Below are 101,503 nucleotides of genomic sequence, written 5' to 3'. Positions count from 1 at the left end.
CAGCATTAGTCCCTGCCAAGAAAGAATTTCCCATCTGTGTCCCATGCAGGAAGTATATTCTTGTTCTTATTATTTTAAGACGTACATTTTTGTTAATTGTTCCCAACGATTAGCATTTACAAAATATGCTAGGCTGCAATGAGAGTTCAGGAGAGTCCATCTCAAGTTCAGCACATGTATGTTGTTAGACCAAATGTTAACCATTCCAGCATTGTGTCGCTAATAGATTTAACAAGTAAAACAAGCCTCAGAAAGTGAGAATTGTCTTGAATGGTCAATTGTCTAGACGTCTTGAATGGTTTTCCTGTTTTGGATGGGTTTATTAATTCTTATCTCACTGGAAAAGGTTCACTTGAACCCGGTCGACTGTCTCACCTTTTCAGTGATTTCTGATCACTGGTTGTAACACGACTGGATAAAATTTTCCACACTTCAACTTCTACCTCCGACAAAGTTCTGCAGCTTGAGGCATGTGGGCTTCCTGTCAGAACATCACTGCCTTTGGCATAGGTTCTCATGATGAGAAAATCCAGCGACAATTATGTACACAACCGCATGTACCCAGTTGGCCATGATCGCTGGTTGGCTCTTTTTCTCGGATTAAGATGAATCACGGTTTGATTGATTGGGTGTCTTTTTGGGCCATTTTTTTCATGGCTAACTAACAACAACATCACATGAAACTTTCTCATAGCCATCTGACAAGGAAGTAGCATCCAGTGATGGGTCTCGGAAGGATTCCAGCAGAGTGAGTCAAGGTTGGAGGACCCGCCGTGGAGCGAGCCAGTGTTTGTGCTCGGAGCGTGAGGCGACATGTTGAGAAGCTGGCGCGGGAGAAGGGAGTTGGGCTATAATTAGTGGTGTGAGGAATAATTGCAAGCGCAGGTACACCTACTGCTAAGGGCCCTCCCCCATGCTGGAAAGAAGGAGAGGGAAAGTGAGAGTTATGGAGGGCACTGTTCTTGAACTGGTGCTACGCGTGGGGCTTTGTTGCTATCATGAGGTCAGCTGCTTCCTCAGGATTTACCAAAATAGACAGAAAAAAAGACACGGTCTTTAATGATATTTGCATATTAATGGAACCGTGTTTAAATCATCCAGAATGAGCAAGTAGTCTAGCCGACAGAAATAATTGCACATCAAAAAGTATTTCTTTCTTAATTTATGTATTTGTTTAAGTCCTGAATACACCTTTACACCAGTGAAGGAGCCCCATGCTTAGTGTCTAGCATTGCACTTAGCCCCAGAGAGAGTGAAGTTGTACCAGCGGGAACCTACCTTTTTGCCCGTGAATGCCTCATGTAGGCTTATCCTGCCAAAAAAAAAAAAAAAAAAAGGCTGCAAACACACACTCGCGTGTCATTCCGTAAAAGCACACACACACAGACATGCATAGTCAGGCCCTGCCATAAAACACACATCCTCTAACACAGACGTACACAGAAACGGCCCGACTGGGCTGTGTGGGGCTGCTTGTGTCGCGGGCCTGCCCTCGGCTGTGTGGTCCGCGCCGGGCTCCTGGCTCGCTCTGAGCTGCCACTGTGCGCCGCCGCTGTAAGTGAAGTGTGCAGGCCACGAGTGAGGTCCAGCACATCCACTCAGTCCGGCACCACAGAGTTTATTTTTCTTTTTTTTTTACCCCGCAGCCGGGAGAGGAGCGGCGGCGAGGCCGATGACATTGCTCCTGACGGGACGTGGCCGTGGCGGCATGGGGGGGGCGAGCGGGAGCGAGGGCTTCGGTTGCAGTCACGGCTGTTGGCCGGGGCTCCAGTGGTGTGCTCGAATACCACGTCTTTATTTCCAGGGGCCAAGCTGCTTGGCTGGACGTGGACCTTTCTCTTTTTCTCTCGTGATGAATGGACCTTTGTCAAAAATTTCCAACTCCTGTGGTAGCTGTCCTTTCAGAGCTCTGATCCGTAATGAATTATAAAAGCCAGATCCATAAACTACACTTCCCTGGAATATGAACGTACCTTCGTAAATCTTCACTCGAAGTATATTAGTTACATGATCAGAGTCTTCTTTAGCAACGTGGTGTGTGTGTTACTCACTGTAATAAAGCAAGTAGTATTATTAAGACTAATTCTATTTGGATAATGAGGAAAGTGGATTCCGTGGTAAGAGGCACTGCAGAGATTAGAAAGTGAAGGGTTGTACTGGTACTGTGTACGTTGATTAATTTTTTTCCATTAAATCCTTTATCGGAAAGAAATGCTGCATGGATCAAATGGTTTTTGCAGGACACAGAGCATCAACAGTCTGAAAGAAGGAGAGGAAAAACGAGAGATATGTTCTGGTTCGATTTTGAGTTTCACCTGTGCTGACAGGAGAGGGAGGCGAAAGAACGAGAATGAAGGAGTTTGAGTAGAGAAAAAAGGGGGCTGATCCATTCTGCTCAGCCAGGCAGAAGGATCCCTAACACTCGAGGCCAGCACAGGTCAAGTGATTTGGCGCCTCGGGTGCATTAAAGCTATTTACCAGAGGGATTTATGGGCTTTGGCATGGCCTGCTCTTTTATATGCATTGGAACTAGGTGGCCATGTTTTCTGACCCTCTCATTAAGTATTTACAGAGTAAAACAGTATTTTCTTGGGCATTAATGTTTTGGCTGTGTGTGCATATGTGTACCAGTCCTGTGAGAAATTTGTCACAATGTTGAAAAAGAAAAAAATACATACTGGGTACATTTCTGAAATCATTGCGCCAGTACATATTTATGTTTTTGAAATATCGCACCAGTGAGCAGTGACACCATGTGAGAAAGCGTGAGCTCAGGATTTTATATGAGGCTGAGGTATTTTACAGCACGTCTTCATGAACAGAGAGCCCTTATTGATGCATGAGTGGTCGGACCATGGCCACTCTTATTGGGGTGTGCTGCCATCTTGTGTATGGGTGTAGAATTGCAGCTAAATTAAAGGCACCCACAGTTAAACGTCATTGGTGAGACGCTGGTGAATCCGCGGTAGCCATTAGATTATCTTAATATTTGATGAATTTGCGTTTGTCCATTTCTGTCAACCAGTGTCATGACATTAGTCAAAATTACTATTGTTTTGCCAGTGAATGAGGAGGGGCTGAAGCTCAGACCCTCGACACAACATGAAGGGTTAGCCACAGAAAGCAGCCAGTGTTGCCATGACTACAGTCACTGCGCTACTTGGGGATAAAGATAGAAGGGTTGGGTTCAAATGAGTTTAGGCATATCGGTGAAATACAGGCAACCTTTAATAATCCTTTTTTTTTTTTTTTTACTTTTAAATGCAAGACATATATTCTAATATCCTAATCTTATCAACCTATGGCATTTATTTATCTCGTAGACCACAGTGACCTTCTCTTTGCACAACAGACATTTAGTCACAAAACCAGAGATACTGTTTGCATCTTTCGTTTCTGTTTCACAGTTTGCTGTTTTACTTGTTGTGAGACCGCTGCTATATTTATAAGCCTGTCCAAAGGCCTCTGTGGACACTTCATTGTCTCTTTTTCTCATTCACTCCATTATGGAAGTCTATGTTTGTCCCTCAGGCTTTGGGCTGCCAAGACAGGACATTTGCCTCAGTAAGAATGCCGTGTGATCATTACAAAGCACTCAGAAAACTTTTGCTAGTCTCCTCTGGCCATTTTTTGGTCTTTGGAAGCAGGACTGCACACTGAGTTTTCAGCGGCTTCTTTTGCTCTATTTTGAGCCTCAACTATAAAAAGACGCTACCAACGAGTGACTGGGCCCAGATAATCAGATCAATCGAACTCCCTCTCGTACCCTGGACACCCACGCTCCCCCCACCCGTCTTAGGAATTCGCAGATTACTGAATGAGAGTTGGGATGGTGTGAGGCAGATCTATTTTTTTTTTAAGTGTGTGGGAGGGAGCCATATGTCTCATGAACCAGGCAGCATGTGTGGGTTGCTGAGGTCTGCCGAGGTCCCCGCTTCTGTCTGATCATTAACAGAAAAAGATTTATTAATCAGCTGGAGTGTTTCTTCGTCGTAGAATCAGATTCCTTGAGCTGAATAAGTAGGATTGTGAAACCATCTATTATACACCTTTATATTTTGAAAGCAATCAAAGTATATTATTTGCACATGAATCTCAATAAAAATATATTAAACAATATAATAAACCAGAGAAATGCAAACGACGTCAGATGCCAGGTGACCAGCAAAACCAGCTGAATCATCTCTTCAGAAACACAGCATAAGTCTTTGTATATAAATCAAATGAAGGCTCATCTATGAAATGGGGAGATAATGAACAAAATAATAACAAGAAGTTCTGCAGATATTTACTGGTTGGTGTTTTAGGGAAGAACATTCTGCACAGGATGAAGGACTCCGCCTTCTCCGTTTGTAAAAACATTCCAGCCAAGTGAGAGAGCCAACAAGCCTGAAACTCCAGAAGCAGCCCCTCTCCTTAGTCCCTTTCCACATTCGCACACACACACACACACACACACACACACACACACACAGTCAGAGGTTCCGAATCCAGCAGGAAGCACCAGCTGCAAGTTTGAGCTGGAGTACGAGGATCCTGTAGGAGCGACTCTCTCCAGCTACGGAGGCCCAAAAGCACAGCGCCATGCGAGTCTTCATCTCACTCTTCCTCCTCATCAGTTCCACCAGGCTTCATCCCTCCTGGGCCCAGTACCACTACCAGGGCCTCATGAACTACCTGGAGAACAGGATGCAAGCCATGGAGGTAAGATGAAGCGACTCAGACGTCTACTGAATCCTTTCCTTCCAGGCAGATTACACTGAGCGAGCCGTAAGATCTGAACAATCGACTTTTGAAGTTAGTACTTACTTGGGAAATGGCCGTAGAGTCAGTCTGAATAGAAGGAGGGTGGACGTTTGAGGAATGGCAGGGAGGGCGGGTGGCACGGAGCAAGGGGTGGGGGGGTACAATGGCTTGCAGGCCTTCCGTGAATCTGTGACGAGTGCCAAGCCAAGAGTTAGTTCCAGCCGCGGACGTCCAATTAGTGCAATCTCTGGCCTGCTAATCAAAGTGTCTGAAGCCCCAGAACAGAACACGCCACCGCGTGCTGCCTGCCACTTCTCGGCAGCCTCCACTCCCACACCCTTTCCACGCTGGTCTCCACTGCGCCTCCTCAGACACTCATTTGGACCACTGATCAGCGTAAAAGAAAGCAATCGGGGGTGATGAGGAGGTTGGATTCTGTTTCCCTGGACGATTTTCCTCATTGTCCCTGGCATTGAGTCAGTGTGGCAGCAGACAGGGTCCCCCAGGGCGGGCTGCTTCCGCGAGCTCAGCTGTTTTCTTGACGCTGAATTGAAACCACTCGAGGTGCTTCTTGTTCTGTGGGGTTCAGCAGCTGAGGTGAGGGAGCGGGGCTTTGAAAATGTGTTTTCGGTTACGAAGAGATTGCACAGCGTAATCGACTTTGAAGAAACTGCAAGGTTCACGATTGCTTCATTGCTGCAAACAGAAGTTGATTTTCATGGAGACTGTTAAACACAATTATCGGCGGAACTCATAACCTTTTATTGCAGGCTAATCATATGAAATGAAATCACATATCTCAGAAAAGCACATTTAAATGATATATTGTTGTAAAATACTAGCATACGAATTATATTTATATCCTTTTTATATTTATATTTTTAGATTTATATGTTTTACCTTTCAATTTATATCTATTAGATCCATTATGATTTTATTTTCTTCCAGTCAGTGTAGAGTTCTTGCCAGATTGCAGGAATGGTTTGTGCTGCTAAGTCATGTGGATAGTAGCAATTGGGCTTTTAAACGTTTTTTTTAAAATATCTGAATATCTATTCTAGCTATTCAGCCAGCCATGTAATCAGTTGAATATAAATAGCAAGTAAATGCCAGAAAAAGATTTAAAAACCAGGGCCATATTTTGGCATAGCAAATGACTAGATGAACTAGTCACATATATTTTAACTGTCTAGGACAAATGGATAAAGCTGATCAAATGTATAAAAGAAATAAAAGGAGGCTGGAGGATCCTTCCAGTGCTGAATGAGACTGCAAGGTGCTTATGTCCAACAAGAGAGTTGTGCAGGTAAATGCGCAGTGTCATTTTGCAGCAATTCATTATTATTTTAAGGAATTGGTACAAGGCATGCAACAAGTCTCCAGATATTTTATGGACAGTGTACAATGATGGGGAAAAAGCATTGAAATATGGCCCTTAGTCGGCTGGTTTGAAATGTTTCGAAAGAGGCTGCTCCTCATTCTACTGACCGAAGCTGTTGTAAGGAGCATCTAAGATCTGTGAAGTGCAATCTGTTCTGTTGAGACTTACTCAAGTCATCATCTTTGTAGATTGCCTGTGTGCTAGCATCAATTTCATGTGTAGTCCCCTTCCTCAGAGACCATCTGTCTCTCCCTGGCCACTATCGCGTGAAACCTCGTGAAATTGCAGTCTTTGCCTCTGGCTTCCTGGTTGCTTCAACATACAGGTTCTTTAAAAGCGCACAGTCGATTCCCAGCACACAAGATTGAGTCGTGCTATAGAGCACTGGGCAAATTGAGAATCTGGCCAGTTTAAGATTGGGAAAAGGGATATATGTTACATCTGTACGGCTGGTTTGGCACAATTATTATTATTCTTTAGTAATTTATTTTCAGCGAATTGCACATTCAGAAGTCATGTTCCTTTTTTTGTGTGAGGTAGATTATATAAAAATAAATATAATATACACAAGGTATAATTTTTTTTGTGAAATACTCCCTTCATTATTATTCCTCTCAGGGACAGATCAATTTTAATTAAATTTAAAGTGAAGTGATTGTCACATGTGATACACAGCAGCACAGCACACGATGCACACAGTGAAATTTGTCCTCTGCATTTAACCCATCACCCTGAGTGAGCAGTGGGCAGCCATGACAAGCGCCCGGGGAGCAGTGTGTGGGGACGGTGCTTTGCTCAGTGGCACCTCAGTGGCACCTTGGCGGATCGGGAATCGAACCTGCAACCTTCTGATTACAGGGCCGCTTCCTTAACCGCTAGGCCACCACTGCCCCATCAGCTGCTTCACAGTGCTGTTGAAGCAAATGTCTTCAAGAATGGGCTTTTCATTCCTGTCCAATCTCTGAGTTACAGAGGGGAGAATCCCATTAATCCCATTTTCAGCCCCCCTCTCTATCGCATAGCCAATACTGTACTCCCAGTGACAACAGGCCTTCGGTGGCTGGGGCTTGTTACTTTTCCAACCTTGATGAACTGTGGCATGATTATGCTACACTTGCTAGGGAATGGAACACTTTCTCCCAGCATGCTGTGCCCGGTCTGGCACGTTTCTTGAGGTTGAGTCCACTGATTAGACACTTGATGCTCTCCAGCTGGATCAGGGGATCCACTCTGCAAAGTTTTTGACGTGGGCGGCCCTCTCCAGGTCCCGAGGGATAAACAGCTCCAGGTGTCTTAGCCTCTGATGTAACATGGTGCCGCGTCTCCCCTGATGACAGGAACGAATCTCAGTGTGGCAGGAGCAGGCGGTCCGTTACGGCGTCGACCTGAAGGAGTTCCGGCAGCAGGCGGCTGACGTGATGGAGCGGCTGGCCAGGGACCATGACAAGCTGCGCCAGGAGCTGGACAGCGCGGGGGGGAAGGTGGAGCGCATGGAGCGAGAGATGGACTACATTGAGACAAAGAACCCCCCGCCACCCTGCAGCAAGGCCGAGGACAAGATGGTGGAGCAGAAGCCCATGGGCAAGATGAAGAAAACTGGAGAGTTGAGAGGTGAGGAAACATCAATGTGGGACAGTAATCGATTAGGAGAGGAGACATTACAGACACATCACATTACAGGAACTCAGTAGGAACATGCTGCATGTTCCCTTTTGATCTTTTTATCCTTGACACAGGCTTGGCTGCCGAAGCCTGGTTATATTTAGCCCTCATTTATGCATCATACCAGGTTGCCAGTCATCCGTCTGGAAAACCACTTTACTGGAAAATAAGGTACAGACACGGAGTGCATTCATAACCAGATTTCATGGCTTCTGCGTGCACAGCAAGAAAAAATCTAATTTAACACTGCATTCCAAAACGAAATGTTGTTCTTGCATTTTCTTGCATTTCACACTAGTGCCGTCTTGTTGGAAGAAGATGTGCTCCTTTGAACCGTCTAGATTTGTGCACTTAGGATGTATGGAATTTTAGCCAGATAAAAAGGATGTTAAAGTTCCCACAAATCAGCATCATTGTTCCACAGTTGACTTGGAAGGATTGTAGATGACTTAACCAGATTGAAAAGCAAGATCAGGTGACTATAAACAGTCGGTTTGAATTTGACGTCGCTACCCACATATTCGCTCTCTTGCTTGTTTGCCTTTTCACCCCTTGATCCTTTTCTCCACTAATCCCTGCCAGATTTTTCCAGAGGAGGACAGGAGGAATAGCAAGAAGAGGGAAGAATGGTGCAGTTTAGAAATCGGATTAATGCCGGCTACTAGGCTTATCTGACAGAGGAGGGACCCCAGAATATATTTATTTGGCAGCTTTATCACGTATGCATGCCTTTTATTTTAAAACAAAGACCACAATTGCAAATAATTCTGCAATGTTTTATTTAAAAGTCTCATGGAAGTCCCCTGAAATGATGGGAATAGTTTTCCAATTATTGCCCAAGGGAAATAAAAAAAAGAGATACATTTGTGGATCGCCCCTTCATTTTCATTTTGATAGCAGGGATGCCACTGACCTTGTGCACTTCACTTCTGGGATTTTTTTTTAAACTTGTTGCTAGAAATCGTTCAAGAGAAAGGAAAGTAACTCTTAATTAAAACTTTGGATTCCTCAGAGGCGCGGAACAGAGGGGTCATGCGAATTCATTCCTTTTTCATCTCCACCTCAATTTTACCGGCTTCCAGCTTGCTTGCTCCTCTCCCCTTTGATTAGGCCACGCTGAATTCATGTAAGATATTCAGCCGAAGAACAGATAAATGTCTGCACACTCAAATACAACATCAAAGCTTGTTAGTGCAACAGCATTTTTTCCATCAAGGAAATGCCATCACGTAACACTTACCGCATCGCAGCGCTGAGTGCACAAGCAGGAAGGTGATGGATGAATTGTTGTCTGGTACCGCGGGCTGAATGAAAATTATTTCAAGATGGCTGCCTCCGTCTCGGTTCAGTATTAAACCCCGGAGGGCTACAGTCCTACATGGTTTTTAGCTGATCCCTGCTCGGTCATTCTTCGGAGGTTTCAAATAATTAGCATTTCAGTTGCATCAGGTCGGATGAGTTGCATCGATTGAGAACATCAGTTTCCTGTTTTCATGTTACACTGAAATAGATATGTCAGGTATAAACAGGTGAGAAAATCTCAGTTTCTCCAGTCTGTTCCACTGGAGGGATGGATGCCACTCTTCTGAACGATCTTCCCTCATTTGGTGACTTATTGATGACTTTCTCATACATTATCAATTTAGAAGAAATGTCCTAAAATCCTATCTAAATGATCCTAAATTGTCACATCTGAACAATTTTAATAAAATTTGCTTTAAATATATATATTTTATACATATATATTTCAACACTTAGTGTTAATTGATTACTAAATGATTTGAAGGCATGTGGCATTTTTTAATGGCATAATAAAATCAGCAAGATGTTTACAGCCTTCCCGGCATCCAGCGTGAGCTGGGCACGATTGCCGGTCCCGGGGAACTGAGTGCAGACCCCGGCCCTTCCCGATTCCTTACGTAAGGTTGAGCCACGAAAGGCCCCCAGGAAGCAGGGTCTGGTGCTTTGTTCAGTGGCACCTCAGTGGTACCTTGGTGGCTCGGGATTCGAACCTTCAACCGGCAACCTTCTGATCATGGGTCTGTTTCCTCACCTTCTAGGCCACCACTTCCCCTGTTTCCCATGATCTAGTTTATTGTATCTTGACAAAGAAAATCTAACATTAATGTACCTAATATAACAGTCACACATATCCTGAGATACTGTCCTCTCACTTAATAAGCTACATAATGTTATGAGCGAATAAGCAATGAAAGTCTGTTTTATGTGATGATCTATCAGTATGGCAGTATATATTTGTCCTCAGAATGGCGTCACTTCAAATTTACGATGTCAGCAAATCCATGCAAACAACTGAAAGAGGTTTAATTTTTTATTGAGATGTTTTTTTTGCTTAACTTTTCAGGTTGTATGGATCTTGTGTTCAGCATAAAAGCCATGAAGATCCTGAAACGCATGGGCAGCCCCAAAGGCACGTGGACCAGAGATTCGGTCACGGCAAAAGTCTATGCTTTCAATGGGACCGCGGATGACACTCTGTACGAGTTCAGCTCGGTGCGCGCTCTCTCCTCCTCCTCGGACCCGCGGGCCATTACTCTGCCAGTGTTCTGGAATGGTACAGGCCACACCGTGCACAACGGCCAAGTTTACTATGTGACTGAGGGATCCGAGCTGCGTGTGATGAAGTACGATCTGCAAAACGACTCGATGGCGGACAGCGCGGTTTTCCCAGTGGACGACCACAGCCCGGTCTTCTCCCTGAACCAAGAGACAATTGTAGACCTGGTCGCCGACGAGGAGGGACTGTGGGCCTTGTATGGCTCCAAAGACAAGGTCAGCCTCGCCCGCATGGATGCCAACACGCTGGACATCGAGCAGATGTGGGACACGAGCTGCCCTCGGGAAAACGCTGAGTCAGCTTTTATGGTCTGTGGCACTCTGTACGTGGTGTACAACAGTAAACCCCCCAGTCGTTCACGAATACAGTGTGTGTTTGATGTGAATGATATGGTAAATGCTGAAGAGGCTCCTTTGCTGTATTTCCCCCGACGATATGGGACACACTCTAGCATCAAGTACAACCCCCATGAAAAGCAGCTCTATGCCTGGGACGATGGATATCAAATCCTATATAAACTGTCCATGAAGAAAAAAGGTGTCTTTGTAAACTGACCAATCTATGACTGCTTGGCTTAGTAACGTTCAATTTGACATTGAAATCCAGACTATGCAATGTTATTAAAATTATAATTTGTGACAAATGTCACCATGCAACAAACATAGGTCAAAATGGTTAATGTAGCACATAATGTATTGCCACTAAAGTCAATTATCTTAAATTAACAGTACTACATTTTTATAACTACAGAATGTATACTTATTTGTGCAAATGAAGAGCACTAAAGGTCTCACAATAATCCAACAGTCTGTTCTATTTATAAAAACGACCACTTATTTTAGCACCAGTGAATATTATCAAATGTGATATTCTGGCTGCTTTCTGCTCTCATTTTACATTTATTTAGCAAGTAATTTAGAGATTGCGCCATAGGTTTCCATCAAAATTCTGCAGCAGAATAAAATGTCCTTGACATTACATGTGTTCTTCCTCCACAACTGTGGGTTTAACTGCGTTCAAGGTAGCACTCTGTCTATGAAAACAGATTCAGCACCTTTGCTAAAGCCATCCTGCGAGTGTGTAATTTAAAACCGATGACAGAAAATCACAGGTAGATGTCCTTATTTCAAAAGTCCTCTTTAAACGAATGATTTGCACTGAAACCCAAAATTGCCAACTCTTTAACTAATACACACATGATCACAAAGTCAATGGCATGTCGGCAAACTGTGACATGGCTTTTAAATGGCCTGATTGTCATTGACTGCTTAATTATGTGCTCGATTTAATTTCTGATGTCACCACACAGATTGCAAAAGGCCACAGCATATCTATCCCAACAGCAACAGATAATGAAAGAATAACTGTTTCATTTTTAATCCACAGGCAGCTAATATTAAAGCTTTTATTAAGGTCACCTTTCGTTCTGTATTGAATCACGCTAACCGCAATCATTTTTCAATTTTGATCCATTAGGGCTGATGCCTGCAGACACTCATAGAGAATACTGCTATATACGGACGTCAGTGACAATGGTAGCGGCATCCTGTCATTCAGACTCTATAGTATTGGTTTATGTTCTCAGAAAACACTAATAAAAAGCTTTTGATTTATTAAAGTTTATAAGTTTATTATATTTTAGACCACATAATTGGAGTCATACACATTTCAAGATTGAATCCAAAACAACCAACCAAACAGATTTATTTTGGTTTCTTAAATACAAGAAGTCAGTTCTGAAATTGTTTTATGTATATGTGTGTGTGTATATGCACGCACACACACACACACACACACACACACACACACACGCACACACAGAGTACAAATCTTCAATACAAAAATGTTATTTATTACAGTATATATAAAGGAGATAGGACAATAGTTTTAAATAACTGTAATAAAGCACACAGCACATATTTATTGAAGAAATGACATCAGTAATAACTTGTGAACAAGCTCAGTCAAGTTCCACCTACAACAGGGTCACAATGTACACTGAATCAACAACAGTCCTAATCAAAAGATCCCATTTAAAAATAGTCACCATATTTATTTTTTGATATTTACTCCGTCAATGTGCTAATTCACGAGCTGAAAGCCGAGACATAGAAATATGTAAACCTTAGCGCTATCTATCTGAAACAGACCAGGATGGGATGAATGCAAACAGATGTCATAAGTCATCGTTATTGTCCATTTAGTCAATTAGTCAAATGTCACAGCACACAGATTAATTGCATGGTCCAGCCCCTCATCTTCCCCGTTTCCCACCCCCTCGCAATGCACAGTGGCTTTTTGTCTTATGAGGCAGGATATTTCTTTTCAGGGTAATGCTCAGGTCTTTTGCTACTTGTCTGGGGTTTCGTGATTTAGGATTTTTTGGCAGGAGAAAAATGCATTTGGCTGAAAGGGGTCTGGTCAAGAGGGACATTTTCACAGACCTCTATCTCTACAGCCGTTAATGGTGCCATCACCATTCCACCCCTCAATTCCTGCCATGTCTTCAGGCTGAAGCTCAGACATGAAGAACGATGCAGAATCAGTGCTCATCACAAAACCTCTGTACATCAGCTCTCTCCAGCAGCCTAACATGGACTCTCAGTGGCCGCTCAGCACCTCTGTTGGAGTCTGATTCACAGTGGAGTCTTAAATCCAGTCTGACGGTATGGGCCGAATTAAAATACATAAAATATACATATGTAGTATATACATAAATATAAGTAAGATAAGTATACCACTACCAGCAATTTAAATAGGAAAAAATAAATAAAAATTATATACTCCATTTGGCAGCTGAAGGAATCATATTTCTTAATATTCTAATAGATATTTAAGATACACTAATCTACAAATATATTAATATATATCTAGATTTGGCAAATTATGACCTCCAGCAGCTATAATAAAAATATGTTGAAACTGAATTTTGATATTACAGGTTTATAATTTACAGACAACATGACATGGTTATTTTGTGCTCGGGATAAAAAGACATAAAAACATTTTTCATATAGGAACTACGTATATTTGTATTGTGCTTTCTTAACAAACCAAAAAAAAAAAAAAGGATTGAGCTAGAATAAGATGAAATAACAGGATCCGACATAAACACACAGGACACTCTACACCTTATAAAGGTTCAGATTTCAACTCAAATTTACTTATGAAAACAAGCAAATATAAAAGGCCTTGACCATTTTTACTTCATAACAACGAATGTGTCTCTGCCTCCCAGTCTTTTTACTTTTTTTCAAACTGAAAACAGGAAAAAGGCAAATGTTCCGTAATTTAGGTATCGCTTGGCAAACTACAGTATTTAAAAAGAGGAAGATTCGTTTCAGATTCAGTCTCTTGAGATGTGTTGATCTTCGGACGGAATATTAATGCTCCCTTATTGACACTCTTGGCTACACCTGAGCTGGATTGGAGATCTGTGCGTGCCGCCTCCTCAGACTGGCAGCCTCTGACAGCCATCGTTGCCTCCCTCATGTAGGAAAAGCCAGATAAACTCCGCAGCTTAGTTGAGCTCAGTCATAGTTTCTTATTCTTTTTGTTTGTTTAAATGACTCGTAACTTCTATCAGTTACTTTCAGGCTAAGCTCATCCAGACCCCTTTCTTCATTTACATTATGCCCTGTCCATTGATAAAATCTCTGGCTCGTTTTCAGCCCATTTATCCTTTTCTTTTTCTACACTTGCCATTAATCAGATAAGTCTCACAGAGAAGAAAATTCTAAGAGACACAATCATGAAGAGACATCCTTTAAGGCCTGATGGGAACTCACAGATGACCTCACAAGTCTCCCAGAGACAGAGAAGGGCAACACGGACGACACAGAAATGTATGTCTATCTATATATCTATATACCATATACAGTTTATAAATGCTATCCAAGAACACACGGGTGGCTGTTCAGTAGACAGTAGGTACACAGCACAGCACTGGCTAGACGAGGCTCCCAAGCTCTGATTCGGGATCAGAGGAACCACGGCTTCTCCTGACAAACGATGTAGTGTGGCCACAGTCGATAGCGATCGTAGGACAGGCCTTTGAAGCCGTTGGCTACACTTGAGGGTAGGGCTTTGCGTGTGTGTTTTCTCCTCATACAGATAAACAGACAGCTAGTCAGAGGGAGAGGAGGCTGTGGGCCCTTCAAGGTCACATGTGACTGTACTCATGGGCTGGAAGGAGGCATGGGGGAGGGGCAGGAACCTTGGCTGTCGAAGCTCGCCGTTCGGGCTTTCCACTGCGGGAGGACAGAGCACAAACACACACACTCGTGCGTGGACACACACATGCATAATCACACAGAGAATGTCAAGGACATCCAGGTCAGCCTATTATCATCTCCAATCTCCTCATTGCTTAGTAGAAATCTCACATTCCAGTAGTCAACCATGCTTAATGGTGAATCAGTGTTCGGCATTTGAGGGCACAATATGCATAAACGTGTAGGAAAGTCATTAAGAAAATGAAGAGCTTCTGTCAGAACTGTCATCTGGGTGGTAACCCTCAGATAATGAAGATTAGCATCCACACTCAGAGGCTGCAGCATCTAAATCAGCTCGTCTTCACAACATTCTGTCACAACATTTGTTTAGAGCCATGTCCACCTCTGCGCTGCAGCAGGGAGATCTGGATCTTACCTCTTTCTCAGACTTCTTGGGCTCCTGTAGAGGGTGCCAGTGAGCAATGGGCTTGCGGGGATATGCCAGCATCTCGTTCCAGTGGTCTCGGCCCAGTCCTTCTGCACTGCAGCCCACACGGTTCACCCCTATAATCTCGTTGTGACCCACTCTGTGAAAAGACAAAATGTCAGTGGTTGTGAAGAAGTATAACATAGAGGTATAACTGATCACAAGGTCCAATAATTGGAAAGCAGACATCCATAGCATTAGGTTCTTGGTCCAAGCCATAAACAATGTCCTCCCAGGTCCAGACAACCTCCATACCTGGGGCAAAACCAACACACCATCGTGTCCCTGATGTTCAGGACGGGGATCCCTGGAACACGTCTTGATTTGCTGCCCAAAAATGTTTGCAGATTGTTTGTGCCATGACCGGGTGCTAAGGGGAATTGCTGAAAACATCAACACCATCAAGGGCCACCACACACCAAAGGCCATCAGTTTCCACATAGCTGGAGAGAAGCCCAGCATGCAACCAAAGTCAGGCCTCCTCGCTTCCTCCACAGACTGGTGACTGGAAGTGGACCTTGGCAAACAGGGCTTTATCCCTGCCAGGATAAAGCCAAAAATGTACTTGCTGGGAGCTATCTATGCATATCCGTACAGTCGCCTTGTTAATGTTGTGCTGATATACTTGCGTCCATACTGTGCGGCGTAATCTGTAGTAATCTGCCGATCTCACAAACGGGCCTCTGTACATTTACGCAGGGACTGCATCTTCAAATACGTTCCATTCATTTTTGAGTATGTGCACAAAAACCGACACAAAGAACGCAGGATAATACACGTACATAGTTATCAGCAAGTTTATTTCTGCCTTAACAACAACACGGCTTTGATGAGATATGATCATCGTGTCCGATTCCTCCAAGCAGCTGATAATTCTGGAGCTTACAGTGAACCGCATGAATTAGGCTAATGAGAGGAAATGTGCCAAGTACCAGGAGTGTAAGAGGCAAGGCTGGAGGTGGGATGCTGAGGATCTGCTGGGCGGTCACTCTGCAAAGTGTATAGGCTGCTGGGCCTCACCGGAGAGGTTATCAAAGCTATCAGGTCCACAACTGAAGCTGCTGAAAAAGCCACAATGTGGCTATATATAAAGAGGGCTGATTTGTGGGAAAATGCTGCTGGGACACAGGCTGGGGTCTGATCAACCCCGTCGGGTCGCTTGGGTATGTATGACTGACGATGTGTCCCAGCACATGCACAAGATGTAGCTTTCAATTTTGATAACTATAGCAGTATTTCACAACATAATTACAAAAACTTTTGAAGAATCCGCCACAGGAGAGTTGCCTGTCTTTACCTGTTATGCACACTTTGCGCACTGTTGGGGAATCATGTTTAATAAATGTAGTTCACTACAAATTCACAAAAGGGTTTATTTGAGTTTTTGGTTTTGTTTTCACAGTGTAAAATTGGTCCGAAACAGAAAGATTTACCACCAATCATCAGAACTTCGATATTTAAAATTCTCCTTGACTTCCACAGTTTGTTTAAGCCACTTGTATGTTCCAAGTCAGTTCAATATTCCTCCTCTTCTCCTCCTCTTTGTTTCTCGAGTTGACCCTTTATGATTACTTTCAGCAGTTCTCCATCTCCCTTCTTCTTTTTTTATTGTTTCTGCCACTTTTCATTCATTTTAATATGTCAATCAGGGCAGCTCTTCATTTCTTATCCTGTCTCTCCAGTTTTCTGGGTTTGTCCCGAGGTCTGCATTGGTCCCATTTGAGCTTGAGGGCTTTGTTCTATAAGAACCTTGACTATGCCTTTGGTAGTGATTACATCCTTTCTTCTTGTTCTGCCAACTGCTCACTCTCTGAAGTGCTGTAGCTCTTCCAGTATTTTCTTCTCAAGCTGTGAAGGATGGGGCAATTAAGGTAAGCAAAAAAAAAAGGACAGATACAGTGTAATTTGTGATGGCTGTACAGGCCTCACTAAATGGAAGTGTAGAAATTAAGCTGTTTCATGCTCAGTAACTTGTCACCTGTTCATGGTCCCTTCATACTGCAGCGAGAGAGAAAGCTGTTGATCGTTGCCCTCGAACCTGCCTCTCCTCAACAAAGCCTCTCCCGGGAGACCCCTTACCACAAACCCCGGGATTACAAATTGGCAGGGTTTTATTTGCTTTGTCTCTGGTCCACAAATCTCCTCAACTACAAGCTTTAGTATTTGTCAGAGTGAAGAAGTGTTGCTTAGCCCCAACAGACCAATAAACGGCATTTATCAATGCAATGCGCAATTTTACAGTATTCATGCAGTCTTGATCGGCATCCCCGGCCTCTTTGTTTCCTTAAATTTGAAATTATTTGTGAAGAGAAAAGACAAGATTAATTTTGTCAGCTCTGCTATTTTGACTATATTAGCTATATAAAATGTTTTTTTTCCATTCTCAGATTTTTGGAAGTCTAAGTTAGCATTTGTTTATCTCCCATTATATGATACCTCTGATACCTATTTCCTTATATAAGCATGTGTGTTTTGTTTAGATAAAGTTCTGAGAACTCCTGACATGAGTCTTCTAACAGGAAAAGCTCATTTTCTTTCCAAAAGGACAAAACTTAAAGGTCATATTGAACACTGTCAATGGAGACATGCTGACTTGGAGAATGTTTGATCAGTTCCCTGCTGCTGTTCATTAATTATGAATACAAGTAATGTTAATGCATATTGGTTGCATCAATATTGCCATATGTTAAATGATTCTGGTGTGAATACATTCCCAGTGTATTGCCGGTTGTCATGCGAACTCTGTCAGTCCTGACCAAATAGCTTTTATTCATTTATTCGGCCATTTTATTAGGTGAACTTAAATAACATTGAAAAACTTTTTCTTTCAAATTTGCTTTTGTCCAGTAACCCTCCATTTGCAGCAATTGCAGCATTGCAGACCTTTGCAGGCCATTCAAAATGTCAATTTATTGAGGTAATTCTGATAATAAATTAATCACAGCATTCCATTGGACTAATCGTTGCTAATAAAGGGTCTCTCTTCATATATACAGATATTTCATTCATTAACTACCTGCTACCATAGTCGAGAAGAGTATGTGTTCCTAAATATGAATAACCATTACATAACTACTCACTAAAGCAGGATGAATAAACATATTTATGGCATAGTAAGAAGAGAAACATAAAAGTACAGGAAACTATAACTTACAAGTCATAATCCATAACTGAGATGATCAGGTTTACTTGGTCCATGTTTTCGGGCGGAATGTCAAAGATGATGGCCTCATTATAAGTAGGATTCAATGTGTTCTTCTTGATGGTTGTCTTCTTTTTCTTCAAGCGTCTCCCATCACAAATGAGAGATACTTTAACATAGGGATCTGCTCAGCAGAAAATAGACAAAATAATCACTTAACCATAGAATGCAGAATACAGATGCAGTTCATGGAGATGAGGGAAACTGGATGGTTGCAATTGTTTGTGTTTAAACATATTAACCAATGAATGACAACATAATGTTACATTTGTGGTGCAAATATTATATTTAAATGCAAAATTCATTAATTAATTATTTCATGATATTTTCTGTGTGCACAATTTTGCATTCATTACTCACAGCCCACTTGGAATGTCACTTTTAATTTGCATCTGAGATGCGCTTTTAATGACAAGAGAGGAGAGCAAAAAAGGGCAAATGGAAATAAAGGTCCTGGTGAAACATAACCGATGGTTTAAGTATGTAAGAGCGCTAATCGTCCATTTGTTATCTGCAGTTATGGGTCGAGTAGCTCATCCATTCTGCCAGCTATCATCAAGATCAGTGCTCCTCAACCCTGTCCCCGGAGGAGCCCCTGCCAGAGAGTGTTTGTTCCAATTCACTCTGATTACATTAGGAAACACCTAACCCTTATTAAGTTTTGGGTGAGTGGCAAAATATTGTGGCAGGTGGTCCGTTAGGAGATGGATTGAGAAACAATACGCAAAATCTGTAAAAGTGTGTGCATCTCATGTGTGTGCATTTTACATTTACATTAATATTTACAGCATTTGGCAGATGCTCTTACCCATAATAACCTACATAATTGCTCTAAGATGTGTATCAGTGAAATCCCTCATTTGATTCACCGGGCTTTTGGGCCAGTAAGCAGGGATTTGGGGTGTCCTCTGGGGTCAAACCTTCAAATACACCATCAGTTCTGATTCAGACAGAGAGTGACAGACAGCTAGACAGATAGACGTCGAAACCTGAGTATCCTGTGATGTCCATGGCTTTAAGGTTTCTGCATTTGATGACAGTGAGAGTGAGGCGACCAGCAGTAGGCAGGTAGCACATTGAAAACATGATCTCGCCAAGGTCCACACTTTCCTGTCAAACACACACACAAACATCAACCATGTTACATACGGGACCTCTCAGTGCATGCCAAGTGTAGACAAGTCACATCCAGGTGAAAAACTGTGGAAGAAAAGAGCCGATGCCAATGCTGATACTGTAGTGCCATGACCATTTATACTATACAGCTACCGCAAGTAAAATCTGACAAACTAACAATCCCTTTATTTCTTTATTCTTTATTTCTGTCACCCAGAACACCAGAACACAGTTTAAAATGGGAGGAGCCCAGTGATTGACAGCTGTCACACTTCCTTGTTCTCGGTTAATGAAAGACATGCCTATTAAAATGACACTTTTGCAAACATCATGCAAGATTGTATTTTATGTAAATCCTGAGGATAGCAAACAGGTCCCAGGCTTAACTGGACACTTAATATCCATTGAAGATGTTTCAGTCTACAAATGCCTGAGTGCTCACCTCAAAAGCACGCTGCACTGTTGTCTCCACCTACTGAGGACACTGAGGTCCTTTTATGTCCTCTGGACACCTTTCAGGCCTGTGGAATCTACGCAGTGGTCAGACAGACAGACAGGCAGGCAGGAAGAGACAAGCTCTCTATTGAACCTTCCTATTGATTAAGAACTCCCATGGCTCTTCTTTTTTAATCCTGAAGCCGAAAGACGTCCCGTTTCAACGTGCTTTTGTTGAAAACAGTTTGCAGATTAATGGGCTGAGACTGGATGCACACTGCAGTGACGCGGGGGCAGCTCACCCAATCGCAATCGTTTATTTGACATTTACATGCAGGCCAAAGTACAGGCAGCTTTCAAATGGTCTGCCTAATGAAAGCTGTGAAGTGGTCCAGTTCAGAATGTTACGCCCATCAGCCGGCATCTGCGGCTGAGAACCTGGAGGCGCAGGTGCAGGGATGTGGCCGCTGCTGCCAATTAGCTGTGACGGAATGTTGCTCCTGTTGCTAATTAGACAGTCACTCTGCTGCAGCAAACATCCCAAGTTGACCATAGGACATGTCATGTCACAGAGAAGTAACCCTTCATAGAGCCCTGGTCAGTTTTGATGGTGTCGTTTTTGTCAAAAACAGACCCCAGCACAGCAGTTAAAGGAGAAGTTTGAAGAAAGTGTCTGTGAAGTTCTGGACAAACACAGTGGAGTGGCAGTCGTGGTGCTTGGTGTCCTCCCATTGTGACAGTAAGTGAGGTGTGTGGGGAGGGAGGGAGGGGAAATGGTTGATCCCATGAAGCGCATTAAGGGCTGCTGGGAAGGGGGGTTTCATTGCGGCAAATGAAGCGGATGATCCGGGGTCTGATGGACACTTCCCTTGACTCTTCCACCGCGGTGGCTCAGTGTCTCTCACACTTTAACGTGATTAGACTCAAGCCGAAATGCTGTGTCTTTCTAAGACAGATATTGAAAAAAAAATCAAAAATCCCGTTGGTTTAAATAAAAATGCTTGGAAAAATTCAAAAAGAAAAAAGAATGCAAAAACCCCAAAAGTAATTTTTGAAAAGGCCTGTAAACATATCAGAAATGTTATGCAATAGTACAATTTATGACTCTGAATGATTTTGTTAATCACTTGAAGAAAAAAAAATCTTTTTTGTCCTGTGAATACTGAAGTCTTGTTTTCTTAAACCTGCCATAAGAATCAAGAATCACCCCCAATTTATCCACCATCATGAGCAAGACTTTTCAAAAAAAGTTTACCAGGAAAAAGCGAATCTGTTTTGAGGAACAAAAGATTAGGCCATTATTAATAAATGAAATGATCCACATAATAATCCAGCTCAAAGTCCAGTTCAAAGCACCGTCCCCAAGAGTCATGGTTAAATACAGAGGACACATTTTGTTGTGTGCTTTGAGCACACTAGGTGGACTGGTGACTTGATATTTGCCACAGGTATGAGTGTGCGAGTGAATGGTGGTTGTGTGTGTGTGTGTGTAAAAGGGTTTTCTAGTCGTTGATTTGCACCGGCGCCCTCTGCTGCTGGTTATTGATGTTTTTTAATCAGTGTGTTGGGTGTAAACAGTAAGTAAGCAGCCTCTATGGTTCCTTCCTCTTGTCCTTGTTCCATGCTCATTAAAGTGTTGATGAAGAGCAATAAACAGATCATCTTGTCTTCCCTTTTGTCTCTTATCTCATTCTAGTCCAGAATACACAGGGGCATCTGGCTTCAGATCAAGCGTCTTTGTTGAAAATGTGTGGCACTAAGCCTATAACCATGGTCCTGTATTAAGAGACTTGGTTCAATGAATGATGGACTGGAAGGAGGTGTTCTCAGCCATTTTCCACAAGTTCATCACTAGCCAATAACATAATTCATGTTTCGATAATCCTTATGGATATAAAGCATTGATACTGTAGGGTATGCTTTAATATATGGTCCAATACATTCCTCTCTGCGATCAAACTATGAAAATTGCATTGCATGTCCCGGGATCCAGGGAAATTAGATTTCAACACAGCCAGAAGTCAAAGTCAGCTGCGGAATTTATAGGGTAGTGTTTATAAAATTTTTATGAATCACTCGAGATTGCAGCCTCTGCTGCATTTTTTCAATCGATCTTTTCATGCACCCAGGCTTTAGAGATGCTGGCACCGAGAATTGAGTATGTTTTGAAAGCACCACTTTCACCAGTATGCCAATTTACCTGGATTTAAAATAGAAAAGTACAGAAATGTCTGCCACTTAATTCGGACGACCATTAGGATTTGATGTCTGTGAGTTGATTTGCAGCAAAACCCTTTGGGCCCTACTTTGTTCACTTTTCCAATTAGGCGGAACAGTTGTGCTCCCACGCATTTTCAAGCAGGTCTATTTCCTTGGGTAGAAAACCAATCTGTTTTCCCAGCTTAACAAGCAATCATAAGAGCAATACACCACAGAGCTTATAAACCCTTGTCTTTTAAGGTAGGGTGACGCACCATTCTGGTCAACTTATAACACCCAACACCCAAAACACACCACATCTGAATAATTAAGAGAGTTATGACAACCACCTTCTGTTTCACGATGGCGTTAAGAACAAAATAGACTTAGAGAGGCCCATAATTCTTTTGAGCTTCCTGCAATTACAGATTGTCAAAATAGTGCCCTAAGCATCTCTTCACTGAACAATACCAAGGCAATTAAACTAAAAAAGTAATCAGCAGAGACATGTCAGCCTGAGGAAAATGACAGAAAGTTATCCAGAACAACTTGTAAATAAATTAAATTCCTTCTTTTCTTAAATGTTTAGAAAAGAAGGAATTTAATCTGTTTCATTACACTTCCGCTATTACTTACCTTCAAAGAGTACAAAATGCTGCTGTCCGTCTTTTAAATGGGACACGGAAATATGAGCATATTTCACCTGTATTACCCATGCTCCTCTGGCTACCCATACATATTAGCTTTATATACCCTCACTCACCCTCCAAAATTATTTAAAAAATGAACTTAATTCAATTATGACTCCTATTTACTCACATTTGAATTATGCTATTTGAAACTATATAGGTGTCATAAAGCTAACTCATTTTTTGAGTGCCCTCAGGTCTTCCTCAGGTCAACTTGCCAGCTCCTCCTGAATGTGCGCCAACCCAAGCGTTTTCACTGTGGGGCAGTGGTTGCCTAGCATGTAAGGATCGTAATCAATGTGTTGCGGGTTAACATCCTGAACTGCAAAAGGTTCCACTGAGGTCCCCTTGACCAAGTCCCCTCACACTGCCCCCCCCCAGGCGCCTTTCTTGGCTGCCCAAGTCTCGCTGTCTTTTAAATGGGACATGGAAATATGAGCATATTTTACCCATGTTCAAAGTATATTTAGGTTAAATGCAGTGGACACAGTTCATTGTGTGCAACGTGTGCAGTGCTTGCCGTGCAGCACAGTGACAATCCCCTTACTTTCAGTTCAGTTAATTCAGTTAAAATGTGGATTGACATGCAATTCATTATACAAATCTATTAAAATGTGGAATGTGGCCTCTTCTCTGGCTGTTTTTAAATTTTCTTTTTTCAAAATTTCTTTGCCATTTTATTTTGAATGAAGTTGAGTTGAGTTCCCAGTGAATCCCATTCCCTTGGTGCTGTGTATTAAGCCCTCAACTCTCCCAACATTAATTTGCACAACATTTAATGCTTGCTAATGACGCTTGGCCAATGGGTAATCGTTCCAGAGCAAAACACACAAGCATGGTTCCTGCAGAACTCTGGGCATTAATCACCGCTCTTCCCCGCCTGTCACCCACGTTTAGACGTTGACTACACTCACGCCTGAGCACCTCTCCTACATGTGCATCATTATGTTGAAAGTGAGAGTTTTGGCACTTTATGTATCGCTTATACATACAGCTTATCGCCGCGCTCTTCACATGATTTATGAGGGCAGGAAATGCAGTTAAATCATTCTTAAGCCCTGAGCAAAAAAAACCTTTTCAATTAAGGCCCACGCTGCATCATTTATGAGATGCACGGCTGCACTGAAAGCAGCTTTACAGTCGTGATAAAGAGGAGCCGCTTTTACTGCGTAGCCGTGCCATGTGCCAAGGTACGGCACCCACAGCTCAGAGGAAATAATACAATAAGATTTTACGTTGCCACTGGCCTGCATGCTGTGAGTACAGAATTCAACATGGTACTGATTAATGCCGCTGAACTCCTCGAACTGTGTAAAATGCTTTGGAATGCAGTCCCATCATGGACTGCAGTGTTTGAAAATCAGTATGGAAGGGAGGAGCGTTCTCTTACGGTGGTGGCATACTGTATGTCCCTCCAGATGGACGTCTCTTGCGAAAGGTCCGACGACTCGAACAGGTTCTCCAGGATGACCTCCCCAATCATGTCGTGGCGAGAGAAGCGGTCAAAGTCAAAGACGGTGAGGTGCAGCTTCCTGAGGTGTAGGTCACTGTAGGCCACAGGGAACTGGAAGGACTCGTCGAACGTGGGATTGAGCGTCTTGCGATGGATCCGAGTCTGAAACTTCTGTTTGCGGTCGGGCAGAAGGTAGATCTTGACATACGGATCCGAGCTGCCGCATAAATCCTTGGCAGGCAGATCGTAGGCTTTGAGGATGTTGACCAGGAGCGCCTCAATCTCGTAATCGTAGCGGAGTGAGAAGTTGATCTTACCACAGTTCTTGCCATTGCTGTTTTTGCCTGACTCCTCCGTCTCCAAGGTGCTCTGCTTGTACAGTTCTGGTTTGATACGACCAATGCTGGTGGGCTGCTCGTCCTCGTCGACATAGTCATTCCCCAAGTCCAGGCTGGAAACCCTCATCTGGTGTGGCAGATGCCGTTTAAATGAGCTGTGTCTGGAACAGAACAGAAAAACAGAAGATAAGGTGTTCCCCCTGTTCCAGAATGAGCCGATGGAACACGTTTCCTGTTTGTTTAGCACTTGGAATTGGTGGATAAATGAGAAAGGCTTGGATATCTGCCTTAGATAAGGCCAGAACCTTTTAAAAATGTGTGAATAGAAAAGAAATAGTCTGTTGGGATTGTAGTTAATCATTTTCAACAGTTTCAGGGATGGCATTTAAACATTTTTATGAGGAGAATGAGTCTGGCCAAATAAAAAGGGTCAATTAATCATATTTAACAATAAACAATTGGCTAATTAGCTCTCAAATTGGAGCTACTTACATACGAGCATTAACATCTGTATTATTTAAATCCCTCATTTGGTTCACTATACTGAAAAAAGTGCACACCGGCTAAACTTTTAAACTGGCTAAAATGTAATCTGTCACACCTAATATTTTAGCATTGACGTAATTTTAATAAACCAATCAAACATGCTGTAACCTGTTTATTTACATTACGTCAATGCTAAAATATTAGGTGTGACAGATTAATTAAATTGTAGTTTAGTTTAATTGACCCAGTGTTCACATTTTCAGTGTAGGACTCAAACTGAGTGGTATGGAAAAAGGCTTTTAAATATATGCACTAATCTTTGCCCATATTTCTTTATAAAAAAAACAACAAGTATTTACACGTACATAGGTTTTTGCAAGGTGTGTCACTCATTTATGGCACTGGCATCAGCTTAATTAGTATGAAAAGGATATTAAATTAATGCACGCTCTCTCAGATCAGCAAATGAAATGAGACTGAAAATTCCTTCTTCACTGGGTCTCCGATTCCAATCAACTCTGTTCTCCGTTGTTGTCCCTGGCTGGTGGAACAACCTGCCCTCCTCCATACGACTAGCCGAGACTACCACCACTTTTAAGAAGCAGGTGAAACACACACGCACATGCGTACACATTGCACAAAACAATACAAAAATATATATATATACATTATAATTTTTTCTTCGTCTAGCACTTAACAATCTCCGAGCATGCTCTTTGCTGACAAGTTAGGCCTTATCAGGGCTCTTAGTTTTGTAAACTCAAAATTCTATAGAAATCGAACGAGAATTGCTGGTGTCTTCCTCTTGTAAGTCGCTTTGGATAAAAGCGTCTGCTAAATAAAGTAACGTAAAGTAAAGTAAATTAAACTCTGCTTAAATGCATTGCTAAATTATACAATGCCTGACAACACAAGTATAACTCATACAATTTGTTTCACAGCCAAACTAGAGGGGCAAAACCTTGTGTGTCCATTCACAGAGAGGCTTTGTTTAAGTTTATTTTGAGCTCTTATTCATTCACTCTCAGTAAACCGCTCAATACAGGCCACATCTGGGTTGCGGATGACGGAGCCTAGCTTGGGTCATTAGGTCCTTGACAAGGTGCCAGCCCACCTACACACATCCTTCAGTCACACATTCACACCTGCGGCCATGCTCACCCAGAGAGAGTGTGCAAGACTCAGCACACACACACAGCCAGGACTTGACTTCCAACTGCCGACCTTGGAGGTGATAGGACACATCCCTCCCCGCCACGCAACCGTATGTATTCCTGAGTTTAACGGAGGAGCAGTCTGTAGTGCTGATAGGTTTTGTGTGAAGGGTTAAGAGACTTGTTTTAAGGCAACTGGAACAGTAATACTGAATCATCTGAATTTGACATAGATCATATTTACCTGCAATTAGCACATAGCAAATTATCTCAATCTCACCCAAGGTTTGTCCACCACAGGGTACACACACTCCCACCATGATGTACACACACCCTGACAGGGTACACACACCCTGATGTACACACACACACACTTACGGTTAATTTAGAGTCGCCAATCCACTTAGTGTACATCATGGTGGGAGGAAACCGGAGAACTTGGAGTAAACCCACACCAACATGGGGAGAGCATGCAAAGTCCATGGTCTGAGTTGAGATTCCAACTCACACCCTTGCTCCATAATGTGGCCCCCATAGCAAATTCTATCACAATAGCAATTTGATACCTTGGGTATATTAACATTTCACAGATAGGGACACTGAGATAATGATTAGAGTATTAACAGCAATTTAGAGTCAGTGGATTGATTTTACTCTCACATTTTTTTTCACCTTTTCTCTGCGACACAGTAACATAATAAAAGGACTCTTGCCCCATTCCAAAACTGTAATAACATTCCAGATGTAAACAATGTTAGTTTGTGTAACCTACTACCCAGCTATTCATTTAAGGCTGAGGAAATTTGTTTTGTCTTTCGCATGCTTGTGACAATCGTAAGTCGTAATGTAAATGGGTTCTTGAGTTTCAAATAATGCTTCCATTAAATTGCTTGTTGTATTTTTGCAAAATTGATGCTCCAGTGAGGAAATCAAAAGCATTTAATTTCTGAAAATGGCCTTGCAGTTTTCATTATAATCATCTCTCTTTTCTCTGCTGTCATGGTTCAGCAGTTGGCAATTTCCTCCCTTTGACTCTCAGTCTTGATGTTAATACATTATCAGGTATTCAGAAACGGCAGGAGAGACACTGTGTGTCATTTCATTCTGGTGGATGTATTACTTAACAATTGACAACAAGCGTTTATTTCAATAGGTGCATATGAAGTATCAGTTTGTGAGATAACTAAATATATAACATTCCAAATAGAAGCCTGTGCAAAATCCTTTCAATAGTTTCAAAAGAGATCATTTCACATTTCAACAGCAGTCATTTTTGTGGTTTGCACATACTGCATTTAATTTCTATTATTTTGAATCTCTTTTTGACTTTTCAACATGGCAGTGGTGGCCTAGCATTTAAGGAAGTGGACTTGTGATCTCAAGGTCGCAGATTTAATTCCCCAAACTGTCAAGTTGGCTCTTGAGCAAGGTACCATCCCCATACACTGCTCCCTGGGTGCCTTTCATGGCTGCCCACTGCTCTCTAAGGGATATGGGTTAAATGCAGAGAACACATTCTGTTGAGTCACCGTGTGCTGTGCTGTTTAACAGTTACTTTCACTGGGGAGCAGTGTGTGGGGATGGTACCTTGCTCTATATTTGTGTGTGTGTAATTAAATGAAATGTCTTTAATTAAATACATACCTAATTAAAAATATACCTAAATGGCAGTACTTAATTTAAATGTAGCTTTTTAACTGACTTCCCATTTTTCCGGCAATGACATCTTTGCCAAGAACACCAGTGAGCCAAACAGATGGAGTCCGGCTCTGACTGCTGTACTGAATGTATTTGAATCAGCCCTCCCATACGTCCAGTATTAATTAAGTATTTGTACAATGTTTAATGTATTAATGAAGGGCTTTGGAGGCTCCCTAAAGTAATTATCCTTTAGCAGAGGGACCGACATGGGACCCAGGGAGCAGAAAGTCAGTTATTACACTAAAACAGAGCACTGTAGAATAGCCGACTTTGGAAAGAAAGTTCTTCTTAAAGGAAAAGAACTGATGCTTAATGATTGGCTGCTTATCTGCTGTCAGCTTCACCGGTCTACCTTATTCATTCTGCTTTATTTCATGCCACATATTTTACATTTGCACAGTACATGCCAGTGGATTTAAAACAAACAAACAAATAATCAACCTATTTTTTATATTATTGGGTGTTAAACAAGACATATCGGGGGGACGTTACTTAGATAGTACTCACGTATAAATGGCACTTACAGTTTTGTCACACTTCGCACCTAAAAATTGTTCAAATCACATTCTTTTTAAGGATTTTGAATGTAAAGGGGGCAAACGTCTGACTATTGTTACATGTAGTTGTGCAGAATGCTACCAAACGTGTGTCTTTCTTAGCTCATTCACACATCACCATAACACCAGACACCCATTCCACATTGCCTTTGAATGTAGTCACTGCATTAAAATTTACAATATACAGGGATCTATTTGAAAGTGAAGTAATTGTCATTGAGAAACATTGCAGCACTGCACATGGTGCACACAACGAAATGTGTCCTTTGCATTTAACCCATCATCCTTAGTGAGCAGTGGGCAGCCATGACAGTTGTAATGTTTCTTCCTTGATGTTTGGTCTTATGAATGCTGTTGTGTGATGTTGTGTGTAGTTATGTGATACAGGTGTGTGTTGTGGGGTTGTGTGTTACCTGGTTGAGGATGCCGGCTCTGTTGTCTGCCTTTGCAAGCGTTCCTTCCTGCGCAGGAACTGTTCTCTCATGGAAAGCTGTACCTCAGCAGGGATGTCCGGCGACGTGTGGCTAATTTTCACTGCTGCCTCCAAGAACCCCACTGACCCCAACGGGTCCTTAGTCTTCTCCGTTGCCATGGTGATTAGTGGCTGGGGACTGGGCGGATGCAGGCAAGGAGAGTGGAGTGGCTGAGGTGGGAATAGGTCCAGGGGGCCACAGGCACCCGGCGTCAGGGCAGCCGAACCGGAGGAGGGGGCCTTGTCGCACCACGGGACCCAGCAGAGCTTCCAAGAGGCGAAGGCAGCGAGCAGCAGCAGAACCAAACTGCACAGCACAATCACCCCCAGCAGCACCCCAAACGAATCTACCAGCCCCATGCCCGTTCAATATGGACAAGCAGATGGCACAGTGGTACAGGCAGAGAGAGAGAGAGAGAGAGAGAGAGAGAGAAAAGAACAGAGATGCATGGTCAGTGCTGATTAAATTATAATTAAAAAATTAGGTGCTACAGGGCCATTTAGTACATCTTTATTTAATTGCATTTGCCATTAAACATCATATCCAGTAATGTGATTGGAACAGGAATAAATTGCAATGTTTCCATGCATGCAAACTTGACATCCACACACACCCAAACACATACACACTCTGCAACTTCTTTAACACCTTAGCGCAATCTTATATTCACTACCAATGTAATCTATTCCCTATATATTCCCAATCAGGCCCTCTGTGGGCTCCAGATGCAGTGTCAAGAGCTCTCTGAGGAGATTTTTCCATCTGTGAATTGGGCTGCTGTGGGTGGCTTGGCGCTCGAGGCTCTGAAGTGTTCGACCACCGCACAGAGACACCGACAGGCACCAGGCAAGCATTAATTTCACCGGGGGGGCAATATCTGAGGAGCACTCGCAGATTTTCAGGAGGAACTCTTGTGCATTATGAGTATAATTTCAAGGTGGTGACATTAATATGATTATGATTATTGTAACAATAACCTGCAAGGATGCGGAATCATTTCCCCACCTGTGAAAAGAAAAGCAAAGAGTGTCCTACATTAAATTAGATTGGCAGTGAGTGAATCAAGAAACTTTAGTGAAACTGTCTTTTTTGTTTGTTTAAAATTCCTGTTATGCCATTCAAGACTTTCCATTTCTTTTTCTAAATGTTTTCTCAATGTTGTCTGAGAAGAAGCCAGGGTTTATCAGAGATGGAGGCGGGATTCATTGGACAGTTGCCCATCACCCTCATGTCCTCGGATTCTCCCTGTCATGTGACATTACTCACAGTTAAGAGCTCCACACACCATGCTGCACTATTGGCAGTCGTTCATTTATCTCGGCTCGAGGAGCTGCTGGGTGTGGCCGATTCTGTTTTTATGAACAGAAGGAGGCCATAAACTGGGACGTAAATGCAAGTTAGGAGTGAAGCATACTGTCTTAGATTTACTTCCTGTCTATATTATTCATTAATTACCCATAATTTAATTTTTTAAATCCACAAATCTAATCTACTAAGCAGCGCTGAATAGTTGTTAATTGGAAGGGAGTTTGATTGTGACTGCAGCCGACTAATGTTGTGGAGTGTGTCCGTGTTTGTGTGTGTGTCCCTCAGGGATGTAGCACATCAGGGGTGTGGAGTGGCTTTAGTGCTCAATTAATGAGTGCACCCCTGCACGAAGCGCAACGGCGATCAATCACCGGTCATTTTCTCAGGATTTTTCACGGTGGAAAAGCGCCCTGCCCATCGATCGGCAGCTCCCTGCACTGCTAAGTCCGGTGCACCGGAGCGCGGACAAGACAAGCAATCAGCAATGCGGACCTGTGTTTGTGTTTGTTTGTGGCTGATGAGCAAAAATTTATGACAAATTCCTCTTAGAATCATTTTTATTAAAAATTGAATCCCTGTTGGCCATGTTTAAAACAATTTGATGCTAATGAATGTAGATTGTCATAGTCAAGCTGCAGTGAAGGTTGCATTTTTGTGTGTTGTTCTTACTAATATTGGCGAAAATATAATCAGACTGAAATCAAGTTAATGAATTAAAATGGGATTTATGGAGTTGCATATATTCAGTCCAAATGAAACTTTTCATTTTCATGCTACATTACATATCCTATCATATTCATCTTTGCCTTATAAAGATCTGTTTTAATAAGTTTTATCATGAGAAAAATGTAAACTGTTTAATGTTTATTTTCTCATATCTTTACACAAACTTGCTGTGGTCTTCGCACCTTTTTCTTTATATCCCCTGGGTTGGATAAACTTTGTGAATGAAGTCTGACTGTTTTTGCTGTTTCTACAGGATCAAAGGAAAGTCCAAGGTTCAGAGGAGACCTTAAATAGCTCATCTGAGAAAATTATTAATGACAAGGAACATTTCCTTCCTGGTGATTACATCCTACAGGGTGAATGTGGGTTGTAATTCGTCCACAGACACTCTAACCAGATCAAGGGACATCAGTTCGTATGGCCTTGTACACATAAAAGCTGCAATACGTTTCCTGAATAAGTAGAGAATCAACAATTAAACCAGTAATCTGGACAAGTCTTGGAAGAGTGGTTTTCTTTCTGCAAAACAAATATGCGTTTGTGTTCATCAAATGGAAGGAGAAGGAGACAGAAAAAAATAAGATAAAAAGCAGGATGAGCAGGAAAAGCAGTCTGAACAGTGAACAGTGCCGGTGAGTCAGTCTACAATGAGGCATCAAAATTGAATTAATTGAATCCGCTTTTCAATCCCAGCTAAAGAGCAAACTCAAGCCCTGAAGCTGTTCTCTTCAAGCGTTATTTTGAAATGCAACCTGGTTTCTATAGAAACTTGCCAATTATTCCCAGGGTTGCATATCTGTCAGTTCGTTTTATCTGCATGAAAGTGCCAAAGCATTCATGACAGTTAATAGTGCACACATTATATCTATTTTGGAATAAAACAAATTAGAATCATGCATATCATTTTACACTCCACAAGTTCATTTTGTTATCTTGTAAATCACATAAAGTGGCTGAATAAGCTTTCATACAATTAGGAAAATACAGTTTAGAGAAACTAAAAGAATGCATGTTTCATAGTCTTAATGCTGCTTGCTGGTCTGAAATTTGCAATGTAATTCAAGCATTTACCTTGATTTGAATGCATGCACTACCAGTGAAAAATTCGGATGCACCTACTAATTTATGGGTCTTTTAGATTATAAGACAAGACCCAAGATTATGAAATAGCACATGAAATAATTATATATAATAAACAAACAAATAATTATATAATGAACAATAATAATTGTATATTAAAGAAACACAAAAGCAAACTAGGCAAAATATTGAACATTTGAGTCACTCCAAAGCTGGAAGTTTTTGCTGTGATGGCAGCATTTCACACTCTTGGCTTCTCTCCATCACCTTAAGTTAGACAACAAGGATGTTTTCCAACAGACCTGAAGGTTTATACTGAACACTTTCTTATCATTCACTCATGTTAATGAGCATCTCATGAAGTGGCTTTTAATGATGACAACAATTAACCCACTAGTAAACAAAACAGTCTGAAAAACATACGTGACTTTCCCCTGCCACAAAAAAACTAAATATGTTTCTTGCATTGGATTCTTTAAAATGGCTTTGTCATGGCCAACGCGCCTCCAGCCCGCTAGAGGGCACCTCACCAGCCTGGGAGATGGCAACCCGGAAGAGGAAATGGAAGCGGGCGGTGGCAAGTATAAAAGGGAGGTAACACCAAGGAGACACGCCCGCTCTTTGTATGAGTTGTATGAGTTAAATGAGTTGTATGAGTTTACTCGCCAGAGACGCTAGCTCTCTTACCCACGACCTACGATAATTGAGATTCCCGTAATACGACCTTCGCCTGCCCACGACTTCGAGAATTGCCTGATCCCCTGGAAACCACGAAAGGAACCCCGACCGGAACTTCCTGACTACAACCTCTTCCTGCCCCTGACCTTGAACCTACCTGACCCCTCGGCTAAGACGGGATTCCATGCTCCCCTACCTTTCTGCCGCCCAAGACCTACTCCCGTCCTCCCAAAGATACCGAACCATCCTGAAACCCGCCGTCTTCCGGTTCTCCTCTGCCCCGGTCCTTCCCAAAGATCCCGAACTGACTCCCCGCTGCGTTGCAGCGCGTCCATTACTTCCTCATTCCTCGCCGGCCAGGCGCCCCCGGTCCTCCTGCCCCGCTCGCCCAGTGTCCTCTACCGGTACGACGGCTCATCCCTACGCCGAAAGTATGTCTGCAACTACGTCATCGAATTCCCCCTGTGACAGGCTTCCATCTTAGTCTCCATAACTTTCTCACAGTAGGTGCATCCAAACTATTGACTGATAGTGTATATTATTTAAGTTTAAGTTAAACAGCAATGTGTAGAAAACCCCATTAACTACACATTTCTTCAGTTTAGACCGGACTGTTTCTGCAGCTTAATTGAAGTCCACTTTTGGAAAAATCTGTATTGGACATGCTTTGGAGAAGGCACACACCTGTCTATATAAGGTTCCACAGTTGACGGAACATGTCAGAGCACAAACCAACAAACATGAAGTCAAACGAATTGTCTCTAGACCTCCGAGACAGGAGGCCACCTAAACTGAGCAATTGGTGGAGAAGGGACTTAGTCAAAGAGGTGACCAAGAACCCGACCAAGAGCTCTGTCTGTGGAAAGAGAAGAACCTTCTAGAATAACAACCATCTCTGCAGCAATCCAATATTCAGGCATGTATGGCAGAGTGGTCAGAAAGAAGCCACTCCTTAGTAAAAGGCACACAGAGTTAGCCAAAAGGCACCTGAAGGGCTCTCAGACCATGAGAATCAAAATTCTGTGGTCATGCTGTGTGGATGTTTTTCAGCTACAGGTACTGGGAGACTAGTCAGAATAGAGGGAAAGATCTTAAAATGGCTGTGCACTGACACCTCCCATCCAACCTGATGGAGCTTGAGAGGCGCTGCAAAGAGGAATGGGACAAACTGCTTGTGGCATCATATTTAAAAAGACTTGACACCGTAATTGTGGCCAAAGGTGCATCAATAAAGTATTTAGCAAAGGCTGTAAATCCAGATGCCCTTTATCACGTTTTTTTTTTTTTATATAAAAACCTTTTTTTTTTAACTGTCATTATGGGGTGTTGTGTGTAGGGAATTCTGAGGGGAAAATGAATTGAATCAATTTTGGAATAAGAGAAAAATGTGCTTTTGAATACTTTTCTGGAGCATCTCCAGAAAAACAGACAGGTGGCAATTTCAGTCAGAAGACATTTCAGAAACATTAAAAAGATGAATTTTAGATTCCCCTTATTAGCCAGAGTATTACATTTCCAGGTGGACAACTCTGACACCTTTAAATAAACTGCGCACACAGCCATTCAGCACCCTACAGTGTTAGCAAAACATTTCACATTCGTTAACAATATACGCAATTACAAAATATATATGTTTTTTATAGTTGAGATAATCCCTTCTGACTGGTTTAATGTGCCCGACTCGCAGCGCCCTGGCACCCCTTGCTGGTCTTGTTACTTGCTGAACAGTCAGCTTCTTTAACTCTTTGCAGTTTTCTCATTACACCGTAGCTTTTCTCATCCTGTCTCTTGTCTTTGATTTCTGTGTAGGTTTCTTCACCTCACATATTTAAGCCCCTTTGACTTCATCACTTCTTTTGCTGTTTAAAACTCATTCTGTTCACTAGCTCTGCAATCTTTACATATAATTCTCTGTGGCTCTTGCTCAAAATTTGATGTTGTATCTTGGTTTTTCTGCCTGTATATCCTGTTGTTACACAACCTGGTTTGTATCTCAGGTTAAGCAATACAGCATTGAAAAGGTCAAAGCACCCTCAGTGTATTGTCATCTTTTTTTTTTTCTGAGCATGTTGCTGTCATATCAAAGACTGGGCTGTGTAGGAAGTACAAGTGCACTTCTAGCTGTAAAACGACACCCGCATTATCACCTTGTGCAGCAGAGGTGTGACATGAAAGAAGGAAAAGTCCGATGTGGCGATTAAGATGTGCTGCAGGGAGATGGGGCTAAGCTTTAATGATCCTGCATGATCCTGCAGCATTATGGTGATGGACATATTGAACGTCTCCTCATCTACTGCACACAGAGAACAATCTCGGTGCTTTGAGAGGATCCCTCTGTGGAACAGCTGTCAGAAGAACCAACTGAAGTGAGAACACTGATAAAAAATTTATAAAAAAGGGCAGAAAAGATTGATAGTTTTTCCTTCCAACTTCTAGACACCTACTATTACAGTAATATTGATCTGTATTAGCTTTATTTGGGGCATTAGTGATCCTTTAATACTGCTGTTGTATTAATGTATCTTTATCCAATGTATGAAAACTGAAATCCATTTCAAATTCATGGGCACAGAATGTTAGAGCCTGTACAAGTAATTAATGGGAGCAATAAAAAAAACAATCCCTGCTTAGGGCTTTGGAAAAAATGGATGTAGATAATTGGAACAAAGAACTGTAGTGCATATGTCTGTAGTATATGCACTGTGCATTTGCAATATTCACAATTATATTATAAATAAACCCATAAAGTGTTCTATTATTCTGGAACTTCATGTAAAGAAGGCCATCTGGGATAACCTTTATTACACCCCACCAGTCCACCTTTCAGTATTCAGTGTTCAGTAGGTGTACCTCACCTCCTCACTTGGATAGTCACTTGAAGAAGCTGCAATATTTATGAAACTGAAGAGAAAGTGAAGTGATTGTCATTGTGAAACACTGCAGTCCAGCACATGGTGACACTACGAAATGTGTCCTCTGCTTTTAACCATCACCCTTGGTGAGCAGTGGCCAGCCATGACAGGCACCCGGGGAGCAGTGTGTGGGGACAGTGCTTTGTTAAGTGGCACTTCATTGTCACCTTGGCGGTTCCAGATTGGAACCAGCAATCTTCTGATTAGGTGTATGTTTCCTTACCCGTTAGGCCACCAATGCCCCAAAAGCTTCAACCTAAGGTCCCCCATGTATCTATGGCCACAGCGTACTATACACTCGTACTGTGTACCTTCATTCCCTGTTAGTAGGGGGTCATTCCCTGTTATTTTTTAACAACAAATTAAACTTGGCAGCAACCATTGATTTAAAATATATATACATTTGTAATTGTGTGGAGATTTCACCTCTATATTACAATCCAGAATCCGGACTCTGTGGAATTAGCAATAATGCATAAAATTGTTACCCATGTAAATAAAGACTAGTTTACTGTATGCACAGCTTGATTGTATTACGGACCTAGCTGTCACTCTAAAGGAAAAGGTCAAGATTTATTCTCCCTCTTCTGCCACTGTGTAGGGGAATACCATATAGTTTATGGTTTTGTCTTTAGGAAGGGAGTGTTATAATTTATGGCAGCCCCTTCCTTCCTACCTTCCCATGACCCTCAGCCAGCCTTTGACCCCCAATGTTGGAATGTCTCATTAATTTATTGGTTCATTGTGTAGTGGTTAATGTTTCTGAATAATGGCTTTGTCCTTTTGACACCTGTTACAAACATGATAACTGTTTGTGAAATGCTGTTTGTTTGGAAAAGAAGAAGACCTCGGAGCTTGGGGAATTTTCTTCAACACCTTACAGACCGTGACGAATATGACTGGATATTATCATATTGTTTGTGGCTATGTTTTTGACAAGGAAGAATGTCAAGTAAAACTGTACACCATGGATAATACCAGGAGTATAGCAACTCACAAGGCCTGAGAGTGATGTACCTGTGAAAGGACATTCTTCACAACGTTTTCAAAAGATTGACCGGTTGGTAAAATGGAGTGAAATTTCCGGATACAGGGAGATCGGGGTCTGGCTTTTTCATTTGGATGAAGGGGTGGAGTCCTGAATCACCGCCCATCCCGGCAGGCCACTAAAAAGTAGAACCACCCAAGATCCGGACACAAGACATTGACTGGTCACAGATCCTGTTGGACTATGGTTGAAAAACGCTCTGGAGAACCATCCACTGCTGAAGGCTGTAGCTGGGGGATCAGAATTTAACATACACGCCTGGACGATCATCTGCAGACCAGCTAACACCGCAATCCCTGGATGAGGAGCCCCCTGAGGGGGTGACACAACCGTGTGAGGACATAAATCCATTGGGTGGTGACGAATTGGATTGCACAGCCAGGCAAGATATTGAACTCATGAAGACCTGTATGTGCAAAGTCCTTCAACGTATCATTGGTTGATTAGTATGGGAAAGTTGTTACGGATGCATGGTGGATCACCCAAGCCAGAGGCAGCAATGAACCAGAGGCATATTTTTACATTGCCAACTTTAACAAAATAAAACAGAAACTTTTACAGCCAGAGACATACCAATTTATCACCAACATTCTTGGGAGATATATACCAGCAATATCATTGCTGATGAGGTGCGGAATTTTAACACATTAACATTAACACATGTTGCGAACGTTTGCCCGATCTTAAAAACATATGGTTTTAGTCAGTAGAATTTCTGAGGTATAAATGTATAAATGTGTATAAACGCTGATGAAACTTGCCATGTTGTGTAATTGGAGTTTTAGAATAGCTCATATTATAACTCTGTTGTTACACAATGTTGTTACACAACATTAAGTGTGTTATTAAGCTGCATGAAAACGACTTATGAATGTTTATGCTGAATGTTTATGAACGTTTATATTTCTTTTCAGTTACAAAAACTTTTGACAATTAGACAATTTCAAAACAGGCAATTTCAAGCAGACCTTGTTGACATGTCTATGTATTCAGAGGAAATGGTTATTATGGTTATAAATACATGCTAACATGCATAGAAATATTTAGTAAATTTATGTGGGAACATATTTTAGAAAGCAAGACAAGAGCTGAGGAGACTAGAGCATTTGAAACCATTCTGAAATATGGCAGATTTCTCCAAAAACTGCAGGCTGACCGTGGTACAGAGTTTTTCAAAATGTAATTAGTAAATACGGTATCCACCATTTTGCCACAGGACGTGACCTAAAAGCTAGCATTGTTGAGCATTTCAATAGAACTGTTAATGGTATGATGTGACATTGGTCAATTCTGACATCTGTCAATTCCAATAGGTATGAAAGTCAAGTGATTGTCATTGTGAAACCCTGCAGCACAGCACACGGTGACACAACGAAATGTGTCATCTGCTTTTAACCATCACTCTTGGTAAGCAGTGGGCAGCCATGACAGGCGAAAAGGGAGCACCACTGCCTCAATAACAGTATATAGATGTACTCTCTGAAGAAAAAATCTTCAATGGTAGTTACCACCAAAGCTTTAGGATGATGTGTAGATGTGACCTGTGATAATGAAGAACACAATTTACCCATAAATTTGTGATACTCCATAGTCTGCCACATGTAAAGCCAACATTCCAACATTGGGGGCCTGTCAAAGGTGCGAACTGGGAAAGGGGCAGGTGGGGGTGGGCTGGCTAAGGGTCACAGGAAGGATGGGGCTGCCATAAATTATAACACTCATTTCCTACAGATAGGGCCATAAATCAATCAAACCTCTTCACATTGACAGGGAAGTCATAACTAAAAGAGCCTGATAACTACTACTGAGATTATTAATTGTTTTGCAGGGTAGACACCAACCCACAGTTCTTGTAGTAGATCTGTAGATATCAGTTTTTCTCAAATCAAATTTAATTATTGCCACTTTTACTTTTTAATAATTATTATTTGCGTGATTTACACTTTTAGATAGTCCTTTCCTGAACAATTTAATTGTTGGGAGCACCATTAATTATTTAATTTTACTATTGCCTAAAACTTTTGCAAAGTACTCTATGTACCTCTCCAATAATGTCAAAGCTAATATCACAGACCAGTCAATAATTGTTTTGTTCCAAAACAGAATAATATTCCATGAAGGTGAAAGCCTTCTCTGGCTGATATCATTAAGCAGTCCAGACCACATTCTTCCATTCTTCCATGGACCAGTTGTGTATAACATTGTAAGGGCAGTCATGCTGACTGGTGTGCAGTTACCGGCCCCATACACAATGAGCTATGATGCACTCTTCTTTGACCCCTTCTCAAAGTATTTCAGTTATTTGTGCTACAGCAATGAAATCATGAGCATCAACAAAACCTTGGGTACCCATGACCTTGATTTCTGCTTCCTCTGACCACTTTTCTCAGATACAAACTACATACTATGAAAATACTTTAAGACCTTCCACTTGGTTGTGTGCAAAACTGATCTTTGTACTTTCCACAAAGAAATGGCCGTAATGAGATTATAAATGTTATTCAGTTAGTATTTTATATACAGGCATGTGGTCTTCACTTGGAACTGTTGGGTTATTTTTGTTCATCTCTGCTCATCAGTAATGCAGAGCAGCAACCTTCCATTAGCATGCCTGGCTCCCTAACTACTGACTTATAATGACTTTTTCTACAGACAGTGGTGATTACTGGGTTTAATCAGACACCAAAGCACATCACTTAGATTCTCTGGCAATAAATAAATGCACTGTGTGTGTGTGTGTATAAAGGTTATATAAGTGCATTCATTTTGACTAAAATGTTATGTTTATTACTGACTGGCCACAGGTGGTCACCAGTCAATGACTTCACCTAACAATAGAGCTGCAATATGTTCCATTCAATAGTAATTAAATCAGGAAAGAACACTCTTATAAATGTAAATGGTGCAGCATCATGAAAGAATGAAAATGCATTACATTAGTTTATTCAGCAGGTCTGTTTTCCTTGTCTGTTCCTGTGATAGAACAACATTATTTTGCTGTTAGGGGTCAAAATAGCTTGTTGTATTGTGTTCAGAAAGGGCCACCCCCCCCTGTCACACTGCTATTTGGAGGATGGAGGATGCAGTTGCTATTTTTTTTTAACACAAATAGAAACCAAGAAGGGTCGAGGCTCCAAAACAATTGTCAGAGAGAAAAAAAAGTATTGTTATACCAGAAAAACAAGTGAAAAAACTGATCCTCTATGCAACAAACTACAAGGTGGTCAAAATGCATCCATGATAGAAGTTGAGGTGAGGAATTGAGGAAGAGCTGAGAAAAAGCAAGTGTATAAGTGGCGGGCACAAGCGGCAGGGAGCTGCTATATCATGAACGTGAAAACAAATCACTAGGATGGGTTCCTAAATCGATTCATGAAGGCATGTGACAGAAAGTTTGAATTCCATCCCTTGGTTTATTAATATCAGGTGACTTGTGAAGCTAATAATGTAAAAGTGAAAGTGAAGTGGTTGTCACATGTGATACACAGCAGCACAGCACACGGAGCACACAGTGAAATTTGTCCTCTGAATTTGACCCATCACCCTTGATGAGCAATGGGCAGCCATGACAGGTGCCCGGGGAGCAGTGTGTGGGGACGGTGCCTTGCTCAGTGGCACCTCAGTGGCACCTTGGCGGATCGGGATTCTGATTATGGGGCTGCTTACTTAACCGCTAGGAGTCGAACCTAGAATCTTCTGATCCGTAGTCAGACGCGTTATCCATTGCACCACTGGCCCTGCAATTGGAATGTAAGTGGGGTTTGAACCACACTCAGGTAGTAAGTGGGGTTTGAATCCCAGCAGGTTGAAAGCACAGAAGGTTGGAATGAAAACATTCTGGCAGGAACTGGAATGAGAACCACATTCTCCATCATTCCATTAAGCCAGAGCTTCTGGGTCATCTGAATGATTGCTGGCCAACGAGAAAGTGCTGCTGTAGTGGATAAACGTAATTGAATAGATTTCACACTTGAGTTTGTCTTTGTGTTGTGGCATGCTTAGTGTCTAATATTTTATTAGTGTACTCAGATTTACAATCACGGACTTTTAAAGGTCCCCTGTAATGAAAATGTACTGTACTGCATCTGAAGTTTCAACCTTGAAATTCAACCTAATTGCAGAATTGCAGCTACTTTTAGGAAGCCACACAATGAGATTTCCTCATGAGGTGCAGTTTCGATGTGTGGCACTTTAAATCATAATGAGAGAGGCGGGACATGGAGGAGAGTGGAGGGGGCATTTGCAGAAATTACATCAACACCATTCACCAACCACAATATCCCATGCTTGAGTTCCCCTGCTGGGGTTCAAACCCCACTTACTACCATTGTGTCCCTGAGCAAGACACTTAACCCTGAGTGTCTCCAGGGGGGGACTGTCCCTTTAACTACTGACAGTAAGTGGGTAACATACTTGCTTATGAAAGCCACAAAGTCACAGGTTCGAATCACACTTACTATATTTTTTATTGTAGTTGTTAAAATGACATTGTCATGCAGCTGATTATTTGACCACTGGACGGATGGGGTTGGGCAGGGTTATGGTTATTAGGGGTGACGCTTGCCAAGGGCAACAAATGTGCTAGGAACGGCAGTGCTTGTGCTAATCACTATTAGTTGAAATGACCTCAGAGAAAAGGCTATTCACTCGAGCAGATGAGCTGAGTGCACATCTTGGAACCCGAACAGACGATGCTCTGTTTCAGGGCTTTAAAGTTCAGAGTCTTTCCTACTTTTCTATGGTCAGCAAATTCATTATAGCGAAGCCCCTGACACTTTCTCACAGTCACTCATCTTTTCTCCGCTCACACCCCAACCTCCCCTCAGGCAATCACAGAATAAATACGCAGAACTGAGTGTTGCTTTCTAATGTGTGTGTGTGTGTGTGTGTGCAATATAGAGAGTGTTTAATCTAAAGAGTAGTCACTGACACCCATAAGCAGATTTTTCTTTTATAATAAAAGTCTTACTCAGCGGAAATTAGCTTAAATCCCATCCCCACTGTGTGCGCTTGACGTTACGTGCTACTAACTCATGTCAGTTTTTACCGAAGTCCTGCATTTAGCAGGAAATCATACAGGACATAGTAATTTCACTGCAAATTGATTTTGGGTGGCATGAGAATGTAAGGTGGGGGCAAAATTAGATCATTGATTTAAAAAAAAAAAAAAAACTGATTGCCACTGCACTAATGGCCAAAAAAAAAAAATAAAAAATACATGTGCACATGTCCAAAGAATTGATTTTAGAGGCACGAGCTGACTGGGAACATCTGATACAGTTGGTGTATTTGGCAAGGTGCTGAGTACGCAGAACAAGGTGAGTTTTTTTACAATCAATTTTCTCAAGTGTGAACAGATCCACACACGGACACAAACACCCTTCATAACAGCTATAGTACATAGTAAATATAAGAATCAAAACTTATAATGATGTGGAAGGTCAAATAATAATGGAAATACTGCATATTGTATAACAAAAATAATTTGCTTTATTATTTGCTTTTGCATTATTTGGTTGTATTACAATAGTTGCAGCATACAGATGTAAATTTATATAAAACCTTTTAGGTTGTGATTTTACACATTATGCTGACTTTTTGGTTTCTCCCAAATGGAACATGTGGCTTTCAGACTATATCAGACTCAATGAAACAATTACATAATGAATAATTTAGGTAGGAAACGTAGAAAGAAAGCATACCTAGGGCTATTTGCTCACTGATACAGGAACACTGAGTGACACAATAAAAATGATACAGCATCACACAATTATTTAAAACCTGTGTAATTAATGTACACACAAGGTAACTAAAACATCCTGGGTTTCTAAACTGTCACTGTTAACAGCTCTGCCCTAGTTAGATTGTTTTTCCTTAAGGCAATGAGTTGTCTGACAGATTTGTAATTCATTTTTGTATTCTTTATCCAACTAATCATTAAAAATTTGAAAATTAATTATGCTTTTTGGCAGCACAGAACTATGCCTGAAGATTTATTATTAAAACAGGGTTAATTAATTATTTAATTGTATGTGACAGCACTTGGTTAAAGTGTATAAAATGTGACTTTGTAAGCATTTTGTGTGTATGATTGTTATCGTATGAATGTTATTTTGGACCGTTGTTATGTAACAAATGTAAAGAGCACGGCATAATTAAACTAACTAGCCCATTTATAATGCTGTATTAATGTCATTAACTTGAGGATTCATGTCTGACTCTAACTATGCCTAGATTCATTTAGTATTAATTAGAACCTAGCAAACCTCTCCAAACTATCTTAACAGATATTAACATCTGCAAAACAATGTTACAGGTTGGTGTGATTTCCTACAACGTGGCTGTGCACTGAGAGTCACCGGCTAGAGACCACTTTTCATGCCGGTTACAGACTGCAAGGCTGCAGACTACAGGCTGCCCAAATATTCCAGACGATGCTCTTACATACTGAACAGTGCATATTCTTAATAAACACTGTATTTAAAACCATCTCAGTTATTTATTTTCACTATATCTTCACTTTGTAATTCCTGGACCTTATTGTATTGTATTTTTGTATATTTGTATTTTCTTGCTCTATTTACTACATTCATGTCTGCACTGAAGGAGCTACTTTTAATCTCATTGTACATTGTGTATAGTGACAATAAAAGGCATTCTATTCTATTCTATGTTGGCTATTTAGAGAAGCTTCTGGGTGATCCCAAAAGTCAGGGTATAAAGAAGCAGAAACACGCATGAATTTGTTGTTTCTTATACACAGATAAAAACACACCCTTCATTCAACAGTAGCGTAAATTGAGTGGGTGGAATTTTCCACAGAATCCCTCTGGCTAAGATGTAAAAATAATAGTAGGCAGACAAATGCCTGCAAATGTTATTAACACATAAGGCACTGGGTCAGACAACTCAAAACAGCATGGAGGATTCCACGCCTGCCTGTGGAACATTAAGACCTTTATTTAAAGTATTATATTATTTTTTTACTATTTTAACTGGTCTGTAATGATTTATGCAATGTTGATTTATCATTAATGAATCATAGCACACCAAACTGTTGCTCATATTTGCTCATGATTAAGTTTATTGGAATTAGGAAGTGTTATCATTTATCATTTTATTGTTAAATATCTAAAAGATGACCACCCTCTTTTTATTCTGAAAACCCCAAGTTTAATCGTGCATGGAAAACAGCAAGAGGTACAGAACAAAAAGTGGTTAAGCATTTGCCTAATAGCTGACAGAGCTGTTATTTACATTGTGTCCCTGAGACAAATAGCTTTCTGACATGTCAAGGAACTCATCTTAGAGACCATTAAATGGAACTATGGGTTCACTAGAAAAAAAAAAGCCCACACAGCTATAGAAGTATTATGTTCCATGTATAAGATGATGTACTGATCACAGTATGTTACATGGTAATGACCTTTAAATCCTTGGATATGTGATGGTTCCAATAAGAATCATTTTGAAATAATAAAGGCACTTCTTTGAAATTCTGAAAATTCTTAATGATGGTGCTATTTCAGGATGGCATTTCCAACAGGCTAATTGCTTTTTTGTTTTGCATCTTTGCCTTTGCTCCCCAATATTAATAAGCTAAATTAATAAGCTAAATATAAAGAAATACAAATCAAGAACTGTCAGCAAGTCAGTCAAAACAAAGTCAGCCTTTGAAAATCATCTAATAGACATTTGTCACCACTGATGACAATTGTCACAGTGGTCCCCTGTCTTCCAGGCTGTACCAGATTTACGTCACCATTCCTGTTGAGAATGTGTAGGCAGGGTTCCATTAAATTGCAACAGAAGTGAATTAAATTAATTACCGTTCCTATATGTGTCACAGGACTGGTGTGACTCAGTTGCTTTTATTGCTTTTTAAAAAAAGGAATGAAAACTTTGCAGGATTAGAAAAAGAACAGCATACAATAGCATTATGCTGTTGCATTATACTTAATTATTGTCAACTTTTCTAATGAATGAAATAGCAGATGACAGGAAAATGAAAAGAAGACAGTGACAGAAAGGAAAGAAGGGCTTAGGTTAGCGGGATGAGAAAAGTAATGGAACGAGTGTAATGAGATGTGATAGTTGTGTAGCACTGATTCATGGCACGCCTGTCTGTTTTAATTGCAGAATCGGCTGCTTTAAAGTCAGTCAGGTCTTATTCTTGCACAGTAAAACCTGGTGAAGCAACAATTTGTTTTTTAAGTATAGTCTTTATTGGTAAGCGGCTAAAACAGATATGTTCAGAGAATGAAAGTGAAATTTGAAAGTGATTGTTTTCGTCATTGTGGTACACTGCATGACACATGGTGACATGCATTTAACCAATCACCCTTAGTGAGCAGTATGCAACCATGAAAGGCGCCCGGGGAGCAGTGTGTGGGGACAGTACCTTGCTCAAGCACTGCTCCAAAGCCAAAGACAAGCAACATAACTTGACGGTGGAGGGTGGCATTGATTTCCTGAGGATGTGTTCAAATAAATAACTTCAAGATTCGACTGAAACAGTGCATATTTATTAATTTATACAATTTTCAAATAACATATTTTACTTTCCTTAGCTTTAGTGCACTGCTTCTCAATGATTTACACCCCCCATAGACAGAAGTAGATATTTTGCCCTCCGTGTACGTCAACTTACACAAATGGTGTTTCAACTGCTGCAGCCCACAAATTGTGAAGATGCTGAAGTCTTCTACTCGCTGCTTACTTTTGAAAGTATGCAACGTTTCAAATAAAACCCCCTTAAACCTATTATCTACAGCTTTCACAAGTGTGAATGGGCATGGAGGATTTACACATGTAGTTTGACCCCAAGCTGAAACGCACTATATTAATGTATATTAAACATTCTCTGTTTTTCCATTTGGAACATTTATTTTGAAACATCGCATAGTGTCAAAACCGCAGCAAGTGGAAGAGCGGCTGTATTATTTAGCATTTTCACATTTTATCGGCTGCAGCAATTGAAAAACCAACACGAGTGTGTAAGTTTGTGAAAGTGAAGATTTCTAGGTTTTTGTTTGATGAGTAAGAGAAAATCCAGCAAAGTTCTTTTAATGTCTGTCAAATCTAGGACTAAGGGCAAAAAAAGCATGTTCCCCCGAGTCACACGTCCCCCATTAGAAGCGCTGGCTTTAGAGGGAGTTGTGGAGGTTTTACCAAAAAACATGTTTTTTCTCCGTAGTAATAAACAGATCCTCCCCTTAGAAGTATCTAAGTTGAGTGATGTACAGCTGGGATGAAAAGTTCTAGCTACTTCTAGCAAATCTGTGCCAAAGTCAGCTGATTTAACCCCCTGTGTTACTGGACAGCCTGGAGGCCTGAATTATTAAAGCACTGCTGAAGAAATCAATCCTGCCTGAGAACATTCAGCTTTCGAAACGGCTTGCACGTTCTGTTTATTACACTCTCACTGAGGCTCTTGAAATTCTCTGTCTCTATCAATTCATATGCAGAACATAGTATCAATTATTTTATATTACTAGTTTGCATTTAAATATTTTCACTGGAGCTAAGAAAATGTTCCTTAGGTCAGTGAGCCTATTAGTGGCTTGTGGTTTTAAGTTGTTTTTTCACAGATATGTGTAATGTGTTTGTGTGAATTTATTTTTTGATCAAGCCCAAGGTCAAAACAGACTGTAAAATATTTGAATATTTGTTCTTTGTACAGTCTATCAGCTTATTGAATTACTGTATGTGATATTTACTGAATGTATTGATTGATGTTATGTTCTCTGAAGTCAAAGTAAAGTTAATTGAAATTAGTTCTATTCTTATTTCTGCCACAGTCCATTTAGAATGGATTGTGTTTCATATTTGAATTCCCCCCATCTTGTTTACATATGATAATGTGAGCGAGACAGATTAGATGCCACCTGTGGATTCACCTGAAGCTGGAATTGTCTTTGCTATTCCTTGCTGTCAATCCCACGAAGCCCCACAAGGCTTTGTCACATTGCTTCATTGAAACCAGTGATATTTTTTGTACTTTCTTTGCTCTGTTTTGTTAGAAATTACAGCAGCACATCATTCCTCTGGAACCTTTTACAGATCTTGGGTATATTTAGTTGTTATTTTTAGACCAGTCACTCATTTATTTATTTATTTTTTACAATTGACAGCAGCTAATGTTCAACACGCTCTGAGCAACTGCTGGGGTCACACATTCTGAACATTTCAGAAAATGTGTTACTGGGGTCACACCCGACAATGTACTCAAATAAATAAATGCCCACAGACTGAGTCAGTCTGGTCAGTCACTGTCTTTCTGGTTATTCATGTAGACCGACTCGACTACACAAACACACACAGCAGGTCATAATGTCCCCCTGAGCTACCATAGCTCTGATGGCTGGGCTGGTTGGACTGAAGGGCAGAACTCTGCGTGATTTGTGTCTCATGGGTGGGGGTGGTAGTGACCACCGTCTTCTCCTCACCCCCAATGACACGGAACAAGGGTGGCGCTGATCTTTCTCATAACCGCCCAGCTTAATCTGATGGAGCAAAAAGCCTCTACAGCCTCCTTCTGGCAAGTCAGCTCCTCCAGCTCATCCCTCCAAGACAGAATTAAATCCTCAATTTCCAAAAGGCATTTCTGGCATAGCTGCCAAGTAGCAGAAATAACTGTATTTTACATGGACAAATTACTCTGCCCTGTTTTATTAAAGAGTTAGTAATAGTGTCATCAGAAATGAAGGTCTCTGTTGAAGACACAGTCCAAGTAAAGCAACCTTTGTAATTAGCTGTGATGTCACCTAAGTACATGTGTATGCATAAATCATCCACCTGCCTGAACAAATGACTTCCTTATCATTATCTCTGTGGGATATTAAAGTAACCACAGTTACACTTAAGCAAACAAATGAAGTTAAAAGCACACAACAGCTCAAATTAGTAGGCTGGCAGCTACTGCAATAGGAGTTCAATCTGCCTAACTCATGCCTGGAGAAAAGTGAATCTTAAAATACGTTCACATTCTGGAGAACATAATTAATATTTTCCTGGTATATGATATATTATTTCACCCGCCCGCAACCTCATAGCTATTAATCAGAATGTTAATCTTCCTGACTCTGCCCACCCAATCTGCGGATTAACCCCGTCGCCTGTGGATATGACTACGATCTGAACTTGTTCCTATTTATTGCTTCTTGTGTAACACTAATTGTTTCTCCAAATCCATGTTCCGTCTTCCCGCCTTCTCTCCACCATGGAGGAATTCACATCAGCTGCATGCATCCAGCCTTCCTTTGTTACCACTGCTCCGATTCAGCTCCGATCCTTAAATATTGATGAGAGAGGACTGATCCATGAACTACTAAGCATAGAGAGCCTTCCGTTTTTTAGCAGGAACCCATCTTTTTTCATTTTATTGTTAGCATGGTGTGGCCCTTCAGGGACCCCAGCTCTAAATATTGATCAGAATTGACTCACAGGGTTGAAGCTGAATAACAGAGTTCCTATTGTATACTGTGATATTGTCTTTTTCAATCCATAAAGTTAAAGTGACATAATAACTATCCTCATATCTTATATTGATATATTAATTTTACTCACGGGATGACAGAATATTTGTTTAATTTACCAACAGAGCTTTGCTTATTCAGTACTGTTTACTGTTTTTTATATTCTGTACAACGAACTTTAACAATAACATGATAGTTTAGTATTAAATATTGATTGGTGTGTATTTATTCATTAAGTATTGATTAAGTCAGATCGATCAGAGTTGCAACTATAGATCAGATGGAACTATCCTTCACACACACACACACACACACACACACACACACACACACACACACACACACACACACACACACACAAACCTTCATACACTCTGCCTGCTCCACATCCATTCTCCTCTGTATGGTGCAATATGTTTTTTTTTATTTCATGGGGAGACTAGCTACCCAGCAGACTCTCTGGGAATGGATCTGGTGATGCACCTGTCGAAAGCCACTGCATGCTTTATTGTACTGGGAGAGACTGTTGCTATAACAGCACACTGGGGAGGTCCATACACATACAATTACATCACAATTGCACACACACGAGCACACAATCAACATGCACACACACACACACACACACCCACACACACTCTGTTATCAACATGCACACATGAATGCATGCACTGGGAATAAAAGTGCACACACATGCGTAAACATGCTCGCAGCCACATACTCAGAGACAGGCACACACACACAGACATGCATGCATGCATACAAAGCCATCTGTACCAGGGACAAGCCTGTGGAGTTTGACTGGCCCAGTATGACTGTTTCTGCACAATTCGCAGAGCAGCAACGGGAGCCTTTTGCATTCATCTTAACGTGCGTGACATATTAACAAAGAAGCCCCAAACCCTGCTGCAGGGGACAGCCCCTGGTATACCCAGAATAATCCTCATAACTCTGGCTCACTCAGCAGCTCTCCTCACACTGATCTTTCTGCAATAGAGTCGGGCGGGTGGGGGGTGGGTTGAGACCAAGTAGTCGACCATATCAGTGGTACTCATGTCACGAACATGAGAGAGATGGTGAGGAAGGATGAGACGGGGGGGATGGGAGAGGGAAATGAGAGAGAATATGCCAGAATGCTGACAATGCCTGACTGAATTTACCCTCATGCTGAAAGTTCAAGCCATCCACATTTCTGTTTCAAATCCTCAACCTCCCTCTACTCAGCTCTCTCCACTCCGGCTCTGGTTTTGTTCACGTATTGTTTCTGGACGCACTGTAATCACATTACTACCACATGTCATCATCAGATCTGGACAATAATTGGTATTCATAGATCGGGGAATTTGGTGAATTGAATAAAGGAACAGAGTGCTTCCCTTGGCAGGGTCCCTGGGGAGTTGGAGATGGCCTCTCCCTGCGCTGGTGTCTCTGTTGCAAAGTGGACACTGTGCAGTGCTTCACAGATGGAGGAGCATATTATCTAGATGCTTCCAGCAGCGCTAGAAATTCCGACTGTCCCCTCGTTTCTTCTGCTGCACTAAGCTTTATAAAAGCTGACACACAGCATGCCCACACACAACTAGACACACACTTGGCATGATCTGACGCAGGTCATGCTTATGTGGAGTGACACATACTCCCTGCATGACTAAATCAAAAGAAACGACTTATGCATTAGTGGAAACACACATTAATGCACATACACACACAGATACACATACACACATTTGCACAGTTTTTTGAGGACCAATGATGATACATTTTTACTATCGTTTCTAAATGTATAACAAACTTTCAATCAATTTTTATTAAAAGTGTCACGTAAAATTTTTAAAATGGAATTTCCTATATCTGCGAATATTCATTTTTGTTATTTATATAATTAAAAATATTTATTTATATATTTTATAAATATTTGTTTTCCTATCTTTTGTGATGAAATTTGTTCTTTGTTTAAACATAAACCAGACAAGTATTTCTTATTTTGGCATTTATATACAATAAACATTTTACATTAAACAGTTTACATTAAATGATCAATTTTAATGACCCTAACCAAAAGGTCCCAGTTAGACTAAAATATCACGTTTTTTGTTAGAGATGACGTTTGGTCTTCGTAAAGATATATAACATATGCAGCCACACACATACACAGTCTAATCAGAGAACACTGCAGCTACAGACACCTGTCGGCAGAGAACCCATAAAAACCTGTGAAGGACCTCAGGGCTCATAACACACAGCCACTTCTGTGGCTAATTACACGTTACATAATTCCAGTGCAATCCCAATCCCAATGTCAATGTTCCTTTCAGTCCACACAGACATGCACACAGAGTGAACACTGTAATAAACGAAACAAACAACAGGAAAAACTCACTTCACAGAATCTTATCAAATATTAATGCTGAACGACAGGGACCGGTGAAATACGAACAAACAAAGCCACACAGTAATCTCATTTCCGAGCAAATCCGAGCAATGAGACTATGCACGTGCACACACAATATATGCACACGTATACAATATTAACCAGCCGATAATAAAATAGACAAAAAAGACTGAGAGACACACAAAAAGTGCTCGAGAGCAAATCCACTTTGACTCTGAGCAACAATGAAGAGATTAATGAACTTCTTCCAGGCAAGAGAACCAGTGGGAACCAGTGGCTCAGTCTGTCAGATCCTAGTGCAACCTGGACACTCCACACCCACTTGTACCAGCAACATGTTTTACATCAGCCTGCAGAACTGCAACAACCCCACTGGCTATAAGAGCTTCACGCTCTTAAAAAAAAAAAAACGCTCTGATCTTACAAGGAGTGACAAGCTGTACTCACCGGTGGTTGTCTGTCCCCGTTTCTCCTTTCTTTTGTTCCCCTCTGACACTTTTCCCCCTTTTCTCTCTCTCTCTCTCTCTCTTTCTGTCCCTCCCTCTCTCTGCTGGTGATGCTCTCCCTCCCCTGCTCCTAGATAGAATGAGCGCTACTCTCAGACTCTCGGTTTCTATAGCACTGTGAACAGCAAGCCAGGCAGCAGGATCCAACACACACACACACACACCCTCACACACACCCAGCTTCCATGTGGGGGCTAATCATTCACCCTGCGCACAGAGCAATTACATGCACTCTGCAAACACACCGCCCTAATCTCTGTAGTAAAGATAACTCCCATTGTCCCAAAACTGCACTACCCGCATACGGCAGGACTGATAAATACACAGAGAAACAGCAATTTATGCGGGAGAAGAACAAGCGGGTGTTTTTTTTTTTTTTTTTTTTTTCAGCTCAGGACTCACCGAAGTTCAGTCGCATACATTTGAATAAGCAGCATCTTAATGAATATGAAAACGTGTATGTGAGCGGGGTGCCAAAGAGGACCGCCGCAAAAAAGCCTTTTTATTTTTAGGGCTGAATGCGATTAGACAGCAGTGATTGATGAAAGAGGGGACCGCCCTGTGAAAGGGGCACACGTACATGCCACCGCTTTGTTCTCGCAGGTCTGGATAAGGGACTAAATCATGCAGAACCAACACACACACACACACACACACACACGAGATTTGACTGGTCTGAGAATAATGTAACTCCTAAGAATCTCAGCAATCAGCACCACAGACAGCGCACTTACTACTTTTTATTCTTCCTGCAGCTACATGGCATCAGTGTGTAGACCACCGACGAGTGCTAGAGATGCTAATACACCAGTGATTATACATTCACTGTGTGTTTATGTGTGTGTGCTTCTAACCGAGTAGAGACTCCAACGCAGTACGGTGCTAGTGCACCGAGCTGCTCTCCTCCCTGATATCAGCACTCAGGGCAGTGTGTGAGGGAACCTGGTGCAGAAGATACCTCTTCTGAATGACACCTTAGACGCAGCACCAAGAATTTGCTGCCTAAATCCAGACAGAACACTGGCAGATAAAAAAAAAACTCTAGCTGTAGAATCCAGCTGTGCTTCTCTCAACAATCCCTGGCAGGGCACCAGTCTAAGCAAAGTCCTCAAAGTGCAGCTGAGATGATAATACTGCCCATTTAAAGGATTAATTCAACAGTATCGATAATTTTTTGGGGGGAATTGTGGCCATTTGTGAAAAAAAAAGAAAATCAGAGGTTTCAAATTGTTTGATGAAGTTTTAAGTAATGTCTTAATCTGGATTTATTATTTTACACAATGCATGTGTTCAAAAAGGTGCATACAGTAATTTAATGCACGTTGAATAAAGCCACACTTAGAAGGTGTAACCCTATTTCCAGAACAACAGATCAACCATCCAGCCACTTTCTAAAACCACCCATCCATTTAAGTACCGCTATTCATCAGAAGACATCATCTATAAAACAGATTGACCCCTGGATGGAACTATACAACCACAAACCACAAACCAGGGTCAATGGTACCAAAGCAAAAAAAAAAAAAAAAAGAAAAGAACAAAGGCTGGGGCATGAATCCAGGTATTCTCGTGGTGAGAAGAAGTTAACCAACTACTGACCTGGTTAACACTTCCTATAAAAAAATACTTTCATAATGCATTATACATATATTATGTGCTGTGGATAATGAATGACAATACATTTCATAATTTCTTACAATGGCATGAACAGTTGTAACTACTGCAATGTTGACCTATATAACGCCACATAAAGCAGCCTGCAAAACAGCACTTGGGGTATAATGAGATATTCCAGAGTCAGCGTTTTTATTTTATGGTCGATAAAGGAACTATTAACATTAAGAGGCCTAATGAAGTTGATTTACATTTGGTGACACATGGGACAAATACATTAGTAGATGCTGTTAAATGTACTATTGCAGAAAACACAGACTTCGGGAGACTTGGATGAGGTTAAGTTGAATGCCTTGCTGTTATGGTTAGATCAGGGTTTATTTGATAAATGTCACAGCAAGGAGTTGATGCTGTTCATTTGTTTTGATTGACCACTGCCAGTGGAAAAGGTTATTGAAAATCAATGGGAGACAATCAGAATTTCCCCTTATCGACCAACACAAAAGAGGCTGCAAGCAGGTGAGCTCCCTGCTGCTGCAAGCACAACGTGGTGCCAAATCATTACACACAATAGGATGTGACCTGAGAACACGTCATCAGAGAGAGCCTGTTCAATGAGGAAATAAGCCTGGCCTCTTTTTAGCCCTCTGCGGAACAATGATTTATCATTCAGTTGCCAAAACCACATGATTCCAAAATGAATATGAACCATATGTATAATACATTGATCAAGTTGTCCTCCATGACCTAAGGTATAGTGAAAAACACAAAAACACCCAAACCATAACCCAGCTATCAAGTTGGGGTACTTCTCTCAGCATGGGAGGTTAGAATTGTATCATAGTTGTACATTATGTTATTGTCATGGCCAACGCGCCTCCAGCCCGCTAGAGGGCGCCTCACCAGCCTGGGAGACGATGACCCGGAAGAGGAAATGGAAGCGGGCAGTGGCAAGTATAAAAGTGAGGTAACCCCAAGGAGACACGCCCGCTCTTTGTATGAGTTGTATGAGTTTTCTCGCCAGAGACGCTAGCTCTCTCACCCCCGACCTAAGATAATTGTACCTTCCTGAAATACGACCTTCGCCTGCCCACGACTTTGAGAATTGCCTGACCCCCTGGAAACCACGAAAGGAACCCCGACCGGAACTTCCTGGCTACAACCTCTACCTGCCCCTGACCTCGAACCTACCTGACCCATCGGTTAAGACGGGATTCCATGCTCCCCCACTGTCCTGCCGCTCCAGACCTACTCCCGTCCAGTCCAAGATCCCGGACCATCCTGAAACCCGCCGTCTTCCGGTTCTCCTCTGCCCCGGTCCTTCCCAAAGATCCCGAACTGACTCCCCGCTGCGTTGCAGCGCGTTCATTACTTCCTCATTCCTCGCCGGCCAGGCGCCCCCGGTCCTCCTGCCCCGCTCGCCCAGTGTCCTCTACCGGTACGACGACTTATCCCCACGCCCAAAGTATGTCTGCAAGTACGTCATCGAATTCCCCCTGTGACAGTTATGTATATTGTACATACAGTACAGGCCAAAGAGTTTGGGCACACCTTCTCATTCATTATGTTTTCTTTATTTTCATGACCATTTACCATGGTAGATTCTCACTGAAGACATCAAAACTATGAATGAACACATGTGGAGTTATGTACTTAACAAAAAGTGGAGACCTGACCTCCACAGTCACTGGACCTGAACCCAATCGAGATGGTTTGGGGTGAGCTGGACCGCAGAGTGAAGGCAAAGGGACCAACAAGTGCTAAACACCTCTGGGAACTCCTTCAAGACTGTTGGAAAACCATTTCAGGTGACGACCTCTTGAAGCTCATCGAGAGAATGGCAAGAGTGTGCAAAGCAGTAATCAGAGCAAAGGGCGGCTATTTTGAAGAAACTAGAATATAAAACATGTTTTCAGTTATTTCAAGTACATAACTCCTCATGTGTTCATTCATAGTTTTGATGCCTTCAGTGAGAATCTACCATGTAAATGGTCATGAAAATAAAGAAAACACATTGAATGAGAAGGTGTGTCCAAACTTTTGGCCTGTACTGTAGTTATGTACATTTTATTCAAAACATCAACAATAAAATCAACAATAAAAATATGACCACCTGCCAAATATTACGAAAAATTTTGTAGAAAGACCCAGTGTTGTTCTGCCCATTGTAGATGCTTTTCGAGAGATTAGCATGCACACCATGACTGGTTTGTAGTTTTGCAGCCCCCATTCACTGCAGTGTGACCTGCAGTAGATCTTCTGCTGGATTGACCTACACAGTCCACCCTGCATGTTCCCCACATGTAGCATGACCCTACTGCCATTTTTCTTCCTTGGACCACTTTACTATGTCCTGACCACTGCAGACATGGAAAACCCCTCAAGGAATGCTATTTTGGAGATCATCATTCGGCCCTTGTCAAAGTTGCTCACATCATTATGTTTGACAATATGTTCTGCTTCCTACACATTAGAAATAAAGGACAAAATGTATGCCATGCACTGCAAAAAGCAACAGTAACAGGTTATTCAAGATCAAGATGTGGCAAAGAGGTAAGGAACATGCAGTCATGCAAACATGCCCCTTGGGAAGATTTAGCACGTCCTTCTGAGCCATCAATCCCTTGAGAGGCCACACCAGACCAGTGTGCCAAAGCTCAAAGAATAAACAGAAATCTGACTGCAGTAATGTGCCGCAGAGGAAGTCTGAAGTCCTTTCACCTTTCTCCCACAGCAAATAAACAACCATACAAAGAGAGAAATACGTCGACACAAAAAAATGAAAAAAATCTGAGGTCCATTAGCAACATCGGCGAGAAAGGTTGATTTCAAACAATGAGAAAATGGGCTTGCACCGGATTCGTTTTTCAGCAGAGAATGGAAGTTGCTTGGAGACTGGTGCATGAAGCTCACCGAGGTGAATGTGCAGCATTTCTGTGAGATTCCATGTGACATGAGTGGGGTGTCTCCGCCTGACATCCTCTTACTCATCTTTTTACCACAGACCTATTTTTAGCAACTTAACATAATGCGGTGATGGTATGTGGGTCTTTTGTGTTGTGCTTACAACGCCTGTATTGTGTGACCCTTGTTCCTCCTTCTTTTTATTCCTATCTTGGCTGTGAAATACAGTTCATTGGTCATTAGACGGTCGTTCAAGCACATTAATTATCATGTCAGGTCCTGGGGCCTTTGACCCACCAGGTGGCGCCACATCTTATCTGAGCACTGATGACCCCCACATGTGTCTGATTACCCCCTTTAATAAAAAGCTCCTTATTGTGTCGAGGTTGTTCGCCTGTGAAGTGTTAGGTGTAATGTGTGTTGCCTGCATTGGGTTTTTGTGTGGAGAGCTATGCCTGAGAGGTTATGAGTAATATGGTCATGTTCAAGTCAATCATTTGTGCATTGTGCCCTCCTTCATGAGTCACATTTGCTTATACCTTAATGCTTGTATACTTCTTTCATATTTTTTGAAAGAATAACATGTATTATTACTAAATGTTCAAGAAACAACCACTATTCAGTGTAATGCATAATTAATGTCAGTGCAGTCCTTATGATTAACAATTCTAAACTGCAGTGTGTTCTAAGACATCTGGTTGGTAGTTATTATAGCTGCTCCACATCAACTATGAAAATCAGATCGTCACTGTCATCTGCTCCTTTATGACTTGTCTCATCTCACATGCTGGGCACACATCACCCTCTTGTACAACCCCTCCTCTCCAACCTGCTGCTCCCTGACCGCACCGTGATCATCACATCTTCTCTAATTACACCTGTTCTCTCAACCCCCTGCAATCCCCCTGTTCCGCCAGGTCTAGTGGAAATAATGTCGGCTTTTAACATCACTCCGAGACCATGACATCCTTTTCTTTTTGCCAGTGGAGGTGCTGTTGTACTGCTGTTTTAAGACATTGTTGGGTTTTTTTTTGCTCAGTTTCTGGCTAATTGGAATGTTTTCGAATAGGCCGAGTAAGTGAAATCGCATTATGATGTTAAGGTTCAATGGCTCCACTTTTTTTTTACACGGTCTTGTTACAGTGTGCCTGTACATGGCAATTAGGACATAGCAAATACTTGTACTACCCTGTAGGTTACAGTTGGGATTAAGCTGCATAATTTATCAGTTTTTTATACACAGTTATGCTTCAGGTATATGTGAAAATTTGCTCTCGTACTCACTTACTTTTCACAACTGCTTAGTCCTACTTGGGTTGCCGTATCGAATACCAGAACACACACATCATTCAATCACACACTCATACCTATGGGCAATTCATAATTGCAAGTTCACCCAGTTTATGGGCCTGATGGTGGGAGGAAGTGGGAGAGCTCAGATATGACATGTGGATTGAAGAATTTTGGGGTCCATCATCTGAATAAACCCTTGGGTGGAAATTTTAAATTGACTGGCAGAACTTTCGAGAAAACAAAGAAAGTTAACTACTCATCTGAACATCTTTCCCACATTTGTTTCTGTCATAGTTTTAACTATGCATTACGGAAACTTTAGTCTTAATAATTAGTCATTATTAATTAATCACACTTCATTTTTTTGATTGATAGCCCTAATACATACAGCAGGTGTACTGTAATATTATGTGGTACCCATTATACTGGCTGACAGTGAAAATGAACCCCGTCTGCTTTTTATTTTGTTAATAGGCTGAAGCCCATATGGATTTCCATTCCTGTGATGTTGGTATTTTCAGCTCATTTACTGGAACTGTACAATGGCACAATTGGAAGAGACAAGATGCGATGCACTAGCCAGAACCATGTCTATTCTAGAATATGTTTTGTTCGCCGGTCTACATGTACGGCTGCTTAAATAAATGATTTCACCATTCCCCTCATCTGCAACAACACAGTAGCAGAAAACATTTACTTTAGGAAATTAAAGTATCCAGCTAATGAAATCCCCCAAATATCAAGCTGATTTTTTATCTGGGTGTGTTATTAATTCCCCCATCCTGAATGGACGTCACTGTAATTATAGCTTTATGAATGTTGAGCCTTTTCCTCTCATTCTTCTCTTTATGTCTGTGCAAAGTGGTATCAGTAGTAATCACTGTCCACAAAAAGAAATGTCTGGAGCACAATCTGAGGACAACTGAAGGCTATGTGTAATGGGGGAGCGAAAGTTATTATGCAGTAAATGTTATAAAAGGAGACAAGAAGGCAGACTGTTCAGTGTCTGAGTTTGGGTGGACCTAATTCTGAGGTCTCCAATGATGGCACCAGCACTGTGTGCATGGGTGTTCATTGTTCACTTTAATTGAAAAACTACATTACATTGTGCACTGTTTATAATCAGGAATAAAAGGCAAATTTAATTTCTTCTGTAGGCATATACTCTCATAGTTCATTGAGGTCTGTTCCTTTTAGAAAGTGAAGTGATTGTCATTGTGAAACACGGTGCCCTCTGCTTTTAACCGTCACCCTTGGTGAGCAGTGGGCAGCCATGACAGGCGTATGGGGACGGTGCTGTGCTCAGTGGCACCTTGGCGGATCGGGATTCGAACCGGCAACCTTCTTATTACGGGGCCACTTCCTTAGCCACTAGGAAGGATGGTGCCACTTCTGTTAACATTGGGATAAAGTACGCCTTGTCTGTAACTATTGCCCAGCAGTGGAATGTCTCTGGGTAAAAAAAATCCATAGGAGAGGGTTCCATTGAGGAAAGAATAGAACATGTCAAGTCACCATTTCAATATGCTGTCTAAATCCCTTCACTTCAAAGTGGCACCACTTATTTAGAAATTAAAATTTTGCATCTTAAAGTTGCATCTTTATGTATTAACCAGGGGTAGTAAACAATACTGGAAAGGCAAGACATGGTCTTCAAAAAAAAACATCAAACATAAAAGAAAAAAAAACAAACATCTGCAATCTTAATTGCTTCCGAATTCTCTATTTGCTCATTAACATTAATATTTACTCCATAAAACTATTAAATTAAAAAAAGTGTTAAATGTTTACTTCATAAAACTGATAAAACTATTTTACCCCTACTTACATTTTTATGTTGAACATGCTTCCCAATCTATGCCCTATAATAAATGTGTGACATCGACAATAGGCTCAATTTTCAACGTAGAATTATCTAAAAAATATATACACTGCTCAAAAAAATAAAGGGAACATTTCAACAACACAATGTAACTCCAGGTCAATAACACTTATGTTAAATCAAATTGTCCACTTAGGAAGCAACATTGATTGACAATAAATTTCACTTGCTGTTGTGCAAATGGAATAGACGAAAGGTGAAAATTACAATCAATTAGCACGACGTCCCCAATAAAGGCGTGGTCCTGCAGGTGGTGACCACAGACCTCTTCTCAGTTTCTATGCTTTGTGGCTAATGTTTTCGTCACTTTTGAATGCTGGCAGTGCTTTCACACTAGTAGTAGCATGAGAAGGAATCTACAACCCACACTAGTGGCTCAGATAGTTCAGCTCTTCCAGCATGACACATCAATGCGAGCTGTGGCAAGAAGGTTAGCTGTGTCGGTCGGCGTAGTGTCCAGAGCATGGAGGCGCTACCAGGAGACAGGCCAGTACATCAGGAGACAAGCAGGATACTTATCCACCAACACCACGTTGTACCACAGACTGTACAGGAGTTGGCAGATGCTTTAGTCCAGGTCTGGGAGGAGATCTCTCAGGATACCATCCGCCACCTCATCAGAAGCATGCCCAGGCGTTGCAGGGAAGTCATACAGGCACATGGAGGCCACACACACTACTGAGCCTCTTTTTCACTTGTTTTAAAGAAATCACATCAAAGTTGGATCAGACTGTAGTCTGTTTTTCCACTTAAACTTGGAGTCTGACTCAAAATTGTGACCTCCGTGGGTTGATAAATTTGATTTCTATCAATAATTTTTCTGTGATTTTCTCTGCACATTCAACTATGTAAAGAACAAAGTATTTAATAAGAATACTTCATTCATTCAGATCTAGGATGTCTTATTTTTTGAGCAGTGAATATTTACGTCTCACTCTAAGTTAATTTTCCCATTTATTTGTCGTGTAGATTGTTCCAATGTTTTCTCCAAAAACACTAATGTATCCTCTAATTCACCATCATCAGTCAAGTGACAAAAATGATTACTTTCTAACAGATCCAGATTCTGTAACAACCTACAACTGCAACCTGTAAACAGTTTAACTGGTATCATTCCAAATGGTAATAACTACTGTAACTAGTAGATGTACTAAATGTAAATGTAAATGTACTAAATGTAAATGTAGTAGATGAAGTGAAATTGAAGTGACTGCCATTGTGAAACACTGCAGCACAGCACAAGGTGGCACAGTGAAATGTGTCCTCTGCTTTTAACCATCACCCTTGGTGAGCACCGACCAGCCATGACAGGAGCCCTGGGAGGGGTGTGCGGGGACAGTGCTTTGCTCAGTGGCACCTTTTTACCCCTGATTACACGGCCGCTTCGTTAACCGCTAGGCAACCTCTGCCCCGTATTGTGGTTGGTGCAAGATTTAGAACAAAACACATATAGATTTTTTGTCCAGTTGTTAATTAAATTCCTGTCTAAAAAGGACTTTGGTCTGGGTGGAAGTCATCTGTCAAGAATTGGGTTATTTCCCCTAGCCCTCATTTACACATGCCAGAGCCTTCAAATGGGTCCATGTCCAGCGTTCTCAACTGGTCTACTAGTTACTTTTTAATTAATCAGCATTATTCATGGTGACACAAATAAAGAAAATTCATGTTTTTTATAGAAGGAATGGCATTTTTACAATAAAATAAAGATAATAAAACACCATATGTACGTACTCATGTATAATCTGTCTGCAGGAGCCACTGAAAGGATAATTTATTGTCTTACACAACCAAGATGGTGCATTAAAGTTTTTTTCTCAAGCTGGCCTTGCGTGACTGGATTTGAAATGTTATCATCTTATTGACTAAGGATGAAGGAACGAAACAGCACCTTTGCTTTCTCTCCCTCAGCTGCTGTCGGTTAAGCATCGTCTATTCCTTTTGCTGAAGGGGTCTTACCCAAATCATTAATGACAAGATTTCTGAAATCAGCTTTGGAGAAACACGCATTTCAGAATAAATGACAAACATAAAAACAGACCCTGTCGTAAAAAACACAAACACACACAAGCAAGCAGTCGCTTTCCCTTTGCCCCTCGGTGTAACTCGTTATTTAACTTCACCTCGTTGTCAGCTCGCCCTGTGCTTGCACGCCTCTTTGTTCTCATTTTATGGGGGAAGTGTCCTCAGGGGACTGTTAATGTCTTAGTAAATGGAAACAAAGCTAATGCAAGACAATGGGTTCTTGGAAACTGCAATGGTGGTGCTTGTAGTGCGGCCTGTCTGAAGAGATGCACTCTTTGCCCTATGATTTTCACCGATTTGCAATATCCTTTGTGTGTGTGTGTGTATGAACTTGTACCACATTCTGAATGTATGCCAGTAATAACTGATTTCCCATCATACGTGCGCATTACAGTAATTGTGCCCATTAAGCCAAAATGAAGATGTATGAGCGTGTTTGTTCTGCTGCTAAATTTTGGGGACTCCACAGACTTGTTTTTCAGGTACATGAAAGTGAAAGTGAAGTGACTGTCAATGTGAAACACTGCAGCACAGCACACAGTGACAGAACAAAATGTGTCCTCTGCTTTTAACCACCCCCTTGGTGACGGGATAGAAGGAGAGCACTTTGGGTGAGATTGGGGAGTTACAGCACCACTTACCGGTGTGGAGGGGAAGTTAAAACAGCGTTTGGGCTGTTCTTGTTGACTCTGTGTGGATGACAACATTTCATTTCACTCCCATGTGGACGCAGGCTTTTTAGAAACCGAAAACCTGTTTTAGAGAAAAGCCTTCTTGTGTGGATCATGAGTCAGTTCACTGGTACAGTAATTTCCATACGTACAATTGTTGTTGCTAACACTTTGAAAGCACTATAACAAGTGTGATGAGCTGCAGATTACATCCAAATAATTATGAAAATCCTCAAATGGCAGTAAAAAGAAACAGTGTCCCTCAAACAGACATCTTCTTAGCATCATACTAAAACACCATAAATTAAGTCATGCAATCACCCGAGATCTGTTAAATGTTGCAATTACTACATTTAACAAATGCCATGCAGTGCAGTAGGAAGCATGGAAACCCTTTTGGTTACATTATCATGAGCAGTTATGCATAAACCAGGCCTTAAACCACTACCCCTTCTTTCTCCAAGAGCCCTGCAACCTCTTGCCAAGTCTCTGGAGAAGGCTGTTATTTGTTCCTAATTTGGTCTTTCATGTGAGGCCCAATTAGCGAGTGAGGTGTTAAAAATATTACCCTTTACCATCAATAGATTGTCAAGCAATTACCCTGAAGGCGCTTGCTTAGGTGTTTGTGCACACACAGTCACAGCTGTAAAGTATCATGTCATGTCAAGATGTTTTTCAGTCTTTAGTATCTTTGAAAAGAACCTGTAGCTTGCACAGATGATCAACTTTATTGTGCAACCTTTTAATATACGCTTGCATAACATTTAATAATACCAAAATAATATAAAAACAAAATGATAAGTATAATTTTTTTATGAACAAACAAGAGGAGTAACCTTTACTCTGTTCATATTTAATCCCTACAGAGAACACTGATACTGAATGCAAATAATAATCCTCCTCAGAGTTCGGTCACTGACGTTTGCTGGAGATATTATGAGCATATCACACTGAGTAAACATTATTATTAAGGATCGGAGAAGTGGGAATCACGATGTCCCAAAGGAACAATGGGACAGACAGTAAAGCTTTGCATTGTTGTGCATTTTATGTATTGTTATAAATAGCCACTGCCATAAAAGAATATTTTGCTTGACAACTGCTATGTCGTTTTGCCTGTATGATTGCAAATATATTTATCACTGATTGCTTTTCGGCCTGTCCATCCTGTGGGCATATTCAAATTCTATTACTCTATTACTGTATGTTGGCAAAACAAAACATGCATCAGTGAAACCAGTAAATTTTGTAAAATCTAAACTTGCTGTGGACATAACTCCACATGTGTTCATTCATAGTTTTGATGCCTTCAGTGAGAATCTACCAACGTAAATGGTCATGAAAATAAAGAAAACACATTGAATGAGAAGGTATGTCCAAACTTTTGACCTGTACTGTATGTATACTTTTTGTATAATCAAAGATATCTACTTTGGTTACATCTAACCATCTGGATGAAAGTTGAGGTAAGTATGAGGTGCTGCTGTCATTATTAAACTATCACACAATGATAGAATGTATTACAGTAATGGCTTTGTTGGTGTCATGATCCGGTCCGGAAGGGGTTGCTCCGGACCGGGATCTTTGTTATGTTACACGTTCACCTGTAACCAGATGTCTCCCCAGTCCTGTTCTTCGCTCATTAAACCCCGGTTTCATGACGTCATGCGAATGCGTCCTTCTTCATCGTCTAGTTTCGTAATCGTCTCCATTCACCTGCCTCGTCATGCCATGTGATAGTTGGATCTTATCTGACATTACTGCACACTCAGTATCCAACATTAGTGTTAGTGTTACTAGATAGTGTTAGTGTTACTAGTTACTCATGCTAATATTGTGTCCAACGTATAAACTGTCTTTTATGATGACAGTATGTGGCCATGATGCAACTGTTGAGATGTGTGCAAAAAATTTATGAAGATGCCCCAGAGAACAAGTGATCGAGAGAAAGAGAGAGAGAGAGAGAGAGAGAGAGAGAGAGAGAGAGATGGAGAGTTGGTGAATTAATAAGTCACTACCTGACTCACTCTTTTATAATGATCAGTGTCCACCAGGGGCTTTAGTTGCTATGAACACACCATGACTAATGGGAGAGTGGAGAGTTCAAGCTTTTATCTATGAAGATGAACTACTGCACAGGGGCTATGAGGTCATATCCCTGGTTCCTGGTGAGAAGGTTTCCCAAGCATTGCTGTATGAAGCAAAAATTCTTTTTGGGTGAGAGCATGCATGTGTGTGTGTGTGTGTGTGTCAGTTCTGCCGCATACTAGCAGATTTTTCTTTCCATTCACACTCATGCCAAGACTCTTATTTATTCATACGAGGGAATTTGTGCTGTTGTTTGTGCTTGGGATTGCCAACTGGCAGAGATGATAATGCCCCAGTGATTATGAACCTCGTAAACATCCAATCAAACCAATCAGCCAGATGAAATTATAAAAATAACTATCCAAAACACATGCGCTTGCATCATAATCTCATCTGAACAAGCCTCAGCCTCCATCTTTGCATTCCAGATGCCTAGATGCAAGTGTGACCTTTTGTCTTTTGCGAATTTAAAAATCTTTTCTATTTGCAAGCTCATTATTTTGTGGGATCTCTTGAGTGAAGACATTTTGAGTTGAACCCCCTGTTATCAGGCACTGCAGGGACTAATAAGTCTCTCTTTGCCACACGGCAGTCTGCTCACCTCAGGACTAATGAGGAAATGATAAAACAAATTTAAATACATGGCCACTCTAGGTGTCCCGTAAATCTCACATTGCTGACAGAACATGGACAGCAGCACTTTCACACCATCGTGCAAGTTGTCAGCAGCAACTCTGGCCTCCTGTCCCCACAGAGTCACGAAACCCCTGACATATCTGGCACACTTGCTCTGTTTCAGAGAGACGTGTGATGATCATATAAATTAGGCCCAGCTTCTTGACCTGTTTCAACTATACTCTTATTATAATGCTGCAGATACAGTTCTGTTATTTACTAGTTGCATTGTGTATTGTTGTAAATAATGAATTCATTATCCTGAGGCTGTTTAAAGGTTGAGCAGTACACACCACACAATTCAACAGAACAGCTGCAGCCTGCATAACCGAGGAAGAAAAAGATGATGGAATCAGCTGTAATGACTGCTGAAATCATAAAACTGCAGAATGCAGGTACACTGTACAAAAAAAAAGTTGGGAAAACTTAAAAATTTAAAACAACCAGCTGCAAAGCATTTTAAAGTTGTTTTTTTAAAGTCCTCTCAACTTCTCAACTTTTTGAGAGAACCTAAAATGCTTTGCAGCTGGTTGCCTTAATTTTTTAAGTTTTCTCAATATTTTATTTTTTACAGTGTAGTTGGTTTTGCCTGGTATGGTCAGATAAACTGGGTAAAAACCACAGTTCCCTGCTGCCCGCTCATTCAGAGATCTTTCCTTTTCTATTATTTCACTGTATAACGCAACTCAAGTGTCACCAAAATATGCAAATATACAACGTGATGTTATGCAGTAAACAAAACAATTGTAAACAAAGCAAAATGTTTCATTATTGAGTCTCATCAAAGTGACAGACTTTTGCTGTGATTATGGACCAACCAACCAACCATAATTGCGTGAATCCCTGTTTCTGCAGATTTTGGTTGTCATTTGCAGCAGATTACTTCTGCACTCTAGAGAATTTACTGCGCAGGTAAATAAATGCATTACAAGGCAGCATTGCACATTGAGTAGGTTTCAATTCATGGGTTTGGGTCCATGTTTTTTACATTTGATGGGTCACCAACATTGGTCCCACAGGTGAGCTGCACTTTTTTGGGTATACCCTCATTTAGCAATTCATCGCCATGTGCAGGTCAACCCTACATTTATTTAGCCTTCAGATAATTACAGTGTCTCAATCTGTAATGTACCACAAAGCGCTGTCCTAATCAGAATTCTAACAGCGCATGTTACAAACTCTTCCTATGAAACATGAAATAATATTGTTTAATCTGATAGATGGCCTAGTGGGTAAGGAAACAGATCCACAATCGTAAGGTTGCCGGTTTGAATCCTTAGCGCACAAGGTGCCACTAAGGTGCCACTGAGCAAAGCACCGTCCCCACACACTGCTCCCCAGGCGCCTGTCATGGCTGCCCACTGCTCACCCAAGGTGATGGTTAAAAGCAGAAGATTCATTTTGTTGTGTCACTGTGTGCTGTGCTTCACAATGACATTTCACTTTAACTGTCACTAATCGTATATTATTGAGGAACATGGTACTTATTTGTGTTAAAAGAAGGACATTTAGGGGCCACATTTGAAGGAATCTCTGATTTGGTACAGCCATGTCAGGCCGCTAATGGACACGTCTGAAGAATGCAGACCCTGAACTGAAGCACAATGCTTTGCTCTCTCCCATGAACAATCTGCACACGTATCTATATCTGCATAATCACGTACCGTCTGGTGTGCCTGCCTGCTTTTTGGCCCCCATCTGTTCACAAAGCATCATGTGACTGTACTGTTACAACATTGTTAGTATTATTATTTTTATTATTCTTGCTATGCGGTTGGCCTCAAGACCTTTTGCTTATTTGCTTGTTGCATTGTTTGCTTGCAACACTCAGTGGTACTTGAATATTACGTTCCCTGAGCTCCCAGTTAATGAAGGAGCCTGGGGAGCCGGTGTCCTCTGCCAGACAGTTGTCAAACTTAATCACACTGAACACAGCACAGATCCTCGGTACGATCTAATAAAGTTCATTGCTGCCATTTCAATCACTTGTGATGAGACCCTTTTAAAAACTGTCTGTGTAACAACGTGCGCAACTGTGTGTTGGCCCCAGAAGTGGCCGGTGACCTTGCCAGCGGGGCCAAAAGCCATCTGTTGCCAATCACTGTACAACAGTTTGCAATTGTCCTGTGGTTTTTTCCAGTGTTGCTGACAGCGTTGCAAGCATCTGTTCACTGCTTATGGGGTGGAGCTGAGCCCCAACTTCAGTCCGGTTTTCACAATTCACAACCATTAAACGGTCTCAGACATTGTGTGAGCCAGTCTGTGGGCCTGTGTCATTAAACCTGAATCCAAAGACATTGCCTGACTTCTCAAGGCTTGAATCCATGTGGGATTGGGTGAGACCTGTCCTGAACAGAAAGTCACAAAAATGAGCGCAGTGTCCAAGCAAGAAAGGAATCCATAATTGGCCCAGACTTCATCTCTAACCCAAGTGACTTTGCTGTTACGCTTAGAGATAATAATGAGCTGAGTTTGACTGAATTCTCTTTCCCTTCTTCTTTTCCAGACCCTGTGAGTCTGATGCCAATACCGGTGATACATGCCAGTTTTGCTGGGAAACCATGAAGAAAGCAGCTGACAGCTGAGGATAAGGGAACTTTTCAGACACAAGACTGCAGCTCTGTCGCTTGTGCCAAACTTCAGGTGATGCACATAAAGGAAGGGGCCAAACCAGGCGACACACATCTATGTTTTCTCCACTCAATCATGTGAAAAGTGCCGTTTATGTCATTTATGTAACCACAGAAACTCAATCAGGAATCAGCCAACCCCCATCTGCAGGAAAGATTACAGGTATTATGTTCGTCGCCCTATTTAATGTCAGCATTGGGGCGAGAAAATGTTTGACTTTCCAGTGCTTATTTTAAACTTCCTTTTTTGGTGCACAGAGAGCGAAGGATAAAGCAATTTGTGTTGACTGGGCCGGTGAATCCCAGCGTGGGCTTTTTCAGGGCTGTTTTGTGTTCCGAGTGCCACGCGAAACATAAAAGGCCCAGGGAAAGCGCCCCCCCGCGGTTCTCCACAGTGGAGGGCTTTGACATTTCCCTCTGTATCAGGTGCCCAATGATCTAAGAGGGCTCTGGATCTCTCCCCGTACATCAGAGAATCGCCCCGCTGCCTGGCCTTCACGTGGCAGAAGTGATTTGGCGCGTCGGTGCGGTAACGCGCCGTGACATCTAGTGCCCCCACAGCTTAGCCGCCAAACGCTGACGGCATGCTCCGCCCCCCTTTGGTCTTCTATAGAGTGAAGGTAACGCAGACTGACACAGGATTCGGTCCGCAGCCCCCATCCCGACTACCACTATGAAACGGCTCCACCCCCCCCCCCATTGTACACCCTCACCACAACGAAGCTCTTTCGCTACAGAAACGTCTCTGAGTGACAGGCGCACGGCCGGCCAAAAATACCACTACACCAGCACGTCCCCTCGAGTGAGCCTCAACGCACCAGTAGAAAGATGAAGGGCCAGGCAAATATCTGCGGGAGAGGTGCTGTCCTGCGGGCTGATATGCTGCTGAGGGGGGCACGTGCTGATGTTGCTGAGGAGCACGCTTCACACCACTACAACCACTGGCTTCAGGCACCAATTTCCCATCGAAATTTTACAGATTATTTATTACTATTAGTATTAACAGATTATTGATTGTGTTCTGTTGGCAAAACATTGGTTATGCAGAGGGAAGTCGGCACTGTTTCTATTGCACATGGAGTGGCTTGCTCGGTACAGAGCTGAATATGAATGCATGTAATTGCTTTTTAGTTATCATGTGACAGATATATTTACTCTGCAATTGATGTACAGTCATTGACTAATTATAACCACTGTAGCTTTGGCTGTAGATACTTTGCATAGTCCCATTGACATTTAAGGAAGTTCATTATTAAAAAAAAGTGGTGAAATAAGGATCCTATTATATCAAAGATTATTAATGTTGATTTGAAACAGCCTTCAAGTTCCACCAAGTTACATTTGTACTGATGAATGCAACTGGATTCTTATCAATTTATGTAGTAAATCTAAATATATCGTGAAGTAATTTGTTCAGATTTTGCATAAAAATAATACATTCCTTTGAAAGTTTAATGCATTGAAGGTATTATTTTAAGACACAAAGCAAAGCTGCAGACAAACAAGGAAATATGCAAATATGACTCAAAAGTGTAAAAAATATCTGTAAAAGCACATTTTCCTCAGGCAAAAGCCTAGTAACACCTCCTTAAATGCCTCAATTTACACTCTACAACCTGCAACCAGAGTTTAGGCTCTGAGGTTATTTGATCAATTAAGGACAGCATAAGACAGTTTCACTAAAAGCCCTTTTAAAAGCCCCACAGTTGCACTAAGCACAGGACCCCCTCCCAGGTGGAACTCTCCCCTCACATTCACCCTGGCTATTTTTACTCCGGTGGACTCGGTCCACTGGGGTCAAGTACTTATCCTACCCCGTGAGAAATTACTACTGTGCCAAATGAGCACTTGGTTCAACACCTGGCAACACAAAATAACCAACATGGGTACGCTGAGGTTGGTAGATGAAGCCCAGAGAGGCTGCAGCTCCACATGGTCAAACAGCAGATAACTTTCTCAGACCACAAGCTCACACTGACTGGGGTTAAGGAGAGTGCCTACCGCTCTGGCTCCGGGGTACCTGGTTGGACAGCAGGTACAGGAAGTCCTGGCACGTTTCGGGCTCCAGCAGAGGGCTCTCGTGCAGGCAGAGGTCAGCGATGAGGGTCACTGCCTGCTCACAGATCAGATCGGGCTGCTTCCCCTCTGTGCCCATGCTCTCAGCTGCATCGTGGCTGCCGCGCCGTTCCGCCGGGACTCGTGCGCCCACTCACTCACACACACACACACACACACACACGCGTGCGCATAAACACACATACAATAGTGCATGCACGCTCTCTCGCAAGAGTTGGTTCAGACACAAATGTGAGCTCCGCTGCATTCGGCCACCTTTTGTGTCTTTGTTGTGTCATGAACTGTGCAGTATTCAGTATTTGTGTGTCCACAATAAGCTGAAATGGAATTTTGTGGATATAAAACTGTGTGTGTGTGTGTGTGTCTGTGTACATTTGGGAGAGAGACAAAAGGAATAGAAAAGTGTGTGTGGAGGTTTAATGACTCAGTTGCCTCGAGGTATTTCGGAGACAGAATTATTTCATCACATTAAATCTGAGGCAAATCAAATGCAACAAATGAGTCCACCTCTGCTATAAAATAATACACACACACACACACACGCACACACACACACACAGACAGTCTCTCTCTCTCTCTCTCTCTCGTCCCTTAGCTCTTTAATGAAAAGCCACTCATTAACACCACTGGGTTTATTTTTCTCAGGTCAACTGATCCCAGTGTGACAAGCCTCCCTTTTGAACCCAAAGCCCCTCAGATGTGTATGTGTGTGTGTGTGTGTGTGTGTGTGTGTGTGTGTGTGTGAACAATGCACGTGCCTCTTCTCTCTAACTTCAATATGAATATCTGACTATTTTAACCGGATTGTAACCAAAGAGGACGGCTATAGCTTACCCTTGAGGGAAAAGAAGGAGAAGCTCAGGAGAAGACTTAACATACCCATTAAATTTCAGACCTTTCCAGCGCTGAGAAGCCACACTGACTGTTGTTCTGACATACAGCCTTAAGGCACAACTGGGAATAACAATTTCCCTCAGCTCACCTCTCCAGCCACTTGCACAGTGGACCTTCACTGAGGGCTACAGTCTCTACTGTGATCTGGTATGAGCAAAATGAAAAATGCACAAACTCATAATGCAAGTGTACTTAATTGTCCTTAGCTTAAATTTTAGCAATAATAAAATAAAAACACTGCTATATTGGTTTATTTCGACCTACTCACTCACTACGCAGAACAATTTAATCCTTATCAGGGCACCAATGTGCAGGGTTGAATGAGTCTCTCTCTCTTACACTAAACAAAAAATATTCCAGAATATTTTTTTCAAAGAAAATAAATAACCAGGGTACCAAATTTTGCACTAATTTGAATGAAAATGCTTTTTGAGTCTGAGTGCTGTGGCCTGTAGTGAAATAATTTTATCCAAGATATGTATGTTCTTTCATACTATGCAACAATCAAGAATGTCTGGAATGTTTCAGAAATGGTGTTCCTCCACAAAAAGGAGGTATTGAGAAGTATTTTGAACTTTCACTGTCCTGATGGGTCACACTGTTTTGGTGGCACTAGAAAAAGTGTTGAGCCTGACTCTTGAATGTAGAAACAAAATGACAAATGTAACTTTTTTTTTGTAATTATTGGTTGAAGTGTTTTTTTTCCCAATGTATTTTTTTTAAGTTTTAATCAATAATAGCAAACATTGAGCTGCCCATTGAGTTTGCTTGGGGCAATTTGCAGTTCTTGGAGGACCAGAAGAAGGATTTGGCATCTGTGGATCTGTAGCCACAATTTAAACAAGTTTTTGTTTAATTTTCTGCCAGACTCCAGCAGCATTTTGCCTAACTGGGTTAGACAACAGACCTTATCAAAAATATTTTTAAAGGCTCAACCTTTTCAAAAGTTGGTTGTGTGCAATAAAACAAATCTGCATTGTGTTTACATCTCTTGACATTCTAATATCACTTTCTGTAAGTCAACTAAAAAGTTACAATTAAATTTTTGTATAGTCAGGCTTTGTGTCAGGATTATGTTTAAATTGGCAGGGTACACATTGCACAATAATGTTGCTTCAGGAGGAGTAATCCCTCCAATCAATGCAACTTTAGATGATCAGGTTAAGATATTTATTACTCATAGTCTTGCACCAATATATTTTTAATAGAAATTAAACAATGTTTTGGGTGAGTCCAGGCCCTGCCCCAATGTGTGCAGACAAAACCCTGATTAGGAAATGGATTGCATGTGATTTTTCTGATCAAAGACGACAGCTTCAAAGACGAAAGCTTGAGTCTGGGGAATGGGAGAGAGTAATGATGTTTTTTTTTTTTGTCATGGTCACAATTGCAGTTTGGCGATGGATGAACCTTTAATTAGCCCCAGTGGTCACTCCTCATTCAGTGTGGACCAATTAGCTCCCATGTGACTGTCCAAGTATTTTTTAATTCCTCTACATAGTATATTCACTCCCAGGACTGTCGTTTTTTTCTGTCGCTTTATTGTGTTCCCTCTTCCCTGGGTGTGACATTTTCAAAATGTTTGAATCAAAAGTTAAAATGTAAATTCCATTCCATTTTAAGACTCTAAACTGTATAATACAAACTTCAGTGAATAATAGTGTTCAGTGCTATCAAAAGAAATGTTTCCGTATGATGAGAGATGTTATTTATTCCTCAGCATCAGATATACAAATTTACGGAAATGAGATGCTTGACATAGCAAAGATTCATGGTTAATAATTAAAATTTTGCCATGAGGCAAGATAGAGAATGTAGATGAATTCCTTTTTTCCATTTATATTTCCCATGTATATTCTGTTATGTGACTTGAAAGGAATGAGATTCTCCTTTAAATTCTCCTTTAAACCAGATACAGCACCAGTTAAAAAAAAATCAGGAATTTAAGCCGCCTCTGTGGTAACGTTCATATTGCTGGATACATCACATTAATAAAGAGATTTACCTTGGCTGTGGCAGTGGTCCAAGCGGTCCTGCTAATCTGGCTATTGATTTACTGCTTTAGGACTTTCAGGTTCGGCCGCTTTATCTGGAAGAAGCAGCGATTATGTTATTTATAGCACAAGACAAATATGCTGATCTTGTGAGTAGGGGCATCCATCTGCATAGATTACAGCTGTATCGGCTGATCCTAATTGTTCTGTGTTCCTGCTGAATTTAGAGGCTTGCTTATTCTCTCAGAACATAAACATGTTCAAGGCGTCATGCGTTGAAGCAAGTCGATCCCATCATGAGACTGTTGTGAAGACGAAGTATAACACTTTTTCTCGCTGTGCCTGTAGAGACTGACAGGCCTTGCAACCTTGACGGATAGAAGGATGGATGGATGAATTGAAGTTGTGTCACTGAGTAGCTGTATATGGTGAAAACTCAACTGAATGTCATTTTAAAAGCACTCTATAATAAAAAAAAAAAAGGTCAAAGTTCTTCAAATTGCAGCACTGATGCTAATCATTCTGTGTTCAGAACCTTGGTTATTTATTCATAATAAACACAGTTTACCTTTTTGAAGTGCAGCGCTTTTAATGTATTAAAGTAATTCATAACCATTGCAAAATAAAACTGCTGTTTTGAAATTCTCTTTACATAATTTCCTCCTGGCCTGAGGTCCTGTTTGAGTGATATTTTGTTAATTTGTTTCAGACCAGGGAAATATCACGGATATTATTTATTATGTCAAACATCCATGCATTGATAAGGATTAAGGTACATTTCTAAAGTATGACTTCATTTTTGTCCTTGGCATGATATATAAATGCTAACCGAAAGATGCACTGTTTGCATGTGCATGTGTGTTTGTTGAGTGTTGAAATCATCGTCATGTCAGATTGATCTGGCGACATGGCCAGGCCTGCAGGTGTTGAACTTGATTTCGACTGACAGGTCGTCAACCAACTCCGTCAAAGCCTTGCTAATCATCAGTGTACTTTCAAACACGACCCGCAGGAAAAGATGTGACGAGGTGTGTGCATGTGTGTGTGCAGATCCTTATTCAGTGTGTTTTCTTGCATGCAAGTACTTTAATTCTTAAATGTGTGTGTGTTTACCGCATTGTCTCTGTGCATTTGTCAATCAACATCACAATGATGTACCCCTAGGAACTCCAAACTATAATGTCACTTTCAAATGTGCCTATATTTATCAGCAGTCCTTCTTCTGACAGAGACTGGCTCAGTCCTTTAGACATCGGGAGCCGGTGGAGAATTCATCATCGGACACGTTAACCTTCTGGCTGGAGGATTTCACAGGTTCCATGGGCACTGTGAGAAGAATGATATCCATTCCACTCAAAGGCGTTAATGCAGAGCAGGTGAAGCCACAACCGCGGAGCAGCGTGACATTACTGCTAATTCCACAATGGAAGACTGGTGCTGGGTTCCCACCATTACACACCCCGATCACACTCAGCAGAGTGCTTCTCAAAGCAGGATTTCTCACCGGCATGAGCCCTCCAGAAGAACGGGTTGAAAATCTGGGCTCTTCTTCGAAGAGAAAAATGCCCACCGCTCCTGGCTGTGGAAGGGGGATTAATAACACGTTTTCAGTGTTTTTTGTCTCGTCAACCCAGCTTTTCAATTCAAGCTCGCACGTGTGCCATCATTGCGCAACTCAGTTGCGTAATTCAGACCAACAGATCATTGCAGCCTACTCACTGCGAAAACCTAAAATTAAGCCTGTGGAGGAGCGAGGACAGTAATTATGGGGGCAAGCATGAGCCCGTGTCACCGAAACCTCTGAGTCCCCTTAGCGGAGAATATCAATGAGCGCCCGCCGTCAGCCATACTCTCTGAAACAGGCTTGTGGGGTTGACAAAGAGTGCAGTTACGTCATTAGTCTCTCACGCTTTCTTTTAACGCGATTCTCGTTATAACGAGGCCACCGCCACATGGCCCTTTCCCCAAAGACTTGTTGAGTTGGTAAAGTGGAAGGCAATTATTCTGCCCACTTCATCTATTACTGTAATAAGAGGGGGCATAAAGATGTTTTTTTTTTGTTTTCATCCTCAATCGTGACTGAGAAAGGTAGGACAATGACAAGGGGAGGAAGGATAAATGTGAAGACATTTAAAGGGGTGTCAGATGACACATTTGTTGAAAAAAAAGCAGTGCTGCTAAACCTAAGGCAAACGTAAGATAGTTTGAAACTGCCTCTTCTATCTATGGAAACGTTTTGGTTTTATTAGAGACAAGAAATTCCAGTGGAATTCGAAATGGTCCTCAAGTGAAATCTATCAATCTGTTGCAGGGCTGTTCTGCCTCTGCTTCGAACTGGACGACTGCAGTAATTATCATTCCTTTGTGAAACAGGAATTATGAGGGCGCAGAAGATAAATCGTGGGAGGGCTTTGATTTAATCCGACATGAGATCAGATGCGGACTGAGAATACAAATGATGCTTGGCACAAAGAGAGCAAGCGGACACTGTGCCTTGACCTCGAACTCACCCAGAGGTACCGTCAAGAACAAACCTTGGATTTCCAGTCGGTTCCCTCACAGTGGTGTGCTTTTTAAATGCAGTAATCAATTGGTTTACAAGGAAAATGGCAAATGATTTTTCCTTTCTCCTCTGATTTAAACATAATCATGTGTAAATATAATTGATATTCATGATAATTTGCCAATGTGATACAGCACATGACAACACAACAAAATGTGTCCCCAGCCTTTAACCCATCACCCAACGTGAGCAGTAGCAGACATAGTAATGGCACCAAAGGGGTGGGGGACGATACGTTGCTCAAGGATGCCTCAGTAGGACCTTGACGGTTGGTGGATAAATTCACTAGGCTGCCACTACCACATGTAATCATACTTTCAAGATTTACTCATGTTCTGACCTATTTTAACTATTGTACTCATGCGATAAATATCCCATTGGTTTACTGAAGTGGAAATGGCACCTACAGAGCAGCATGAGCCCATAGGATATGACAATAGAATTTTATAGTGAAAGACATCTAAATGCAAATAACAAAATGCACAGTTAAAAATATGAAATATAAATGATGGATGCTTATACATATTGAGAGTTGTGCTATATAAAAATAATGGTCAAAAGATAGCGGTGACTAACAAAATGGCCGTGTTTACTTTTATGAGCTGTACAGCCCCAGGTTATTTAACAAAAGACATGAGCAATTTCAAATAGGCTTTTTAAAAATTCCCTTCTCTTACTCTAAAATGCAGTCTAATTAAAATGGAAATGTCTCCTTGCTGCATTATACATTTTGGTTTATGTCTGTAATGATCACACTGCCCTAAGGGGAAAGTAACCTAAAATCTGTAGTATAGTTATTTTGAAGCTCAATGTGAAGATGGACAGCATAAAGTTCAGAAGAGTGTTGCTAAGCAACTTCATACAGAAGTGTATATTGTACTGTCAGTTCACCGGAACCTGTGTTTGTATAGTTGCCTACCAGCTTTACAGAGACGTCAAAGGATAGACTGCATCAGACAAGAGAGGAATATGAAATATATTGGCAAAAAAAATTAAGAGCTGATGCCAAAAAGGTGCAAGTATCAAAAAGGTCAAACAGCAAGAGCATATAGCTACAATTCATACAGTGAAGTGAAAGTGATTGTGAAACACTGCAGCACAGCACACGGTGCACACAACGAAATGTGTCCTCTGCATTTAACCACCACACTTGGGAAGCAGTTGGTGGCCATGACAGGTGCCCAGGAAGCAGTGTGTGGGGACGGTGCTTTGCTCAGTGGCACCTTGGTGGCTCGGGATTCAAACCAGCAACCTTCTGATTCCGGGGGCCACTTCCTTAATTGCTAGGCCACCACTGCCCCAAAATGAATCGTGGAGAATGCCCCACTCAGTGAAATCTGTTATCATTGTGAAGCTTCTGAAACAACTTGTCTTCAGACCACACAACAAACATAACCATCCTACAAAATGATCTGTGGTGCAGACAGCAGTATTAACTTAGATAACAAGTAGTAATGTTTGTAATGGACAGTGCTTCTTTGCAAGCTCTTAGGGAGGAATAGCCACCAGGTATGTGGAAACGGACAGAAAGGAAGCTAAGCAATACAATTCTTCATTTACTTTATGAACCACAGAAAATGCAATAACTCTAGACAAACACTGCTGAAGACACTTCTACTAACTGCTCAACAATCTAATTTATGCATTCAATATGCATCTGCAGAGAGGGGACCATTTGACCACAGCATTAATCATGGCAAATCAGTGACCTCAGAGCCTTGCATTATTGAAATGTAGTCTACACCAAGAGTTGATTCATATGGTCACGCTATAAGAAGTCAATTTTACATTGTAAATTAGCAATAATTAATTCAATAAGTGTGTGAACCTGGTCAAAAATCCCTTTCTTCACAGAAAGCAACATATGACAACTGTATGCAGTAGAACAGGAATATTGGAGATTTTAATACTTTCATGAAAATTAAATTTTAAGAACAACAACTTAGTTATTTAAAGATGAAATGTTGTGATATACTAATATACAGTTTACCGACTGTAGAGTAGTAGCCTAGTGGGTAAGACACTCATCTATAAACCAGAAGACCACACAGTCTTCTGTTCAAACCCCACTTACTACCATTGTGTCACTGAGCAAGACACTTAACCCTGAGTTGTCATGAATACCATAAATGTAAATATACTGACATAAAATAAAGTCATAGGTGTTCTGTTGTCAATATAAATAGTTTGTTACAGCTTTCTGAAGAGTGCTAACAGAGCTAACAAAGTGTCAGAGGCCTATTGACCCAAGTGTTCAATACTGGGTTAGTTCTAAAGAGCTAAAGGGCCCAAATTGTTTAAGACCCCTTCACTAAGGAAAATAAATATGGGTCTGCAATATGACCAAGTGAGACACCCTTCTTAAACACAAATTAACAAGATCTTGTACAGGAGGAGTCTGAGAAGTAGGAGTGAGTTTCAACCTCAGGAGCAGCTTTGCATATTTAAGCAAGAGTGCAAAAAAGTTAGAGAAGAACAAATTGTTAGAATTATTATATTTATTGAAACATCCTGGGTGGTATCCAAAACTATGCTGTCAGACACCCAATACATGCAGAAAACATTGTGGAATTAAGCTTTCGCCATGTCACACACAGTGGGCAGCCACATAAGGAGAAGCAAATGGATGCTTTAGAAAATCTGCCAACAGCAACCAGAACAGCAGCTTTATCCCTGGGAATTAGGCAGGTCCATTATGACGTCAATGGCAGTAAAAATCCAGGGGCAGTTTGAAACTGGCAGGGGTCCTATTAGACCCAAAAGCAAAAACAGTTTTGCCTGCTGAAATGAAACAATGCTTAAAATAAGTTTTGTACACCTCCCCCCGGTTCACACTAATATTTGACCAATTTCTGGAACAATGACAGGCACACATTTCAGTGTGTTGAAACTGCTTTGATGTTGGATGGTCTCATATTGTGCATTTCATACATATCCACAAGAACCGAGGTAAAAACAAGTGTATAATGGTAAAAAAACAGTGAAAATTAATATTAATTACTTTTTAAGTCATTTGTGACATATCTAAAATCCCCACTCAGTCATGCATGCTCTACAGCGAACATACTGTAAATGCAAAATTCACCCCAGTCCATGTCCACTGAAGGATCATTTAAAATATTCCTGAACTGCTTAACAAAGTCTCAATATTGAAGGACATGATTCATTGTTTCTGTTTAAAGCAGCCTATCCTGGTGAGCAGTAAAATGATGTGAGTTAGTTGGTGGGAAGGACTTTAAGATGGTATGCAAATTACGTTTATATTTTGAAGCGTGGCTAATCTTATGGGAATTGCCTCTCAGATGGTACTTGCTTTTGCAGACACAGGCAATCCAGGTGCCTGTTGGGGAAGATTGGAGGCTGGCTATGACGTGCCATAAGGATTTTAAAAGTCCAATCTGTGGTCATGACAAAGGATCCATTAATATAACAAAAACACCAGCTCTAGACGCTGGACTCTCATAAATAATCATGCCACCATGCACCACTACTGCTGCCCTTGGGTAGATGCTTCAGATACATTGCATATAACGATATAAAACCTGCCTTTAGCAAAGAGCCAGATACTGTCACCAACTGTCCATGATACTATCAGTGCTATCAATGAATGTATTTAATGTACTAAATTTCTTTTTAGCATATCTGTACTTACAAAAGTTTAACTTTAGTAAAGTATGGAATTTTAACTTTACCTCCAGTATATTTGTAGTCAAATATCTTTCTACTTACTATGGAAAATCTGTTGTCCCCATTTAGTTATGAATTATTACATGGTGAAATAACTGCTTTACTTTTCTAAAATATTAACAGTTTCTGTTTTTGCACAGCTCCATTGCTTTTTAAACCAAATCCGTCCTTTATTGACTTGTTGCGTTATTTTCCAAAATTAAACATATATCACAACTTCATTTCTAATTTATTTTCCAGAGGATTCACATTAACATCTCTACTTTTAACATAAGCCATATTAACTGCTCATGAATAGTACTCTATTGTTTATAATGGAATCAGATGTTTTGCAGCTGGCTGAAAAATATTTTGGAATTTTGTGACATTACAGTCATAAGTTGCAGTATGTTATGTTTCATATTTAAATAGACTTGAAGGCAAATTCGTATTTATTTATATTTAACTCAAGTACATGGACTCTATACCTTGTCCACCACTAATATACCACATTTACTGAGCATAGCACTGATATTCACAACCTACTGAACCTTACTTGTGTGAATTCCCAAACTGACTACTATATGTTTATTTCTCATCTGAATCATTATATCAATTGTTGTTATGTGTATAGAGCTGCTAAGATTAATAACCAATTTTATTTCATCCTGTGCAGTGATTCCATATAAAATAAAGATTTGAAGAAGATATCACAGCGCACACAAACTCTGCACACACAAGGTCAAATCCAGGATTCGAACTTATAACTTTCTCGCTAATTTCCACACCACCGGGGTCGCAGCTGCTGGAGCCCATCCTGGGACACTCACCCAGAGCAAAGCACCAGCCCACCAGAGGGCGCAAACACACAAACACACATGTGCACAACTAGGGTCAGTTTAGAGTCGCCAATCTGCGAAACAAAATCTGTGATTTACTTTACTTTATTTTGCAGACGCTTTCTTCAAAACTAAGAGCCCTGATAAGGCCTAACTTGTCAGAAAAAGAACATGCTCGGAAATTGTTAAGCGCTAGATGAAAAAAAAAATTATTTTGTGCAGTGTGAGTGCATGTGCGTGTGTAAGTGTTAGATTTGTCTGAAATACTTTTTGAGTGGGTTTGAGTGGGTTTTCCAACTTTATTTATAAGGTCAGACCCAGGATTCAAACTCTTGGAGGTGTGAGGCCACATCACAAACAACCCTGCCAATGTTTAGCCCTAATATATTAAAAACATAAATCTGAAAAGTTTTCATTTTCAAAAATAGTGGACAAAGAATGATCGGTACAAGAAACAATAAAAAGAAAGCAATGTACAACCTCCAAACACCTAAAGTCAGTAAACTAGCATTAAGCTAAATATAGCCAACGAAACATCCCAGAGGGGATATAAACTCTGATGGTCATTAGCACTTACTGTGCTCTAATGAACCATTTAGGCATTGAAATGAGCTCCGGGAGATGATCTTTGGAACACGATTCAAATGGCGAGGGCTGTAATTGAACTATCAGGCAGTGGTGCTAGCTTTGACGCTAGCTCTGCAAGTGTTTGTAGCATGGACACCCTTTCAGTAGTTAGTCTTCAGAATAGCATGAATAGCATTGTTCTCTTATTCACCCATGGACTTTTTATTGCAAAAAAATACTGTGAAGTATATTAGATGGTTAGATGCACCTAAAAATAAATGATGTGGGATTTGTAGCAGGTATGCATTTAATCTGTTTGTTCTGTGATGCTCGGTTTATGGGGCTTAATGGTCACAAACAACGCATTCCCTACAACAATATCCCAAAATTACCCTTTCATACAAGCCAGTGCACCTATAGATTTATGCTCTAATTACCAAACTTCACATCAAATCCACGTCTGTTTTTTTTTCAAGCTTCAGTTCCCAGGTCCCAATTTAACCTCATATTGATGTTTATAGCTGAAATGAGTGGATCCTGACTGGCTAATCTCTTGGTATAGCCATTCTTTATGGTTTGACATGTGAGAGACCCTTCTGTGAACCTTTGATTGTTTTTCTGTGAAGCTGCCATCTTCCAAGATGTAGGGCTTAAAGGTCCCAGAAGGTTTATGCGTCACTGTTTTGACTGTAATATCCACATCTTTCCATTGTCATTTTTATTCCGTGCCTGGGGCTTACTTTTTCTTCAGAGCTACAGCCAGATGATTTGCAGTTAAGTGATTAGCATGCAGGAACATACCAGCTGCTCCTCTGTGTTCAACCCTGTTATAGGAAGATGACAGGGAATGCCACCAGAGACTGCCACTGGTGCAGATGTATAAGAAGGAAATGCAGAAATTTACATTTTGTTGATGGGATTGACTGTAGCAATAGCCTTGCCTGTCTCTGTGGACTTCTCGCCGTTGGCAATTGCTGTAATAAACTTTGGAAAATCTCATGGTCTCCTGGCTCTTGGTGCCTATGCATCCACTATCAGCCAAATACAACTCTGCAGGTTTAAAAAAATATGTACCTGTTCATATTCAGAGCTTTGATTGATGATGTCACTCCACGTAATTCCTTGGGTGCATACTTACCAATTCATATTCATTCTTTTCATTTTACCTAAATGCTTCATGCCTCAAAGGTGAAAAGCATTCCAAAAGGTTTTCTTGCTCTCCTTGATTACAAAATGCATTTTCCTTTTCTAGCTGAAGCAAATTACTTTTGAAATGGCATTAAAAATATTCTGACTTCTCAAAATGGTTTGAGATTTCTTAATCATCCTCGTTTTTAGCTGTCAAAGAACAAATTTAGACAACGCAGTATCAGCTTCAAGCTACTGTTTACAGTGTAATGTATTAATGGGTCTCAAATGTATGGCACCTATCAAGGTGGTTAACATTGATAGCCTTTTTTGTACTAGACTACTTTTGTACTATTTATTGGTTGAACGGAATCAAACCTTAATTGGTGTGAGCTGAATCAGCTGAAGCTCAATATCCAAAATGACAAAGAACGAGTGGTCGACTTGGTCACTCTCCTGTCCATTAGAAGGGTGGAAGTGGAGATTGATCAGGACTATGTACCTGGTTGTACATATTGACAATAATCTGGACTGGTCTGGCCACTTACAAGAAGTGTCAAATTATGCTGTACTTCCTACATAGACATAGATATTTTAGAGGCCAACACCATGTTGTAGATGTTCTGTTGTGTCATCTTTTATGCTGCGGTGTGCTGGGGTGGAAGCATGAAAAAGTCTTCTATGTGCCACTCTGTGTAGTGCCAGGTGCAATTCTACAGAATTTATGTAGACATATTTTATATTATTTTTTATAATGTTAATTATGTATAATGTTATATTTTTTACATTTTTTGTGTTGTGGCAGTCATTACATAAGCGATTTCCTCCAGTCTTTTATAGCCTTTTTTGTACTTTTGCATATGAATGACTTGGGAGTAGGGGGTAGGGAAAAATATAATCACAAACTTCAATAGATAACTTAATGAATAACAGAACATAACAAATCGAATTCTTAATTAGGATTCAGTAGAATGACCTATGTTAAATGTGTGAAAAGCTGTCAGAAAATCTGTAATTGAAACCTTTTGTGTTGGCACGGTTGAATGTAGCTATTTGAGGCAGTGGTGGCCTACCAGGTAAGGAAGTGGACCTGTAATTGGAAGGTTGCCGAACCGCCAAAGTGCCACTGAGCAGAGTACCGTCCCCAAACACTGCTCCCTGGTGCCTGTCATGGCTTCCCACTGCTTACTGGGTTAAATGCAGAGGACACATTTCGTTGTGAGCACTATGTAACACACTAATTTCACACACTAATATATTTATGGTGCCTAGTTTTTTAAATTATATTATTATTTATCAAACAAAAGCCTTTGGTGGCTTTCGTGAGGCCATGCAAAAACTGAAATTCCAGAATGCCAAGACCTTACAGATCAATCTGTGTATATTGTACTTGTACTTCCAGTGTTCCTAATTGTTGCTCTACCTTCTCGCCCAGATTGGTGCTGGTATGGGGGCACCAGCTGCCGTCATGCCAGCCTCCCTCAATGCCGCTGTGGGTGGAGGTCTGGGTGATCTCTTTGATCTAGGAGGTGGTGTTGGAATGCCAACCGGGGCCTTCATCCCCCCTAAAACTGTAAGGCTTTGTTTGTGTGTGTTCATTGTGTGTGTACATTTACAGCATTTACCCGGTGCCCTTATCCAGTTACAATCAGTAGTTACAGGGACTGTCCCCCCATGGAGACACTCGGGGTTAATTGTCTTGCTCAGGGACTCAATGGTGGTTCCCATCATGCCCCTTCACATCTTACTGATGGCTGTAGTTAGAACTGCAGCGTATGTGGGTTCAGCTGACGTTATCAGGCAGTAGTAGTCGGGTGGTAGTAGCCCAGTGGGTAACACACTCGCCTATGAACCAGAAGACCCGGGTTCGAATCCCACTTACTACCATTGTGTCCCTGAGCAAGACACTAAGTTGCTGATAAATGCTGTAAATGTATATTTGTGGATAAAAGTATTTAAGGATTAAAAAGAATTTCAGGATTTGTTGAATTTCATTTTTGTAGCAATCACAGTACCAGCAGTACAGTACTCAAATGCAGGCAGAGCTATTGCAGAAGCACCATCACTGACTTTTTCCTATCAAAAAAAACAAATAAATGTTTTTAAACCAAACCTGGTGCTAACCTGGACAATTATTCTGTCCCATATGAGTCACTGTGATTGGTCCAATATGCCAAAATGGAATGGAATGGAATTGCTGTTCTTTGCCATGTCTGGGACACAGGAGAATGCTACATGTGAGCCAATCTGATACTACAGGCGAAATCTGAGTCTCTCTTTCTGTTTTCTTTCGTTCTCTCCACCCACACTTCCAGGAACCGTGGGGCAAACTGATAGTTTACTGTTTACTCAGGTTGTATAAAGATGAGGGTGAGAGATAGTGTGTTCATGACCTCTAATGAATGATTCCGAACCCCATAGCAGGAAATTAGCTTTTTACCTTTCACAGATATCATTGAGATATGCATCCCAGTCCCCACAGCAACCCAACCCAAAACCAAACAGGAGAAATAAGCAGTCGACAGCACATTCATCGGGTTTTCATTAAAACTATAAATATAAATAAATAAATCATTGTAAAGCATACGTCAAAATATATATATATATATTTTAAACAATATGTATGCATATATAATTATACATGTAAAATATATCTATGTATTGATATATGTAAAACATCATATATATAAATGTAAATTATGTTAAATTATTATACTGATCACAGGAAGGCTGTATGAAGTTTGGACTCTTGGGTATTTTTTCTCTGGTCTTTGGGTGAATATGAATAATTTCACCACCCTGAAGCATGAAGCATCACTCTGGGCAACTCCTCAGACACGGTTTCTCTCTCCGAGAAACGGTGGTGGCTGGCAGGGTGGCGTTTGAACAAGCAGAAGGTGTGGTGGCCTGCGTGTGTTTGTTCTTGGCGTAGGGGTAGCGATTCCCCAGATGTGCAGTGTCTGCTGTCAGACGGCAACCATGTGAAATTGCTTGGGCAGAACGAAGCCGTGTCTGACTGCTGAGCCCAGGCGCGTGGCTCGTTTCCGTGCCGATAAGCACAACCTTCAACTGTTGTGTTTCAGATTGGGAGCACTCTTCATTTCAGTTTTAGCCTGAAACGGAGGCGAAATGAGAGTGACGGGAAATAAACAGAGGAAGTGAAAACATTTTTCTCACTCGTTTTCAAATCAACTTTTCATTTTGGTCTTGATATTCCATGACGTCTATGCCAAAGCTTTTATATACTCAGATAGAAGACCTGAATATTTCTTTCCATAAACTCCAACCCACTGTAATGTGACTCAGAGGATGTTGCCATTTAATCTTCTGCTGTAAATATCAAGCCAGACCTCGGAATATCTTCACGTGACACACAGCAAAAGGTCACAGTGCTATCAGCAGAGATAAATAAAACAGACTGCGGTGGGCGGTGGCAGAGGGGGAATTAATTCAGGTTGAAATTTAATTTTGGAGGGCAGCACTCCAGTCAGGAGGCCAAGAGGACAGTGCACGGAGACCGCAGGCAATGGTGGTGCAGAGAGGAAAGCTTGTGGCAGAGATAAAAGATGGTTTTAGAGAGGAGGACATGGCAAGACGGGGACTAAAGAACTCAATGGCTTTTCCTTCGCACTGTGAAAAGAGACATAAAGAGTGTAGGGGAAAAATGAGGCAGAGGGAGCCATGGTGAGCACTGAGCAGGCAGATAATGAAGGAGAGAACAGTGGGGGGTGTCAACGCAGTGAAGAGGAAACAAAGAGGAAAAGCAGAAACGCTGGCAGAACAGCGAACGGACAATGCTGTGAACGAGACGCATTTGTGTGGAATTAGAGCTGAGAAACTGGCATGCACAGGGAGTCAGAGTGATATAATGATGTGTGCAGGGTCCTGTCATCCTTTCATCATCTGCCTTGGATGGAGAAGGCCAGACATGAATGGCAGGATCCGTACAGGTGAAGACAATGAATCCATTTTCTATTTTTTCTAAACGGGTGTTCAAGAGGTGCATGACTCATTCATGGTGTAAACGTCAAGCCGCTGTCGTTCACAATCATATCACAGCCTGACAGGACCTCTGCTGATGTTTTTTCAAGTTCCGCAGATGTAAAAGACTTTAGTGACTTTCTAACAGGGATCTAAGAAACCCTCTTTGATACCCTGCTGCCATTACTTGGGTGGAATTGTCTGGACCTGTGACATCACAAGGCAACATTGCCAAAAAGCAAATCTGGAGTTGTCTGCTGAAGGAACTTAGTGTCTTTGACGATGTTGGCTTTTTTCAGTGTGTGTGGTTTGTGGTGCCGTCGTCACAAGGAAATGCTCCCGCCGTTCCCTGCTTCAGCACCAGCTGCGAACTAGCGCCGGTGGAGAGGAAAAGGACAAGCATCAAGCCAGGTTTGAGTCTTTCGGGATTTTCTGCCTCTTTCCTCAGCCAGTAGACACCTAACCAGTCACACCAGTGTTTTCATTCCAGTGTGAGGGAAGCCACAGTTGCTCAGCCCCTAGGGCATATCAGGCCGTGCAGGGCCTCCAGTCTTAGAGACACATATGGCATGCTGCCCCCCCCAAGACTTAATGTCCTCTTATTTTGCCTCATTGGAACCAGAGGCAACATTCCGGCAGTGGGGACTTGCCATGCTGGCACCGTCCTCTGCTGCCTGCAGAGTGCTGGTCTGTTGGTGGAAACTGAGGACAAGCTCACAGTGAGGCTGTAAGTTCCTTTCTGGAGGCTGGCCTGCTCACCACAGAGCTTGCCAGCTTTGGATGGATGCTGGAATGACATATAAAATGAAATCTGATACAATATATTGCCAAAAAAAAAAAGCGTTGGTCTCAATGGAACACTGAACGTATTAATTTTATGGATTCACATTAACCTGTGTTTTGTAAGGGTTAAAGGTTGTGCCCAGTGACCTGTGTTTGGCTGTTTGACCTTGGTGAATCACTGCAGGACCGCCGGATAAAACCACGCCTGGATGCACACGCCTTGTTGCCAAAACTCATCCCACGTTGTGTGTTTACAGCAGAACTTGGTTTTGGCTGTGCACAGAGCCGTCATCCGGTCCGCTTGCTAGACATTGCGGTGAAGAAGTGGAACTGACCTTCTGGGCATTTTTTTTTGTTGTTCTTGTTTTTTCTTGCTTTCTTTTTTCTTAGTAAAGATACTGGCACTGACAAACTATGTTTGACATCATCAATTTTTAAACGTTAAGCTCATTAATTCAGCTGATCGGTCCTAAAAATAACTGAATCTTGCTGTTAGCTGGTTTATTTACTTTACCTCAATGCTATAATATTGGATGTGACAGATTACTCCAATTTTTTAAGGCTTAGCCTGTGTTTACTTTGTGAATGCTGGAATTCCTCCTGGGACATCCTGGGCTCAGAGTGGGGCGTGAGTAGTGTTTTAATATTAGAATACAGGATATTTAAACCTTGTGTATGTGTAGTTTACATGCTCACCCCGAGTTTCCTCTGAGTTCTCCGGTTTCCTCCCACCATCCAAAGCGTGCACGCTGGGTGAATTGGTGACTCTGAATTGTCCATAGTTGTGAGTCCGAAATGAGCGGATGAGCAATGACCCCATAGTAGAGTGAGAAAGTGAGTGGTCACATATTAGTCCCATTTATCATTTAATGTCAATATTGGTATGTAAACATGAAATGTGTGCTAATTAAATTGTAAATATGATTATAACATGTACACATGGGCCATATTATACCATTATACCTTTGAGGAACTTGCAGTGCTTTAACAGCTTCATCTCCTCTGAGTATCACTGAGGAGGAGATTGAAATAAATCCTGATTCCTCCTCCTTTCTTTGGCAGCTCCCATTAGTGGTCACCCCAACAGATCAGCCAGTCTGGCTGGCTTCACAATTGACCTCTCAAAAGTTTTACACCAGATGCCCTTCCTAACACAACCCTCCCCATTTGCCCAGCTTGGAACTGGCACCAAGAAACACACTGTTGCATGAATGGGTGGCTGGGTTAGAAAAGTGAGAGAGAGTGGCTGACAGCAACAGGCAACCCTGCCCCCGCTCACTACAGAGAGAGTGTCCATCATTCCAGGCGGCCACCTGTTCCAGGTCCCCGCACACACCCTATTCCATCTCCATGCATGCCAGAGGAGCCATCAGTGGTTGCCACCCACCTCCAACATATGCCCACCACCACCTGCAGGGATATGCCCTGCACACTGGAGGACCTGGGACCGTGCCCAATCACCAGCAGTCACCAATTCCAGCTACCCGCAAATGCCTCACTACTCCATCTGAAGGCATTCCAGTGGAATGGACCACAATGGTCCAGTGGAATGCCACCACAATCCGCTCTCCACAAAGCACCTGCAGTGATGAGCCTGAAGCGAGAAAGTGACAGAGCTGGTCCTCTGCTGGTGGCAGCCGTTGGAGGGGTGCTCTGTCACGGTCATCCGCCTGACAACGGAGCCCTGATCAATCACAGCGGAGACCAATCTGGCCTGATTGACCAGGGCTCCATAATAGAGGGAAACAACCACAGAACCAGGCTGCAACATTAACGTGAAGACTTTGCTGAGTTCCTGACAAATGGTCACACACCTTCGGTTTGTGTTTGTTCTGTTCTGTTCTGTTCCCTTTCGGCCATCATGCCGTATTGCTGTTTTTCTAAATAAATACTTACCTTGCAATTACCTTTGCGCCTCACCTCTTCTTGAGCCCCGTGTCGTGAGAGATTGTCTGAGCTAAATTCACAAATACACAAAGGTGTATTTATACATAATACATAAATTCTATTTATATCATGTATAAAATAAATAGATTTTTTTCCTGGAAGTGTGTAGGACTTAAAATAATTCCACCTCGAGTGTGCGTTTATTTTTAGCATCCTTTTCTTTCTGAGCAGACTGCATTTGTGAGTGGCAGGGGCTCTTGCCCTCTAATCTCCTGCACTGCCATCAGATGTCAGATGTGAAACTAGGGCAGAAAACAATTTTTGTTTTATGTTCTGATCAAGGCTGCCTCAAAGGCTGATGGAACGTCACACTGCAGACACGACCCCGTTCTGACCACTGGTGTGTGTGATAGAGCTTTTGGCGATTCTGTCTAAATCAGTAAGTTGAGCAGGTCAGATAATGCAGTTGCTTTGCAGCAATAAGATGCTGCCTTTTATCTGCTATGGATCTGGCTGAGATCTGCAGGTAATCCATTAGTTAAATATGGCTAAAGGCTGGTTTTGGACCCAAAACTAGCATTTGGCAGAATTAAAGAAGTGAAAAATGGCTCTTATCAAAGACACCGATCTGCAAATGCCATAGCAATTTTACAGAATGCTGCAGTGCCATTAATCTTAGAGCATGTTTGTCAAGAGCAGCAAAGTGGAAAAAGCAAGTAACAATAAAAGCAAAAAGTTTCTTTGGTTCAAAGTAGGTGGACTAGTATAAAATTCAGCCATAAATGGCTGCTAAACTACCAAAAAAGGTCAATTTTAATCAAATACCCTGTGGCCCTAGTGTTTTATAACAAATTAATAGTTGTAAGTCAAATCCTAGCCTAGCTCCAAAGTATAACTCCAAGTCGTAAAAGCAACTCTCTTTTGGTTTTTACAGATCTTGTAAATAAACGTTTGGCTTGCAAGGACTTCTTTGTGTGGACGTTTTCATTGTGTAACATATTGATGTTTTACCACAGGCAGCCATTGCATCACTGACGTGATGAACATACCGATTTCTACCATATTAGAGATTCACCAGGTCCAAACATCGATCTGTATCCATCAGGAAAAGGTTACAGTAAGAAGGACACTGGTGTCACTGTTGTCTTGATGAAAATGCCATTGCTCCTCTGTGTGTGCTCCTGTTCTTTGGCCAGAGAAGCCAGGGAATGAGGATCAGAACCTAGAGCTCACCCTCGATTTCTCTAGACTAGATTGAAATGGCAACTGGGAAGGCAGGTGAAGCTGGAAGTATGTTGTCATTCCCGTACAAAGAAGGGACGTGTGACAGTGCTGTGCTGTCAGAGTACTGGGAAAATGATGAAGGGGACACACACTACCACCCACACACTCTGTTCATCAGGCAGGGGAAGGCTAACCAACCCCAATTTCAGCAGATGAGCCATCGCCGGAGGTCACTTCTTCCAAAAGGTCAAGAGGTGCCCTGTCCACTAGCCAGCCTCACTTTATATTCACATCATCTAGCAGCAGACTGCACTGAAAATGGCAGCGTCAGTGAAAAATTATTCTCGAAAAAAAATTCTTAGAATTTTGTGCTAAAAATGAAAAAAGCATAAAAAGAAATATGCACAATCATGATGGCTTTCTTTTTAGATTATATAAACCGCTTTTTTCTGTTTTTGGGCTAATTTTCTATATCTCTATCTGTGTTGGTGGATTTACTTCATGAGAAGACTTCATGCTGTGAAAGGGATTAGTTGTTATATCTCATACACAGCACTCGGCATTAAGTGCTCACAATAAAACGTGTCCTCTGCATTTAACCCATCTCCAGTGGGCAGCCATGAAAGGCACTCAGGAAGCAGTGTGTGGGGAGGTACATTGCTCAATAGCACCTTGACAGTTGGTGGATTCAAACCTGCTACTTTCCAATCACAAATCTTTCTCAGTGGCGGCCTGACAGGTAAGGAAGCAGACCCATAATCAGACGGTTGCTGGTTCAAATCCGGAACCACCAAGGTGTTACTGAGCAAAGCACCGTCCCCACACACTGCTCCCCGGATGCTTGCTGGGCATTATAATGAAAATCACTTCACTTTCACTTTTGACTGCTAGGCCACCACTGCCACCTCCTGTGGTTAGTGTGACTTAGGGCAGTGATTCCAAATCTTTTTCCCCTGAAGCCCCTGTTTCAAAGACAAGCCCCAAGTACACACATTCCTTCCCAAGTACACACATTATAAGAATATAATAATTCATTACAAAAAAATAAATAAGATTTGTAGGTTTTTATTCTTATTCTCTTTGTTTTACACTGCAGACCCTATAGAGTGTAAATGTTAGTGTTATCCGTCTAATCCAACACTTATAAACCAGAGAGATATGACACGAAGCAGTTGAGCTCTTTTTACTTGCAAGGAGAGCGATCAGAGACGATCATGCCTCCAAAAGCTCTGCCGTCTCTTCCGCTTCCTCTCTTTTTATTTAATAAAGGGCGGTACATTCATCACAGGATCACACCATATAAGCTAATAATTTGCATGTAGGGTTGTCTCTTGGTAGACGCTCCATCACAAGGTCTTCTTGTTTTCTTGCTTCGCTGCGGCTGCAGGCCTCCTCTTATCAAGTTGCGGTCATTCTGTTCTGCAAACAACCTTTAGCCCACCAGTTTCTCATCCAAGAGACTAATGATTAAATATAGTGTGCATATTAAAAAGAATAATACAGTTTAATACATGTGAGATATAAATGTCAAAAAGGAAATAAAAGGTAATTGCATGATAACTTATATACATTTTCCAACAGTAAATTAGAGCCGTAATCGGACCTAAAATGTTAGACCCGATCCGACTGTTATGCTGTGTGGTGCATTAAAATAAATAACTTACTCAGTCAGTATTTTTACGGCATCGTGTCCATACAGCTTTTTTTTTTTCACCTCATCAGCTGTCAGGATTGCCTGCAGCTGGGCTCCACACCTGACTTTAATCCTGACGCCCCATAAATGCCGGAAGTTTCCGCCCGTTCGGGGTCGCTGGCATTTTCGTGGACTCTCTGCACGAACTTGACCTGGTTTAGTTTCATGTGTTTTTGAGTTCTGGCAATCGCCACACGCCTACGGGTTAGTTTATGTTCTTTATTTAAGTTAATTTCGTTTTCGGCCACCGCGCCAGTCTTTATTTGTATTTCTTTGTTTATTGTTAATAAAACCCCCTTCCCAGCATGTCAGACCTCTGCGCTTCCTTCCCCCGTAAGTCCGTAGACGTGACAGAATGCCAGCGACCCCCCCAAAAGCGCAGAGGTAGAAAGCAGAGGAGAAGAAACGCCGCGAAGGACGCAGCCCGGCGCGGCGAACGCGGACACCAGGGGAGAGACGCGCCGCCCGTTCTGGTGGAGCGTTTTCTCCCCGAGAAGCCGTGGTACGCGGCGCCGCGTGATGACGTCACCCCCGGGAAACTCCGCGAAACCCGGAAGCGACAACGTCGGCGGGTGAGTGGGCGGAGCGAGGACGTTGGCGTCGGCAGCAGCGAGGAAGTGACGTGGGCAGCGAGCGCAGAAGATGCGACCCCCACGATCTTCGCCATGTCGAGCCAAGAACTCTGCGCTCTGCTGGCAAGGCTCCCCGTGGACTGGGACGACACGGACGACGACGAGAGCACGGGAGACGAGAGTTGGGCTCCGCCCATCGCGCCAGTCTGCGATCGTCGCAAGGTCCGTGGGGACCCACGTCACTTCCAGGGGGGTGAGAAGCGGCAACAACAACGGCGGCGTTCCTCCAGCGAGGAGGTGGGCAGCCTCCAGCCCGAATGGCCAGAGTACTGCCCATGGGAGCTTATCGCGCCATGGGTCCAGGATGTCCGCAGGGTGGACGACCCTTGGAGTCACCGGTGGGAGGACACGGATGACGAAAGCGATGATGACGTGGATTTTCGGTGGGCGGTCGGTGCCGGGATGGCTCCGCCCAGCGTGCGCGTCCGAGATCATCGCGGCGTCCGTGATGACCCATGTGACTTCCGGGGGTACGAGGTTGATACGGACGACGACCAGGATGACGCCGTTTGGGCAGGCGGTGCCGGGATGGCTCCGCCCATCGCGCCCATCCAGGAGCGTCACGAGGTCCGTGGAGACCCACGTCCCTCCCAGCAGTGTGAGGAAAGCTGGTGGAAGAGGGCGACGGGAGGTCGCCAGCCAGCAACTGCGCTGCCGGGACTGCCTCGCAGGGAATCCTCCATTCCTGCTCCAGTCGCCGACCCGCCTTCCCTCTGCCCGGACGTTCCCCAGCAAAATGGCAGCGCAGCACCAGCGTCCACACCTGCTGGAGAAGACGTCCACCCCCCTCCACACCACACACCTACCACCATCTCCAGCGACGTGCCCAGCCCCGTGTGGGACCGCCCAATTGTCCCGGGACCCTTCAGTGGGGCAGCAGACACAGACGAGATCACTACCATCCTCACGTGTCTGACTGGATCAGCATGGGGCTGGAGCACAACCCTCTGGCAGCAGGGAGAGACAGACAGGAGTTTTCGGGACTTCCAACAGAGACTGAGGGCGGAGTTTGATCGGCCTGAGCCAGGGATCGAACTCTGCCCCTCCACCACATCCAGTGCCAGTCAGGATCCGGGGCAAGAAGACCCAGCACGGGTGGGCGACGAGAAGGTCGCTCCTCCCGAGATCCTGGCTGTGCCCCCTGAGGAGGTCCCGGAGAGCCCAGAGAGGGAGCCAGACGACCCTCTCTTCTGTCTGTCTCTGTCTGTGTGTGTCTGTGTGGCATATGTGTCCGTATGTCGCCCCCACTTCCCCTCTTTGTGTCCACCAGATGGCGACCCAGCCGCGGAGCCGAACCCCAGGGAGGAGGTTCCTGACCCGAATGTGCTGGTCCAAGGCGAGGTGGACAAGCCCCAAGGTACCCCTAAGTCCAGCCGGGGGGGGTGCTCCCCCAAAGAATTTTTTGGGGGGGTGCAGTTCGGGTTGGGGACTCCTCCTGAGGGGAGGGGAGGTGGGGAAGCGATGGAGCTGGGTCCTCCGGTAGCCAGTGAGGAGGGCGGGGCAGGCATGGGCCTGCGTCTGCCTCCAGAGGGGTGGAGCGCCATAGAGCCCCCGGGTAGGCATGAGGACCCAGCTGGGACAGGCACGAAGAGGGCCTGCTTGTCCCAACGGACGCAGAAGGGGCTAGCCGGATGGTCTGGCAATGCCCCCCCCTTGGCACCAGGGCCGGGCAGCGAGAGGGGCTGCATAGTCCCAGAAGGCACCAGCCTGGGGTGCCTGGAACAGTCGCCGGAGGCTTTGGGACAATCTCCCTGCGCGGTGCAGGGGGTGACACAAGATGTGTCAGAGGGGACATGTGGAGACAGGGCCCACACGTACCCAGATGGATCGGCCCTGATTATTGTGTGCAGGTACGGGAGTCCGGGGCCGCCATGCGGGACCACGCCGGGATGCCAGGCACAGCGTGTACGGGGACCGGCCATGCGGGACCACGCCGGGGAGGCCAGGCGAGGGGTCCGGGGCCGCCATGCGGGACAACGCCGGGGAGCCAGGCCGAGGGTCCGGGGCCCAGCCATGGCGGGACCCACGCCGGGGAGCAAGGCCGAGGGGTCCCGGGCCGCCAAAGCGGGGACCACAGCCGGGGAGCCAGGCCGAGGGTCCGGGGCACGGCCACGCGGGACCACGCCGGGAAGCCAGGCCGAGGGTCCGGGCCGCCACGCCTGACCACGCCGGGAGGAGCCAGCACCGACGGCAACGGGCCGCCACGCCTGACACCACCGAATGGGAGGCCAGCCGAGGGCACCGGGGCCGCCACGCCCGAGGCACCGGGGCCGCCACGCCTGACCACGCCGGGGAGCCAGCCCGAGAGACCGGGGCCGCCACGCCTGACCACGCCGGGGAGCCAGCCCGAGGGACCGGGGCCGCCACGCCTGACCACGCCGGGGAGCCAGCCCGAGGGACCGGGGCCGCCACGCCTGACCACGCCGGGGAGCCAGCCCGAGGGACCGGGGCCGCCACGCCTGACCACGCCGGGGAGCCAGCCCGAGGGACCGGGGCCGCCACGCCTGACCACGCCGGGGAGCCAGCCCGAGGGACCGGGGCCGCCACGCCTGACCACGCCGGGGAGCCAGCCCGAGGGACCGGGTCCTCCAAGGGGAGGATACAGCAGGGCAGGAGCCCTGTGGTTGCCGCCGTCCACCCCGCCGCCTCCACTGATGGTACTGTTGGGGCTCCGAGGACGTAGCCCTTGGAGGGGGGGCTCTGTCAGGATTGCCTGCAGCTGGGCTCCACACCTGACTTTAATCCTGACGCCCCATAAATGCCGGAAGTTTCCGCCCGTTCGGGGTCGCTGGCATTTTCGTGGACTCTCTGCACGAACTTGACCTGGTTTAGTTTCATGTGTTTTTGAGTTCTGGCAATCGCCACACGCCTACGGGTTAGTTTATGTTCTTTATTTAAGTTAAATTCGTTTTCGGCCACCGCGCCAGTCTTTATTTGTATTTCTTTGTTTATTGTTAATAAAACCCCCTTCCCAGCATGTCAGACCTCTGCGCTTCCTTCCCCCGTAAGTCCGTAGACGTGACATCAGCATCTATTCTCGCTTCTTTCTTGCGATATTTAAAATGCATCACCTGATGACGGTGGTCTAGAATTGCAACATTTCATTTAAAACGTTTAATAAAACAAATTCACAATAAATTTGTACCAATCCCTGAAACACATTTACAAGCAGTGAATCATATGAAAAGGATAGGTATTATAGACCGGAAGTTCACGTTTGCTGACCAAGCCAAGCCGACCCAAGCCCGACTAATATGAGAAACTGTTTTGATGATCCTTTTGTGTGTGTTATTGTTTATACATTTAATGCTAAAAAAAATACTTTTGTTTGGGACTCCAGCTTGGGAACCACTGTTTTAGGGTAACCATAGAGAAATGCTAAAGAAAGTAGCATCACACCTACTTCCCCATTCACCGTTTAGGCCTATGAGAAGCTTTAAATGACACATTTCTAACAATGAAATAAGTTTTCAGTGCATCCCTACCAGATACCAATTTATCTGTATTACCAGTTTTTTGTTCTCTCATCTCATGTGTAAAAATGGCAGCACTGTTCACTTCTGCTTGATGCACAATGTTTCCATGTTCACCAGCTTGCCTTTCACATCATGTCAACAAGCTCACTGAGGTGTTAAAAAGAATGTTCTGAAAACTCTTCTTGACATGCACACTCAAATGTTGTCAGGGCAACATTTTTGATAGTCTATGAAATATTTCCTGCTCTTTTTTCCTTCGCTAGATCTTGTCTGTCACATGTCTTCTAGATACAAAACACACTGACATATGAGAGCCATATTCATTTAATGCTGATCAAATGTGAAAAAAGCTGAGAGCATCTCTCTCATTTCTCTCTCTTCTCATGAATATGTGAAAGTTTGTGGCTACATTTCATCCTGTTTCGCTTTATGATGTCTGACAACAAACCACTATATTCCAGCTACTTATTAAGGCTACTTTTATTTATTCTAATAGCAGTGTGTGTGTTTGTGTGTGTTTGTGTGTGTACACCCAGCAGGGTCAGTTGTTCTCAACTCATTATCATTTGGTTTTTGTCACTCAGTTCACTTCTTGTTGTAGATGCAAAATTTTGTTAATATAAAAATATGTATCTATTCATTATTATACAGCATCTGTTTATCTACATAAATGATAAATGCACAGCTTCAGCAAAATAACGTGATAAATTAATAAAAAAAAGATTAGATGATCATTTGATTCGTTTTTATGAAATGTTTATTTCATTTGCACTTGTTGATCACCATGTATTTACCACAATTAACACAATACCCAGTATTAACCCATCTGCCTCGCGTTAAGTGTTCTTGTTGAATTCAGCTTTAGCTGCATAATTTCTTCTTGGCTGGACTGCATCGAGGCACCATGCATTTAATGCAGAGCATGTGTGAACACAAAGAAAATACATGTAGTCCCTAATGTAGCATGTAGTTGATTTTATTATGTACAGTACAGGCCAAAAGTTTGGACACACCTTCTCATACAATATGTTTTCCTTATTTTCATGACCATTTGCATTGGTAGATTCTCTCTGAAGGTATCAAAATTATGAATGAACACATGTGGAGTTATGTACTTAACAAAAAGTGAAGACCTGACCTCCACAGTCACCGGACCTGAACCCAATCAAGATGGTTTGGGGTGAGCTGGACCCCAGAGTGAAGGCAAAGGGGCCAACAAGTTCTAAACACCTCTGGGAACTCCTTCAAGACTGTTGGAGAACCATTTCAGGTGACGACCTCTTGAAGCTCATCGAGAGAATGCCAAGAGTGTGCAAAGCAGTAATCAGAGCAAAGGGTGGCTATTTTGAAGACACTAGAATACAAAACATGTTCTTGGTTTTTTTTTTTGTTAAGTACATAACTCCACTCATTGAATGAGAATGTGTGTCCAAACGTTTGGCCTGTACTGTATATTTTTTTTAGTGAAGTGATTGTCACATGTGATACACAAAGAGAGCATCTCTCTCATTTCTCTCTCTTCTCATGAATATGCACGGTGCACACAGTGAAATTTGTCATCTGCATTTAACCCATCACCCTGAGTGAGCAGTGGGCAGCCGTGACAGGCGCCTGGGGAGCAATGTGTGTGGACAGTGCTTTGCTCAGTGGCACCTCAGTGGCACCTTGATCGCAACCTTCTGATCACGGGGCTGCTTCCTTAACCGCTCGGCCACCACTGCCCCCATAGAAAGCTGTTGAGATTTCCAGAGGAGATGTGATTGATCTGCTATTCTAAGAGCATTCCTGCAAGGCAAGAAAACCTAACCTTTTCTGATGTTGATAAGTTCTCTCTGTTTCTCTCCATTCTACTTCCTCTCTGTGTTTCTGGGGATCTTTATTATTGACATTCTCAGCCATTCTGTGTTGTAACATTTGTATCAATAATTTATATTCAGACTGTGTGCTGGGTGCTGCCTGGCCCAAGTTTCTGTAAGCGCCGTCTGGAATGGCAGGGGGTGAATGCCCTGCGGTTGCAGCACTAATCACACTCACCACAGCAACAGGGCCAGCAGGCTTAAAATATGTTATGGCATTTTAACTTGTCCAAAACATCTGTTTCTTATAAGTTTACAGTGAGATTGTGTTTGTAAGTTTAATTTAATACTAATAAATGTTTGCGTCATACTCTACTTGTTAATCTTTTTTAGATATGGAATATTCCACAGAATTCTTTTTTTATGTTTTCTAACATACATTGTCTGTGCACCCAATAAATATTGTAAGAAAGTGCATTTTCAAATCCAGTACGAGTTTATTATCTACACAGATCACAGTGAATAGACACATAACTGTAATGTATAAACCTGACTAGTGAAAACAGGCGAATAATATCAGTATTATTTTATCTGCAAAAGAGCAGGTAGGTAGTAATAAGTTATTGTGGTTTTCATACGTGAATAGCAAGAATAAATGTACAGTTTTATGCAGTGTATACAGTATTCATATTTTTTTTCCCTACCCAGTAGTGTCCATTTTTCACATGAATACATTTACAGTAGTCTGTAGCAGCCATCTTACACTGCAGCTCTGTAAAATTGATTTCCAGCTACTTGGCATAGAGGGTTTGCTGAAGTACAAACAAAATGTGTTCTCTGCCTTTAAAATCCCCCCCCCCATGATCACTGGGCTACCAGAATACATATAAAGTAAATACACACATTGGGCATCAGTGCTGCTGAGAACCAGGACAACATGAGTCAACAGAGCTGAGAACAGATCAAGTGTGGGGACTAGGACGGATTGACTGTCCCAGTCAGAGAACAGATCAAGTGTGGGAACCAGGACGGATTGACTGTCCCATGTATAGCTATCATGTCAGGGTTCCATATTGAAGAACAGTCTACAGCAACACAGTAAAGCAACTGAATGTCACACTCGAAGTTACGTTCCTTGTGATTCACTTTTAATGGCATGTCTTGTACCACAGGCTGCACTAACAATTCCAACTGGGATCGAGACACAATGGCAATAAACAGCTCCATCTAGTGGTTCACCTGTGAACCTGACAGAATCTAATGCCAACATTCATGAGAAAATACTATTTTCTAAGAATCAGTTAGTAATGAGGACATCCGTTCAGCCCGCCTTTTCATGTGTTAGCAAGACTTTAAACCAGGTACCTGCCAATTTACAAAAAAAAGCAAACAGCTTCATAAAATAATGTTATTCAGTGATTTGTGGAAGATATTGTAGCAGAACTCGGGGTAAAGAGTGAATGGCCACACCTTCTTCTTTCAGTTTGATTTAGCACCAAAGCTGCATTTGAGTTGAAGCAACGATGCTCTTCAACTTGAACTGTTGAATGCTTATTATGAACTAAAACAGATGGATTTAGCTGCACGGATAGATGGAATCTTTTAAATCAGCGCTGGAAGGGGGCTCTCAACATGTATCTGAGATGCTTTCAAAGCACTCTGCAACAACAGCGGTGATCGATCACAAGGGCAAGTGTGAAGCTGGCTGGCATGGTGCCGCAGACAGGAAAGGCCTGTCAGCATTTCCAGTTGCCAGCGCGTTGACTGCGGATGCAGAGTTCAGTGGGTCTCTTGGGTCTGTTTTAATGGCACATTAAGTACTCATTTTCCACTCTTTTTGCGAGTTCATGCACATGTTTTTATTGAGCAAGTTTATCAAGCGGAGAGCAATGTACAACTCCTCCATTAGTCACATCTGGCTTCTGTCAGATCAGGAGCCTGGAGAGTAAATTTCAAGCACCGTCATAATTTAAGTCTTTGGCTTGATGTGCAAATTCAGGCGTGGCCTGCCAGAATGCATACTCACTCTTTTCTATTGTGAGTATCTAATGCTTAAACCTTTATGGGTGCCTCAAAGGAGCCCTGAATATTTAATGATACTGTTCAGATCTCTGTCAGCAAATTGGGGGGCTGCGCTCTCTTGACATTTTATAAGGATGATATGAAATCATTCTGCCAAGTGGATAATATTTTTCCCGTTAATACTACAGCTACTGTACTACTACTGCTACTGCTGTTGTTCATCTTTATTTCTTCAGGGTTGTCAAAGTAAATAAATAAATAAACCTTTAGGTTTTATTATAAAAATGTTTTCCTGTCATTTATAAAAGGCAAACAGCCTATCATCTGACAAAAGCCAAATCCTCAGCAGGGAACCCAGCAAATCTCGAAATAAATCAGACTCCAGCAAGGCATGAAATTCTGCCACACAGCTTCAGCTGCTCCTACATTTACTGCTTTTATAGATGCACACAGAGAACACGACTGGCTTCTGAGTATTACTCATAGTGTACAACTTCTAGTCAAATTTTAGTCACAATGTGGTTTTTTTTTGCTAAAGTTAATGCTTGGGGTGTTAGCAAGGCATTACATTGGTAGATTTGGGTTTGTCACAATGCAGACCACAGCTCAAAGCCAGGAAACTGAAGAAAACAGGTAACTGTATGGCTGCAGACTAAAGCTTTCACATTTTAATTCTACAGAGATTGGTTGTTTTTAAATCATTCTCTATCTTCATAAATAGACAACCTTTTAAATGGTCATTTATCTCAGGACCTGCTCAAATAGTTACTCACGCACTGACTTTCCATAAGTGCTTAGTCCAGGGTGGGGTGCCAGGCCACTGCAGGCCACTCACACACAGCTACAGACAACAGACACAGCTACAGACATGGCCTCACACTAGTGTAAGGCCATGTCGCTAACTGCTGTGAGGCTGTGAGATATTCTGAAATTTTGTATTTAAATAGTCATACATTGCATTTTTTTATTTGATAATTATCTGGCATCAACATCTAAACAGAATAAAACAATTAAACTTGTCTATGCTGCTTGTGCTGGAACGAGAACGGTTAAATGAAGCCCCCGGGAACCAGAATGTTGCTGACTCTGCATCTGGTGGAAAGACATGCGGTGATTGGTGGTTTGTAAAAGAAAAGAAAATCAACAGAGGTCCCAGCAGTAGTAATTCAGAGAGAAACTCGTTTGAAATGGAAGTTAAATTGACTGATCTTCACCCTGAGTTGGCTTTGTAATTGCAAATATTGTAGCGCAATCTGTCTGCATTAGGCAGCACAAATCACAAGCTATTGGCATAAGCGAATGGCAATAATTGTTTTAGAAGGATATTTTGTAGGCGCTGTGTATGGCCTAGTGTACTGGGAGCATTCACAAATATCATGTTCCCTAGTAATAGAGCTGACGATTGATTGGCACTTTTGGATTTGTGGCAGCTATGGCTCTCGAAATCACTACAGCAGAAATGTCCTTTGACCCTGCAGAGAATGAAAGAAAACTGAGAGTTTAAATCTTCCAGAATGAGGACGTAGGGTCTTTTAGCGCTCCACCCATTCTAAATACATCTTCTGGGTGAAAGAAATACCTGGGCTGGTAAATTCACCTCTCTAAGATTCAGATAACCAGCCAGCAGTCTGTTCTTGTTTGAGTTGGTTTCATTTTAATAAATCCTGATTACATACACCAGCAAGCACCCAACATATGCAACAAAGATTGGGCCTTCAGTGTTCAGTTTCAGAGCTGATTTTGTCGTAGGTAACTTTTAAGTCATACACAAGAGGATACATTAAGCTAAGCTGCTGCAAGGGAGTAACAAGGTGAAATAGGTGTGAGGTGCCCTCTAGGGCACATAGTTACTTCCAGTTACCTCTTTTTGCACATTTGAAATTTTACACATGCTTTTTCTTGTCTTGTCTCATCTCTGTCTTGAATATACCTGCAACAATTATTTCCACATTATTTCCATACACTTTGAAGTGTCTTATGTCCCTTTGTTGTCCCTTGTATTTTTGTCACGGGTGGGCTGGACATGGCGGTGAAGGAGGACGCATTCGCACGATCACAGGACAGGGGTTTAATACAGACTTCACAAGACAAGGGAACATTAACACGCACAATGACCCGACGGTGAACAGACACGAACAGGATAGCTTTATACAATTATATAAATATACACCAGGTGAACACAATCAGGGAACATTACACAAGATGAACATGAAACTCCGGTCCGGACCCCGGATCCGGAGTCAACCCCTGCCGGACCGGATCATGACAATTTTATATTTGAAGGCCTTTGAGGCCTTTGTATCGTTTCACATATTCTGTTGGCCTCTGAAGCCTTTGCAACCTTGTGCACATTCTGACCCTTCACACAGGCCTGAGGACCTGGTAGAGTGAGAAAAAACTTCCCGAAATCCGAACAGGGCCCACCAAGTCATGCTAATTGGTAAGGAACTTAAGAGTATGGGAGGCTCGGAATGTCCCTGAGAAAGGCCCTACTGTTGCGGCTGAGTGAACAATACCAGATTATGAATGGTTCAAAGCTCATAACCATTGCCAAGTCAAAAGATAATGGTCGGGCATTCACAGCCAAAAAACTATTTAAACTTCTCTTGAGAAAAGCTTGCAGACACCAGCTTTTTAAGTGCATATACATATGTGTGAGGAAAAGTGGTGTATGTACAAGCTTTTCTTGATTGAAATAGCTAATGGTGGCAAAGTTATCAAATTGTCATAAGGGTAAATCCTGTTAAATCAATCCAATCAGATCTGACAATAAATGGCATTCGGTGCTGTTGGGACTGGAAGGACTATAACCATTACAACATGAACATTTAACTAGATGTAATATCCTTTAACCCCATCATTACACATGTAAAAACGTCCATGCTCATGTTAATTTTAATGGCCACCCAAGTTCAGTGGGGCAGTGGTGGCCTAGCGGGTATGAATCCTGAGCTGCCAAGGTGCCACTGAGGTGCCACTGAGCAAAGCACCGTCCCCACACACTGCTCCCCGGGCGCCTGTCATGGCTGCCCACTGTGTATCACAATAAAGGGAGCTTGGGTAATTGTCCAAGTATAGGTCAGGGTGGCACCTCCCTTTCCTTTCTAAAACCCTTGACCATGTTGCCTTCATTATTGGCCAACTTTATATATATATTTCTTTTACAAACAACAAACAACAATATTTGGAATCGTGGCTGCAAGTAGTAGCTGTAGGTCCCACGCAGGTTGTGATCACCAGTGTGTCCAATTCAAGATCCTGCATTGCTCTAAGTGAACAGACTCTATAATTAGGAAATGACTTACACTCTGAATATAATTAATTATTTCCTAAGTAATCTTACTGATGTGTATGACCCGACCACAGCAGCAACGGTATTTATGAAAGTGATGTGTTATTCAGCTTCTATCATACTTCTAATACTGGAAATGAAGGTTACAGACCCACTTTGTGAAGGTGGCAGGGAAGGTTTCACATACATAATTTGTACTCTGGAACTGCATAA

General features: G+C 42.2%; 2 protein-coding genes across 2 annotated transcripts; one reads left to right on the top strand and one right to left on the bottom strand.

The window, feature by feature from the left end:
* The first annotated feature begins 4,314 nt into the window (after window positions 1-4,314).
* Window positions 4,315-11,980, top strand: LOC114798107 (olfactomedin-like protein 3B). The gene is made up of 3 exons (XM_028993527.1): window positions 4,315-4,704; window positions 7,465-7,738; window positions 10,155-11,980. The coding sequence occupies exons 1-3, from the start codon at window positions 4,585-4,587 to the stop codon at window positions 10,919-10,921; spliced, it is 1,161 nt and encodes a 386-aa protein (XP_028849360.1). The 5' UTR covers window positions 4,315-4,584; the 3' UTR covers window positions 10,922-11,980.
* Window positions 11,981-12,033: 53 nt separating this feature from the next.
* On the bottom strand, window positions 12,034-68,932 carry LOC114798108 (synaptotagmin-6-like). The gene is made up of 7 exons (XM_028993528.1): window positions 68,779-68,932; window positions 28,812-29,217; window positions 24,100-24,661; window positions 19,260-19,380; window positions 18,223-18,394; window positions 15,018-15,168; window positions 12,034-14,617 (listed from the first exon to the last, which is right to left on the bottom strand). Exons 1-7 carry the CDS (start codon window positions 68,930-68,932, stop codon window positions 14,546-14,548), a joined length of 1,638 nt encoding a protein of 545 aa, XP_028849361.1. The 3' UTR covers window positions 12,034-14,545.
* Between the last annotated feature and the right edge of the window lie 32,571 nt (window positions 68,933-101,503).

This window comes from Denticeps clupeoides, chromosome 10 (genome assembly GCF_900700375.1).
Source record: "Denticeps clupeoides chromosome 10, fDenClu1.1, whole genome shotgun sequence".
Taxonomy (NCBI): Eukaryota; Metazoa; Chordata; class Actinopteri; order Clupeiformes; family Denticipitidae; genus Denticeps; species Denticeps clupeoides.
Note: the sequence above shows the minus strand (reverse complement) of the source record. Positions and strands in the feature narration are given on the sequence as shown.

Bases quoted from the DNA above. Each gene is read 5' to 3' on its own strand.
- LOC114798108 (XM_028993528.1), bottom strand. From the start codon at position 68,932: ATGGGCACAGAGGGGAAGCAGCCCGATCTGATCTGTGAGCAGGCAGTG. The intron at 24,662-28,811 runs GTAACACACAAC...GTTCTGTTCCAG, and splicing joins GAGCCGGCATCCTCAACCAG to ACACAGCTCATTTAAACGGC. The intron at 15,169-18,222 runs GTAAGTTATAGT...GTCTTTTCACAG, and splicing joins TCAGTTATGGATTATGACTT to AGTGGGTCACAACGAGATTA.
- LOC114798107 (XM_028993527.1), top strand. From the start codon at position 4,585: ATGCGAGTCTTCATCTCACTCTTCCTCCTCATCAGTTCCACCAGGCTT. The intron at 4,705-7,464 runs GTAAGATGAAGC...CCCTGATGACAG, and splicing joins ACAGGATGCAAGCCATGGAG to GAACGAATCTCAGTGTGGCA. The intron at 7,739-10,154 runs GTGAGGAAACAT...TTAACTTTTCAG, and splicing joins GAAAACTGGAGAGTTGAGAG to GTTGTATGGATCTTGTGTTC.